The sequence below is a fragment of the Trichoplusia ni genome, chromosome 5 (assembly GCF_003590095.1).
Source record: "Trichoplusia ni isolate ovarian cell line Hi5 chromosome 5, tn1, whole genome shotgun sequence".
Classification (NCBI taxonomy): domain Eukaryota; kingdom Metazoa; phylum Arthropoda; class Insecta; order Lepidoptera; family Noctuidae; genus Trichoplusia; species Trichoplusia ni.
Genome location: NC_039482.1, coordinates 3,206,088 through 3,350,266, shown reverse-complemented (window position 1 = coordinate 3,350,266; position 144,179 = coordinate 3,206,088). Strand labels below are relative to the sequence as shown.

Genomic DNA, 144,179 nt, shown 5'->3' with positions numbered 1-144,179 from the left:
TTTGTTTCAAAACATTTTAGAAAAATATTTCCAAAATAGAAATGCATGCTAGACAAAGTTTCAATTTCATTTTTATTTTTTTAAAGAACGACTTCCGCACTGCCGAATTTATTCCTTGTATCGCGGGAGTTTCGGAAACATTAAAGTCACATGCACAAAGACACCCGGACTCAGGTCAAACATTGGTGGATCCCATCACACAAATGCTTGAAAACCCCACTGAGCGCGACGTGCGACGATCCCCACGTGAGACGAAAGGCTTTAATTCTCTAAAACAGGAGCTGTTAAAAAAATATGCTTTGTTTAAGACAAGACACGAATTCACTTTAAACTGCAAAATAACAGAAAAGCTCTTGAAGTGAAGATACAAAACCGTCCCAAACGATACTTACAACATACGCAGTATGTACGACTACTAAGAGGCTTTTAAGGAGTTTGGTTAATATTATGACTCACTCTTCCCGCCCTGCTATAAGATTGTATGGCCCACAATTTGTTAGTTTGAAGACCTTAATGGGTGATAATGCGGTTGAAACTGTTGAAAGCAAGGAAGTTTAAGCAGTTGGGCGTAAGGTCTGGAATTTGATGGGCGGGTGTAGTTGTTCTTAATGAATATAGACCACAGTGATGGCAATGCTTACGTTCTATAGTCGTCGTGGCTATTACTATTATAAGCCATTAGTGTTTCATTGGTGAGTAAATGTGACCTATTTTTATTAAAAGCTTTTTTGCTGTTACGGTCTCAATCGTGACGTCATTATGTGCCTATGATTTGCTTTGTGTTACTCTTTATAGTTTCTTAAGGTTGCATCATCATTTGGTAATATCATTTCTCATTTATATTTCAGTTTATTTTTCGCCATAAGTAAAAACTCTTTTTAAAGTAGTAATTCATCTTCAGCTCGTATCATAAATAGCATGTGAAGCCTTAAACGTTAAACTTCCGCTCAATGTCAGTCTGGGCCAAACTGAACTGGGCTAACTAGATTTCACTTCGCCAATTTCGTTACGGGCCTCCGATAATCCGATGCCGAAAAAAGATGTCTAAAGAAAAAGCGGATTTTGTTCGATAAAAAAAGGTTTTATGCAATTTCTATTTTTATAATTGCTTACGTGTATGAAAATTTTGACAGTGGACAATTGCTATAAGTGTTTTAAATTTTGGGTCAGAGATTTTCGTGGTTAAACTACAACGGTTCATCGAACACAGGTAAAGCTACACTTGATACGGTTGGTCTGAGGATGGGGTCACCATCTATGTCATAACGACAATGCCCTTTACAATGTGGGTTCCGGCGGTTATTCATACATTTGTTTTCGGTAGTCAGATTCTAGAAAATCTGACAACCAGTCCGAATAAGGGACTGGCTGCCCAGATCACTCGGTTGAGAGGTTGGTGGTTGGTAAAAGAATAGGATGTTGATGAAATGAAATGAAAAAAAATATTCTGCTCGTAGGATATTTTTTTGAGAACCCCGGAGTCGACATTTCCTATCTGACTACCCTGAGAAGAAATGTCGAAACAAACTCAGGGGTCGCGGTCTCTTTTGAAGTCGAGACAATTTTCGGGGGCTTCAAAACAGTTGAAGCCCGACGGAACCCTTCAACTCCTGAGCCAGAGCCACGGGATCTCTAACGCATGTCCTACGCGACCCTGGCTTGAAAGCTCTACTACCTATTGCGATCCCGGTTACACAAGGAGGATCCAGCATCGTTTTTCCTAGTTTATTTATTTAAGTTTTCATTGTTCCCAAACAAGAACTATAGGTTCTTTTTTAAAAAAACGAGGAATAAATAGAAATCACATTAAGCAATAGAAGAATAATCCACTTTACTATAAAGATAGGTTGAAGTTTAGAAACATGGAAACAAAAGAATTATCCAGTGCCAAGACCGTTAATTAAATACAAAACTAGTGGCGTCGGGGTCCTATTGTACAATCCACTTAAGATAGCTGTGAAACTAATTATGAAGTCTGTTCAGAGGTCTTTATTAAAACTTTGGACAATATTCTCAGACTTGTATAGTAAGCTGCAGATCCCTGTGTTGTTGCATAGTTTGTTGTTTCGGCTTCAGCCCACTTTTAATAGGGATTCGGGGAACTTGAACATGCTCCAAACTGATGGAAAAGTTTGTTTTGTATTTTGAGTTTTTTGCTTGTTTGGGAGTTTGTCTTACTTATTTTATATTTATTTTTAGATGAGTAATTTAAAGAGTTTCTAGCCGGTATTTATGATTTAGGTTTATGTCATTTTCAGACGCCGGTCCCCTAGATATACGCCCTCTTCTAATTGTACCACACATGGTGTTGTGATAAATAAATGTTTCATATGGTCCTCCGCCTTTCGCATTCAGTCAGAACCAAATACATGTTTAGTTCATCGGTGCTTTTTGCTAGAGCGCGTATTACTCTGAGATGGCCAATTCTTGGTGTCTACTCAATGATTCCTCTGCTCAAACCTCTATTCGTCTGTTTTATGTTTGTACCTTAGATTTTCTGACTGGATGAAGCAATTTTGAAAAGAGGAGCTATAATTTACTCCTATAAAAATCTACAACTTTTGATTTATTAGTTTTTATTTGAATTCAGTTGTATATTTTTGAAGTTAAAATATTATTAATCTATACTCTATACTAATATATAAAGCTGAAGAGTTTGTTTGTTTGTTTGTTTGAACGCGCTAATCTCAGGAACTACTGGTCCAAATTGAAAAATTATTTTTGTGTTGAATAGACCATTCATCGAGGAAGGCTTTAGGCTATAAACCATCACGCTGCGACTAATAGGAGCTAAGATACAATGGAAAGTGTGAAAACAACCAGGCAGGTATACCTAAATCATAACTTATATCTTCTACCCACGGGGACGAAGTCGCGGGCAACAGCTAGTGTACTTAATATATTGAAAAGCTATTCCCATTTTTGTTTCGAAATCTGTTTTCTCAGTCTCTGGCAGGAATTGAAATGAGATTTTCGGGTATAAGGCTATCTTGCCCAAACCTTGTTCCTATTATTGACTTATCGACAAGGGAGGTATCACGCCTTAGCAACAAAATGGATTTATTCACACGGTGTTCCAGGTACAGTCAATTTAATTACAGTATAGCATGTGCCCCTTTCAGGCATCAAAAACCTGTTCTGCTGCGAGTCCGTCTCGCGACGATGAGAGTTCCGTACAATTAGGCTAAGATTAAAACATTGGTTTGGTGAGAAAAACATTTATGAAAGTGGCATTTATGAAGCTTTTGATTTTAGTTTTTTTTTTATGTGGCGTCGGAAATACATAGTTTATGAAAGTTTCCACTATAAAGTTATCACGGTTCATGAGATACGTCTAGTTGACGGTCGGACAGCCGGTCGCACAATACACTTTCAATAATAGGGGTTTCGTTTTTACCCTTTGGATGCAGACCCCTAAAAACATATGACCGTCAAAAGAAAACAAAATAATTTAATATTCTCCTTTTCGTTTCACGTTGTTGAACTCAAAACATAATTTATACGAAATTTAATTTATTATTATTTTAAAACCCTAAATCGAGAAGTTTCTTGCCTGTATTTTTCTATGAAAATGACATTTTAGTACTGCATAACTTCATTAGCTATTGAATGCTTCCAGGGGCCCTGAATAAGTCTAATAGAAATAAAACCTTTTTTATTTTTGACTCAAGCCACCAGGATCTACTCTTAACGGAGAAAAACAAAAATATATTAAATTATTTACAAGAAAAATCGTGGGTTTCATTCTACTTGTTATCCCATTATCAGTTTAAACTTGCGCATAACATAATTATAATTAAAACGAAGCTAATGCTCCACAAAATATAGTAAGCCGTTACTGCTAATGAAGCGGTTTCGTCGTGTTCGTAGCGACGAGAAAATGATACCGCACTGGTTATTAGCGTGGAACAGATTACTTGGATATGGTTTGGAGTGTAGCGGGAGTCTGTATCAGGAAAAAGTCCATGAGGGATCCTGGGGTAAAAACAGGAGTAGTGGACAATGCCGAGATATTCTGGGAAAGCGAATTCGTTGGGTAGGGTTTTCATATCTATTATTTGTTCCTCTACATGAATGCACAAGGCGAACTGCAGTGCGGGAGGAATGGCGGCGGATTGTAAAGCTTGCCACCACCCCTGACGTGACGACCACGACCACTCTGGCAAGAGTGTAACGACAAGGAAGGAAGGAAGGAAGGATTTGTTCCAAAAAACCATTGAAGAAATATGTCTTTTCTAACATTTTTTATGATATAGTATCATTGTTCTAGCCTGTGACAAACTGCGAAGAGTTTTCTTAAAGCGACTCCCGTATTCTCCTTGTGCCGCGGGGGGTTTCACAAACATACATTTTACATTCACAAAGACACCCAGACTCCGAACAATTATGTATTAAGTATGCCTCTCTACATCATACATTCTATACATCAGACCAAATTACTAAAATTGCACTTTACCCGAAACCAAAAAAAATCCTAACACTTCCCCTAATAAATTAATCTTTATTGTCCTCGGACTAATGCATGCGACTCCCAAAACATCCCCCAAGTCTTAACAAACAATGTTCTTCCAACTTACAGCCGTTATGATAATGCCTGCCATTGCGAGGAAGTGACGTCAGAGTTATTATTAGATCCGTAGTACATAACTACGTACATGATGTCGTGGTGGCCTTGTGGTTCTATGTATGGATTTGTAGCGCTAGATGTAGGTTCGATCCTAAACAAGGGGAAGTACTTACTTTAAAAGAAACATTTAAAAAAAAATATTTGTTTGTCTTCATTGGCCTAGTTTTTTCCCAACTATGTTGGGGTCGGCTACCAGTCCAACCGGTTTCAGCTGTGTTTTACAAGGAGCGACTGCCTATCTGAGCTCCTTAACCCAGTTACCTGGGCAACACGATACCCCTTGGTTAGACAGGCTGTCAGACTTTTTCAACCTGTAACGACTGTCAAAGATGTAGGAATAACAGCCGGGACCCACAAGTGCCTTCCGAAACACGAACACAAAATTTGTTTGTATTTCTTAATTATTCCAAATAATGTTATTAATTTATAATCATCTTTTAAAATAAATCTATGCTCAAACTGTACCAGCTATCACTCTTATACTCTTTTTTGTTATTCATTTTTATATCTGCATCAGAAATCTCCAAAAATTTCAACTGCCTAGCTATCACTGTTCTTGAGGCGTAGCCTGGTGACAGATGGACGGACAGTGAGCGGAGCTTCAGAAATAGGGTTCCATTTTACCCTGTGAGTACGGAACCGTCAAATTTGAAGATCTAAGACCATATTTACTCAATGCACTGAAATGTTTCTAGTCTTCGAGTTTGTAAAGCTATGGGCACACTCATCTATTGCAGTCTGTTATATTTCTAGGATAAATTGATCTTAATTTTATCAAAATAAATCTGAGCCTTATTCCGTTGATTTAAGAGTAAATTTTCTATAGTAAGTTTTGGGATTAATGTACCAATGTTTGGGGAAGGAAAGAACGCAAGTAGCTGGTAATTTAGATGTCTCCAAGATTTAATGTCCCAAAGGAAATTCAATTACTAAGGCAATGCTGTCTGCACGTCCCTTTTACACAAGCCTTGTTCTCATGGAGATTATAGCTAGATAGCGGAAATATAATCACAGATGGTGCATCGAGGTGAGGCAACGATACAAGGATCAATATGGATGGCACAAAATCAACCGAGAAGCCTTAAGTATATATCGGTTAAACGGCGAGACATGTGAAACACTACCTACTGTATCATCTTTGTAACACCGTACCATGTTTCTAGCAAATAAAATTTCTCATTTATTAAACCAAGAATGACTCCAAACACTAGACGAAAAGAGCCAAGCCCAAATAGATAGGCCTAGTGCGTAGTAGTGCGTCAGTGCACAAAGACACCCAGACTCAGGACTATATCACACAAATGTTTGACATACGTGGGGGTCGAACACGCGCACAGTGGGATTGGCGTGGTGACCTCAACCACTCGGCTATCCGTACAGTCGTTATGATTATGAGAGGGTGCTTTCTAATTCATCTATTACTCGAGACAGATATAATTATGTGCATATAGCCTTATCGTACTGAATGCAAAGCCCGTATTTCATACAAATCTGACGGCGGACGTGAAACATATTCTAATACGACTTTCATATTATACTCCTTTGGCTCGAATGCGGTTCCTCTGACAAAAATCATATTGACGTTTGAAAATCCATGAAGGAAATAATTCTTAAAATTTTAAAACTTTTTCTTTGGGCTTTTTTTGTTTTCATCACCCTTTTATTTTAAATGCGAATGTGTGTGTGTCTCTTTGATTTTTTGGAATAAAGATTCACTTATTATTAAATATTTAGATCATGTCAATTGTTTCATAAATAATTTGATAAGTAATGGTTTGTCCGTGCGTTTGTGAGCAATGAAAGCGGCAATTGTTTATCCGATTCAATTGCTGTTTTTTCTGATGTATTATGGTACCACCAAATAGTGCCAACTAGAAGAATCACGCACTTTTCTTTTAAAAAAAAATGTCCAAAAATACTTCTCAAAGTCGCTTTTCCATAACAAAGTCATCGGCATACCTAGTCGTTTCATTATCATTCTTAAATCCAAGCAAAATTAATATCTCTATAAACACTGAACTCTTGGTACCCAAGTTTTATCACAGAAGACAAAGGAATGAAGGTCTTTTGTCTTACAAGCTTCTAGAAAGTTCTAAGCCTGGTAAAGGTCATTGATTAGAGAGAGCCCTATTCAATATCGGTCGGTACGAAGAACTAAATGTAATGTTCAGGAATGTTTTTTTAAGATTTCTTGTTTTGAGACTAGCAAATATAGCCAGAAGAAGAGACACACTCGGTACTTTGATTCCAAAAAATTACCTTTAAATTCATATATTTGTTTGTTACGCTTTCTCGCAAAAACGGCTGAGCCGAACATGAAAGTTTTTACACGTATTCATGGATTTATTAGAAGTAATAGAACCAATAAACTTTAGGGTGTTGGTGCCCTTCTTAGCCTTAGTGGTAGGGGTCCGTTTTAAACAATTATTTTACCTACCGTATGTATCTAGTCAGTAGGCATAATAATTATCCACTTCAGTCACATCTAGTTTCATTGATCTTGAACTGATGCAAGCCTTTCTCAAATTTGCGGTTGTCTGTCGATATCGCGTGTATTGAACGATCGATACTGCGCTGAGAACCGCCTGACTTTTATGATCACCTGGTACTTAGTAATTATAACTAAGTATTTTCGAGACATATTTTTTAATTGTTTTTATAGCGATTAAAATAATGTTGTATTAGCGGTCAAAATACAAGATGAAATAGGGCCTAGCCTATTGAGATTGACCGCTATCTGTCTATAATGCCTGTGTGAATGTCTGTGACAGCGTAGCCCTTAAACGGGTGAACTGATTTGGCAGAAGAATGTAGTTCATTCTTCACTATTAACATGAATACAAAATAAAAATAATCGGTAAACAAATATAGATTTGTGATAGAAAAGAAAATAGAATCGTTTTGTTTTAGATGCTCGTTAACTCAGTTGGGTGGTGACTATTGAGTTAACATCACGTCTTAAAGTAACATTTTTACTAGGTATCGTGACTGAAGTGCATGGCATAGAGCGGTATGTCTCTCTTCTACACCCGCAATAATTCTCATTAAGATGTAGCCTTAGGTCTCTCATCGAAGTTCCTGACCCCAGATGAAAACTCCTTACATAAATATGTTGAAAATGCTAAAAATAAACCTGAATTCTTTATTTTTTACCTAAAATAATTATTAAAAACCTAAATTTATGGCACGTCTTAACTCTTTTAACTCCTTTCACATTTTTCCTGGAAAAATATTAATTATTTTTCGCAAAATTAAATGAAATAGTTGCTTTTGAAAAAAGGATTGATGTCGCTGGATTGAACGGTTCTTAATTGAGTACCATGAGAAAAAACTTCTAAATAAGTTAAGGGGTCATCGCCTCTTTTTAAGGCCAGATAATATACCCAGAGTTTTCAATATATAATATTCTAGCTATGCCAGCAACTTCATTCGCGTGAAAAATGGGTCATATTTTTTCGAGTATTTTTGGATATATCTTCTGAATAAATTTTCTTCGTTATTCGCTAAATTATCATAACGTTTTATTTTAAAATAGTTTGTCATAAAACAAACACTTAATGTTAAGTGAAGCTTATCGCAATACGCAATTGAAATGGATATTATGGAGAAGTCGTTTCTTTCACAAACTACCAGGCACAAATAAAAAAAATCTTTTAGCTTCCAAAACATGGAAGCTGTGATTTTTATTTCTAAAACGCCACACCCACATTCGCATTCATGGTCTTGGCTTGGAATTGAACTCGACACCTTTCGTGTGACATTCCTGCAGTCTTAATACTAGGCTATTACAGCAGTCACGAATAAGGGTCTCTAGGGACTTTATGTACATAGTGTCGGACGCGAATCTCACATCTTAACACAAATTTAAAGGAAGATCCTACTTAATGAGAAAAGGTATTTCTGGGAGCGAGCCAGGGTAACATATGGCGCCTTCGTTAATTTATTAAGACTTGCTAAATAAGGGAAACTTCTTTCAACAGCAGCGAGCAAGTTTTTGGAGTTCTGTAGACAAAGGATAAAAACTGAACGCAAGATACTAAGGCTCTCTGCCTGTCTGTCTGTTACTACGCTGCATGGCACTGTATCTCATGAAGCTAGATAGCCAGATAGTAAAAAAATCTCCGATCTACTGATGAAATATTTGACCGAATATAAAATGAGTGATGTGCACACACTTTTTTTATTTTGATGGTCTTCCCCACTAAGAATTCTAGTCCTTGTGTATCAGAGGTTTCAGAAACATTGAAATCAAGAGAGAGGTCAAGCATTTGTAGAGCACGCAAAAAATCTTATCCTATGCGGGGATCGAACCAGTGACATGTCGAAACAGTTGGTCTGAAGTGGTGACTGTTGCCGCTCGGCTAAACTATGTACTTAACGTTATGTACCTACTTCAAAATTCAGCATAGAAAAAAAATGCCATTAATCACTTTCAAAGCAATTCTTTACAAAAACGACACAATGATAGAACTAAACAATTATTCAAATAAAAGTTTTCACCATGATAATCTCTTGAAACTTTCCAAAATTTGGAACTTGGCTAGAAGACAAAGAAATTCCTTGATAAGTTGGGACTTGACAAATGTTTTTAGTTTATCTGATCGCTTTAACAAATTAATGTTAAACTTCCTTCTTTGTTGAGAATTAATTGCTTGGATGTGAGATGATTTATTTTAGTGATGGGCCATGTATACATAGTAACACGATCGATATTAAAAAAAGATTCCTGACAATAAACCACATGACAAATCGCCTTTAATAGAATTGCAAAGATTGAGACGTCGTTCATGTCATTTTTATCCCATTTTCCCACCACCAATTTTATGATCAAACAGACCTAAGAACTCGATTAACTCATCAATATTCTATTCCTTTGTCCACAGCAAGCGGGAGACAAAAGTAAGAGGTACTTTTCAGCTGTCAAAAAGTAATCGTTTAAAGAAAGATCGAATAGAGCTCGATATTTAGTTTATCGACAACTCATCCCATCTCTAGTATATTCAGATATCGTAGTTTCAGATAACCTGACCTTTTAGTTAAGATATTATGATATTCATGTGAAATTAAACTTGCTTCCGCAAACTTGTTCAATGAACGGAGAACATAATTTATTTACTTTTCTGAGTAGTAATTAATTGTATAGGAGTTATTTTGAGAACATAGTCAGAGCTACATTTCTCTGGGCAAATAGCTTCGACAGTCAAGTCATATAAATAAATAAATGCGGACAACATCACATACATTGTTCTGAACCCAAAGTAAGTTGCCAAGGCACTTGTGTTATGGAATTCAGATACAACGAAGGTACCACAAACACCCAGACCCGAGACAATGTAGAAAATGTGATTTTTTACATTGACCCGACCGGGGATCGAACCCGGGACCTCAGAGTTAGCGACACCTTGAAACCGGTGCGTACGCCACTCGACCACGGAGGTCGTCGAGGATATTCTCGTAACCTGTTCAAAAGTAATGTCACTGTTATTCATTTAAGTTTTCTATTAAATGCAATATGACATTTGTCTAGTTCTAATCGCGAGGTCCGCGAGGATTCCTTCACCTCATCTAAAAAATAACCAAAATAAGAAACGTAAGAATACGTATTTTCTTTCTAAATAGACTAAAAAGAAATCATTTGGGAGACAAAAAAAATGTGGATGCCCCCTGAAATTCATATGTTACCCAGCCAATTTCTAACACTTACGAAGTTGTAATGATTAGGATAAGCAAGTGCTCAATTTCAGCAACTGGAATACATACCTAATCAGTGAAAATTTCAACGTCCGACTATCTTGATTCATGCGATACAGCCGGGTGACGTTCACTGATAGGACATACGACTTCGGTACGTAAACAATAGGAACCTCTATAAAGAACTAAAATAACTAATCTAGTGAGCTTGCGATGAGGAACGATAATTATTGAATATTTTCTGTATTTTTACGCGGAAATAGTGGGATGAGGATGTAATACAAGACAGGAAATGGTTACTTATTGAGAGGAAATATTATTTAAGGGTAGCCAAACAAGGTTCTAGAATAAGACGATGTTTTGTTGTTTGTGATTGTCTGTTACTTATGTTATTCTTGATGACTGGCGTATTGGTCTAGTGGTGTGTGGCCCTGACTTCTATACCAGAGTTCGCGGGTTCAATTCCTTCCATGACAAATGTTTGAGTGATGAGTGTGATAGGTAATTTTTTTCTGCCTGGGTGTAATATATCTATATGTATTTTGAGAGTTGTAAGAAAAACATTGGTATTTTTTATCATTTATGTCATAGTGGCAGCTTTATCTAGTGTTAGGCTAGATGGAGTTGTGTGAATGTCTTTAAGTATTCTGGGTCTTGATGCATTTCAGCATTGCAGCAAGCGGTTTGCTGTTCTGTTAAAGCCTTGGTGTATCATCAGGACATCCCTTTAAATCATTGGTTAAAAACTATTTTGGATGTCTTTGAAGACATTGATCTAGGGCAATGGTTACGCGGAGGTCCGCGGCTGATTCATTTTAACAGCTGGCCACCGCTTTGTTACACATCAATTGTAAGTTTTTCTTCAGTTCGTTATTGAATAGCTAAATGTGTTAACAAGTCCCTATGAACTGTTCCACCTTGCAAAAGATATAGGAATAGATTTGAACAGCTGGTCTGTGGCAGTAACGGAAGAAGAAGCAACACCCTATTAAATAAATATGTAAATAAGCTTTTGATTTATAAGAAGCTAGTCATAAGTTTTAGATAGGCAGTAGCTAATTGTAAAAAAGCTGCGAATGGAAATTAGCTGCATCGGTTTAGACCGGAAGCCGACCCCAACATAGTTAGGAAAAGGCTAGGCTGATGATTAAAGGTTGATCAATGAAATTTTACGAGTATTATACTAGCCGGCTAACTTAATTCAAACAACATTATTATATTGTTCAAAAATTTTCATTCATAACATTCAGAGCCACTAACCACTTTGCCACCCGTGCCGTCAAATATAACGTTAGCATACACATTCAAATGAAATTCAATTTTCTGAAATTTAGACACGTTATATCACTGACTTAAGACAGTTGGTTTCCTCGATTCCTGAATAATTTTATGTCAAAAATGAGCTATAGGGAAATTTTCTTTAGTCTGTCATCACCTTATATTCAGTTGAAGAACATTAAGAATTTGATTTCTGCTTAAAATTCTAGAAATCGACATATAAAAGAATTTTATTTTTTTGTAATTTTCTTTAAAACTGCTCTCCCGGCTAAGGAATGTAATTCTTGTATCGTGAGGGTTCCACAAAGATTCACAACAGCAGGCTGCCTTTAGCATTCCGCACGCAAATGCTTATCCTACGCGAGAATCGAACTCGCGACACGACGCGCCCAGTGAGTCTGATGTTAATACTGTGGAAGTGGGAGATCGCAGCCACAAGTAATACTTACATAAGAAAAAAACATACATAACTCAAATCCGTCTGTGTCAGACAGTTTCATTTCTACCAAACCTTTTTAATTTCATTTATTGTCTTCCATTTTATTCTCATCATGAACGAAAACCGGCATCGTAAAATGTTATTGACAATCATTAAATGACAGTCATTACGCAACGGCTTTACAAAACCGAATCTAGTTGTGGAGAACATCATGAAAATGATTTCAGTAATAATAATCATGTAAAGTAGTTACACCGTACTCTCATAAACTTTGCAATTATTTGGTATCATACGGTATTTTAACTAAACAAGTTAAAGCAGAAGTACCACTCCGCGTAGTGGCTTTTAATTTTGGTAAAGTCGTGGCCTATAGATAGAAGGAGAGTTAAAAGTCTGTTGTGGGCTACGGTGGTCGTTTAATTCTCACCCAGGTGCCCAGGCTTGCCTGATGAGTACGATCATTTTTTCTTTGTCTGAGTGTAATTTATGTATTATGGTATATGTTACGTATATGGTTTGGTATAAACGAAACTATCTGATAGTCTGTCTGTCAGACGTTTGAAAATTAAGTATTGTGTGGTTTCTTTTCTTACTTACCTAAGTAAGTATGACTTGTCACCGTGGATGTTTTTTTTTAATTACTATATGTATAAATGTTATATAAAAGTATATGAAGTATAATTTTATCAGTTTCCTATTACTCTTAACACAAGCTCAGCTTAGCTTAAAACTAGATGTCACTGTGTGAAAAATGGTAATATTGCATTTTATTGCATTGCATCAATAATGAAAGTAATTTGTTATTGAGTCAGCCTTCTGATAACTTAACTTTATTGTGTTGTGTTAATATTTTATTTTGTTAGCTAAGTAGACTAGAAAGTAGCTTGATTAGAGAATTTGTAGTAATGTAAGATGGTAATCTGCAATATATCTAATGTAGCTATCATCTGTACAAGACTAGTCAGTGTTGGGACGTGGTCATGATACAGAATTATTATTTTTATTTCATTTTTAAAAAAGGTCTCCCGCACTCTGGGCTTTGTTTTTTAAAACGACGGTTGCTTAACATTTAAGTCATATGTACTAGAAAGACACCTAGACTCAGCACAAGCATTCGTGGATCACAGAAAAGCTTATACTACGCGGTAGTCGAACCGGCTACGCATCCATGTACGGAGGCACAGGTCCAACATGCATGCGGGATCGATCTCCCCTGCTCTATGGAAGAATGGACAGGAAGAATCTAGAGTAAATGCAAAACTATTGTATTCATCATTCCTTTAAAAATAAATAATTTTAGTTGTAATGGGCTCGTGTGATATTTTTTTTGGTGCTTTTTTTGCCAAAACATATTTTTATGGCTCATCCTAAAGTGCTTTGTGATTGAAAGACTTTACAAGCAATTTAATTAATGTTTTATTCGATAAATTTTCAAGTTCAGAAAAATCACCCCAAGTTCCAAGAAAATAATCCCGCTATTGCACATCCCTATTGAACATTCTGAAAATTAATGCCATAATGTTGAGGGCTCACTCCAATTTTCAGAAGTGACGTACAAGCTGCATGCCTATTTTATAGGCAACATACATTATGTGTATCAAACATAGTAGTTAGAGGCACTGACTGGTATACCGGAGGTTGTGGGTTCGATTTCCATCCAGGACAAAATGTTTGTGTAATAAGAGCGACTATTGCTTCTGTGGTTGGGTGTAATATTTGTATTTAAAAGCATATAAGAATGTTTAGCATTTCTTTTGTATTGACAGTACTTGTAATGGCTCGCCAATCACATTCACACTACTGGCAAGGGGTAATAGAAAATATCGAGGGAAAACCAGGATTCCAAAGATTGTTATCTGAAATCAACCAAATTACAACTCTCTATCTGTGGCCAGCAGTCAGATAAGCTGTTATTTTCAATTATTTACCTACTCACTACATTATGACAATAGTATCCTTCCGGCGGTTCCTTCATGTTTTCATGTGTTTTTTTCGCCCTGGAAATGTTTAATAGAGTGTGATTAAAATGATCAGATGAGTGTTTTTTTCTCATATTTTCCTCATCACCTATTTTTGTTGCGTCGTTGCGTCACACACCGTTGACTTTTAATATAATGTCCTTGACCGATCACTGACCCAATACTGTTCCCTTACTTGCACAGCTTAATGTGACAGCAATCCAACACGACTAGACAAAGAGCAAGACTGCACGGATAGCCGAGTGGTAGTCGCGGGTTCGATCCCTTTGCAGGACAAGCATTTGTGTGATCCACGAATGCTTGTTCTGAGTCTGGGTGTCTTTGTGCGCGTCATTTGTGTGTTTGCAAAATCTCCGTAAAACAAGGATAAAATTCCTTAATTTAGGGAATAGTACAAAAAAACGCACACAATATCTGCGGATATTCGTCTCGTTTTTGAAATAGCAAAAGTTCAGCTTCGAAACCAATTGAAAACTATCGCCATTTAGCACGTCTATCTCAATGTATCACCATAAATTGTAAACTAGCGTTTTATTTTATTTCAATGTTTCCGTCAACACATTTTTATTGAAGCAGATCTCACAATGAATTGAGCGGAAAAACTGCATAGTAGTTGCTTGATAAATTTATACCTTAAAGCATTTAAATAAGGTTCAATATAGGTAAAACGTAATCGTTGTGGTAATTAAATTTAGTGTTATTAATATGGGACGCGTATGGTGGAGTAATTTCGTTTAAAATTGCTGTTTTTTTTTTGGATATTCGGTGTTCGTAGTATCTTTATCGACAGAAAATATAAATCTCTATTTTTGGTTGCATGCTATGATTAAAAATAGATTTTTATACGATTACCTATTTTTGTATTATTTTTACGATGTTTAATTTAATCATTCAAAAACATTCTTTTTCTCATTTAATGAATAAATTGCTATTATAATCTACTAAAAAAATATTTCCCAATCATTCATTACATGAATATAATTATTAATGTAATGAATAGTGTATATCTTTTGTTGGAGATTCTTAATTAAAATAAACTAAACGTAACAGTGATACTAAATATCTCCAGAAAAATCCCCCATTTCCTCAATCCAAAACCAGAACGACTGTTACATTATTGCACTTGTAAAGGAGAGATACCGCTCTTACTGTATAGAGCACTGTCTCGCTTACTCTAGTATAACGCCTACGAAACGAGACAGTTGCCTCAAGCAGAGTCATACAAAAACTAATACTATTTATGCTATCGTAAAAAAATCATATACAGTTCCCTTATTTGATAGCGTTGGAATACTTCCTCATATTTTCGGCCTCTCAGCATTTACTATGATTTTTGTTACACAAACATTTTTTCCGGAAATTTTGGTGTCATGAAATTCTCTTGTCGAATTTCATCTCTGGCGGTTTGTTTTGTCCTGTGCTAGTAAAGTTGAGTAAGCAGATAATGAAATGGTGGATCTATTTAGACAAAAGCTTGGCAGCCAGATACGATGGCGGAGTACCATACATTAAATTTATATCACAAATGCTAGTAAAAGATTCCGATTATAAAGACGTATGGGAAGATTGCTCGGCGTTTGCTCGTTTTTTTCTTTGGAAAATTCGGGTCGTGAGAGGGTAAAACATTATAGCAATTTAGAGAGCGGCTCGTAGTCCTACCACAAGTAATTACTCTATGTATCATCATATTTTTTCTCATTTAGAATTTATGATAGAATACAGTAGCTTGATGCCTAATTTTCATTGTTATTTATGTACATTATCATTTTAAATTTTAACTTTCTAAAACTAACAATTTGATTAAATAAACATTTCGACAGATACAATAAAATCACTTCGATTTTGTAAGCAGTAAAATGCATTTTCGTAACACATTGACACCCACATACGATTACTCCAATCCACAAATACCCTTATTTCCAAAGCTTTAAAGCTCATTTTCAAACACATCCCAAACCCCACAGGATAGGGTTATGCAAACCTATAAACATTTATTATGGGGACAGGAATATTGAAGTTTGAGTAGGCGTTATGACTGTTTGCGTACCTTTAGACCTACGCTTTTAAATAACGGAATATTGATATGTAAACTGGCGACGTATTCTCGTATGTGAGCTTTTGTAACAGAGGAACTGTGTGCCCAAAATGAATCAGACTGTCACCAGGGAGTGCCACCACCACACCAGTGCCAGTCACCACCTGCCTTATAGTCAAATCAAATCAAATCTTTATTGCATACCATAATGTTTAGGTGGTAAATTATAACTAGGTTCACAGGTCATTATGGACATTATGTCGGGCACAGCAAAAGTAGGAGAGAGGAGGACAATCCTATTTATTAAGAGGCCGGTGTAAGCAGCGCGCAACTGCAATTCGACGCGAGCCAAAAATCGGACGAAACATTGCTATCTCTATCGGACTTCTCGCGGCGAAGCGCGTAGCTGTGTGCGTGCGTGTAGTACGTTTGTAGCGAGTCATTCATAATGACCGATAACCACTGCATTGTACTAATTTTGTTCAGTAAATGCTTTATTTTTGTTATTTAATTTTCGGAACCGTTGGTGTACACAAAAACCAGTAATGCTTTTTTTTGAAATTATTGTACGATGGCTATATCTATATATTTATTAGATTTTTAGATTTAAGATGCCTAATATCAATATAAATAAAACGTGAACGAAAACTTTTCAATACAAACGTAATACCAAAAGACGGTACCTATTTAATTGATCTAGGTTCCTATTAAACTTTTAGTTTAAAACGTTCACTATTACGAAATGCCAGCGAATTGTATTTCGTATATTTTAACACCGCTAAGAAAGATAGGTATACCAACATACCGTAACGAATGCATATCCACTTTATTCAAAACTAGCTGTCGCCCGCGACTTCGTCCGCGTGGTTAGAAGATTTAAGTTATAATTTTTATATTTATACCCGCCCTATTTTTTTCACATTTTCCATTGGATCTTCGCTCCTATTAGTCGCAGTGTGATGGTTTATAGCCTAAAGCCTTCCTCGATGAATGGTCTATCCAACACAAAAATATTTTTTCAATTTGGACCAGTAGTTCCTGAGATTAGCGCGTTCAAACAAACAAACAAACTCTTTAGCTTTATATATTAGTACCTATAGAAGTATAGATAACATTTATGAGCTTATATATGATAAAAAATACATATATTTTGCTAATATAAAGCGCCTTCTCGTTTATAAGAACCACAACAATATCATAACGGGCCGTGCAGAAATCGTAATATTTTAATTTCGCTATAACTTCAAAACCAAACGTCCAATTTTAATTATTCAAAGACCAAATATTATCAAGGATTAATAGCATGAGTAAAATAAACACGTTTAAATGTAGTCCAAAAAAAATCAAGATTTTTCAATAAAAAAAATGGTTATTGTGCCTTACTCAACATAGATAGGCATAGTGTGTCGCGAACTTTTTTGTAGATATTTATAAGATCTACAATTACTTAGAACATTTTATGGTTCTATCTTTAATAGTTTAGGTAGGGTACGCAAAATAAGTAACTTTTTTGGTTGATTTTTTACACCTTGTGTCCGAAAAATCCTAATATCTTACGGAACCCTATTTTTGTGCAAAATTAAATATAGCCTATATTACTCGTGGGTAATGTAGCTTTCGTATGGTGAAATGAAACAAACAAAGTTTTCCTCTTTATAATATTAGTGTAGATTTAAATTCGATAAATTTAAAATGATCAAGAGTATGTTTTCGTTATGAAACTTATTTTTTGGTACCTAATAGGTAACAAATATTACGTAAGTAATCCAACCCAAGTTAGATTTTTTTTTGTAATAAGAAAGAGTACCTATTGTTTTACACTATCCCATTTTTCCATTAAATCTTTTTCCAAATATTTCACTCCCACCACATCCATGTATTGGCTAGAGGCCCCCGTCGACTCCGTCGTAACTCGCCTATACCTACGTGAAAATCACCTACAGCGAGCGACAACTGTTACCAAGTTCCGTTTAAAATTTTAAAGTAGGTATGCTAGAGGCGGTTTATTTAAATATTATATTAAACAGTACATACATTAAGGTTAGGTAATATTTCGTGCGTAAATAGTTAGTTAATAAAAAATATATTTATTACTAGCTTTTCGCCCGCGGCTTCGTCCGCGTCGATGTCGGTTATATCGCGTTTCTAAGAAAGAGAACTCTTCAAAAGTCCGGGATAAAAAAAAAATTTTCTTTCTTTTTTGATAAAAAGCTACTCCCGCACTAAGGAATTTAATCCATGTGTTGCGGGGCTTTCACAAACATACAATTCACATGCACAAAGACACCTAGCCTCAGAACATGCATTCGTGAATCACACAAACGCTTGTCCTACACGGGGATCGAACCCGCGACACGTCGCGCCCAGTGGTTTAGGCGGGATAACCTCAACCGCCCGGCTATCCGTGTAGTCAAATAGAATGAAAGTGTCAAAAAACCTTGACAAATATATTTTTTTGCTATTTAGTCTTGAAACCATAATTTCGAATTCAAATGCTACAACAAATACATTATAACACTCAAATTTAAAGTAAAGGAGAAATCCAATTAACATTGACAGAGTAGGTATTAATCTTGGGCCGCTATACCAGAGTAAAGCAGACAAAAAGTAAACAAAACCTATGTGCTCGCCCTCGCTCTACCCCTTGTCCAAATTATTAAATTTATTTAACTATTAATTTTAATCATCACTTATTACGTCGTCGTCAAAAATGAATATTTTATTTAACTATAAACAACAAAACAAACTTTCACATCGGTAAACTACCTAATAGTTATAATGTCGAACCCAACGCCAGCGCATGCCACGAGCAGTGCGTACACGCACACAAACATAGCGTGTTGGACGTTGGTGAGACATGCGACAGCGATAATATGGTTCTAGATTTGTGATAAATTTGGTTGTGTTCCGTAATACCAAAAATTATGAATGAAAACTTATTATATGTCCACTTATTTTTTGATAAATTGCAACTAGACTTTATAATCTGTGTTCCTATTAAAAGGATATTAAGAATATTAATGTTTTAAGTACAGAAATATTAAGTTGAAAACATGCTGTTAGCGGTGTTAAAATATACGAAATGCAATTCGCTCGCATTTCGTAAATAGTGGATGTTTTAAACTAAAAGTTTAATAGGAACCTAGATAAATACCGTCTGTATCCGAATAACATAACTTTAAATCGGTGATATGTTCGTAGCGACAATGATTTTGGTATTACGTTTGTATGGAAAAGTTTTCGTTCACCGCACCCTTAAGTAAAATTATAAATGTACTTGCTGTTGCCCGCGACTTCGTCCCCGTGGGTAGAAGATGTAAGTTATGATTCATACCTGCCCTTTTTTTCACATTTTCCATTGTATCTTCGCTCCTACTAGTCGCAGTGTGATGGTTTATAGCCTAAAGCCTGAATGGTCTATTCAACACAAAAATAATTTTTCAATTTGGACCAGTAGTTCCTGACATTAGCGCGTTCAAACAAACAAACAAACTCTTCAGCTTTATATATTAGTATAGATTATGATATATTTTAATATTATGTATTGCATATTTGTATATAATCTTCCTTTAATTAAAGGTTGTATTAATTTATCTATCCTATTTTTTTCTAGTCCTTATAGCTAATCAGATAATATCACAGATAATGGTAGACATCCAAAGGTTGACTGGTAGACAATGCCTCGCGGCATTAAGTCCGCCTTATGTACCACAATTGTACGTACAAGTTTAAATAAATAAATAATGATGAAGCTGCACTGAAAGGTTTGATTTTTCAACAAAAGCGATTAAAAATTTCTGTGAAACTATTAATATTGGTAGACCTAGTTATATCTAGGTAGTTTGTTTTATTATGATAAGATCAATAATCTTTGTAAATGAAGTATAAAGCGGAAAATACATCAATTTCGACAAAATTAATCAACAAAATGAAAACCAAAAAAATGTTCTTAACCCCACAAATAAAACAGAACAAAACTACTAATTACAAGCAGGTGTCGTCAACATAAAGCAAAAACAACGTTAGAACTATCACCTGAACGTTAATATAAAAACCGTGTAGTTCTTTTGTGAATGGTTTTCATAAAAAGCGTCTAGCCACAGACGAGAACAAAGGGTGCAACACAAACTTTTGTATAGCGGCACTCATAAAGGCGGGGCTAGGCTATCGAACGAATAGATAGGAACTAGTTTTTTTTCTGTTGGAAAGTTCAGCTGGGTCTGGAGTTGAAATGTAACTTTTTTGTATAACTTTGTTTGTTTTTGAAATGGATAGGTATGTCCTTGTAGTATTTGCATTATTCGTAAGCACGAGAATGCGGATGTAAACCACGTAGGCAATGATTTACCATGTATGAAGGATTGCACCGAAAAAAAAATGCGGATGACGTAACGCTGACACTTCTTTCTAATGTGTCTGTTTTTGACGCCATGAACATACGGTGAAAAAAATCTTGAGAAAACTTTTATTGCTTACTATTTTTCGGATGGGAAATCATCAAATTAATGATTCCTTCCGCTTTGCGTTGAGCGGAAGGGAGTGTCAGACTTTTACTGAGAAAAACCCAACCATGTTTCTTGCTTTGCACTTCGTGTAACGGGGTCACGGGAACCCTTTTGGAGGATCCCGTTACATGTGGAAACTTGGAGTCCAAACATTCTAATCTGAAAATCTATCTAGCGTGGTCAATGATCAAATTTTTTTGTGTAGTAGCTGGTAGATTCAATTCAATTTGAATTTTGAAATTAATTTATACATTGTGAAAAATCTTTCTCTTTATCCCAATAATGTACCATACTTGTTTGTTGGAATCTCATAGTTTTCCAAAATGAGCCAATATGTATAACCATATGTGCCAACCCAATTTTATCAAAAGCGACTTCCGATATTCTACTTGATTATTGAACATAATATTTTCAATTAATTTTGACCTACTCTACCTACAACCTACTCTACACCATCGTTAATGATATTCTGAATTTCAGGAATTCATTCATTTCAATATAAAATTACATTTAAAATGATCTCTTTATTTTCAAAAGCGATTTATTATTACGATATCCAAGCTGGTAATTAGAGAAAATAAAACAATACTACGTCATTTTAATGTTTTCGAGAAGGTACCTTTTAATTTTTTCAAGAGCGCTACGTGCTACGAATTTCGTAGCATTTTGATTATGAATGCTGCGCACCATGCGTTCGTTAGTTTGCTTTGTATTTTTGGCTGTGATTATAGCATGCATTTATATTTCTCACATCCTAGTGGAAATATGCTAGAGTATTCAACGAATCGAATGTCCGTCTGTCTTCGTCTGGGCTTACAGCGAGACTGCTTAAATTCTTGTCATTGCAACTGAAATACACTGCAGTATTTGGAATAATATATTCATACATAATTAGTAAAAGAAAAAAAAACGGTTTCGTTGAAAAAAAAAACTATTACCTACCCGGGGATCGAACCGACGACACGTCACACTCAGTGGCTATGGCGTGGTGTCATCACCATCCGTGTACTCTCTCATCATGTCATCTCTGCATCAGCCTATGGTTGACTGGTAGCGAATTTCCGTTTTACGTCCGCTTGTACATTTTACATGTACAAGAAGTGTGAATCTATACTAATATATAAAGCTGAAGAGTTTGTTTGTTTGAACGCACTAATATCAGTAACTACTGGTTCAAATTGAAAAAATATTTTTGTGTTGAATAGACTTAGAGGAAGGTTTTAGGCTATAAACCATCACGCTGCGACTAATAGGAGCGAAGATACAATGGAAAATGTGGAAAAACAGGGTAGATATAAATTATAGCTTATATCTTCTAACCACGCGGACGGAGTCGCAGGCAACAGCTAGTAAATAAATATGTATAACGTGCTGACTTCAGCGTTAGTTTGTGTGTCATAAGAGCCATGATTGATCATACACTTGTCGCGTCAAGCCGCCCCAAATGAAGTTACAGCAAAATGACAAATGTGTCAGAAAACTAAAACCCAAAATATCAACTTAGAAGGTCAGTTGAATATTGTTTTAAAGACTTTTGGACTTGAGGAGGACTTTCACGGATTTCAAAGTTCTAATTTATTATCTTGATGATATTAATTTTAAAGTCTACTCGTATTAAATCATTTTGAATGATGTTTTCTGTGTAAACTGGAAGGTGAATTTAGACGCCCACGGTAAAACGACCCAACAAAGGTTTTTTAGTGCTTTTTACATTATTTTTTTATGCCGTTAGGCCGAGATGAGTGTTTGCATTTACGCTATTGATAGTTACCACAGCTGATTTGATCATTGTTAACTTTATCAACAATTCTCATGTTTGAAGCTCGTTTTAAATTGTTCATGGTGTTTTTTTCTTGTTGCACTGGTTAAATGGTTTAATTTGAATGATCTTAAAAAGGCTTTTTGGCTAATTTTTGAGATTCTCTTGTTTCGTCGTTTAAACTTAGTTAAAAACGTTATCATCAACCTTCAAAATAAAAAATCCTAAATAAAAAAATATATTCTGATAGACCTAAATAAGACGCTGAATTACATAATAATATTATTATGTACTAACACTCTAGGCGCGTGGTTTCGCAATTTCATTCCCTCGGAAAAGACTAGAAAATTAATCCATAACCTACCTCGATTAATGCCATGAGCATTAAGCATTAAACAAACCTTGCACTATTTTCCGCCATCACTTTTGACGAACTATCCCTATCAGCTCAATACATGCTCTGAGGCCGTTTATTATATTTCCCTAGAATTTATATTTTTTACCTGTACCTGTCTATACGTTGTGTAACCTGTGTCACTTAGATTAGTTCTGTGTTCCACATCCGCTGTAGCACGCTGATGCAGATATTTGTAGCTCCGATCGGCAATTACTTGCACAGCCTTATGTAGATACATAGACGTTCTCAATGTTCTCATTTAGCGATTGTGGATTAAAAAATATGGGAAGTAGAGTTTTTTTAGACATATATTGTACTACTGTATTGACAATTAAATCACATACTTATGGTTATCTATAAAGGGGGAGGTTTTCAATTTGTCTGTAGTTTAATTTTTTCTTTGTTTGTTACTTCAGAATTTCGGACTTGATGAACCGATTTCGTTGATTCTTTTTGTATTTAATGTGAAAGGCTGTCGTTTGGGTCATAAAAAATGATTAAGTTTGGCTTGGTAGTTTTTTATATGAAATCGGTTGTATTTTTTTTTTGTTAAAACAATATTATTATTAAGTCTCACCTGTTCGTTTGATATGAAACGAAATAAAAATAAAGCTTACCTTGAAGTCTTAATGACATCCATAATACTAATATTTATGTTATCTTTATTATCTTAATACACAGTAATTTCTGCGAACTGATAATATTTGCAATTAAATATAAAAACAAATCTGACATAGCACGAGACACGATACAAGATAAAGGACTATTCGAGTCAATGACCTTTCTACCTAAGCTACGAAAGCGATTGATCGCTAGGCAGGAGTCGTATGTTCGAATCAAGTGTAAATTTTAACATTTGCATCATCATCACCATCATCGACAAATTTAAGTGTTGGGCACTTGTCGCTATTGCTTTCTTTTTCACTTAATATTGTCACCTCTGCTTTCTGTCTTCGATTAGTCAATGTACTTCTTTTTTAACCTCCCTCTTCCTCTTCAAACCCCCTATCCATCTTTCTACTATAAAAGTGACAGTAAATATGTATTTTATTCCAAACCATACGTAATTATATATTTTTATCTAGCCCACTATGTCCCAATCCAAACGCCTCTCCCAGCTCCTTACACAATTCTCTATACTGGGCCACATAGAAACAACCTACTAGAAATTTTGATTATGCGAAAACGAAAACAGGGCCAAAACAAAAGTTCACTTTTCCTGAAACCTGAGAAACACCTCACCTCGCCTCGCCGTTGTAAGGCATAACGTAGTCACTTACGCCCACACACCCCTTGACATTCCAAGCCGGCCCAAAACTAACAATACCCATTGAAATGAAACTACTTTTACGGATTTTATCGCGGTTTTAATTTTAGATTTTAGTTCCCGACGTTTCGAAACCTTTGCAGGTATCATGGTCACGGGCAGACTCAACAATACCCATTAATTACATATTTAAGACATTTACATACATACTGATAACTTGGTGTACCGCCGTCGGCACGCACCTAAAAGGTTTGACCTTAAAAAAATACTTTTAGTTTTTAACAACACCCGCGGGTCAGGCGGTCGTATATCACTGTCACTCTTTTATTCAAAGATGCATGAGTGAAACAAAAGACTTTTCTTTGTTCTTGTACCGTGCATATTTGTGTATTGTTAACGAAAAAAGCACAAAATATTTTTTTGGGGAATTTCTGTCCGATTTTGTCAAATTGTAGAGTCGGTTAACAAAAGTATATGAGAATATGCAAACTTAGGTAAATTTCTCGTATCTCTCTACAGAATATTTTCTGTATTTTTTGCCGAGAGTTGTGCATACGATTTGTATATAAGATAAGTACAGCCGTCGACACACAATGCTAATTATTAAAACAAAGTATTCGTAAGGAACCCGCAGAGTCGCGAGTCAAAGGCGCACTTGAGCGGTTTTTCTCAGTACCAGAAAAACATTCGGTGCCAAAAATCACACATACACTATGTAAATATGAATGATTTTGAGAACGATGTAAAAAAGATAGAAACATCATATTCTGCACACCCAATAACAATCCAAGGACTATCCCTTGATGACTACCCATTAGTTCACGAGCACTTTATGTATCATAAACTACCCTCGTTATCCAGCAAAAAATGTCGGCCATTTTTGGACACAAATTATTTTTATTACTCTGTGGACGGTGCCTCTATTTGTGGTCGTAAAACTATATTGTTTGCTCGGTGAACAAATGTAACTGTAGTGTTAAGTTAGTTAGGAAAAGAGTTTTTATACTTTACAGAAGGTTATAGCTTCATTTACTTTTGTCTGTACTGTGGGTTTACCTCTTAAAGTAATTGTATCTGTTGAAATGAGACGCCGCTCTATGAATTAAGTGCGCTGTTACGCATCGACAACTTTCAATGGCTTGTTGGTCTAGTGGTTAGTGGCCTTGACTGCTACACCGGAGGTCGTGGGTTCGATGCCATCTAGGAATAATATTTATGTGCGAAATCTCGTGTGACGTCACTTATCAGTACACTTTTTACCGAAAATAGGCATTATTTACCCTCGCTTCAACACCATATTTGTTGCGATGCAACTTCATACTTTGTCAAAAATAAAAAAAACTTATTTTAATTTTAAGGACACCCTTTGTAGAGGCATAATTTTTAAATAATACAAAGTATTCTCATATTCACTTTATTATTTAATATTTACATTGTTAATACATAGCTAGACAATTGAATCTCGAAAATTATAGCCTTAGCTTATGATATAAACAGAAATGGTAGATAAGGAATAGAAAAATGTATTTATTCAAAAAGAATTCAATTTGTATTTCGAGTGGTATAAGGTAGAGTCACAGATATCATACATATGCAAGATATGTACCAGAAACTAATCGCCAAAGGATAAGTGTGTTTCTAGACATCGTTTATTTATTAATGAATTACTTTGTGTACACACGAACCGATAGGAATCTGCTCTTTATTACAAAAGAAAACTCTACCAGCAGACCTTCGATGAGGAAAGTGGTTGATATTGGCAGTCACTAGTATGCGTGTGTCTATCTGATTTTCATATGAAAATTAGGAGCCCCGATACCAAAATGCGGTGCGAACTTTGCGTGCGTATTATGGCTTTGGCGTTGTCAAGGGCTAGTATCGCTCGGACCTATCAAAGTAGGCTGTGATGTCTGTGTATGAAGGATTGCAAGCATTGCTGTCCACCGACACAAAAATTCGAATGACGTAGCACGGCGGTTCAGGCTTAGTCAGTAAGAGTCTGATGCTACCTGTTTCCTCCCCCGTGAAGGTGGGTGTCCATGATTATTCCCCAGCCTTATCAAAAAATCTTTGCATCGTCTAGGAAATAGGTAATCATACCTTTTTATAACTAAGCATTTTGGAAATGTTATGTTTAATTCTATGATTGTCTTTTTCTTCTAATCATAAGGGTGTTATACAACCTTGAGTTAGAATTGCAACCGTCTGTAGGCTTCTGACGTGGCTTTACAGACCCTTAAAAAATCTCAGCTGTTCCCATTTTCTTACGATGTTTTCCTTCACTGTCGTCATACAAAATGTTCAAGAAAATAAAGTGAAACAGCCTTACAAAAGTTAAAGTAAATCTATTTGCACGTGGTTATTAAAAAGACAATTCCTCTATAACTTTTGCAATAACCCGGTAAAGTAAAATGCTACGTAGCTTAGATCCTGTGGGGGTAGTAAAACTTGAACTTTGTACGACGCACGGCTTTTAAGTGAGAATGTGTGTATCATTTAGTTCAAACCCTTGTGGGGTAGGCAGGGATAGAGCAGAGTATTATTGTTGTCATTTCAGTTAAGGTTTTGCAGTTTTGTGAACGGGTTTGAAAGCACGAAGGTGCAGGTTAGAACCCAATTCGTCCTGTTTTTTAAACTGCTTGAAATGTTATGTGAAAGAATTGAATTCTGTCATTACTATTACGTTTTTTTGTCTATTTGTACCATTTCCGTTCATAAAACTAAAGGAATTATTTAACATACTCGTATTTATACATATATATTTATATTAAAGAGAAGCTCGAAAGTTTTCATATTATTTACAATATATATTTACGATATTATATTTATCGTTCCATATCGTTCTTTCCTTATTTTTAAAAAAAGACCATAAAAGTCAAAAACTATTTGACTCAAACGCAATGTTGTTTTATTCAAGCCGAAAAATTTGATCGTTTCGTTTTCTCTATAAAAAGCTAGTTCTCAGATCTAGCCTCCTTCAATTTGTTTAAAAAAGTCAAATTAATTCGTCAGATGAATTTCCAAACATATTGGTTGCATTTTTCATATGGATAGAAAAAAAAAACGAAGGGAAAACTTAATCGTAATCCATCACGTTTATAATTATGCTATAAAATATGAAATCGTAAAAAGAAATTATTAAAAATTTCTTTTTTCATTTTCATACCCAATCGAAAATTGAAAATTTTCTTATAAATGAAAAATGAAAAATAATTAAAAAATGTATAATATGTTATATTCAGAATATAAACAGATAAAATGTTAGTTATTTTATTTTGATATTTTTTACATTTCTAAAGATATTTTACACGCTTAGCTTATTTTTCAATTTCTAATTAACACAAATATGATTTTAAAATTATTTACAATAGTATTGAAATGCATCGTCCTTAATTATTATAAATCTTAGATTTTCTACCTTTGGTCACATTTATACACATAGAAAACTACTAAACCTTAGGTTTTTCTCTAAAAATATTAATATATGAAACATTTAATTCAAATAAATCAATTTTACTTGGTACTCACATACGAAAAAGGGGTACATTAGAGTAAATTTCAACTTTATAGTCCTATTGATAAGATCGATTTTTGTAAACATAGACTTACCGTATGACCTTTTGTCCAATTAAAATTGATTTACCTCAAATTTAGTAATAAAATACAATATTCTATAATAAATGAAGGTTCAATATACATGGTGTTATAAAAATGCGTGATAATTCTGATCATTATTAAAATGATGCTGCTTAAATATAAATATTAAAAATAACTTTTCCCAAAACAATGAGATCAAGAAGTATATTACAAAAAGAAAAGTCAAGTACAAGTCAGACTCGCACACAATGGGTTCCGTACCTCTGACTCTTAAAACACCAGTCAAATATCGCTAAAAACAGTAGTGACATATATTTGATAGTTCTTTTATTATTTTGTTGTCATAGCAACAGAAATGTATCATCTGTGAAAGTTTCAACTGTCTGTCAATGTTCATGAGGTACAGTGAGGTGACAGACGGTCAGATTGCGGGGTTTTAGTAATAGGGACTCAAAACATTTTTTTACAATCCCAAGAAGTCTTAGTAATGTGATAATAGGGGCTTTAAACCTTTTTTCAAGAGTTTCCAATCTCAAACATTGCAAAAAGGCATGAAACCGAAGGAAAACATGAAACAAACTGAAAATTCTATAAATAAATTGTATTCGCTCGTTTGACCATCATTGTACGATCTCTGTATAAACATGCTATTTCCTGCTCTCTGACTGTTTACACATCGCAATTAAAATACAAAATATCCTATTACACTATACAGGGTGTGTATTTCAAGAAGAAAAAACTTTATTTAATTGTTTTGAAATATTTGGTGTGTTAAAGATACACAAAACAAATATATGTATATGTATAGTTTTCAACGTAGGGCGTTTTGGTTATTAATTAAATGATGTGAAAATGATTTAACGAATGACTTTTGTAGGAAAGTGAATATACCTGATTTTGGTCCTATGAAATAAGGTTGTAGAAAAGCGCCTGTCATCTTTACAAAAAGAACTGTTGCATTTGTGGAAGCGAGACGGCAATATATTGACGAAAATAAATAATATACATAAGAGAATCTTACTGAACAGCCTGTATATGACATTTTCTAAGAAATTCGATATAAAGGATGTGGTTTCATAAATTACGCGTATCCGTTAATTTAAAAATATCTGTTACACAATCGTCATGACGTCACACGACAATTCAGAGGTGCAAAACATTTTGTTAATAGCTGCTATCTCAGATTTTTGTCAACGTGGAAGCCAGATAGAGTCATCTTGCTCCCACAGCGGTGTGAATACTTCAGCATAACATATTAAAATGAGAATGACTTATTTAATTTAGATAAATAATTAATTTATCTTTTACCTTAAATATAACATTGACTTACAAGAAAACTCACATCAATTAATTAAAAATAATAGTTTGAGAAACTGTTCCATTATTGGGTCCAATAAAACCGCACGGATAGCCGATTGGTATATGTTACGACGCCTCCCAATAAGTGTAATATGGGTTCGATCCCCGGAAGGGCAAGCATTTGCGTGATCCAAAAATGTTTGGTCTAAGACCAGATGTCTTCAGCCATGACTAAATATATTAAAAGCCTCTTTTTATTAAATAATATTTGACCTCTTCAGTCAACATTTCATAAACTTTGAAAAAGTATTTTTTCCAAAGAAAACGTTTTCAAATTACGAATATTATTACCATATATAAAAGCTTTCCTATTCTAATGCAATGTAGTCTAGTCCAATAAATTTGAAAAATTTATATATTCGTATAACATTAAAAAACAAATTAAACCGATAAAGACAAAGGTTATTTTTCTTCTTTCTCTTAAAGAAGCCAGACGTTCCAAATGTTTTCAAGATTTACCTTTTCTGAAATTCGGAAAAAATATCTTTAACGCGAAAAGTAATATCGAAGCCGTATTCGTTTGTTTTCGAGAAATATGTAAAATGTTTAAGGCTTCTGTGAAATTCAATTACGCATTAAGATATTAAATAGACCACAGGTGCTGATGAGGAAATTTCATTACTTCTTTACATTTAAAAGTAGATTGAAAATGGTATAAAATGTAACATCGTATGATACTCAGATCTGAAGAAACTTATTCGAAATCGTTAAAACCAATCAGTATCTTTAATTAAAGAGCTTTGCTTTTGTCGAAGCAGTCGACATTTTCCCGACCTCGCTAGTATTTATAGCATCTAGTATTTCAATTCAAACTAGAGTAGCAAAAGGGATGTATTGAAATAGAGAAATAATGGAACAGTTCCCCAAAAAACAATTGACAACATCTAGTATATATTAACCTTCCTCTTGTTCTTAATCTGACAGCTATTCAAACTGCGATTGAATTTGAATTTAAAACCGTGCTTGATATCATCGTCATAATCTTTAGATTCGTCAACGTGCCTGTAATCAGCGTTATCGCTGTGTCGTTCTTCGATCCTACCATCCTTAAAGCAATCGTAGTAAGGTTTACAATCAATACTGTTAGTACTTCTCGCGATATAAGTTTCTATGCCGTCTCTATTACGTATATCAGAAAGGATATCTTTGCCTAGTTGTCAATCTCTGCAGACATCGGTTGCTAGAGTGAATCTGGTAGCAGATTCGCTGATGGAATCGTCCCTAATTTTTGGTCTGCGATTCCCGTTCATTTGGTCGATGAAGGAAGTGTTGGTATTTCTGATGTAGTCTCGATGGATGTTGTGGTTTGAGGGTGACAGGTGGGTGAGACGGTAGCTGACGTAGGAATCGTTTCGACGGACGACGGTCCTGGTTGTCCCGGCTCGGGAACTCCCGATTGGCGCGAATGATGTTCCATTTTGGTCTGCCGCTGGTGCCGTGTGGCAGCAGCAGAAACATTTGAAATACGATCTGTGGAACTCTCGGCGGAATTTACCTGAAACAATGGACAAATTGGATTTTATTGACAAGATTTTTTGGCGGGCAGGTGCAGGTGCGGGAGGTGTATTTTAAGGCGTTCCAGTGATAAATTGTGATTGAATCAATCTTGTGTAGTGAGTAAGAAAATTGTGCACAATAATGTTAAATCCATTGGGTTCACAAATACATACATCAAATTTGATTACAATTTGTCATGTTATACACCTTAAAAAAATACGACATGCATTTTCAGATAAAGTAACGTGGCAAAAAATAATCCAGACAATCCTGTACAGGTTTGTCGCTCAAATGCGGTCAATTCAATCAAATTAGTCACATTTCTTTGATCTGTCATTTCCATAAATTCAAGGGTTTTCTATCAACGGTTATTACTGTCAAAATGTCACCTGAGTATAGAGGCAATTAGATAGGCACAAAACAAACTAAACACTTATATTGTAAGACAAACAAACATTTTATCATAAAATGTTTTAATGGTGCTCCAAATTGTTTAATGCCTCGTATTCGTCCATGACATGTTAGGTTTACGATGCAAACTTTTTGGTGGAAAACCTCATAATTATCATTACGAAAACCACTGAAAACGTCAAGGTTTAGTATCATATATAAAAGTTATATCTATATATAGTGTTTATCTAGCTTCCACAAGTAATATTATTTTAAAAAGTGGTGATGGTGGCTGAGACCTCAAATAAGAGAGATTAAAATGCGATGCGTAAAATTTTCAAAAAGAAAAGTTAAAAATAAATTGGACTAAGTAAAGAGTAAAGGGCAAAAGATAAGCAAAGCAGAGAACTAAACAGGTTACATAAAAGAAGATTTGTTAATAATGTTTGAAAAAGTTTTAGCTCATGATTTAGATTCGAAGACCTTTTTGTTTAATTCAAGTTACGAGTAGATACAGACTGAACTTAGAGCTGAAAAAATATCGTAGACTGACAAAGTTTTTGAAGAGGAGGCACTGCACAGGGTTAACGAAGTGGGAGAATTACTAATTCATATAAAGAAAAGCGAAGGAACATGATAGGTCATCATATAGGTACCAGAAGAGAAGGAGAATTAGAAGTAAGTAGATGAGGGGATGGAGTTTTTTTTGTTTTTAATAAACAACTCCCGCACTAAGTAATTAAATCCTTGTGTCGTGCGGGGTTTCACATACACAAAGACACCCAGACTCAGAACAAGCATTCGTGGATCTCACAAATGCTTGTGCTACGCGGGGATCGAACCCGTGACACCTCGCGTATGGTGAGCGTGATGTCTATATAGTTACATGAGGGCAGTACCAGGAGAGTAGGAAGTTGTAAGGGTAACATCAGGGGAGAAGGAATTGGTAGTCCTCAATAAAATGGTACCAGGAGAACAGAAGTAAGTAATACATGAAAGTAGCACCAGGAGAACAGTGAGGAACACATTATTTTATTGATCTTTTAGCCTTTCGTATCTCATAGCGCTTGATGAAATATTCGGTTCGTGAATTAGTGAAATACGTTACATTTCACCAAGCGGCTTTGATGTTCTGTTACAAATACCTAGATGCTAAATTTTCCTATCGTCATTCCCTAACATTCCTTTCCACATGCTTTCACAGACCATTTTTTTTTTAATTTTTACTACTTAACTTTCATACCCATATTTGATTCAGTCGAATTTCCAATCTAATTTGAGTCACCGCTGCAGAAAACCTTTTACTGTCATGCTGTTAGTGAAACAAAATCCTGTTTGCCAGTTCATTAATCTTTTGTTTTATTGTAATACATTTGTGATGTTTTCTCGCGTGAAATTGTGTACATTTTAATTAAGCCACGTGGCGCGTTATGCTAACTATTGTGCAGAACAATAATGTACTACAATTGTCAAATAACGCCACCTAGTCTTAAATAACCTACATTTTATCAACTTGGCTGATTATTGAACTGGTATGAGCTCGTGGCTAAGCTATAACCGCATAAGTGATTCGATCACAGGTTAAGCTATGCAAGACGCGGTTGGTCCGTAGATGGGTGACCATCTTTGTCATAACGAGTTCCTCCGTGTTTCGGAAGGCACGTTAAATTGTGGGTCCCGGCTGTTATTCCTACATCTTTGACAGTCGTTACAGGTAGTCAGAAGCTTGAAAAAGTCTGACAGCTAGTCTCACGAAGGGGTTACCCAGGTAACTGGGTTAAGGAGGTCAGATAGGCAGTCGCTCCTTGTAAAACACTGGTACTTAGCTGAAACCGGTTGGACTGGTAGCCGACCCCAACATAGTTGGGAAAAGGCTATGCCAATGAAAATGAGCTGTAGTTTTTGAACTGTAAAATAATACTGACAGTTAAATGATTTTCTTTTGATTTTAACTGTATCAATTTAAATTAAAGTATTTATTTTTTATGGTTAATAAGATTCGTATGTTTTTATAATGCTTTTATTAGCTTCACCTGTAGGAATGTTTGTTTGTTTGTAACAGACTCATTTGGACTTGATTTTAAACCTCTTCGAACAGTCAGATTTCATTCAAACTTTATAGACTTACTAGCTGACCCAGCAAACGTTGTTTTGCCAATTTTTTTTTGTAGTTGTATGTATTTTAATGCCACATTATAAAAAAAAACAAACAATTTCGTCAAAAAAAACAAAATATTTTTTTTAGTGTAATCAACCCTTATCACTTAGGGGTATGAAAAATAGATGTTGTTCTATTCTCAGACCTACCCAATATGTATACAAAATTTCATAAAAATTGGTCGAACCGTTTCGGAGGAGTACGGTAACTAACATCGTGACACGGGAAATTTATATATTAAAAGATTGAGGACCGATAACTACACAATAATTTGATATAAAAAATTAAAATAAATAGTATACAGGGTGTCCAGTAAATAGCACGACTTACTGTAGGGGGTGATAGCTAGGGTAACTACCTATCAATAACATTTCGATTATAATTGTGATGTAAGCTATCTTATGTTTCAAGTTTTACAGTAAGATCTTACTTGAACACAGTGTGAAAATTTGATTAAAATCGGTGTAGTAGTTTAGGAGTCCATCGTGGACAAACAACGTGACGAATAATATTTATACATTTTTAATTTTATAGTGGGTGTTGTTTATAACTTGCTAGAAAGCCAACCGACGTCAGTGCAGAATGTAGGCAATTTAAACTTCAGCTGTGCAGTCGCTGCAATTATTCATAAACTTTTATATCTTACCTTGGCATACAAAAATTAATATAAAAAGAGCTATGTTGTGACGAGATTTTACTTTCGAGTTAGTTTATAGAAACTTATTTGTCTGGCTGTTAGTGAAGTAGTTACTGTCATTACGATACTGAAAATAGGCGAATTGAAAATGAGGAAGGTTATATTATTAATTTTGATCTGTACTCGGATATAATACATCGGTAATTTGTATGTATTTAGAAATTAGTAAGTAATTATTAGATGTCTAGTACCCAGAATAGAAGCTTTGTGTTTTTTGGGACTAGATGGCGTTGTATAAAAGTTGTGCATTATTATTTTATTTAAAACTTTTCTTATAGGTTAACCAATCTTCTGTTGGAGCTGAGTTGTCTTCTTTTTTGTAGACTTTTTAAAAGCTGTATTGTGCAAGGATTCCAGTCTTATATTTTATATGATCTGATGATTCACCTAAACGTCAGATATTATTATTAAGAGTATTTTTAGCTTTAGCCCTTTTATAAAAAGGTCATGACTGTGAATTCACGTTGTAGGGAGTTATCTCAAGAACCGCTGAATCGTTTTGGAAAATTTATTTTATTTTATGAAATCTGCAATTTCGATCTCATTTGACCATCCGAGGAACCGCAAGGGTTTTAGGCTACAACCACGTCTTAAAGTGAGATATTGCTGTGGTGAGTGAGTGATGCCGGTATAAATGGTGGGGTGCGCTGTCTTGCTTCCACGACAACAGTTTTATCTAAGTGGAATTTGTTGTGCCATTTCTGTGAATTTTCTTTCCATCACTTTAGAAGATGTGAAGGGTGTGCGATTGGGAATCATATTAATAAAATTTTGAGGTTGGAAAAGTGCTTCAAAGTAGCTAAATTTAAATGATTTTTACTAGAGAGGAGGTGGTTGTAGACCTCTTAAATCCTATACAAATAAGCCTGAAAGATAATACCTACCAGCTCATAATGACTGAAGATTTTAAAATACTCAAATTCATTACAACTTTTAGAATTTAAGTGCTTTTGCAGGTAAGAATATTTCAAGTATAATGTCTATTATTTATAATATTCTATACAACGATTAGGTACTAGGTACAATACGACTACGTGGCGTTTGAAACACAAAATCTTGGGCTAACGACCAAACAACAAAATCTACATGGATCACACCATAGGATAGACATCAACTCGAAGGGAAAATCACGTCACACCATAGCTCGTGCTGAAGGTTTCAGGGGCGAAGGGAAACTGTACTGACCTGAAAACCCTGGGAAGCCTGAAAACAAAATCATAAGTGACGTATTTTTACAGGAAAAAGCATGAATATTGAAGATAAATGAATTATGGAATTCAATGGACGATGAAAACAAATTGAATGACGAATTTAAATCTGTAAATGGCCTGCATTTTCTTTTCAGTAAATATTTTACGTTTCAAAGTTCAAACTATAGTCCGAAAGGCTTTTATGACTGTTCATTAATTGAATACAAAAGTGGCGGAATTATTATTTTAAGTGAATAGCTTTAAAAATACGTTATTGTGTGTGTATTTGCGAAATTCGAAGGAAAGTTGTGGAAAATATTTGGATGTTAAAGTAAAACTTATGTTGAGGAAGTGAGATGGCGCAAGCCGCAGTCTTTCATCCCGTCTTGCTTCTACCATGGCATATTCATTTGTAAATAGTCGTAGCCAATATGGGAAAACCAATCTACTTAATTACAAGATTCAAGATAATTTATGAGATTGAATGCTGATGATGCAAGAAATTTAGTAAGGATTAAGGGCAGATATGTAGCCTGCGTAACCACAGTGGGAGTATCTCATTAAGATAGCAAATAATAGGAATGTTTACAGTAAGAATTAATCGAATAGTCTGGAGTATGTAATGATTTATTATGATTTGTGGGCAACAAAACAACAATTTATAAAAATATTCTTTTTTTGCGTTCATTTAATCATGGGTTTTTAAATACCAATCAGAAGAACAAAACGTCCGCGTCATGCCTCAAAAAATCATACTTCAAAGCTGGACATAGGTCTCCCTTGCACACCATCAAGATTTCTCTTTAAAAAAATCTCAAAAACAAACGCAACTGTTACCCATGGTATGACGTCATTTAATACGCCATGACAGTCTTTCCCTTTTTAGAGGTAAATTTTATATTCATTCCTAAAAACGAAAAACACTTATGTTACTGGGCCATTTAAAAAAAAACTAGTTAATATATAAGTCATAGTTTTAATCGTTCATCTAATGTTTTTCAGCTAGCATGTTATGTCAGTATTTGTGCCTTAATATCCGCATCACGATAAATAAGTAAGGAGAATTCCGGTAAAATTTAACGATTCAGCATAAAATAGGTAGCCCCTATATGAATACATAATTCAATTCTAATCTACGATAAATAATTTGAGTTGGAATAGATAACACCCCAGAGGGTAGCTAGTAATAATAAATGGGCAATAAAAATAAATATATACACATATAAAAAATACCTATCTACTTTTTTGTATTTCCAAGCTGTGTTCATGTACTTATTTCGCTAGGTTCAGCTGAAACAAACTTTATTCTATGTGCCCTCCACAACAATTAAATACAAAGAACCAATGAATTGCGTGTCAGACTTGCAAAATTGAAGGTCTTGACCAAAGTAAAAAAAAAATCGCCAAAGATCCCTCTGTCGCTCTTTTAATTTATGATCGTTATCATTGTTTAACCTTATGTTTTATTAATTCATCGTATTACGAAAACAGAAACACATCTGTAAACATTTTCAACGGTCTATATAGCTTCACTTCAGTTTGACTGTTCATGATACAACCTGGTGAAAGACGGACAAACATCACTCTCAGTTACAGGGTTCCCTAAAATCAACAAAGTTTATTTGGCCCTAAATCTAGTTGATTGAATGGAAATCCCATAAATTTTCGTCGCTACAACATTAATACGTAGTGAACAAACTTTGGCCACATTCTCTATAAACCAGTATGTCTCCATTTATCTGTCACTATGACCATTCCCTGATTTATATTTGCCTGGTACCTGGTATATGGTACATGAGCTTTTATGGTATTTAAAGGTCAATTTACAAGGATAGCTTTGGAAATTTCGTTGAAATAAAGTTTCTTGGAGGCATAAGAGGCAAAAATTCGGATTCCATAACCTATTTCCCAAATATCGTTGTGTTTAGGTGCTGCCTTCCCTCTTTGTTGCAAAATCGCATGGCATTAAGTTTTTATATCAATTAGCTTGTTGATTGTAATGCCTATCCAATATTTTTTGGAAATCTATCTGACAGACTAAACAGATTTGTATTATTAGATTTAGTAAAAACCCTATTGAAAGAGAATGCGTCGCGACGGATGTTTGGAAAATCGGAAAAGCGGAATAATTTTACCGTAAAGTTTTTCCATTGGTGCTTAAATAACCAGTCTAGTGCGAATCGGATTCGTGATACTAAGAGTTCCGTGCAAATAGGCTGGATAAAAATCGGTTGGATGACAAATAAATTTGATGGCAGGTTTTCGGTGTGCTTGGTTTATTAATCTCTTAAAGGACAGGTATATCCATGCTATAAGAGGTAGAGTTATATCAATTACTAGCTGTTGCCCGCGACTTCGTCCGCGTGGTTAGAAGATATAAGTTATGATTTATACCTGCCCTGTTTTTTTCCATATTTTCCATCGTATCTTCGCTCCTATTAGTTGCAGCGTGATGGTATATAGCCTAAAACCTTCCTCAATGAAGGGTCTCTTCAATTTTTCGAAGCGAACCAGTAGTTCCTGAGATTAGTGCGTTCAAACAAACAAACAAAATCTTCAGCTTTATATATTAGTATAGATTGTAGGTATAGTTTTTGCTACATTTATTTTAGTGTTTAATCTGATAGAAGTCACAGATACAAAAATCGTTTCGTCGAAAGTAGAGCTGGCTTTTAGTGATTATAATAAAAAAGTAATTTAGGGTTGACGGAGCATTTTGCGGTGCTTTTTTAATCTGCAGTACATTTCACATTCCATTGCATCCAAAAAGTTTATTATATAAACTATCACGTAACTAAACCAATTTAGAGTGAAGAAAAATGACCAAGATACAGACCGGGGTATTTCCCATGAGCGAAGTGATACGGGCAAAGATGCTTAGTTATATTGTCAAAGTTGAGACTTGGTTGCAGTGTGTTGGAGTTTATCACATTAAGGTATACTGGTAATACTAGATGGTGAGTGACAAATTGTTCACACGAACGAAAATTATGACATCTCGCCAACTGCATGAGGGATCGCTCGTGTGGATTCGAATAATAAGTTATAGTCACTTTACATGTCGAAAAATGTTGAGATTACTAAGGAAAGCAAAAATTAACTTGATTGACTAGACGTAAAAGCGACCAAAGCGAGTCAGACAAAAAAATGTTAACGTCTTTTATACAATTAAAAAACGAGATAGAAGATACGTGATAGCTTATACAAAGAGAAAGAAAAAATACTTACAAAAGTATTTGTAAAAATATCATCATCTGTAAAAATTCCAATTGTTTAGCTATCACAACTCATGATATACAGCCTGGTGACAGACAGACAATAATGCCTCAGTGACAAAGTTAAATTTTTGCCCCTTTTTTACGGAACTCAAAAAAACTAGCAGCGGGTCTCGAAAAATATATTTTCCTAAACGCAAAACATACAAAAGCCGCAGAACTGGTTGTATAGCTCGGCCGCGTATAAACTATCAATTATTTTATCCTATCGCCATGTGTTGCCGCGTCGAAAGCTTTGTTGTATATTTGCATGCCGTTTTCGGGATAATATTTAAAGAGAAATAGTAGCGCCTATTTCTCTGCCAACTTAATTGTCCTGTTCACGTACATTTCATACGTCAAAGATTTCATTACGAAATTTTGACCATTCTAACTTATGCATGTACTTAGATTTTTTTTTTGCACTTTAATAAATCTTTTGTATGCAATGTAATAATTTCTTATTTTCGTTTTAGACAACAAATTATATGTGTACAAGTAACCGTAAAACTTTATAGACCATATTTTATGTAATACCTATTGTTACAATCTTCTTCAAAATAAATAAATATTCTATATTATTCTAGAAAGATACAAAAATAATCAAATCATTGATAATTATTTTGATCTCTCTTTTTTAGCCTTCGAAAATGGTTGATTTTATTCACTTCATGGGTTCAGTACACTCGATATTCAGTTCAACCAAAAACGTAAAGGTTTAGAATTATTGCAGCTCATAAAGAAGTGTCGATTTTTCTTATCTGGCAACATTAATATAAGGGTTAATCAAAAAAAATGGCGGTGTTGATAAACATTGATTTATTTTTACTTTTATGTCATGTTAAACATATATCGATAATATAAGTTTTATCGTCATCAATAGAAAAAACCTCCATTGGTGATGATACAAATATAAAGAGGAAAGTTTTTGAGTTTGTGTTGTTCTCTGTGCAATCTAACAATCTCCTGAACCGATTTTGAAAATATAAATCCGTCCAAGCTAGTGAGTACAGCTCGCTAGTGGGGAAGTTAAGAAAGTCACATTTATCAATAGAATAATCCTGACATTTCCTTATTATGTTTAAATACTTTTTCGAGTTTGTGAAAACGACTAAAAAGTGAAGGTGTGTGCGTATTACAACTTTGACTTGTGTGAGAGTTGTCACTTTTTTCAAAACTACGTCACACAAATTTCACAGGCTTTTAATAGACAAAAAGCTTTATTTAAAGAGTTAAAGAGAGAGTGACCATTGCTACCATTTAGTGTAATTGTAACAGAAAATTTGAACTCTCTATTGGTTTATTAGGTACAGCCTGGTGTCAGACGGACAGACAGATTAATAGTGTCCGTTTTTACCCCTTGGTTACGCAATCCACAAAACACACTTTCAGACTCGCAGTAAATTAATTATTTGGATCTAATTACTCCGCCATATTGCTATACGATGCTTCGTCATGCGCCTTATAATATTAATTCGCTTCACAGAAAGCTGTTGCAGATTGTTTATTACTTATGTGTAAACCAGGAACCCGTGTATATGTATAATTATTAGGAGAACATAAAAATCAAGCGTCGTCATGGTTATGTCTACAAACAATGTGTAGAAAAAGTCCAGGAAAAAAATAATGTTTGAAGGGGAAAAAACAACTTTTCCCGAAAAAAAAAATGTTATATATATCCCGTTAAAATTACGGTCAGCTGATGTTTGCCTTGGAAAGGAAGACGACCAGGCCAAGGAGGAAATATCCTATCTGACTTCCTCAACCCAGTTACCAGGGCAACACGATTGCCCGTAGACTGGTTATCAGAATTTATAACTTCTGACTCTGAAGATATGTAAATAACACGGAGGAACTCGTAAGGAATGGTCACCTATCCGGGGTCTACCGTATCAAGTGTAGCTTAACTGTGATCGATCATCATGTGGAGTTGTAGTTTAGCCACGAGTTCCTCACAAGAAAGTATATATAAATTTTAAAAAGACAAATTGCATTCATCCATACCTACACAGAATTGCAACCAAAGACCCGTCTAATACAAATACGTATTTATTTTACTTGAAAAACTAATTTCGCTTCTCAAAGTCCGATGAAAACTTATCGAAACGGTACAAGAATCTGGAACTCAGTTTCTGTATAGAAACCGGGCTATAGACCAGTCACGGCGATATTTCCAAGAAGTTTACAAAGAAGAACTTTAAACCTTTACGTGTACTTACATGCTCTCAAAAGAATTTTATCATTTCTATGTTGCTTGGATTTTATTCATATAAATTCTTCTTTTATTTGGAAGAATGAACAAAAGTGTAGACTTTATGCAGTTTCTGAAGAACTTCTTTTGTGAAAGCTATTGTCAATTCTCAAAGGGAAATTGGGATTAGGATACAGAGAATATTTTTATTAATTCACCGAAGCTTCTAGAAAATGTTCTAGTTTACATCGAAGTGACAAATGTACTATCATTGAACACTTATAGCAAGTAATATTCTTTGGAAACCAGCCAAGAATAAAGGAGAATTCATAGAAAATGAGACACCAGGTGTATTTGCGACAGCAGGTGCATAACTGTACATAAGGAGCAAAGTTTCTGCTCTTAAAATAATTGAAGGCATAAAACAAAAGATGCACTGTGTGACAAGAACGTGGTCTACCAGTTTTGGTGAAATTGCATATGTGAGCTAAGTGGCGATAAGGTTGAAATTAGCAGTTAGCAGCAAGGGAAAATCAACCATTTTGTTCTATTTGCGTCAATGATGCCAACTTTATTGTAAACAAATGTGTCCCTTATTACAAGATTGGAAAATAAATAAAAAATGTAATTAGTAGTTTTATGGATGTCGATACCTATATCTCGTGGTGGATTAGCGGATACAAGCATGGATTCGCATGAACCAGGTGCTAGTTTGATATCAACCACAAGATAAACGATGAAGGAAATCAGCGAAACATCAAATATTGAAAGGTGTAACCACCAATGAACAATGAACAGCTATATCAACGGGTAGTAAATTCCTTCCAACAACTACAATGGAAAATAAGTCTATAAAATTTTGGGGAAGAAATAAAATTTTAGCTAGAAGCCAAACTAAACAACGAATATTCTATAAAATATAAGAAAATTCTGGATCAAATTCATCATAATAACAGTTATGAAAATAAAGTGGAAAATGAACTTAAATTGGATAAGACATTTAATAGGGCAGGGTCTCATTTCTTGAATGTTTTCATCTTACAAATGCTTTCGCAAAACAATTCTGGAACTTGAAAGGCACCGATAACACGATACCTTTCTCCCTATTCGGAAACATGACATAGGAGATGTTTAAAATAATTCAATTTGTCGTCAATATCGCGTGTCAACTGTAAATTTATACGCCGTGAAGAATCTATTATCATATTTAGGGAGTGTTCTCGAAAAAAAGCTTTGTATAGTGACGGTAATGCTCCAGCCATGCTTCTGTATTTCAATTGTTTTGGATTTTTGGTGCAAGCGGTTGTAGGAAGAAACCTAGGCTAACCTAAAATAAGTCTTATAGGTATGAAGATAAAGGCTACATTAGAGTGCGGTGAGATGGGAAGGTGGTGTGTCGACTCAAAGACGCGGATGACGTAGCGGGTCGGTTTAGGTTCAGTCACCAAGTATAACAGTGAGGATGCCCAAAAATACAATAAAAGCGCTTGTTAAGCGTTTCAATGAGTAGATCTATCTAGTACTACGAGTACTCAACTAAATTGTGCAGCTATCAACATGAATCCAGGTTGGGTAGGTTCATAGGTGTATCAACGACTTAATTGATATTCTTTTCATTGAGCGCTTAACATACTTGTGGTACTTGTAATAATAGTTATTCAATCAAATTTGCATTAAGACAGTTTCAATCAAATCATTTGAAGTATGGGGCAACTTAATTTACCTTTAACAATAAAATATATTGTTTACATTCAATTAAGTTGTCATCTTTTCTGTTGTATATAGTATCGGTAAGCTGAACAATACAAATAGTTTTTGGCTAGGCTTCAATTGCACAAGTTGATCAATCACAGGTTAAGATACGCTTGACAAGTTCTGCCCGAAGATGCGTAAACATCTTTGTCGTAACGAGGTCCCCTGTGTGGCACTTTAAATTGTGGTTCCCGTTAGATATTCATACATCTTTGACAGGCTTTAGTCAGAAGCTAAGAAGTCAGACAACCGGTCTTACTAAGGGATATCGTGTTGCCCCAGTAACTCGGTTGAGGAGGTCAAATAGGCAGTCGCTTCTTGTAAGATACTGGTACTTAGCTGCATCCTAATAGACTGGGAGCCGACCACAACATAGTTGGGAAAATAATGATAATGGCTACGTAAAAAAATTACCTATTTTTTGTTACGTACACTGGCAAAAATACCTACTTAACGCGAGCGCGGTGATAAATGCCTCTAGATATGTATAGGTAGATAGATCTATAAATCTATATCTTAGGAGAATAGATTAAAGTCACGAGAGAGATTCATCATCATCATCATCCACAGCCCCCATCCTCCCACTGCTGGGCCTCCCCTTTCTCGTGCCAATTTCTACGGTCCTGTGCTAGCCTCTTCCAGACTCGACCCGAGACCTTTATTATGTCATCGACCCATCTTACATCGAGAGAGATTACGTCATAATAATCAGGCGGCGTTTCCACTGGGCTATTAGTAATTCGATTCCTTTGTGTAAACAATAAATCTTATCTAAAACGGAACAAAGACGGAAATCTCCTTTCATCCCATTTTACCCTAATTAAAATTGCCTACAAATTTTACGTACGGTTATTCGTACGCAAGGCAACAAAAATAATCATTACTGATGATTCGAAACTTGGAACAACTACTGCTAAAGTAAATCTGGGGTAACCATTTCTTCGAGCAACTCTATGTTATGTAATATTCACAAACAGATGGCAATTGAAACAATAAAAAAAACGCAAAAAAAATATAAAGGAGCTTCTAAGTTTAGTTGAGTGTCGAAACGACTTTAAAATTTACTCACAGAACTGACGTCACGCATCACTAGCGTCACGCGCCTTTTGCGGGACAACAGAAAACGCTTATCGGTTATTATTAAATTGAATAAAAAATTACATCCTTCCTATTGTACATCACAGGTAAAATTCTGAGCATTTCCATGTAACTTAAAGTACGTGCTTATACTCGAGATTAGTGTAATTATACCCGTAGAATTTTGGTTATACTTTGCATTCATTTTTTTAAGGTCGTATCCAGAAGATAAACAAGAAACTCTGTCTTTCTGTAAGTCTGTCCATTTTTCACTACGATGAACCTCATGAACCGTGACAGTTGGAAATTTTATAGAAAAAAATAATAATACGTATTTCTATTGGCACTATAAGAGCAGAGCAAATACTAAAAATAAAGATGAAGGTTAAAAAAAGGTTGTTACAGTGATTAAATTATGGGCTTATAAAATTTTTGGTTCCCTTAAAATTGATTGTTTTTCAGTAGCATACTTATATGAAACCCTCAGAATCTCAAGTCCGAGTGGCACAAGACCGAAATCTTCAAATGTCTCCTCTCGCTTTTGGTTGTGTTGCCGCTGTTGTTGTAAAATATCGTCGAGTTACGTTGCCTCGCGTAAAACTAGCCATTATTGTTAATAATATTTTGGTAATCGTTTATTTATGTAAATTTTATATTTAACGGAACTCCCAACTCAATGTTTGGGCAGATTTACGGGGCACATGTTAAAATATAGTTACGAATGTAATTGAATGAGGAAAACATTGAATTTAAACTAAAATTTCGGATAATGAATTTGTTGGCTGTAAGAAGATTATAATCATTTCTAGATAAAGTAAATTATTATTTAAAGATGACATCTACAATTTTTTTATTTGGGTTAACAATTTTTGGAGGTAGATGAAACACTGACGGATGAAAAAGATAAATAAGTAAAAAAAAATCTTCTGAAAAAAAAACTAAGATTTTCGTCCTAACATTAAAAAAAAGAACTACTACGAAGAAAAATAACGCAGCCATTTAAACAATGATAGAAGATGAACACATAAAATCAAATTTAATTAACCCGATCAATCCCGAATTCCATAACAATTATTTTCCAAGTCAAACTTTTGATATAGGCATAAAAAATATAATACATAATACAGATAGAGAAATAGAAGAAGTACATACCGCTCATGAAGTTGTAGATGAGAGGGTTAACAGCGGAGTTGGCGTAGCACATGACGTGACTGATCAGCGCTATGCAGGTCATCACGTCGCTCTGCTGCACGTCGTAGGCGACCCTGAATGAGAAGGTGGCATTGAGGATACACTAATACTTGAAATTGATATAGGGTTTTTGAAGTGGTTAAGAGTTGGAGAGTTGGGTGAGTTCTGTTGTATTTTTATGTTCTAAAAATGATATTTATTTTTTTAAATCGACTTCAAATTGGTGGAGGTTCAAAATTCTTTGGTATTCTGTTATTTTTTAGAGCAGTCATTTGGTTCCATAAAAACTTTGCAAGATATTTAAATTATTTGTTTTAACTTTCATTTCACGATAACTCTAAAACTACTTCACTAATTCTAGAAAATACTTCCTATTCTCGCACTACTTTGTGACAAGCTAGTATAATATATAAAATTTAGGTATTGGAGGGAAGAAAACTATAAAAATAAATGGGAATATTATATTCCATACAAATAAAATTCTAGTACGGATTTCCATTTATTTTAATGCTGTTTCCAAGTATATGAGGTCACTTAACAACGAGGCAATAAAAATCAACTGTTCAGTGGTTTATTTTATAGCTAGTGTTAATATAAAGACTTTTACTGCATTGAATACTATACTGCAGTCGATCAGTATCGGTTATAGAAATATAAGTAATGTTTTAATAGCTTCCTACCAGGCTTTCAAGTTAAATTCGAGGTCATGGATAGCCGAGTAGTTGAGGTCATCATACCAAACCTACAGTGAGCAACGTGTCGCGATATCGATTCTTGTCTTGGATATGCGTTTGGTCCTCTAATGCTTGTCCTGCGTCTGAGTGTGTTTCTGCATGTGACTTGAATTTTTGTGCATCCCCCGGTTGTACAAGGTTTAAAGTCTGTAGTATGGGAGTCGTCTTTTGTTTTTAAATAAAAACAAAAATCAAAGTTGTTGAAAGATGCCGCTCTACCCTGTTTAATATGCTATCATGCTTTCACCAATGCACAGTGGTGTCTTTTTGGTCGGGTCACCCGATTCCCTCTGATATGTAGTTTAGGATGATTGGTTGATCCTTGCATCATACTCGTGTACGGGTGATGGTCGTGTTGGGTATTTTCAGTTGTAGCTTATAATCTCGGTATATTTTGTACTCTCTCAAATTCTTATTTATTTGGAACGTTTCCTTGATATTTTATTTTTTTTATCTATTTTTTTTAATCGATGGAAAAATGGCGTGTATCGTAGCGTTTTTCAACACAGCTAGTGCACTTAAGGAAGCGGTGAACAATGGGCAATATAGGTCGCTATGATATAAGTATGATTGTTGTCCAATATTGGCTTTGACGTTTGAAAACTGCTACTTAGTAACCTAATTTAAATAAATATATTTTGAATTTAAATGAATACTACTTTAAAGCTTCTTTGTGTTTAGACGATCAATATTTCGACGAAAACGGCTCTATGAAAAACATTGGGCTCTGTACATATATTAGATTGTTATTAACATAACAAAACCTTTAGGGTAAAACCGTACCTTTTTTATGTATGAATCATGTGAAAATTCTGACAGAACTATTATTTTAGTAAAGTAAGTTATAATGAAATTTAAGAAAAAGTGTTAGTTAAATACGCGAACCAGAGGAAATAAATTTGTCCACCCATTAAATTGATGACCTTAGCAACTGTTTCTTAACGTCAAATTGTATTTATTGTTTTTGCGGCTACCAAAATACGTCGTCTGTGAAAATTAAAACTATCTTTATCTCATGTTAATAAGTTACCAACTGGTTACAGACGAAAAACGGTATAAGGTTCCGACGAAAAGACGAAAATGGCATTCCTATAAAAAAAAATGGTCTATTCTAATTTACTACAGTTTCTTCAAACGTATGTCAAAGACATTTCGACAAGTGACGTGATAATAAACTTGAAAGCCTGGCTTCTAATTGAGTCCAATGATCACTATATTTTCCTACATACCCAGTCTGTTAGACACGCTAAAGATTTGTTTTATTTTTATTCATTTATTAAACTGTTTACATTATACTTATTTACTTTGTATAAACCCCACAAAATTCTCGTCACATTGGCATGTTCAATCGTTTAAACCATTACTCGGGTCGCCGAGCCTAAAGTAAAAATATATTAGGAAAAATATATTCACCATATAAAAGGAATTTACCGTTTGGATAACTTCAAGGGAGGAATTTCTAATGCTACTAATATTATAAACGTGAAAGTTTTTATATATTGATGTTTGTTTCTCTTTTACGCAAGAACCAATGAACGGATTTTGATGAATTTGCTAAATATTATAGTTTATAACCAGGCTTGTATTAATAGTCAATTTATACAAGCCTTTCGTGAATAAATAGGAGCCTGCAAGTAATTAAGCTTAATCCTCATAATTTTCTATCGACATATTATTATGTATAAAGTTATCTTCAAGTTCCATATCATATTTAACACTGGTAAACTGTTTAGGGCCGAAAACTTTACAGACCCTTGAGCTTTGTGGTTTGGCTCAGTGGGCAAGTCAAGAATGTAAAACGGTTTACATCAAACAATGTATAATTTACTAGGTTCTGCCAGCGGCTCCGCCCGTTACAAACCGAAAATGATCCGACAGGTACATAAAATCGCAATAAAACCTATACTATGTCATAATCCGGGTTATGAACTATATTTGCACCAAATATCTTCCAAATCCATTCAATAGTTTTCGAGTGAAAGACTAACAAACATCCATCGATCCAAACAAACATTCATTTAAATATATTAGGTGTTTTATTGTTAAAAGTTCATAAATTTTTGGTCTTCTAATAATAAATCGTTTCCCCTTAAAAATATGTCTTCGTTCATTTATTCATCACTATCATTATCAATTTCATTATGCTCTTTTTCACATTCTGAAAATCGTAACAATAAAATCTTTATTCATTTTAGGGTTCCCTATCCAATGAGCAAAACTGGACCCTATTACCTACTAAGACTCCGCTTTCTGTCCGTGACAGTTGAAAATTCTACAGACTATATACATATGTATTTTAATAGCTACTCCTGTTATAACGACAAAGCGTAAACACAGATAAACATTAAGTTGTAAGATGTCGGAGGCCTTCATCTAAGAATCATGTTTTTTTCTCAGTCTCATATTTCGTATGGGTTGCATCAACAAATATGCATAATATTCTTTTGACCAAAAAAAAACTGCTGAAAGAAAAATGATGGTATTTTGATGTTCTTTTTTACAAATGACAGCAATGTTACGTCAAATTAAAAAAAAATCAACACTATAGGTTCATCCAGTCCGAAGTTCGAAAATTCAAAACAGTTTATTGTATTTTTAAATAATTTTACTTATTACTCAGTCGTCTTACTAATTGATAACGTTCCCTTTCTTAAAGTTGGTTGAAAGTTAACAAAACTATACTAGTATTCATATGGATGTGACATTAACAATATTTTTTATTAGTTAATGATACAGAACCATTCGTGCAAGCCCTTTTTGTACTTGGCCGGGTTTTATAAGAACTCCATATCTCAAAGTCACCTTAATTCAATAAATAATAAGCAAAAATCTTCTCGTAAGAATCCAACCGGAAAAAGGTCAATAAACTAAAACAATAATCAGAGCCAGACAATGAAGAAAAAAAAAACAAAGTTCATTTTTCTTCTTGAAAAAAAGTTTTCACTGAAGCGAAGGTGACAACACGATTATTGAAGGCGGGATTCCGGAAAATTTATTAAAACCTCTTTGGAGGTTCCTGATCTTTTAATAAAAGGTGTGTCGGGAAGATGAGAATTGATATTTAAATATTCTTTGACGTTATTCCGGTTTATTAACTCCAGATCAGAAGCTTGGGGTCGGGATTTGAAATACGGGGTTGATTTGAACTGAAATATGCTTATTAGGAGCACGGTAGGTATTAAAGAATTGTTCTTTATGTAAGTGTGAGAGTGTTTTAATTGAGTCATGTACAATTTTTTTTTGTGATATGAAGCTGAAGAGTTTATTTGTTTGAACGCATTAATCTCAGGTAATGCATTCAAACAAATATTTAAAAGCGTGGGAATTTAGATTTTTTAAATCTATTTTTCATGCTATTTCCATTCTCTCATAAACGTATCCAGATCATCAGAAACTTTTCCTCTGACTGCCTCTAATATAAGACTTATATGAACCGTACCTGAGGACTGAAAGCAGATGAACAGGGAAGTAGCAAACGGCGAACATGACGACCACAGCCACCAGCATCTTGGCAGCCTTTCTCCTCGACCTAAGCTGGCCTTCCGTTGACGCGTTCGTGTGTATTGATGGGGTTGTGCGCCGGTTTGCAGCTAACCCTAGGAAGAAAAAAAAATAGGTATTGAATGACAAAGGATTGTGTGCAGAATGACTCCTAGCCGACGTTTGAAGAAGGGGACATTGTGCGCAAAGGACATTTTGCTACTTGGAGTCATTTTGAGAAGTGGTAATTTTGCGAATAAGCCCTACCTACTTTATTGGCAGGTATTTTTCGTTTGAATGGAATTCTTAAAAATGGATTGGTAGTTCCAGAAATTTGCCCGTACAACGGCAAATACTCACTAATTATTTTACCTTTAATTTATTAGCATAGATGTTTTGGTCGGCTTCCAGTCTTACCAGGCAGGTAAGAATAACTGTTGCAACTGCCTGTTTGACCCCCTGAGCCCAGGTACCCGCTAACACGATACCCCTTAGTATGACTGCTTATCAGACTTACTGTATTCCTACTCACAATGCGATTGATGATTTATAAATAATAATAGAGCCAAAATTTAATCAAGTCAATAAAGAAAAGCGAAAAAAATAGTCTTAAACAATAAATCTTAGTTGAATAAACAAATTCTCGAAAACAAAAACTCTAATCTATTTAAATTTGCAAGTTCAATAGTTTGAGAGATAAACGGTTGTCATACAATTTTTTGAATTACTTAAATAACATAAATATTGAAGCGGTAAAAAAACACAGAATTACATTAAAATAGTCACAAGTGTTTTGTAAACCGCAGTTTGCCAACCCCTGATCTAAGCAATGAGTCCAAGATACTCTTACTTACAATTCTTACAGTTGTTGTGTCCTTGTGGTGTTGAGCACAGCGTGTGCGACTCCGTGTGGCCGGGGATGTTGTCAGACCTCCACAGAACCCTCACAATCTGACAGTACGCGATCATCATGAGGAGGAGGGGGAACCTGGAATTATAGCGAAGTTTACAAACCATTTACTTGTAATTAAATAATGCAACGGTTTACTCACGCGTATTTATCGGGAGTGCCCGACATGTTTTGGACCTCACCAGAATCCTTAATCATGAGCTAACGCGCCACGGCACTCCCGATAAATACGCGTGTGTAAACCGTTGCATCATTTAATAATATAGTTGCTATAAAAAAAACATTTACTTGTATTGGCTTGACTACATTACTGTCTGATACTAAATTACTACTAGTGCTAGTTAAAATTCTCTATTTGTTTTACAGGAATGAAAACAATAATTCGAGTTGAAATGACTCAAAGAAACACTAAATAAAATGGTACAGTAATTTAATATCAGATAGTTCTTATAAATTGAGTTTGTAATCGATATTCAATGAAAAAATTGTCTCGCTGACTTGAAAAAAGTGCCTACAAAAACGGAATTCAGAATATCGGTTGATTGAAGAACCCCAATACATAATTATGCCTGCTTAACAACAGACAGCTTGCCCCTGCTTCTCGCAAGGAAAATAATAAACATGGATGCTTATACGACACAGAAAATGTATGGGAATTGAGTATGCCTGCATTATCCCATAAAAAGGGCTCTTGAAACAAAACCATCATTACAGTAAATACTCACGTATATAGAAAGAGAGCTTTAATGATATGCCATTTAAGGTCACTTTCGTCTGACCAAGTTGATGTGCATTGCATGAAGTACTGCGCGTCGAATCTTAGCTCCATCTTCCTTTGGACTTGAAGCACCACGAATTCTGGTACATCTGGTAACAAAAAAGGTCTTTATTGTAACTGGACGGATGATTCTATACTATCAGTTGGATATTTGACACGACAACAGTGTTTGTATTGATGTTCTGTAGATAGTTTAGTTTTTAAGAGGGGAGTTTCAGAAAATGTTGTGTTAAGTGCCATCTAGCTAGCTGGTGCGATGATATTTTGAAGGCACAGAATATTCCCGCAGGGATCGAAGAAGGAGAGCTGAAGATTGAGCTCAATAGCGTGATGTGGGGGAGGCCCTATGTCCGTGACTGAGAAGAACTGATGATGATCATCATGACATACTATAGTATAATGAATACTATTTTAATGCGATGAAACAATAAATTGTTAGTCGTTGACAAAGTGTTTTCTTTTTAAATGCGTACATTGGTCAGCTCAGCATTGATGGGCAATCGCTCCATGTAATATTCAGTTAATTCCGGTGAGGCTGGAAGTCGACCACAAAACAGAATTCCAAAACGCTAACCAACAAATATCATGACGTAATACATTTCAGATCGTAATTGGCTGAAAAGTGACGGACAGGGGGCCAGAGAAAAATTGGATGGATTATTTGAAAAGTGATATGAAAGAAGGGACAGTTAGTGATAGCGTGATGAAAGACAGGACAGAATGGAAGAAAAAAACGTGTTGACCACAAATAAATGGGAATAGGGCACAAAGAAGAAAAATAATTTATAATTAAATAATACGCATTTGTGATAGTTTCGAAAGTGGATTACTTTTCTAAGTCTCAACGTATAAGATGACCTTTAGATAAGACCATTTTGCCTTCAAATATTACGAGTCCGTACGTCATATGTGTGGGATGGGTTTAGCTTGTAAAAGAAAAACCGGTCAAGTGCGAGCTGCTCTTCCAACTCAAAATGTTTTAACCATTGCTTAAACAGGTCCAGGACAAACCTGGTCTTTATTATGAAAATACATAATCTATCGAAATTTCAAATTCAAAATATCACGGCTTATAAAATAAAGCCTGGTGACAGGCGGACAGACTCACACGGACTCACCCTTGACCGGTTTTTGCCCTTTATGTATTGGCGATTTTTTTTATTTGTTTCTTCAATGATCTTTTTTCCTGCTATTCCTGCCAGCCTTAAGAAAATAAAGTGAAAAATGATAATGAATGGGGTACAGAAGTTAAGATAAGTGGGTCAACCAAGTGGTTGAGATCACTGCGCCAAACCCTCATGTCGCGGAACGGATCCTCGTATATGACATTAATATTTCAGTGATCCACAAATGCTAGTTCTGAGTCAGGATGTCTTGTTTTATTATGTGTAAGCTATATTATCAAAACTATAGAAACAAAAGCTTCAAAAATACTTACTGAACAGCAAAGATAATAGCCATATAATAAGTATGGCGGTCTTAGCGCGGCCCGTAGTTGACTTGAACTTGAGCGGAAAGCAGATGGCGTACCAGCGGTCGACCGAGATGAAGGTCAGCGTGAGAACTGACACCGTCACCGATACTGACTGAAACAAAGGAATCACAATTAATCCTACTAATTATTATAAACGCGAAAGTTTGGAGGTTTGTCCATCTTTAACGCAAAAAAACTGAACGGATTTTGACGAAACTTGGCACACGGATAGTTTATAACTAGGATGAACACATAGTATAGTTCTTCTTCCGATTTTATTTTCCTGTGGGATCATTTTCGATTCGTAGCGGAGCGGGCCCGCGAGCAACAGCTAGTCTTCTTCATATTATCGTGTCAGTGAACCTTGTAATGAAATTTTCTTCGTAGTTGACAGTCTTTTATCCAAGTTAATTCCCGACTAAGGTCAATGAGAATCAGAATAACGATTTACTAGTACAAACATAGTTTAGATGGTATCATAATATTGTGACAAAACAACTCTATTTTGTTATTAAATGAATTCATTCAAAAAACAAGCGTCTGAAAAACTATATATTCCAAACGTTTTCTAAGACAAACCTAAATAAAAAAATTGGGAAATTCCAATTTGATTCGTGTAAAAACATCTCTACATTTTTCTATTGACATGGATACCTTGAAAACGATGTAAATCCCTGGATTTCGCTTGTTATATAAGTATCATTGTCGCGAATGTAAGGGATGGCTGTATGGCGCAGGATTCAAAAGCTTAACGAACATTCTCGAGAGCTAGGTCGAGGCGTGTTAAGGGCGGTCGACTTTTGTATGCTCACACCCATTATATTTCGAGGTGTCGGCAGAAATGTTTGCTTAAGACTAATAGGGATACGTCCCTTGAGGTTCAATGTGATTTGTTTGCGTGGAGATGTAGCTTCATATCCAATGATGAAAAGTACTGAGTGGATATTTTTAAAAATAGTTTTTCAATTTCTTTTTCGATATGAACAATTTTTTTTTCTATCAAATGTTATAGGTTTGGTATATAAGTATTTAGTTAACGTCTCGGTGTTAGGACATTACTGATAACGGTGAATGACGAAATTTGATTTCAATAAAAATAAATAAAAAACCAAAAAGTTGTATTCAAGGAGGCTGTGTTACGGCATATTTCAAACTTGAATCGAACGCACAATGACTTAAGTGTAAATATTTAAATGTTTTGGAATCTGGTCATCAAACCGCAAGTGATCGCAAGAATCATTGGAAAGCACTGATACAACATTAACGGTAAAACGGAGTGAATAGAGTATTTTAGAGGTGGATGGAAAAAGAGTTTTTATTAATACATATTTGTGCGTTTAACAAAACAAATATAAAGAGTATATAAAAATTCTCAAGTTGTTCATAAAATCATTGTGTTTAAGTATTTTTATGTCGGCAAATGCATGCGATTCCTTAAAAAAACTCAATTTTCTATTCACCCCCTTTTGCGTAGCTACAGACCAACAATTTGAGTCGTTGCCCGATGTTTCCCAACGAATTGCTGCAGAAAACAGGTTATTAGCAAGGAAATAAGCAATAAAGAGGATAAACTCATATAAACCCTTATAACCTATATATATTACGGTGTTGAAGGATTTACTGGGTTGAAAGCATCATGTGTTTTAACTAGTCGTTGCCCGCGACTTTGCGTTATGACGATAGTAAAACTGGTCAATTGGAGGTCGGACTCGGACTTTCTGTATATTGTTTCTATATATTATAGGCTACAGAAACCCAAATTCTTTCAATTCTTCTTTGTTTTTATTGTTTGATGTTATCGTGGCAATGAAGTACTCATAATTATTATGTAACTAAAACTTTTTGGATGAACCGGTTTTTATGATACATAGAGGTGATAGATGGACGGACATACTGCGGGACCTTAGTACGATGTTTTTGTTTATCATTTGGGTACGGAATCTTAAGAGTCTTAAAAAACTACCATATTTTTATTATTAGAATATATTTATTAGTCCTGCCGTTTAAGCTTAAAGATATTGTGACTAAAAATCAGACAAACACAGAAAACTGTTAGAATAAGAGTGATTAATTTGAAAACAAAAGAAAAATTTCCAGCCCACGTCATCGCTCCTACGTTCGTAAAAATAATTATAAAACTTTGTCGTTTGTTATAATTATAAAAGAAAAAATATAATTGTCTTTTGTACAGGTTTAGATTAACACGAGTTTATAATTCTTTCATTTTGTTCTTAAATTTGGAAAAAAAACTTTATTAATTTTGTTGTAGAAGAAAATTAGGTAATCTTGTTAAAATTTGTTTTAACTTCAAGAATCTGATTATTAAGCAGCAGAAAAAAACAGTGTCATTTGACTTAATTTTGTTTAATTTTAACGATACAGCCTAGTGATAGACAGAGGTTCAGATAGCGGTGACTTAAATTTTGTTTTATTTTTCTAAGGGCTCTGGAAATGCATATTTTTACACTTAAACTGTATCACACATTATGACAACAAAGATTCTATTCTATTCTATTACCCAAAGGGTAAATGTTTAACCATAAGGTACCGGGACAGTAGGTGCCACTGTCTGTCCGTCTGTTCGCCAGGCATCTTTGCAAACGAGACTGACTCATAAACCATTACATAATAACCAATCTATACTAATATATAAGGCTGGAGAGTTTGTTTGTTTGAACGCGCTAATCTCAGGGACTACTGGTTCAAAAATTATTTTTGTGTTAGACCATTCATCGAGGAAGGTTTTAGGCTATATAACATCACGCTGCAACTAATAGGAGCGAAGATACAATGGAAAATGTGGAAAAAATAGGGCAGGTATAAATCATAACTTACATCTTCTAACCACGCAGACGAAGTCGCGGGCAACAGCTAGTAATTAAATAATAAGACAGTTGAAATTTTCATAGGTGACGTATTTCTATTAAATTCGGTCATCATTTGACGGTCGTATATAGTATTAATTGTATGTAATTCAATCAAAGTAATTATCCTTCTTCTTTATCGTACATAAGTCTAAAAATATCGTAACACCTAATGTGTACTAGAACGCAGTGTTTACAAATATTCTCAGGCATAATTAATTCACAGTCAAATCGTTCGGTATGTGTAATATTATATTATTAATGTAAACATCAGCGACTATTAGAGTCCGTATTATAACTACACGCGTTTGTGGCAGAGCACTTAGACTGCCATCGCTTACGCTAGATACATACGAGCCATTAGCGAGAATTCTACTCCATGTTGGTATAGCAACGATATGTTGTATTTCAATCTGTACAAGCGAAATTAAAAATGTAACTAGCTCTTGCTCGTAGCTCTGCTGTAAAGGGAGGGTCCTTCTTTCTATTTTAGACTCAAGACAAGAATTTGTGGATGACACAAATGCTAGACTCACGCGGGGTTTGAACCCGTGATATGTCGCGAATCGTTGGTTTTGCATGGTGACCTAAACCACTCGGCTATCTGCGCAGTCAATTCAATTGTTTCCAAAACCGTACAATTACTCTTCAGTTTGTAGTTTTGTTACTGCATGTGAGGCTATCACTATGGCAACTCGAAGGATCTTACGTCAGACGGGCAGATAGTTTAATATTATCGGTCACCACGCCAAACTCACGCGCGATGTCACACCAGTTCAATCTTCGCGTTAAGTGTTTGTGTGATCCTCGAACGCTTGTACTGATTCTGGGTGTCTTGTGCATGTAAGTCGAATGTTTGTGAAACACCCGCGACACAAGGATTAAGTTCCATACATTGGAAGTATTTTTTTGTGTGATTGACGCTGATGGTACTTTAGTGACACCCGCGCCTTGCTCTCAGCTCATTTAATATTAATGTGTTATGATAATTACCTACATATGTTAGAGTGCCGAATTCACGTATGAGATTTTCGTGTTGTTTATTTCAAAATTTCTGTTTATTTCTGTCCGGTGTGGTGCCAGACGTAAAGAATAGCACCACCTATCTCTTCCCATTCGTGTTGTAGAAAATGACTAAGGGATTCACTAGAGAATAGTCCTTAACAACCTTAACAACTATACTGCGATAGCCAACCTACCTGCCAAGCTTGGTGATTACGGCAAACCCCCCCTTCTTAAGGGAGGCCTATGTCCAGCAGTGGAAGTCTTTCGGCTGAATGACGATTTCTGAATAAGAATTTGCTTTCTTTCACTATAAATTACATCCATTTATTTCACTGCAAATATGGCTTCCTACATATAATATTTCATATTCATAGCTTAACTGCCCTTACTGTACGTGTGGGCAGCTTAAGACTACAATTAAGTAGTGTGAGGAATGAGTAATTACGGAAAACGATTGTAACACACATGAAGTTTGCCATGGCAACCGATACTATTATAGTATCGTATGGCTAAGAAACTGTAGAGATGTGAATTATTGTCACTTACAACGATGATACAAGATCTTAGGATACGATGGGCATTTAAATATGATGTAAAATGATACTTATTAATTGGTTCCTTTGCTAGTTGTCTGTATAAAAATCCAATTTTACAAGAGTTGGTGAGTTTCTTTAAAGAAACAGTTACCAATAAATAGAAAAAATCCAGTCAATATTTTGGCCGCTTCGGGAATTCGAACCCGAAATATAATATGCTAGCAGCAATATTAGTCGCGAATGTGACCACTGGATTCGGTCACATATAATATAACTTCTGTTTGAATGCAAAATCACTCTTTTTTCCTAACCTTATCCTAACTCCCTAACAGATCTGTGTCATTAGCCTAAGCACTAGCCTTTACCAGAACTTTTAATTTTTAACTTAAATTAACTTTTAATTTTTTATATAAATACATTCTTCTGAACCTACAAAAGTGCTATTCAAATCTATGCTTCAATGACCTAAACCCTTAATCCTATCAACAAGAAACGCCATTTATATAATAAACAATTTACAGAGGATACCTTAGCGTATCCTTGGCCAATAAAAATAACAGCACCGTTCTAAGCGACGATGTCCATACATCCTGCTTTACTAGAAAAATAGAAATTATCAGTCATCCGTGATTTCCTGCTAAACATTTCCTTTGTATTTCAGCCTTATATTACGAGATATCACGTCTTCCATAACATTGTTATTTCTCCAATTACTACCTCACGGCTCAACAGTTTCAAGTTTACTGTTCAAATATATTCCTAGGTTTTGTACAATATTTTGGGTTTAACAACTGCCTTTGTGCTTGCAAATTCTGTCTCTGTACTTCGTTGGAAAATATTCGGATATTTCATGAATATCCTCCTGTCTTGTTGTTCAAATATAATTTTCATCTAGAAGCATATTCTTGTGATTATCAAATAAAGAAAATTTTCTTTATCAAGATAACTAAATACCTTTTCAGAGAGCTATACTTGAGGGGTTTCAACGAGTTGCTCACTGTCAGGAACAAGCCCGAGTCAGCTGATGGGTTTGTGTTAAACGAGTTTCAAAGATGTATTAGCAAGCCCATGAGAGACGGTGATGGAGTTTTTTGCCGGTTCTTCTCCATAAGAGTGACACTTTGGAACCGCGCAACTAGAGCCATCACCTTAACGTTTTGAAAGTGCCTGGAAAACGGCCTACTTGAAATAAAAACTTTTGATTTTGATTATGATTTTGAGACATTACTGCTGATGCTCGCGGGTCCAGTGGGATTGTTTGAAAGAGTTCCGGTGCACAAAGACAAAATGGTTTGACGGTTGGAGAACTAAAAGACTGCCACTCCTTTCCGCTCAACAAAAAGTGAGAGAGTGATTAGACGATTTCCCATCCGGAAATAGGAGTGTTGGTGGACCCTAATGCCTGTCTGTCAATCAATATTTAAAAGCACCGTAATAGCAAAATAGTTCATTTACCAGTTTTAGCTGCTTGTTATCTTAGTCCTATCTCTATCATTATAATTCCTAAACGTAAGTGAAAATCGATCGCTTTCTGAGATGCTCTGCTGTCGACCCTTTCACAAACACGTTACTTAAAAAAACAATGAACGACCAAATTTTACATGCTTACTTGCTTGAACTCCTCAAAGCGTTTTCGGAGTAAGCATTCGCCAAAAAGAACTCCAAAATTTCGTCGAATTTTCTATTACTAGGAAGAATTATTAAGAATTACATGGAAATTCTCAAAAGAAAGGTCTATTGTATCACGAAAAATACAAAATTAAATTCAAATTACCATTTCAATTGAATTCTGTTTTTCGTTTTGACAGGGATGAATATGTATTTTTTTAATTTTTTGACGCTTGTTAACAGTATAATTTTTTTTATTTTGTATTAAAATATTAGTTATAGTTATGTACGTAGTATTATTCATTTGGTAAACTGTCTTCACATCAAAATAACTATGTATTAGCCTCCATGACTCTAAGATAATGCTCTCTGAATTTAACCTTATTGAACAACCCCTTCTACCTTCTACATACACACTTAATTAACATAAAGGCAAAAAAGCTAACTCACCTGAAAATACAGCACAATCCTGCACATGGCTGTCCCAAAGAACCACGTCTCGGTCACATCCCATAGGACCGTCGGCGGCAAACAAATGAGGATCACCATGAAGTCGGCAACAGCCAAGTTGACGATGAAATAGTTCGTCACGGTTCTCATGGAGTGATTCCGGTACACCGCGGTACACACCAGAGCATTCCCAATCAGTCCAATGACGAAGACTATCCCGTGTGTCGCTATCAACACCCATTCATACGGCTGAGGGAATATGTACTCATTCAACATATCCATGTATTCCTCCAACGACATATTACAGTATTCTTTGTCACCAACACATCCTTCAGTCGTCGTGTAATTCTCGTAAAAATATTTCCCAAATTCCGTATCATTATTTTCTAATTTATCTCTGTTTAGTGTTGTATTGTGAACGTATTCATCGATTTCAAAACTGTCTGTATCGTTCGCCGCTCTTTTTAGTTTATTAAAATTTGTTGTGCTATCTAAATTTGTTATTGATGTGTTGGCATATGTATCGATGGCGCAAAAACTTAGTTTGCACATCACTATTGTAGTAAATACTGACAGAAGTATTTTTGGAGCCATCTTTTATGTTTCATGTGTGCATTATTGTGAGAACTATCATTTTACTCGCTCTTTTAGAAATTTCTCCATCTGAAATAGAAAGGTTATTGGTTAAATTGGTCACTTTAGCTTTCAAAGTAATGGGTGTTGGCAGAGGCAGGAATAAAAGCGGCGGGGAAACGTATGAAAAGAATTTCCAAGTTTTCGCTAGAATTATTCTTGCATTTGTCGAGAACGTTTGTAGTATTTTTTTATGGCAGTTTTACATCTACCTCAGAGTTTTGTTTTGAATTTATTTGTAAGATTTCCGGTAGAAATAATGTAAAATTGTTCCTTTATAAAGGAAAACAGGTCACCTACAGTTTAAAGTAATTGTTTCTATTACCTGATTGTGATATTAATTTATAACACAATTAAGGTCATTATATTAACGAGTGACCTCGTACGTATTGATTCTATTGATCATAAAATAATCGCCCGCGTACTAAGAGCTTGTGTATATAATTTTTAATTACGCAGTAATTAAAAATCTCGTGTGACGTCACTTGCCAGTACTAGCAAGTGATGTATTAGCAGACCCCAGTCTTACTTAAAGAAATGCATAGTACAAGTATCTTAGTTATCACTACAAAAGTTAATAAAAAAACAATGCTCGCTGTAAATTCCTTTTCGAATAATAAAAGATGATTGTAAACTCCCTTCAGTCGATACATGTTTTATTTCATTTCATAAACAATAAAACAGTCTGGGAAGATAAAAAAACGTTATTGTCTTGTTCTGAATAACGATAAAAATGTTTATTTAATATGATGTTGGAAAATAATTGTGATTCGCTTTAGATTGTTCTGTGACTATAATTTGTAATTTAAACGCAGTAATGGTGACGTCAGTCTAGCTAGAAGTAACATCAAGTGAAGCCATCTTGGTTTTACAATGGCAACAGTCATGTTTAACACTCTGTTCGTTTTAAGAAGTACTTTTTGACAGGTTATGAAAATCAGTCAAGTATTATCAGGCTTGCAAAAAATTGCCACCCAACAAAGTTATGACCGCAATAGTCGTTGCTTAACGTAGATCTATGTTTTTTTAATTGTATTTTTTATTACAGTCTAACTATCAGATTTCATAAGCAGCCTGTTAACAGACAGATAGCTAGGCAGTAGTGCTTTTGATAAGAAATTCAAAAACAATGCCAAAAATGATAAAATCATGTTATTTAACTTTACATCGAATTATTTATTACCTGTCAAAAAGTCTTTCGTAGAACGGCCAGAGTAAAACAGCTCATGTACCATTATGCCTAGACAATGTATATTGTCTTTAAGGTAGTCGTAATATAATAGTGTTTATAAATATTTTCTTATCATCACGTTTTTATCACTAACGCATGTTTTAAATATTTGTCTCGTGAGCAATACCTTAGGGGTTTTGATTTACTTGTCTCAATGTAGTTATTTAAATTCGATTTTACAAAAATAATATGTATTAATTAGTTGGGATGTAGGTCCAATTGCAATGCAAGGAAAAAACCAATGGGTTAATTTAAACTTATATGTATTTTTGTAAATATTCTAAGACACCCTTTTAAAGCAATGTCCACACTTAAGACTTCTTGTGTCGCAAAGACACCTAGATTTAGAACAAGCATTTGTGGATCACACCAACGTTTGTCCGTTTTTGTTCTATTCTTTAACGGTGACCAGGATCAGATGATGGAAATAAGAAAATTGAAGTAAAGGGAAGCCATAAAAATAAGGCAAATCCTTTGTTTGGCTATAATAACAGAAGTATCATAAAACCCAAAACATGAGTACCCGTCTCTTTATTACTTCACGCTATTTTGGGCAACGAGGCGAGCAGAATTCGAGGCAACACTAAAACTAATTGTGTAGTCGTTTTAAGACACGTTTAGCTATATATAAACGTATTTGAGGAAATGAAAGTGGAAATAGGCATAGGCTTATTGGCTGAATTGAGAACGAGACAGTGGAACATGTTTGTCGCAAACTGTATGTTTGTGGGCACCATTTCAAGGTAATTTAAAAATCAAAATGGACGAATTAAAAGAATCATCAAACACGCTTCGAACCTTTCATCATCAGTCCAAAATTAATAAAATTGTAGATTAAAACAAAAACTAGGAGCGATTGTTTTTCCTTATTAAGAGAAAAACAATATTTTGATAGTAACTGTCGTGAAAATGATTCATTATTAAATGATGTAACGGTTTGCTCACGCGTATTTATCGGGGTAGCCCGACTAGTTTTGGACCCAACCGGAGTCCTTACGCGAGTCGACTCGCGATCCCACCGCGTCTGCTCATGAATAATGAAAAAAAATATTTATCGGATTTCTTCTACTTATCGGGTTCCGCACTTAAAGGGCTCAATAAGGCTCCAGAGCCTGTTCGCCTGTCCGTCCTACGATCGTCAGGCTGTATCTCATTAACCATGATAGCCAGACAGTTGAAATTTTCAAAGATGATTACATTCATAACCTATTCGCACTTGACCGGTTTTGTAATTAAACTGCACGTTTTACGCCATTAGGTGGTTACAATTGTACTAAAACTTGTATAAATATTCCTTCGAAACAAATTCATTCGTTTAGTCCAACATTGATGTTAATATCAAAGCAATTACTTTCTTCATTTTCTCAACATTTCAAGGTCGCGGTTGAAATGTCTTCCGAATCATTTATTTTCGTCACGTACAGTCGTTTTGTAAACAGTTTGTATATTTTCTTGGAAATTGATTGCGTGACAATAATTCCAAACGTTTTAGTTTATTAGATTCTGGATTATTTGAGTAATTAGTTTTATTGATGGCCGAGGAGACGGCGAAATTGATATTTTTTTTGCGGTTTTTTCATTTAAGGTGACAATTTTGGTGTTGGTACGGCACATTATTACAGGCAACTGTTGAGGTCAGTAGCGGTGATAAGCTTACAACTTATTTTGATGACAAGGAGCTGATCTGATGTTGGAACTAGAAGGTGGCTTTGAGATGTAGGCAATAAAAGACACGACATAGGATTTGGGTTCGGTCAATTTGTCTTGGCAGTCTTTGAGCTTAAAGCAAGATATCTAGTTAAATAACTTGTTAAAAATATATTAATTCTTATTTTTAGTATCAAAAGGGAGAAAGAAGAACATTATTTTTGAGGCTTCTGTTAGTTTGTCACCAGCCTGTACTGCGGAACGGGTGACTATTTTCTTTTAGCAAACTTGTTTTTAATTAGCCTAATTATGAGGAAATAGCATCGCGGCAACGCCATAAGCTTGAACCGTTTTACTGATTGGTATAGATATTGATAAAAGGCATTAACATGTTACGAAAATTAAAGAGAAATATACCTTAAGTGTTTATAATTCAATTACTTCTGGCCAAGCTCTCATTCCTGTTTTATTGTCCTCATAAAGAGAATTCAAAAGAATCAGACCCAAAACAAACCTTTATATCAAAGTCAATTTCAATTAAACAAAGAATTATCTACGCTTTGCTTACACAGTCTGTGGACAATAAAAAACCTTACAAATTCTATGAAGGTTTTTGAGCTTCAGTTAATATAATGAGAAAGTTTGTAAAAATACGGTCGCCGCCAAGAGGTAATGAAAAAAATAACTCGGTAAGGCGAACAATTAAAAATGAAACATATTTAGGTTGCGCGACGACAGAGTAAGAATCTAATTCATTCTATAGTAACTTTCGCATGATTATATCTGAAACTAGTCGGGAAATTAATAAGCGTGAGTAAAAAGTTGTATCATTTAACTAATTGTATAGTCATTCAATTGAATTACTGTTGCGAATTAAAATGTGTATCACGATTATGTTGAAGCTGTAATAGCCTGGTGGTATGATCATTTTACTGCCACGTTAAAGTTGGCTTCCAACTCAGGCACAAATAGTCTTCTCAAATTCATGTGCGTATAACAGAATTATTATTACTTGTTAAAAACAGTAAATAAAGTTATCGAGATGACGAATGTAAACTGTAGCATCTGGTTGAGCAACAATCAACAACAAAAAAATAATAAAATAACTCCGACACTAACCCTAAGACGAATAGTATCCAAACTTTTAAATGGCTTGACATATTTTTATCGAAGATGTTCAAGGCCCGCATGTAAACTAACATAAAATTGAAACTCAAATTTTAACACCCACCAAAGCCGCTGTTGCGTTGGTGGGTCAAAAAACGGCGATTTTCTTATTATTCGCGACGTGGCGTAACTTAAACTTGTTTTTAACTTGACGTTGTGGGCACAACATAACGCCATCTACGTCGGATCCCAGTCCGTTCGTGTATTAGACAATTTATTTTTAGGCTTCCCTTAATGCAGGTAGATGGGCAGCAATTACACTTCCCTAATTTTTTTTATTAAATTTTGGAAGCCATCTTGATTTTAATGTTTAGCTTTTACTTGAAGGGGGCTTTTTTTGGGATTTTTTTATTGTGTAAATTCGGCGCTTAGCCGTTTTATTAATAGGTGTTGCTTGCGGTATTGACGCCTGGATGTCGGTAATAGCTCCAAAAACTAAATCCTCCTGCAACGAAGGCGATTACAATTTACGTGTTAATTTATTCAAGGTGTCAGTCATCTCCATACCAAAATTCCATTAATTGGTAATGAAGATTCATAAGCACATACAAACACACTCACATACGTAGTACTTATAATATTAATGTAATTCCTATGATAGCTGAAAAATTTAATTAGGTAACTAATAAGGGTCATGAGATACAGCCTGGTGATAGACAGAAGGACTGAGAGCCTTAATGAGTCCCGTTTAACCTTCTAATCACGACAGACAACCCTAATACCAACAATCAGACAAAACTGTTAATGTTGTTTATTAGAACACAAATTAAGGCTGTTAATTACATACTGGCCTTTAATTTGGCTAATTAATTTAATAGATAAAAAAACTGCGTGGAAAGAGATGGGTGCAAACCTGTCGGGCGAAAACGATAAGTACGCCTAAGTGCATCATTTTCATATAATTATTCAAATTTATCAAGTGTATGTTAATAAAAAATAGGAACTAAAATCTAAAATTAAACCGCGATTAAATCCGTAAAAGTAGTTTCATTTCAATTTAAGTTAATACTTCAACAAAATTTTATAGAATGAAAGGGATAGGATGGGTCAGAATAGTTACCTGAAGGACTGCACGAATAGACGGCATAGGTGGATCACCACACCAAGTCCTGAGTCTGGATGTCTCTGTGCATGTGACTTGAATGTTTGTGAAACTCCCGCGACGAAAGGATTAAATTTCTTAATGCGGGAGTCGTTGTTAGGCTTCCCTGACCAAAGGGTACAAGCAGAGCACTAGTTAGAGTGATGAAAAATTCACAGATGATGTATTTTTCTAGACGCTCTAACAACGATAATAATAGGGGTAAAGCAACGGTAAGCACTTCCGTCAGCTTTTCAACTTCCTGCCTATTATTTTCAATGAAATACAGCCTGATCTATCCTGATGCAAAGTTGAAAGAAAACGGGGCATTAGTAATAGGCTTTAATTTTAATCATTTGGGTACAGAACCACACAAACTATACCAGCATACCAGTAATTCACACGAACATATACGTCGACTTCAGTCGAAATCTAAATATCCATGTTTTTAAATGTCACTTCATTCAGTTTTTATCAAAATTTATCTAGCCGATTTTATAGTTCAAACTGCATTGTCATCAGGTTTAAAGCTACCCTGAAAATATCAGCCTGCTAGCTTATCGGGAAGTGCCTCAAAATTGTGTTGCAAAATTTCAACCGGAACGGTGAAGTACAAACAAACAAACAAGAAAGAGAGTATAAAAACGTGGGAAAAACGTGGCAAAAATGTGGGAAAATCTTACAGTTGTTCATTAATACCGTCATTCGGCATTCATTGTCAAATCAGGATGAAACCCCACTTTGGAATTAAAACGTGGAAAATATCCCAGAAAACCATCATCAAATATGTAAGAGTGTGTTCACACAAAACTTTACGACGCTCACATTAACAGGAGCTTAAAAACAAACGTTGTGTTTACAGCCTTAGATGCCATTGGAAGATTATAACAGAAGGCTCATTTGAATGTAATGATAATCAAATCTATACTCTATACTAATATATAAAGCTGAAGAGTTTGTTTGTTTGTTTGAACGCGCTAATCTCAGGAACTACTGGTCTAAATTGAAAAATTATTTTTGTGTTGAATAGACCATTCATCAAGGAAGGCTTTAGGCTATAAACCATCACGCTGCGACTAATAGGAGCGAAGATAAATTGGAAAATGTGAAAAAACAGGGCAGGTAAATCATAACTTATATCTTCTACCCACGGGGACGAAGTCTCGCCCAACAGTTAGCCATTAATAACAAGGCGGGAACAAGATATTTTTTTAACATTTTTTAATGATGGTGCTCCCTGGGGACGAAACTATGGAGGAATAAAGGAAAGTTATGCGTTAATCCAGGAAGACAGCTAATTATTGAAGTGACACTTCTTATGCAACTTCCAACAAGTTTGCGTCGAGAGGTAAGAAAACACTGTGCTGTTAAACGTCCAACGCTCCTAGGGAGCGTGAACGTGGTATTTGAATTAATTTTCACATTAAGTTTGACTTCTTCCGCACGGAGATTATTTTTAATATCCTTATCCGTTTTTCTGACTTCTGACTGGAAAGAAGTTTCAGTTAGTTTGACAAATCTATATGCTAAAGCATTATATAGTTCAGAGTTTGGGAGTGAGTTTTTAATAACATAACGACCACAAATAAATTCTAAATCTAATTGTAAGTTTTTGTTTCAATTTCTAGCCATTTTAGACTTAACCTTCGACAAATCTCTGTCTTCTGTCACAACAGCGTTACCCGAGAGCGCTGACTTTCACAATAAAATGTGACCTTTTTGATTTTTATGCGTGCCTGGTACTTAGACAAAATTAAACCTTGCATTCTTAATTTTATAAAGATGAGATTTTTATCACTTGTTACTTGCGGTTAGATCTTCGTAACGGGATGAGGAAGTTCCGAAAGAATCTAGACTGTTTTGATTTTTAACCGTAATTAACTTTTTGGTGAATAAAGTATTTTTAGAAACTGTGAAATAACCCCTCATCTATGCGTCGGATTCGCGACAATGAGGGTTCCTTATATATGGGCTAAAGAAAATAAAACGGTTGATTTACTAGAAATAGACAATATTTTTTGGCAACAGAAAATTTATCGCTGTAAGAAAGGTTGCTTTATTTTTAGTTTCGATATTAAATGTAGCAAAAACAGAAATACATCACCTATAAAAATATCACCCGTCTAGCTTTCAAGAATCATAAGATTGAGATTTGAAGGCCGGAAAGACTGGAGTAATATAATTCCTTTTTTTGTAAATAGGTAGATATTTATATTTGAAGCATATTTTTGCTCAATCGTATAGACCAATATGTTGACTTTATACCACTAACATTATGACGTATAAAATTTGAGTCATGAAATTACTGATTCAAAACTTAATATTTTATCTCCCATTTTTTTATTGCTAATTTTGATTAAAAATTAAATCAAACTTTAAAATTCCAATTAATATAAGCACTAACATAACTAATTTAAATCTAGGTTTTAACAAGGAGCCATATTTTTAAAATGGCCGTCGTTAAGCAAGGCGCGTGTTTAATCAACTGTTGCCGTGATACTATGACTTAAAGTTATGTTGTAATGGTTGTGGAAGCAGGACAGCAATACATGGTAAGGATCGGCATCTCTCTTCCGCACCTGCTGAAATATTATAGATATAGTGGTGATATGTCCTCGGTTTGTAGAAACTGGCCAAGAGCGAGTAGACTTACAAAACAGAAGATTCCGTAAAAAATAGGCTAGAGAATGAAAAATCGGTTCGGTGAAAAAATAATTTTGAATTTTCCCCTAATTACTTTAGGTATCATTGTTGAATACATTATCTGTGAAAATTTTAAATGACTAGCTTTCACGGTTCTTGATCTGATATACCCTGTTGATGGACGGACAGACAGCGGTGCCTTAGTAATAAAGTTTCATTTTTACCCTTTTTGTACGACACCCACAAAAAATTACAATGCGGTATTTTCAACTTTTAGTTTCTCATTACAATGAACGAGCGTTGAATTTTAAGAGTGTTTTAGGTCGTCTAGAACTAACCTAAATGAGGGACAGTTAGATACACTAGGTCCCAGACAATTTTCCATCAGATTAGACTAGAAGACTTTAAAGGAATAAAATTACGCTTCCACAAGTGATGTCACGTTGACTTGACAGTTTATCTAATTGAGTGATTCGTCATCGCTTGGAGAAATTTCACTAATGTATGTATGTAATTTCACTGTCCGCATAATTATATGTTCTTAAAAAAAACGTCTCCCGCATTAAGATATTTAATCTTTGTATCGCGGAGGGTTATGACTCTTATCCATTATTTGAATGAGTTTGATTATTTTCTACATTTTAGTTCGGATTGTTTATTAAAGCGTATTTTTTTTAACTATTGTTTATGTCTCTGGCGTTTATTTTTTGAGTGCAGGGAGCAAAAAAATAACACTTTAGTAAAACATCCTACTTCCAACTAATATTATAAACGCGAATATTTATATGTATGGACGTTTGTTCCTCAGACGCAAAAACCACTAAACGGATTTAGACGAAACTCGGTACACAGATACTCTATAACCGTGATTAATACATAGGACTGTCTCATCCTGATTTCATGTTCCTGTGGGATCATTATAGATTTTTAACGGGTGTAGTATAGTTTTGATCCTGTTTTTATGTTTCCACGGGATCATTTCAGATTTTCAGCGGGCGGAGCCGCGGGCTATAGCTAGTTTCGTATACAATCTTCCAAAATTATATCCACTTCATACCAGACAACCACTTAAGCATTCTATTGATCGTACTATTTCTGTGTCCGCATCATATCGCTCTGAGAGACGTTTTAGCTAAAACAAACACTGCCATTGCCAAGAGTTTTATTCTAAGAAATCTGAGTGACCATAGTTTTTTTTTTTAATACGATATTAGTTTTTTTTATGATTCCGTACCTATTGGGTAATAACAACCTGGTCAATTAATATAATAATATTAAACTACATCTTTCACACGATGCCATCTAGTCTCAAAATGATCAAAGCTTGTATTGTGAGTACTAGACATTTGATAAACATACTTATATATTTCTAAATACATACCTACATAATATGGATAAATTACATCCAGACTGAACAAATGACCATACTCATATCACAAACATTTGTCTTGGGTGGGAATCAAATCCAAGACCTCCGGACCTCCACCTTCGCTCTTTTTGGATAAGGACTCCGGTTGGGTCCGCAACTAGTCGGGCAATCCCGATAAGTACGCGTGAGTAAACTACATAATTTAATAGTGAAACAGTCTCGCGATAGTTTTGTTTTTGTCGACCTCCGTGGTCGAGTGGCGTACGCACCGGTTTCAACGTGTCGCTAGCTCTGAGGTCCCGGGTTCGATCCCCGGTCGGGTCAATGTAAAAATTCACATTTATACATTGTCTCGGGTCTGGTTGTTTGAGGTACCTTTGTTGTATCTGAATTTCATAACACAAGTGCTTTAGCAACTTACTTTTTGTTTAGAACAATGTATGTGATGTTGTCCGCATTTTTTATTAGTTACTGTCAAAATATTGTGACGCACTGTTGACACTTAGTGACTGATCTTAGACATAAAAACCGAGAAGCGATATTGTGGATGTGACTTGTATATTCGTAAAACCCTAACAATGGATTAAAAGGCTTAGCGTGGGAGTCGTTTAAAAAACAATGCCTCACATGGCTATTTGTGTGTTATCTTCCACAAAGCTTTCAACTTGATTGGCATTAGGTTATGTCATCCATCAAATATTTGGTTTCATGACATTATCGGTTGAGGTTAGGTCATAGACCATGACTATTATGTTATACTCACTTCTATAGCCCTGAGCAAACAGGATGTAGATTTGGATGGTATCATGTAACGATAGACAAAGTAACAGTTTAGTCGAAAATGGATTTTAGTGGTATTGGAATAAGGTGCATTAATAATAAGCTAAGAGAAGACCAAAAGTTTGCTCGAAAATGAACTTTATTGTTAGAGGTATAAGAAGCATAAATGAAAAGCAAAGGAATGTATTTCGGATCAGGTAGTTAGAGAATACAATGTTACAACTTTAGTGTTGAAGACGAAAGTAGGATAGTGAGGGTGATTTTTATGCCACTCAAAAATGAAGTTTAATGTCATCTTTATAAGGTCTGCTAACGTTTGGCGTAGGTATTCGTCTAGATCTTTGTTCGATACTTACCGATGCTTATTGTCTTCGAAATATCGCCAGTTTAATAGCGCCTTTATTTAAACTGCGTTAAGCGTCCGTCCACGCGATTTGAGAAATCCTTGTCTCGGAGCCTAGTTTAAGTTCCGTTTTTACCCTTTCGATGCGGGACCCCAAAATAAGTTTTAACCAGGCAAATGAACAACAGAGGCTAAATAATCCGCTTACGTCGGGTAAAAAGGGCGTGGTAACATTTAAAATTGCCACACATTCGCCATTATGATATACGAATAAAAAATCCTCTTATCCTAATTCTTTTAGATCAAATCGCTTTACACAGAACTTTAGCATGCGTCAATCACAAAATTAATTTTAGGAAAACTCATTGCTATACTATTAACCGTTAGTGGTAAGAGGAACTTGTGGACGAATCAAACCTTAATTAGACTTAGTTATCGCTTAAATTTAACAGTGACAGCTGGGAAAAGGAAATCACACATTGGGAGTCAACGGATGGTCGCGTCGACGCCACGTGCCGCCGTTAGCGGCCTGACCGAAGGCTGCCTTACCATGTGGCCCAGAATAGCGCAGCAGTTTGAAATAGTGGGCTAGATAAAAAAAATGTTTAAATGTTTACTAATTTGTATACGAAGTAACATCAATGTTGTTCACCTTTAGCTAGTTAATAAAATATAAGTAGTAAGGTCTTAACTGGCCTTAACGGGTTGGTAACAGAATCTCAAACACTCGTTGTAACGCTTCTACTGGCTAGTAACTATGTAAATGTTAAAAAAGATAAATTTAATTGTTTATAATTTCCACATCAGTTTCTACGTCAAGATCACATCAAGATTAAAGGAATGTCTCGAGTTTGTTTTCAGCTAATGGTTTTAGAAGCTTTCAGCTTTGAAAGTCTCCTGAGACGATTAAATGTGTTTGTTGGAACCACAAACTGACGAACCGGTTGAAAATGTGCACATTGAAATATGTGCCTGTACCTAAATTCATTGGGTTTTCATGACTGCAGATAAACTTTTCGTTGTAGTTTTTTGGACTTTTTACCAATTTGAAGATGAGAGAAAAGAAGTATCTCTAACGGAAATCAAGAAATTAATCCATGAATGTAAAACAAACCAAAAAAGTCCACACAGCATATTTAAATATGTAGCTATAAAAAGGTTGTGAAACAATAACAACACACAAAGATATTTAAATAACCAGTCAAGTGCGGTTGGACTCCCTATCCTGTTTTTTACAAAGAGAAACAGCAATCTCTTTTGAGCCTATTAAGGCTGATGCCTGGCTGAGGCCGCTGGGGTAGCGGGATTATCCAAAAGGGCTACCGCGGCACGAAGAACGTGTACCGGGGCTTAGTTTCAAAAAAAGGAATGAGGATGAGTTTTAGTCAGTAGAAATCAGAAACTCTATTCCGCTCACCCAAAGCCAATTATTCTCATATGGAAGAAAAACAGTAAAGAAAATCTAGTTATGACATAACCAAGTACAAAATACACGTATTTAGCCAACCCAACTGAACAGCAATGCATTGGCATTCCAAAATGTTGCTGGGGCCAAATCATTACCTGATTTCGATTTGCGGTCGGCAAATGCGATGGAGATTCCAATCATGGACGCATTGGGCATATCATTGTATTTGTGGTGCCTTTGAATCAATTACGTTGGCAGGTTCAACTGAATTTCAAACTATTAAGAGTGGCTGGTCATAAAAATAATCAAAATTATGGGTATATATGTTGTAGTTGTGATTACAATGCAGGAAAGCTCTAATGTGACTTTTTCAAATTTAAATGTATTTTCTTTTGTAAGATACCGCTGATTAACAGTGTTGTTAAATTCACAGTGAACATGCATGGGCATGGGAAGAGGGTGAAAGAGACAGAGAGTAGGACAGAATACATTTACACATTCACATTTAATAAAAAACAAACGAAATTGGAATCGTCGAATTGGGTTTATCCGTTCCGGAGCTAGGATTCCACAGACAGATAGACTCATAGACTAACAGTCACGTCGACTTATAACACCACTCTTCTTGTGTGAGGGGTTAAAAAGGACCTTCCATCAATCAGATAACGCAAGTAGAATGTTTTGTTTTTAATTAAAACTAGTTAGTAAGAAATTACCGACCTCTTCAATTAAGTAGTTACCTATAGAAATTACCAGTACATTATATTAGCTGTAATTATCTTTCTCCTAGGTCAGGCCATCTTGGACGTAGTCATCCTATAAAACCGCCATTTTTGCCGCCATATTAGCGCTAAGATCGCCCTTGAAACTAATATTTGACAATCAAAGTAGACCATTCGAAATTTAATTACTGTACTAGAAACTCTCAGTGTGTATTTTAATCGTTGGAAAAGGCAGTTTACCGTGCTATGATAAAGGTAGGTATACTATAATAGGGGTCAGAAATTAAAACGTTTTAAACTATCCTACTAATATTATTCGCGAAAGTTTGTATGTATGGATGTTTGTATCACTTTCACGCAAAAACATCATCATTGGCCTAGCCTTTTCCCAACTATGTTGGGGTCGGCTATCAGTGTAACCGTTTTCAGCTAAGTACCAGTGTTTTACAAGGAGCGACAGCCTATCTGACCCCCGCAACCCAATTACCTGGGCAATACGATACCCCTTGGTTAGACTGATTGTCAGACTTTTTCAAGCTTCTGACTACCTGTAACGACTGTTAAAGATGTAGGAATAATAGCCGGGACCCACAATTTAACGTGCCTTCCGAAACACGGAGGAACTTGTTATGACAAAGATGGTCACCCATCTACGGACCAACCGCGTCAAGCATAGCTTAACCTGTGATCGATTCACTTATGCGGTTATAGCTTAGCCACGAGCTCCTTTCGAACGAATTCCTCCGAACTTTCACGCAAAAGCCACTGACGAAATTTGGTAAGATAGTTTATAATCAGGATTAACACATAGGATACTTTTATTTCGATTTAATATTTAAGTGTTTATGTTAAAGCTATGGGAGTTGTATGAGTTGAATGTTTTTACAACAGAGTGTTTTTTTGTACCTTCAAACGGCCTGACTGATTTTGATGACATATAGAATGGTGTAAGGTCTCATTGTGGGTTATCTATATCTGACTGCGCACACGAGGGGTTTTTTTGCAGCCATAACTGACCTCCACTAGAGCGAAACCGCAGGAAAAGCTAGCATTGGCATCATTTAACATAATTACAGTATTAACCTTTAAAATTACTTTCAAAATAGAGAAAATAAAATGTTTGAAGTTGTTTTAATTATTTTTAAGTACCGCAGACAATAATTAACGAATATTTTGTAGATAAAATGCTAATTAAGCGCTTAATTGAAAAAGGCTCTGTTTAATATCGACAACATTTTACTAAGTGCTTTTCCGAGTAAATTTTCCGAGAAATTCATTCGGAATTTTTGAAGGTAAATCCTTATAAAGAGATCCACAGCCGCTGTGACAATCAGAACGTTGAAATGTTCTTTTCCAATTCCAGTAATCGGATTTGGCTCGCGTTTGCAACTTTTATAGTACCGAACTGGTTCAGTGCAAAACACTCAGACAGACTAAAACTTCATTATATGTTCAACAATACACATTAATATCCTATGCAGATACGCCTGCATGGATAGCCAAGTTCTATAAGTGAGCGTGTCCCGGGCAAGCATATGTGTGACCCACGAATGTGGTAAATCCCCCCGCGACTGCAGTACTAAATTCTTTTTGCGGGGTTCGAAAAGAAAGAAGATAAAGTTTCCTATAAGTATTGAATATCGACGGCCTGTTGGTTTCGTGGTTAGTGGCCGACTGATATACCGCAGGAAGTAGGTTCGATTCCCACCCAGGACAAATGTTTGAGTGATGAGCACGATCATTTCTTTTGTTTCTGTATATAATCATTCATGCAAGTATTAATTATTATGTTTGCATTTGGAAGTATATCAGTATGTTTATCAATTGTCTAGTATTTATAATGCAAGCTTTATTTAGTTTAAGACTAGATGGCGTTGCGCAAAAGTTGCGGAAAAAATTCACTTCAGTGAGCTACAACATTTAACAATTAAAAAATACAAAAACATAATTCGGGAAATTCTAAAATAGACTTCCAAAATCGTTAAACATTACTACAGTTTCATTTTCCCGCATATTTTTCACAATGGCTCGCTAATGGGAAACGTCAATCAATACAAACTGCCTGTGTGAAACAATGCCGAGATAATTTACTCTGACGTTTTTCACTACATTTTGCGGTGTCGTAATATGTTTAGTACATTTCGTAGTTCATCTGTATAAATTAAAGTGAGTCTCTATTTTCCTTGGTCATGACATCATGCTAAATATGATAATCTAGTGGTGACGACCGAGGATTTAAAGCATCAGGCTGTTTTTTTCTTCAGATAGAATCAAAGGCGTAAATAACCGAATTTCCTATTTTCGTGTTTCATTATTGGATGTCGTTTAAGCATTCCTAAGTTTCGGTAACTGATACTGTTGCTTAATAATTATTCCTTTTTAATTATTTACCTCGTAATCTTTTTAAATGATTGTCTGGTTTTTTTGCCGATTCTGAGCCATGATAATAAAATTTTGGTCCTTATTTCTAGCGTTATTATGTAACAAATCACCTTAAAGTGTCTGAAAATAAATCTACTAAGTATAAAAAGATGTTGAATAAGACTTTCAATAAAATGCAAAACAAATGAATTGCTATACATTCAGAAAAAAACACTTATACGGATTGGAAACAAAAGCTATCTACAAACAGCAAAGCATCGAATAAACACGAAAATATTAAATCCATACGAGAATATCTCTAATCGCATTATATCTAAAAATAATCGTGAAAATGTTGACGTAACAGGCAGGTATCTCTCAGCATGTAGATTTTAATCCGGGTTCTGTTTAAACTGGGGCCGTCAATCAGAGCTGATTGGGAGAAAAACAAGATGTAACATGGATGTGTACGTTTGTATACATTGTGACACCCTGTTAAAGGAGGAAAAACATGCGAGGTGCGTATTAGATTGGTTTTATCACAGAGGTTGTAAGTAAAGGGAAGTGCTTCATAGCTGTGTTGGTATGGCACGTCGCGCGGTCGATGTCGAGTGGTGATTCTGATATCTAGCGTTTTTATCAAAGGTGGAAGATGAATGGAATTTTTAATTCATGGGGAAAACGGAGAGGTATTACTCTTATTACTTAGGATTCTTACTGGCTACAACCACTGGAACCGGTCCGGAACACCTCTAAAATGGGTCACCCAATTAATTTAGAATGTCAGATTTTGAAACCTGTTCCACTTATTAGTTAGCAAAATTTCCATTCTAAAAGAACGCTTTTGACAGAGACGTCAAAAAGATGAGAATCAGACATTGAATAAGCTAAGGTTGATCTTCTCCTCCTAATAGTGACACATAAGCGTAACCTAAGTGCCTCTTCCTTTTACTTTATAATTTATGATTTTGCTAAAAGATTGTTTTCTTTTTGTTTTGTTATGTCTCAATGTCTATTTGTTTTTATGTCTGTCTGAGATTCGTATAAATTACTTGTGACTGCTGGTTTCTACCTGTGTTAGTAATCTGATTTGTCAAAACTCATCTTTCGTATTGCGTTTGTGGTTTCGTTTCTATTGGCGACTTCAAAATAAAAACTTTGGAGTGAGTTAACGGACGTTTCCACGTCACCGATACGGCAGAAAATAGGCTAACATAATTAATACATTTAAAAAATCTAAAAAAACATGTAAACTTTTGTCAAAATCAGTCCAGTCGTTTTTATAGTTGTAAATTGCATTGTCATCTGGTTTGAAGATACACTGAAAATTTCAGCCTGCTAGCTTTTTGGGAAGTGTCTTAAAATTGAGTTGCAATCCAACCGGAACGACAAAAAAACCAACGAACAAGAAAGTGAGTGTATCAAAACGTGGGGAAATAAGAAAAACCGCAGAAATAATTTATAAATAACCAAGAATAGCTAGATCCTAATTAACCTTCATTATACATCCAGAAAATGTATTGGATTATCCGGAAAATGAATTCACGTCAAGATATACGTCAGCTTTGTTTCATCTCTTATGACACGGCAACGTGACAGGTTCTCTTTATTAAACGAACAGCGATTTCAACATGTATTGCGTCACATCCTTTATGAGCTATAAACACACACATGGGAGCGTACTTACTTTTTGGCTGCGAAAGTCGGTAATTGAAGCTTCAGAAATTATAGAAATTAGAGCATTTTCCCACGTTTTTTTATAGACATACTTTTCTTGTTACTTTGATTCCCTTCCCGATGAGCTAGCAGGCTGAAATTTTCAGGGGAGCTTCAAACCCGATGACAATGCAATTTAGAACTATAAAAACGGCTGGACCGGTTTTGATAAAATTTGATTGGGAATTTAAACACGTAGGTTTTTAAAACTTTTAAATCTATTAATTTTGCCTCTCGTTTAGTGTGCTATCATGTGTGATTACTGATGCTGACATGTAAAAGATCGGTTTACTATTGTGTTAGTTCGCATAGGTCGATCAATGGTATGCGCGATAAATTTTGATCTGTCATGTGTACATTTTCGACAGTTGTTACGGGTAGTCAGATAGAAACCACATAGTTGGATGTCATGCGGCCCAAGGAACTGTCGAGGGTTTAACACTCTGACACCAGTTTGTACATCAAAACATAATTGGAAACTAAAAAAAAAATTTTTTTTCATACTTTTTACTTTCACAAAATCCGATTTATTTGAAGAATCACATCAAGAACCTGTTCGAAATCAATTAATTTGACCGTATAACCGTTATTGGCAATCACTTTGGGCTCGAGTTAATTAAGTCATAAAACCTAGCTGTTTGCGAGGATTAAAAAAATATGAGCGGCCTCATCACGGTTAACAATGATGGGTTGAAAGAGCCTTAATTGGAAGGCTCTAAAACATATTAGACGGTTTAGCGAGGGTTAAATTGTGTGCAAAATTGAGGCATCGAAAATTTTTGCTCGAAGCTTTACGGGGTTTATGTAAAGACTACAATTTAGAACCTACCTGTAATCATCTACTCTAGATTATGATTATGAAGTGAAATTAGTTTCTATCGTAGCTGGATATTTTAAAACGTACTTAGTTTTATACTAGAATTAAAGTATCATCTGTTTCTAGAAGTTGTGACATTCGTTGATGTTGACGTGTCGCGGGTCGATCATCGCGTAGGACAAGCATTGGTGTAATTCACGTTTGCTTGTTCTGAATCTGGGTATATTCTCCATGTGACTTGAATATTGGTGAAAAAGAATTCAAGGGTGTGTAAAGCTACGTCAATGCCTATGCGAGGCTTAAAAAAATCTGTCACCAGGTGGTACATAAATCTTATGACGAGTAGAAGATCTTAAGTGATCGATGCTCAAATCACTACATGAAAAGAAGACCTTGAGCAGCAGGGCGAGGGACATTAATAGTTTTATTATTGAATTAAACAACACTCAGAATACAGAATTAGTGATTTTATTTAACCGAAACTGGCTGTTAAATATAAACAGCTTTTATGTAGCATTTAAATCGTAACATGTGCGAAACCCACTGTACTGAAAGTTTCATTTATTTAATAAGCACCATCATTAATTGCTTTCAGTCAGGACAACAAAAAAATAAACAATTTTATTTTTATGCATTTTATACTCCAATTATATTTTTTTAATGACAGTTTATTCACGCGTTTTTGTCGGGATTGTCCCACTAGTTTCGGATTCAACTGGATTCCTTAATTATGAGATGACACAACGGAATTAAATAAAGAATTATAAGACTGCCTCATGAAAGGTACCTACTCTAGCAATCTTACAGTCAAAAGTTTGTAAGTTTGTTGCCTTTTCATGCTCAAACGGCTTGGCCAATTTTGATGACATTTGTGGCATTAACTGACATCCTCATTAAAACATAGGTGACCTTTTCGCAGAATGAAAGTAATGTATTGTGTTTTGCCATAAGCGACATAAACGCGGGCGAAGCCGACGGGAAAAACTAGTATAAACTATTTCCTCTCGTATCGGTTACTCCAGTTTTAATTATAATTTTATCTTCATTTACTAAACATTTTCAAACAAACATCCGTGAACACATGATCTCGTGTCAAAACATCTGTATAACTCCATTAGTACCTTTCAAAAAGATTTGTTTCCTTGGCATGAAAAACCCTATTTTTATAATAACTATCGTGAGACTGGTTCACTATTAAATGATGTAACGGTTTACTCACGCGTATTTATCGGGGTAGCCCGACTAGTTTCGGACCCAACCGGAGTCCTTAATCATGAGCAGACGCTGCGGGATCGCGAGTCGAACGCGCCCGTTCGACTCGTTTTAATTGACTGTGGTAACCATTGAAGTGGTGAAAGCGCGAAAAATAGATATAAATATAGTCACCTCGTTTTCCGAAATGCATTAGCCATCATCCTTGCCTTTCCCCACATATTTTGAGGTCGGCTTCCAGTCTAACCGAAAGCCGCTTAGTACCAGTGTTTCAGAATTAGCGACTGCTTATCTGTCCTCAACCCAGTGACCTGGGCAAAGATACCCCTTAGTCAGACAAGTTGTCAGGCTTTCTAACTTCTAACAGCCCGTAGCGACTGTCAAAGATGTGTAAATAACAGCAGGGACCCACAATTTAACGAGCCTTCCGAAACACGAAAGGACTCTCATTATGACAGATGCTCACACATCCACGGATCGACCGTATCAAGCGTAGCTCGATCAGTGATCTATCAACTTGTGCAGTTATCGTTTAACAAGGAGCTCCTCTATTAAAAGGGGTAATAAGACTTAGAAAAACAAGTGACAATATCACACACAGATCGAATCTAATTCGTTAAAGTGCAAACACTTATTCTGTGTACACGTTAGCAGTACTTCACACAAAATCAAGTTAACTAAATTGTATGGATTGATCTGGAACAATTTATACATATTGTCGACGAAGCTAACTTCATAAATGAAGTTAGTGACGTGATCAATTTGATCAAATCACCGGGTTGAAGTAACGATCTCACCACCAATTAAGTCAAGACTGTTGGAATTGTTGGAGGGAGATGGCGTTATACGCCATTTTGGTGTCTCGCTTCCACAATGCTCAATTTTATAAATCTTTTACAAGAAACTACACAACATTATGTATTGATATAAAAACGTGTAACGTGTGTATCTAAAAACATTATTTTTCTATTTTTGAACTTAAAATCTCTTAATATTGTTCAGTTTGCAAATTGTGTTTATTTGCAAGAATTAATATATTTTTGGTGTTATTGATTTTATTTAAGTAAAAAAAGCTGTCTTTGGATGCATCAAAGTAGTGTTTTTTTTAACAATGAAAGTCATAAACGTAGCAAAATATAAACTAGCTGAACAGCAATCGCTACCATATAAATGTACAACAAAAATAATGATACAAAATTCTGTTGCAAAAACAGAGGCCTTATTGAGGACTTTTATCGAAGCGTGATAGGGCATCTATCTCTATATTACAATATATTTATTAATAAATACAGGTATTATTCTTATTAAAAGCGGTGAAGACATACAAGATATCTTTAGTAAACAAACTCGGTAAACATAAGTACCAATCTAGCCGACGTAATGACTTGTTTCTGTCTGTGACGTACGAAAATTTAGACAGTCGGGTACGGTCTTACTGTAAGCGCTTTGGTAAAGTGAGAATGCTGGAACCTTAGGCTAAGTTGCTGTAGTCAGATACCTTTTAGTCCCAAATACTTAAAGTGTAATGACGTTTGTGAGACGGATTCGTTTTTTTTTTTATTTCATGACGGTTTTCTCACGAGTGTTTTTCGGGATAGTCCGACTAGTTTATGATTAAACCAGAGCCCTTAATCATGAGCTGACGCAACGGCGGCGTATCGATAAATAGGCGAGAATAATCCTTTATGAAATAAATAATACTTTTTGATAATCTTGGGATTCGATTCATTTTCAGTGACTATATTGTGATTGACCTAATTTATGGTAAAAATAATACATTTTGACGGTCTTGCTTTACAATCTAAACAAATAGCGGAGCTTTTGAAATAATCCTGCGATTTAACATTTCGAATACGCAACATTCAAAATTGATAGAAACAAACATCTGTCTACAAAATGATTTTTACATAATTACTGAAAAACATAAAATATGTCTTCGTAAAACAGTCCTTTATGTCATACGCTGACAAGATTATTACGTCATTCATAAAATGGAAATGACACATTTTGTCTTAAACGACATGCACAGGCTGTTCTCTATTCAGCCATCAAAGAAGACATTATAGGTACAGCCAGGAACAAAAATTACATAATACGATCATTTGCAAAGTGACAGTACTTTTCTGTGAGTGTTAGGAATTTGTGTTTTGTATTTTAACTACACGAACGATGTAGGCAAATCTCATTGATTTGATAAATATAACGATATCGCAATTGCAGAATAAACAAATGAGACGACAGACAGACATCTGCGATTTTAGCTGTAATTAGGATTCTGTTTTTACCCTTTGCGTACGAAATCAAATTAAAAAAATAAAATAAAAAGTAGAAAAGATCCATCTATCTAACGTATCGAAACTTTCCGTCCTTAATCAGTGAATGAGTACCTAGATCTATTCACAAGCCATCAAGTGACTTTACAAATTGACAGGATGTGAAGGTTCTCACAAAAAAATGTAATCACAGCAGGGTTAACCAGATTTGTATTGGGATGTAACCATAATGAAGTCGTTTAGAAGCTGTCGCCGTTGACGAGGTTTCAGTGAGGTAGGGTCTCACTGACAGCGTTTTAATAAATTCCCTTAACCTTTAAAATATCGGTAGGAAGTACTTGATTGATTGAAAAAAATAGGTATGTATTCTATATTTGTTAGATCGTCGATCGCTATTAGTGATCAAAATATTAAGGAATCTCAGGAACTACTGGTTCAAATTGAAAAATTCTCTCTGTGTTGAGTAGAGCATTCATCGATTAAGGTTTTAGGCTATAAACTATCACGCTGCGACTAATAGGAGCGAAGATACAATAGAAAATGTGGAAAAACCAGGGGAAATTATTATCTTCGAGGGATTCAAAAATTCCTAACTTATATCATCTAACCACGCGGACGAAGTCGGGGGCAACAGCTAGTAACTGACAAAGAAATGACACAAACACGAAGTAAACAAATTATTCAAACAAAATTAATTACCTAATAAAGCATCAAAATATTTGTGACGCCTACGTGTCATCACAAACAATTCTATTATTCATGTAAATAACTCAAAACATCCTTTACAATTAAACGAAAATCAGTCAAGCGTTAATTCTGACATCGTAATTAGAAGGTTCAACGAAGTTTTCGAATTAATTCGTTTGATTGCTGTATATCGGAATTAACTTCGGCCGCTAATAATGGGACCCCAACTTTAGCGGTTTTGTCTGCATGCAAGTTTATTCAAATGAGTCGCTTGAAACCCGCCCAAGCGGTGTCACGTTAGAAATTAGTTTAGTTTTTGTTTTTTGGCCCTTTTTGTGGGCCTTTTCATGGTTACGAGAAGGTTATGGGACGTTCCGCGGTAAATATGATGTGTGTTTTTGGTGAGTTATGATAGCATAATATTGTCGTTTTTGAAACAAATTGCGGCGTTTTTAGTTTGGTTTTTGAAAATATTAAAATGTGTAACAAATTTTGCGTTTTGGAAACAAGCAACTACTTATAATTAATTGAAGTTTAGTTTAAATTTAAAAGTGCCTGCTTTTAAAGAGTGTCTGATGTTATATTAAAATCTAAAACAAATGCGAGATCTGTTATTTTTATTTTGTAAATAGAGCGCGTTATCTATACTAATATATAAAGCTGAAGAGCTTGTTTGTTTGTTTGAACGCGCTAATCTCAGGAACTACTGGTTCAAATTGAAAAAATATTTTTGTATTTAATAGACCATTCATCGAGGAAGGTTTTGGCTATATAACATCACGCTGCAACTAATAGGAGCGAAGATACAATGGAAAATGTGGCAAAAACGGGGAAAAACATTAATCTTCGAGGGCTTTCGTTCAAAAATTCCTAATTTATATCTTCTAACCACGCGGACGAAGTCGCGGGCAACAGCTAGTTATTAATAAGTATTGTTATTATAGTATATATTGCAGTATAGTTGTTATATTTACATGATGATTACCACAACCAATTTCCAAATAAGAATTTAATTTGAGATTACTTTTTCTTCTTTCTTTCTAAGGATTCTTATCTCCTGATTATTTGCGTGAAAAGTAAATTAGGTTAGTTTTTTTTTATTATTTAACGGCCAAGTAAAATTACATTAGTTTTGAGCTCCGTTTGATTACAACAGAGGTTCTTAGGCTGAGATTACACTGGTAGGGTGAAAGCGAAGCAATGAGCAGAAATCTGGCAAAGTGCGAGTTGGGCTTACGAACGAAGAGTTCCGTATCATTCAAACTATAAGAAAAGCAAAATGATCGTCATTACTGCATGGGAGTTCTGTTTATTGTCTGTGTATTTATTGTAAGAATTATTTGACAACATAATTGTGAAAATGTCACGTGACTGCGTAATACAGTTTAAGAGATACAGCCTTTTTACAGATGAACAGATAGACAGAAAGACGGTCACAATTACGGAACGTTAGATTCACAAACGGACAGATACCAGAGCTTTCATAATAAGCTCATGTTTAGCCCTCTAGATACGTAAGCATGAATTTATTTTCACAAAATCTTATTCAATTCGGAATCGCTGCAACAATGTGGCCGTAGCCTTAGAAGTCGACTAACATACCAAGTTAGTTTCAAGGTTGAAGAAATTTTGCTGTCTACCTTAAGTAATAACTGGGTATTTGACTAAAAAAGACTGGTTTTGTAGAAATAAAATAATAGTTAAAGATGATTCAGTGAGTTGAAATTTCTCTCTCTCTATCTCTCTCTCTCTCTCTATATGTGTTATATTTTGGAACAAGTATTCAATTGTTTTTATTAAAATATTTATTTTAGCCATTTTCTTGTTTTTTTATGCATTTGAACGCCAACTACCTTCAACGAATTACGACGGTTGATTGAGTACACTAAAATTTTCTCTAACCCGTTGCATGAAATCGTTCAGACAATCACCCATCAACTGACCGAGCCAAGCGTTGCTTAACCCGTGATCGATTCATTCGTCTGTTAGAAAAATCACGTACAAGAATGTGACACGAAGTTCGTAATCACGGCACGTGTCGCCGGTCACGTGGCCTCAGACGCTGATAACATTCTGTAAATTATTTACTACGGATACAGGAATACTGAATATAAAGTAATTATTGATTTTCTTTGAATAACTGTTTAAATATAGGTATATACGTTTATTAGAAGATGGAGAAAAGTACTGTGTTTAGAATACTTTCAATAATTAATGTAAGACTAATAAAAAAACCTTTATTGTTGAAGTTATTTTTGATGTGAAACTTCTTTATCGGCGTTGAAAAGAAAATTGCATTTTTTAATCTTTCTTATCTTATGAAAAAATATGAGCAGAGCCTGTGCTGCTCTGTAAAGGCGACATCTTTTTTATCTATACTTCTATACTAATATATAAAGCTGAAGAGTTTGTTTGTTTCTTTGTTTGAACCCGCTAATCTCAAGAACTACTGGTCCAAATTGAAAAAATCTTTTTGTGTTCAATAGACCATTCATCGAGGAAGGTTTTAGGCTATATAACATCACGCTGCAACTAATAGGAGCGAAGATACAATGGAAAATGTGAAAAAAGCAGGGCAGGCCTTAATCATAACTTATATCTTCTACCCACGGGGACGAAGGCGCGGGCAACAGCTAGTTTTATAATATACTAATTCCAAATAACATCTTCAAAAATAGTTTTTTTTTTCAAATAGGCCGTTTTCCAAACACTTTTAAAACGTTGCACTTAGAACTCTAGGTGTACGGTTCCAAATGACATTATTATGGAGGAGAACCGGCAAGAAATTCCATTATGATACAACGGTTTACTCACGCGGATTTATTGGGAGCGCCCGACTAGTTTCGGACCCAACCGGAGTCCTTGACCATGACGCGGCAGTTGAATGATTTAATACCTTTATGGCAGTAACAAAGTTAAGTTATGTTAGTTAATCACATACTTTTTGTTTACTTGATTGCTATTCTATGGAGGCCACCCTGGGTCGATTTTACATGCATTAAGAGATGAACAACAAAAATAACTATTGGTGTCTAAAACTCATTCAAATCTACTCAAAATTTAAATGACTTAACAAAAAATAATTTACAAATATTCGTACTCCCACAGTGAGCCTTCGTTATGAACATATGTAAAAGAATACGTCAAAAATTTTAGTGTACTATAAATATTTGTGGTATAAGAAAACAAACACTGTTGCTCAAGACAAATAGACGCCAATTATGAACAAGCATTTTAAAATAAAACTCATAATTATTTGAAGTATGATATCAACAAATATTCGAAGAAAACTTAGATCACCGTTCTTTTTATGCTTTACTAGCGGTCGCCCGCGGCTCCACCCGCGTGGTCTATAGTTGTAAAGCTTATTTTTTAATGTTAGTTAAAACAAACACTATGTTACTTCTAATCCCTCCAAGAACATTTGTGCGAAGTTTTGAAGATCGGTAAAGTTTGTGTGAAAGCGTAATAAACAGACTTACGTTCACATCTATACACATAATATATAATATATAAAGTTCACATAATATATAAAGCTGAAGAGTTTGTTTGTTTTTTTGAACGCGCTAATCTCAGGAATTACTGGTCCAAATTGAAAAATTCTTGTGTTGAATAGACCATTCATTGATGAAGGCTGTAGGCTATAAACTATCACGCTGCAACTAATAGGAGCGAAGATACAATGAAAAATGTGAAAAAACAGGGCAGGTATAAATCATAACTTATTATATCTTCTACCCACGGGGACGAAGTCGCGGGCAACAGCTAGTTTATAATATAACTAGGGATGGAGATTCAAGTCAAGCATTACCGCATGACGCCCAAGACTGGGACGGCAAAATTGAGGTGATGAGATGCTCAAACATCATAAAAATGTAGGAAGAAATGGATGGATGTCAAGTGCAAAATACGACACTAGGTATACACACTACAATATTTATGTAAATAACAGAAATACGTCATCTGTGAAAATAACATGACTTTGGTCATGACGGTTCATGAAAAGTACCCTGGTGTTGATGCATCTGGCATAGACAGCGGAAACTCAGTAAAATAGTTCCGTTTTACCTTCTGCCTACCTAACCCTAAAAAAGCCCTTAGAACACCACTCCCCAAGAACATTTACAACTTTAGACCTTTGCTTCACCAGCTATATGCTCACACGACCAATACAACTACTTCAAATGCATGTGTAAAACAGTTGCATTCACATCACAGGACCATTTGCTAGTCTATCAGCTCCACCGAGGTAAAATATACTAAAAACTGATTCGAAACGGTGATAAGCGATTTGAAATGCCGATAACACACTTACGAGAAATACTTGACTACCACAATAAACTAATAAAAGCATCGCAAGCAACAATGGCTTCCTATTTCTACACAAAAGTAAATAAAACTCATTTCAAACAAAAATACACCTTAAACCCTTCATCTTAACATTCATTTCAGATTACGCGTGATATGCAGATTGAAATCAAATCTCGTCATCAATCAAAATTAGACTTTACGATTAGGGATTGATGGTGGCTTTTAAATCGCTCATATTTTTAGTTTTGATGTTCGATTATTCGGAACGTTGGCGTTTGGGAGCTGGTGTTGTTTATATTATGTTAATATTGATTTGTTTGAAAATTGAAGCTATGTAGGTATTTTGCAGATCAGTAAAATGTTTATTCAAGGGTTTAATGAGATATAATTTATTAGAAAATCACTTTATATGTTTTATTGACCGTTAAATATATGTTTTATTGCATTTTAATGTACAACAGTAAATTTATTTGATAAATGTTATTACATATTTTGCAAACAATTTTGCACATATAACAGATTTGATTGATTTAAAATATTAGACAGCTATGCCAAATATTGCCATTAAAAACACAATTCCCACACTAAGGACTTTAATCCTTGAATATAGTGTATTTTTATTCTAACCCTTGGGTTCCGTACAAATAAAAATATTAAGAAAAACAACCATCGGCTGCCCACCTATTTTTAACTGTAATAACACGATCCTTAATTTCAATTTATAATATATTCTATTTTTTCATCAGCAAAAAAATAAATTTTCTAACTGTCATGGTTTCTGAGCTACAGCCTGGTGACAGACGGACAGACAGCGGAGCCTTATCGGGTTCCGTCTATTCTCCTTTATTTATATTTAAGTTAAAACATTTCAATAAAACTTAAATAATACCAATTTCAATAAATAATATAAAAATCATTAACTTCATACGCCTCATTGATAAACTTTTGAAAGACGAAATCGTTAATAGACCGAAACATAATTAGGCTTCGTATTGAAAATTATTGGAATACAATAATGAATGTTAAGTGCAATGATTAAAACTTTCTTCAAACAACTAACTTTATAATAAAGAAATTACTTCGAGCTCTTTAACTTAAAATAGACTAGGTTTTGCCCGTTTTTCGATGATAATAAATCTTTAAGACTTCGCTGAAAACGGCGAAGCTAAACGTCGGAAAAAATCTTTTTTTGCCGTTCTGAAACGCGAAAATTGCATAAGTGGATAAGCAACGTTGGTCCTTAGATAGGTGACCATCTTTATCACAACGAGTTCCTCCGTGTTTTGGAAAGCACGTTACATTGTGGGTCACTCCTGTCAATCATACTTCTTTGACAGTCTTTACAGGTTGTCAGAAGCTAGAAAGTCTGACATCCAGTCTAACTAAAGGGGAATCGTGTTGACAAGGTAACTGGGATGAGGAGGTCAGATAGGCAGTCGCTCCTTGTAAAACACTGGTACTTAGCTGAATCCGGTTAGACTGGATGCCGACCCCAACATAGTTGGGAAAAGGCTAGGACTTTAGTAATAGGGTATAGTTTTTATCTTTTGGGTAAGGAATCCTAAGAAATTTCTTACTGTAGTTAAAAGAAGTTTCCCTTATTTAGCAAGTCTTAATAAATTAATGAATGCGCCATATGTTGCCCTGGCTCGCTCCCAGAAATACCTTTTCTCGTTAAGCAGGATCTTCCTTTAAATTTGTGTTAAGATGTGAGATTCGGGTCCGACACTATGTACATAAAGTCCCTATTTTAAGTGCAATTAATGTGTCCCTTATTTGTGATAGCTCTGATAGACTAGTGGTAAGACGGTAGGAATGTCATATCAAATTCCTCGAGATCTCTCTGTCTGTTTATTTCGATTCCGTAGGCACGCTAAAATGTGAGTCTATCCCCTGATCTATTCGGTCGTGCCGGAATACTGTCCCATCGGGCTATGAGTAAGGGAACAGGGAGCCCACCTGTGTTGACGCACACGCTTGTGCACTATAAGATTCTCCGTATAGCTGGCTGGGCCCCGATTCTGCTATTTACAATGGCCGATGAATGAATGGCAATTGGATTAAATTTTAAATTATTAATACTTTCTTAAGCATTATGCCAGCACAATAACAGAAAAATCATTTTATGGACCTTGAGCGTACCGTCATACTAAATTTCGATTATTGTGTAGGAAAAATGCTTAAGACAAAAGTGTCGTTTTGAGCCAACTTTCATGCATTCATTGGTCATTTCATCTGGTGTCTCGCGACATAAACTACCGTGTGAAATCGTCCAGGATAACTCAAGCATAGAAGAGTCTACATAAATGTAAAACCTCGTTGGTTAGCATGACAGTATAATCTACAGTTTCAGCGTCTAGCCACATGAAAACTGACCTCAATTCGGATGTGTAAAGATAAAAAGGTTTAAGAAAGACGTACCCTTAGTTCGTCCCAAGCGGGTTGGGACGTTACACGAAATCTTTTTATGTTTTTATGTTCCTCGCTTCAAGGAAAAATTCTTTCTCCGAATGCTCTGTGGACGAATATTGTTAGATTTTTTTTTCTCTATTTTCGTTCTTTGCTTATGATTTTAAGGTATTATTACTAAATTATTGATTTGAATCGTAAAATACTTATACATAACCTTATTTGCACAGTGCAAATGCTAAGTTTAAAATTCTTGAAAATGAATTAGGGAACGATTGTACACCCTATCGGGCATGAAAAAACTAGGAGAGAAGGAAAGTGATACACAATTATTAGTAAGGTAAATGAATTATTAATAGGTTAGACTTTTTTAAAAGGAATATAGTCAGTCTTAGAATATAATATAACTCTACCAATCGTTGTTAAGTATCGATTTTGTATCTTTTAAGATATATTTTTCGTTTTATGGAATTAAGTACGCAACCCAAAAAAAAAAATGGATTCTAAAATTTTCTGATAAATACCTTATGTAAGTAAAAAGATACCAATAAAGAAAAAAACTCCAGACTCAAAATTCCCTTAAAACATTTCAAAGTAATGCCATCCCTTAGAGAATCATCAAATAGAAATACCTCGACACATTCTATTCAGAAGCTTCATCAAGCGATAGCTATAAAGGTCCAAAAGGCTAATAAATGCAAACGGTATAAAGTGAAAACCGCAGTCTAGCAAGTCTAGACCGAATCGAAAAGCCTATCCCAGGTCCAATATCTAGCAAATCTACAAACGAACTGGATCCGAGCAATCATAAATGTTGTCCGATTGAAACACTGATCCTGTAACGGAAAATAAAACTTGGTACTTACTTAATAGAGTTCAATTTTCTGTGTATTGTGTGTCTGTACAAAGATTGTCATCTTCCGCCCGGTACAGATTGGAGTAGTTTAATAAAAGCTACATTTTGTGTGAATACAATTGGTCGAATTGGTTGAATTGTAATTGTTTAATACTAGGTTAAGATTTACAAAAGTCGATATAATAGGGATGATGACTGGGTATAAAAAGAAAAAATCTCATTAGTCCCTCAGTTAGATAATTGAAAAGTATGAGACACGTATTTTTTCCCTTTTCAGAAAAACTAGAATTGACACAGATTAACTGCTTTAAAGTTTAGGAGAGGGGGCTTGTGACGTAACGATAGAGTAAAATTTATACTCATCGTGACGTCACGCGTAAATTTCATTCACTGTAATTTGGTCAATTTATGTTAGCGGGACAAATTAAAAAATACGTATGCATTATTACACAAAAAACTACAAGACGGACACTGCAAAAAAAAATTGTCGTCATCCCTATTATACTTAGTTCTATTACGTATTGTGCTTATTAGACCAGCATTGATCATGGTTTTTTCACATGTTTCAAACGACCAGGCAGACCATAGAACTGTCTTCTGCAGGAATGCACTAAAAATATTTTTGTGACATTTTTTTTTGTATCTTTTTAGGGTTACCTTTCAAAAGGATAAATACGGAACGTTAACGTTTCTACTATCCGTCCGTCTGTCTGTCTGTTCGTTTGTTAGTCTGTCTTTCTGTCGGTCTATTCGTCACGCTTCAGTATCTCAGTTAAGCAGTTGAAATATTTCATAAATGATGTATCTCTACTGCTGTTATAACAACGAATACTAAAAATAAACGTCGAAGTTAAGTTACGGTAGTTACGGCTATAAATAAAAGGCACGTTTTTTTCTTTCAATTTATTCGGCATCACACCTATTTGTTTGTCGTAAGCCTATTTGTGCGGAAAACACTATTCGACGAGAATGTAGAGTTACGACTTCTATTAAATATTATACGTAAAAAAAAAATATGAAGTCACTCTTCGTCGAGGAGCTCGCAGCTATAACCGCATAAGGTCACAGGTTAAGCTACGCTTGACGCGGTTAGTTCGTAGATGGGTGTGACCATCTTTGTCATAACGAGTTCCTCCGTGTTTCGGAAGGCACGTTAAATTGTGGGTCCCAGCTGTTATTCCTACATCTTTGAAAATCGTTACAGGTAGTCAGAAGCTTGAAAAGTCTAACAACCAGTCTAACCAAGGCGATACCCCTTGGTTAGACTGGTTGTTAGACTTTGCTGTCGCCCAGATAACTGGGTTGAGGAGGTCAGATAGGCAGTCGCTCCTCGTAAAACACCGATACTTAGCTGAATCCGGTTAGACTGGAAGCCGACCGCAATATAGTTGGGAAAAATCTAGGCCGATGACTCTTTCATTGTTCCTCATTTCCAGTACCACGTTGATAAATTAAGTAACGATTGACAATGGAAACTTTAAACCGTAGATAAACTTTTTTCTTCCTAGCCTATGTTACCTCACTGCTGAGCAAAGGCATTTACCAAATCTTACCATATTCCACCATCTTGAACCAGCCCGAAACTACTATTAAATATTAAAGATGAAATAGCTTATACGCGTTAGAAATATATTCAAGCTTAAATCTTTTTATGGTAAATACGAATATTTTGTGACTGTCTTGTTTTGGCACTGTTCCAAATATGTAAAGTGTGTATTTATTCCGTTTTTAATTAAATGGCAGACACGGTTTTTCTGGCACTTGAGAAATAGAGAACATTTTGCGACGAAATTCTTTGCTGTTTATGATTCAGCAGATATTTCGTTGTTTTTTTTTTGCAAATATAATTTCTGCGATATACTTTAGACACCACTCGACGATCCGTACAGTTTTATTTCATCTGTGTCGTATAGAAAAAATGTACAAAAGTGGAAATACTTCTTTTGTTTCATACGAACTTCTTAAAAAAACATTACATAAGACTTAATAAAAATGTAAGAGGTGAGAAACTTTCATCACTTAGGAGTATGAAAATAGATAGTATAATATATCATTCTCGGGCCTATTAAATATTCATACAAAACTTATTAAAATCGGTCAAGCCGTTTCAGAGGCGTGTAATAACTAACATTGTGACGTGAGAATGTTTTAATAAGGTCGAGTTTTTTACTCAACTGTTTAACTACATTAAATAAACTCAAAGTAAACCTCCAGCCTTCATATTCCATCTTCAGTCCGATTAAACCAGGCTCAGCCACAATTATAAATTCACTAACCCAATAAATTTCTTAGTATTTATGTGCTAAACGCCTGCGAACTGTAACTGCGGCTTGACCGTAATCAAATACTAGTTTGACAGACAGAAAGCAAATTGGAGCTATATTTAGGTCACTAGATTTGGAACAAGTGGAACATGTTCATACATTTCCATGTGAGAGGAACTAAGGGTCGACGGGTTTCATAAGCTGATTTAAGGTAAGGACGTCAACCTTTTTTGGGGTTAGGTAGAGCATAACTGAATGGAACCCTGTTACTAAGGCTCTGCTTTCTGTTCGTCAGTCCGTGCGTCTGTCACCAGATTTTGTTTATGAACCATGGCAGATGTACGGTTGAAATTTACATAGATTTTTGTTATTAAAATTTATATTAAGCAACCGTTGCTCCTATCATTTTAAAAGCTATCATTTTTTTTCCAATATTTATCCAACGCCTCAGTCTTGGGAGTTCGATACCCACTTGACGGGTGTTTCACAAATATTCAAGACACATGCACAAAGACAACCTGACTCAGGACAAGCATTCGTGGATTACACAAATTCTTGTCCTGCGCGGGGATCGAACCCGCGATATGTCGCGCTCACTGGGTTTGGCGTGGTGACCTCAACCACTTGGCTATCCATGCAGTTAATTTAGACACCTACCAACATCTTCCTCTTCTCGGGAAACCTAACCACTTCGCAAAGTTTCCAGCACCCAAAAGTGTATGTTAGTTATATTATTTATATTATGAGCTACAAATACAGACCTATGGTACTGTATTGTCGAGTCATTTAATACCATAGTTGATTGTCAGTCGTTAACTCGGGATATCGTCGTTTTATGGAATGTGTGCAGGCATTTAGCAAGCGGCTATTGGCTCCGATTATAGTGCTTTGACATCGATCTTCGACACTCGTAATTACGAGCGATTTATGCCATTGGTTTTGGACTCAAATTGACTAATTTCCTTCAGCAAAATTTACCATTTATTTTAAAATGTCCGTCAAAAATTCAGTTGTAAAATGAATATCTGTTTGTTTTTGCAGGCGTTAGACGTCATTTTTTATTTCATTGATTTACGTCTCAATTTATTTTATGACAATGACCTGAATCTTTTGAGAACAGAGATGAAATATAAATATATTATTGTTGTGACGTTGATTCAATAATAATTTATGTTATTAAATAACAGTTTACTCACTCGTATTTATCTTGTTTTGTGATCCCAATAAATGCTCGTAAGGCAACAGTTACTAAGTAAATAAATAATATTATTTCAAATTGAAAAATCGCTCTTAAAATATAAACGAGAAAGTTAGAAAATTCTAATACATTTTACGTTAATTAATTATTTTGTTTGTGTCATATCGATACAATGTTAAGCAATGCATAATATTAAAAGACTTTGAAACGTAAAGATTTTTATAAATCCTCAAAAAAAATACGTCAAAAATTATCTGCCCTACTGTCGGCTAGGAACGTACTCACAAGGGTAGCGGTATTAACGCGTTGCATAGCAATGCTAATCCTCTGTACGAGGTAAAATACAGCCTTTTGGTCAGTTCACGTTTGGTTTAACAAAAAAAAAATCACATAACCTCAAAAGAGTAAAGTCCGATCATGCTTTTCAAATCCGATTTGTGAAAGAAATGTTACTTTTGGTCTTGTTTCATTTTTTTTTTCGCCTCTATTTTGCAATTTTGAAGCACTTATTATCTAACAATTTTATTTTAAAAGAGTAGATAATCTTTGCAGTTTCTTGGCCGTTCTCCATAGGAATGACATTTGCAACCACTTAATTACTACTTAAAACTTAACTACTTCATTTTTTAGACGGACTGGAAATCAAACCTTTTTATTTTGATATGTGTCATCGTGCAAATGTTTATAGTCGGCTTAAACCTTGAGTGCTAAGCTATAAGTAATAATAATAATTTTTTGATCAATTTTGTAAAAAGCATTTCGTGGGCAAAAACACACACAGGTGCAATCTCCCCCGAACCATGACTCTGTTCCCTTACTCTTAAACCCATGGCACAGCAATCCAACATCGAAAATAAATCGAACGCATAACCTACATTCGTTTGACTCGCAATCCCGCCGCGTCTGCTCATGATTAAGGACTCCGGCTGGGTCCGAAACTAGTCGGGCTACCCCGATAAATACGCGTGAGTAAACCGTCACATCTATAATAATGAATCATTCTCACGATAGTTACTATCAAAATTACATTCATCTCCTCCACGAAAGCTGTGATATTTACCTCCAAAACGCACACTACAAAATCAATGCTTGCTTTAGGATCGAATTACAAACCTTTGACTTAACAGTCCACTTACCAATATGTACCCGATATTGTAATATCATATATTGAGGAGATAGAGTTGCTCAATAAACTTCCATTGGAAGTTCTTGACGGTATCGGAGCTAGTGTCGCACTTATCCGTGTCGCTTGGGACTGTTTGCATTTCCTGTGTGGTACAAAAATAAGCGGTGAGCGAGTGTGAAGCGTAGAACATGTTTAATCAAATACTTGTCGAAAAATAAACATATTTCCGAACGCTACCACGATTGTAGCTTCTATATCTCTATTAAAAGGATCAGACATTTTTCAGCAGCTGTGAGAGGCCCATGCCCAGGGTTCGCGCACTAATTGAAAGAATATCGACTAGTGTGTGTATTAAACTGATTCATCAGGAACATTTTTTTGAAGAGTCGGCAATCGGAATTTATCCAATTTTTAAGGAGGTATTTAATCTATACTAATACTAATAGATAAAGCTGAAGAGTTTGTTTGTTTGTTTGAACGCGCTAATCTCAGGAACTACTGGTCCAAATTGAAAAATTATTTTTGTGTTGAGTAGACCACCTATCGAGGAAGGCTTTAGGATATAAACCATCACGCTGTGACTAATAGGAGCGAAGATACAATAGAAAATGTGAAAAAAACAGGGCAGGTATAAATCATAACTTATATCTTCTACCCACGGGGACGAAGTCGCGGGCAACAGCTAGTAATAAATAATATCTCAAAATTTTAAAATGCAGAGGCAAAAATTTTTGGGCCTTAAACAAAATATAACCATTGACGGTTTCATAAACTTAACTGCACTGATTATAAATTGTTTTAATAAGATCTTGTCATCTGCTAAATTAAGAATTGTTTTCGAAAATTAACCATCATCGTCATCATCATCAACCCTGAATAATCAACAGCCGGACTTCCTTTTGCATAAACCATTCCCCCTGCATCATTTCCCTTCACATGTGAACTGGTCCCATGTGAACATGGTTTCCTGCTATATTTTATATCGTTTTCCTATTTCATCTTCAACCTACCAGCATGACCACATCCAAGGCCAAAAATTGATTACTCTGCTCCATCTACCACCATCACGTTTACTTCAGTATCTTTCTTTCCTACTTCATTGCTGGAGTTAGTCTTCCATTCCACACATATTAAACTACCGAATCCCGCTTCAGCGTACAACTTGTGCAAGTCTTGGAACAGGAGATGAAATAAGTTAGTAGTCAGCCGACGACGAAATGAAATAATGAGATTGTCGATACTGTATGCAACTATAAAGTACCACCGTCTAAGCGATGTAGATTTATCTTTTAAATTAAACGTGTGAATGTTGCGGGGAGGTATTAAGTTCGAATTTATGGTGATGTTAGGGTTGAAGATTTATTTGTAACAGAATAATGAGTCGCTATATGAAATGTTTCTGTAGTTGTTGAGTTTCATGACTTGAAATTTATTTCGAATGCTATCACCGTTTTTTTTTATAAAGTACTTGTGCATCTGTGAACTAATTGGGGGGGGGGGGCTTTTGCCCAACTGTGGGACACAGAGGGCTAGGAAGAAAAATAAAAAAATTGTGCACTTGTTTTTAGGCTAGGTACTGGATCCATGCGAATGGATGCGGGCTGCCCAGGACCGGGATGGTTGGCGCTCTTTGGGGGAGGGCTACGTTCAGCAGTGGACGGCGATAGGCTGAGGTTTAAGTCATTTTTGCACATTAGATATTTCTGTAGCTGCTGTAAAAAAAGAAGACGAAAGAAGAAAAAAAAATACTTAACGGTCTTATTTAACTAGATATTTTAAGCCCCTATCACATTTAATCGATGTTATGTCATGGATAGCGTAAGGAGTAATGCGAGCGTTGTTTTTCCATTTTTTTTTTAAGGTTTCTCAGTAATTTACATTTAGGTTTCTTCAAGCAAGTTATTCTTCATTGCATATGTTGTTTCCATCATCACATATTTCCATTACACCTTGTATAGAGTAAGCCTACAGTAACGATAAAACTGGGAGTTTATCAGAGTTTATAGCTGGATTAGTTTGTGTATTACCACTACTATATTCTCCTTAAAGTTTAGGTTACTCGTGAAGAAAATATGAGTTTTTTTTAGTTTTTGGTTCTATTTTTTCAATGCATCGCTTATATTGATTATTTTGGTGTAGGTTATATCATCGGCCTAGCCTTTTCCCCACTATGTTGGGGTCAGCTTCCAATCTAAATGGGTTCAGCTAAGTACCAGTGTTTTACAAGGAGCGACTGCCTATCTGACCTCCTCAACCCAGTTACCTGGGCAACACGATACCTATTAGATTATGTTTCCAAAAAATATTAATAACATATACTCACATAGTTAAATCGTGAAGTAGAGTAGGTAAGTAAGATTTTTTTAATTTGATTTTTTCACTTCATTTTAATAAGTGAAAGAACCCAACTTCGGTATTTAATCCTTGTGTCGCCGGGGGTTTTACATACACTCGAATCAAAGTCAATAAATACAAAATAGTGCAAGCTACATATTTTATTTGAAAAAAATAATTAGGTTTATAAATCCTGATATTCAAAACGTTAAAAAAATACCTCTTTATATCACCATAACCTAAATACCACTAACTCAATTCCAAGACTACTTTCTTTACCAATATTTTCGAACGATGTACGGATTTAATTCCAGTTATATTTATTCGAGTACATTTTGAAGCAAGCGTGTCGCGTCGTTTATCCAAGCATATATGATCAAGTGTCGTTTACGGCGTCGACGTGAATTTGTACAAGTCTCTTAGTAGAAATACGAATATTAAATGTTTATTTTATGTAAATCCAAAACATGTGCAATAAAAATGTAAAAAATACTGTTTGTTTGTTTTTTTACAAGTTAGGTATTGTGTGTGTAGAAATTCTCATATGGTTCAAAATCATAATTATTAGTCTTATTCATGGACCTGACTGAATGGCACAATACAAAAGAAATATATTATTACAATTTTACAAAAGAAACAGTTATATTAGGTACGTAATTTGCCACCCAGAAAAGAAAAAATAATAATTCCGCTGGACATTTTCGGACATTCTCAAAAACATCCTCTTAATGAAGAAAACAAACTAAATGATTTATAGCATAAAACACTTTTGAAAAACATAAACTGGAACTCAAAACCAAAAAATATTGCAATCATAAAAATGAGCGGGAAACTCGACGCCATTTTATGAACACACAAATCATTTTAGCAAGATGGCCGACTGTGAAACTGTCAGTTTATTTTGTGATGTTTTTAGGGTGCCATACTTGAAGAATTAAAACCGAACCCTTTTTTACTAAGGTTCCGCTGTCTGTCCGTACATTTGTCACCAGGCCGGTATTAAAATAAACCACTCCCGCATAAGGATTTTCAAGTCAGACTAAAAAAGACACCCAAACTCAGATCAAGCATTAGTGGATCACACAAACACGTTTCCTAGGCATTGAACCCCCAGTCAAATGAACGTATTTCAGAATTATCTGACTGGAAATCTCAGACAAAGCCGGTAGCTTAACTTAGTGTGCCAATATTTATAGAAATACGTGCAATAACTGCAGTTACAGGTCGCTTTAAGCGATACATTCGCGTTATCGTGGTACAGATCAGGTATGGTCATAATTTATTGCGTAGCGTATAGGAAAACGATTTAAACGAGGTCACTGTTATGCATTTTCTTTGGGTATTAGTATTTTGTAATCAGGCTTCCCTTTATTACGTCATTTCTGTACATTTTAACGCATTTTGTTTTCGCTGCCATAAGGGCAAAATTATAAATCTATTACTGAGGCTTCGGAGTCTGTCCATTCCTTTTTTATAAAACGACTTCCGAACTACGGAATTTTATCCTTGTGTCACTGGGGGTTCACAAACATCCAAATCACATGCACAATGACACCTAGTCTCATTACATGCATTCGTGGATCGCACAAATAATTGTCCTACGCGGGGATCGAACCCGCAACACGTCGCGCTCTGTGGGTTTGGCCTCAACTACTGAGGTATCCGTGCAGTCAAACAAACATTGTCACTGTAAAATCAAATTAAAAGTTACCAAAAATAAAATTGCTTTTCGAGAACGATTGTGTTGCAAGTTTTTAGTTATTGGACTTTTCTATAATACAGTATTTTTTACTTACAGAGCAGTAATCGAAAAGTGAATATCAATAAAAATGCTAGCTTCTTCCGACCATAAAATATACGTCATAACTTTCGATATAAATTTAGAGAACCTCCTATGAATGATAGTTTCGCTGTAGCATATAAATTTTGTAGATGTCCTTTTTAGGAAAACATCTAGTAGCAGTCTGTGTTTAATGCGGCTAAAATTTCCGTGACAAGTTTTAATGTGGATGTAAAGTAACGATTTTGAATTTAATTTCTGAGTAAATAAATCAAATCAAATCATTTATTTCGCTTTAAATATGGGTACAGACAGATGTTAGTATTTAAGTCAAATTTAGTTCCACACATTATGCCTTACGCAGCATGCGAAAGTATGAACACTAGACATGGTGTTATTTAAATATAGATAAAAAAAATGATAAAATTAATGAAAGTTAAGTAAATTATATTACAATGAGGTAATATTCTGGTATATTATATTATATGATAGTCGCTGGGTCACGTTGGATGCAGGTGGCAATAAACCGGTCGCGCTGAAGAACATAATAACATGGAGAGGCCTATGTCCAGCTGTGGACAGCAGCTATAGGCTGAGATGATGACGACGATGATGAATATTCATGAGTTTTTAAAAATCATGCTTTTGTTGCCTCCATTTCAATGCAGATTAAATTAAATATAAAATTTTAGTTGAGACATTCACAATTTATGACTTATAGCCGTTGCCTATCATTGATATTTATTTTCAGCATTTTTTAATTCATTTATGAAAATTTCAACTTGCCTCAGTATAATTCCAATCCAAACTCTTTGGGCACAAAACCCTGTACAAATAAGGGGCTCATACAAACTTGTATCTTTTGTTTCCTTCTTTCCATAACAATGACTCCCTTAAGTTACTATAGTTAACATTTAACTTTTTTTTTAATACTACTCCCTTCTGTTCGCGGGGGTATCACAAACATTCAAGTCATCATCGGCCTAGCCTTTTCCCAACTATGTTGGGGTCGGCTACCAGTCCAACCGGTTTCAGCTGAGTACCAGTGTTTTACGAGGAGCGGCTGCCTATCTGACCTCCTCAACCCAGTTACCTGGGCAACACGATATCCCTTGGTTAGACTGGCTGTCAGACTTTTTCAAGCTTCTAACTACTTGTAACGACTGTCAAAGGTGTAGGAATAACAACCGGGACCCACAATTTAACGTGCCTTCCGAAACACGGAGGAACTCGCTATGACAAAGATGGTCAACCATCTACGGACCAACCGCATCAAGCATAGCTTAACCTGTGATCGAATCACTTATGCGGTTATAGCACATCCACGAGCTCCTCGCACAGTCACATGCATAAAGATACCAAGAATCAGGATAAGCAATGGGGAATATGCACGTGACTTAAATATATACAAAATATTTTTTTTTTGTAATATTTATTGCTACTGAAAACACACTATACAATTATTTTTAGAATTTATTTTAATTTAATAATGAAATTTAATCATCAAAAAGTGGCTGTTTTGAAATTACCGCGCAAATTTTCGAAACGCAACACTATTGGTGGAACAAAACGTGACGTCAGTTTTACACGAGACGTCTGCTGTCAACAAGCTATTTGTATGGTTTCTTTTTGGAGGAATAATTGTTATTGTATTGTGTCGCTGTTTTTTTATCTTAAGTTAATAGTTTTATGTGTTCAAAATATTAATTAATTGTGAAGAAGGACTTAGAGAATGACTGAAACCGGTTTCGTAAAAGCGCAGACGGATAATCTTCCGAAAATCGACGTTTTACTCTCGAACTTGCCTCTTACTCTAATAATTTAGATGTTTTTATTCATGAATAATACTTATACATACATAAAGATAAATTTAGAATATCGAATAAGAATTTTTAATAATATCTTTACAACTTTTTGTAAACTAGGTTATGTTTTGTAGAGGTTTGTAAACAAATAAGTAGGTAGGTAAAAGTAAGAATGATTTGTATATGTATTTTACTTTTTTGATATCCTTACTTACATTGAAATGATCTTCACAACAGTATAAACAGCTCAAACACGATACATTGTCTCTTCTCATCGCCTTGCACCACTTTTTCCTTAGATTTTCACCTTTCGGCATAAGGAAATACACTTTGTCAGGTGCAGTGTTGATGTTATTTGGACACATAGGAACGACACAATATTTATAATATGGTTTTTTTGTGCTTTTCCATGGTAATTAAGTCGATATTCACTCACTTTATTTATTTTTTGGTAATTTTGTAAACCAATCACTTTGCTGTTGACATCGAACTCGTGTAATGGTGACGTCACGAGCAAGCGCGCCAAAATGGCCGCGTTTAAATTGATCGCGATTTTAATATTTAATTTTTTGCATAATAGTTTATATTTTGGACGTGATATTTGTATGTTTGGTAATGTAATAACTAGTAGAAACATATAAAAAAAAAAAAAAAAACATGCATATTCCCCATTGTGAATGACACAAATGCTTGTCATATGCGATGCATCGCGCTCAGTGGGTTTGAGGTGATGACCTCAACCACTTTCAGACAGAAAAAGGTTTTTTTTTTTGTGTTTACTCATTTTCTAAATGACTAAAAACAAACCTATTATTAAAGACAAATTGTAATCTTCCCTTCAAAGCAGCCAATTTGTATTTATGAGCTGTCAAATACACTTTACAATACCTAATAATTAAATGAATATTGCCCTTTACTGAATTTAAAAGTAATCATTTTATTTTAAATGTTTAATATATTTTTACTTTATTTATTTTTTCAATCAACTTCGGGTGATAAAATTAATAATTATCTACTTATACATCAAATTAATTGATAACAGACAGAAAGACAGAAACATCTTTTATTCGCCAAATATTATAAACGCGAAAGTTTCTGCATGGGTGTATGGATATTTATTCTTCTTTTACGCATAAACCACTGAACGGATTTAGACGAAACTTGGTACGCAGATAGTTTATAACATTGATTAACACATAGGATAGGATTTTTATTAAGATTATAACAATAATTATTAATTTTTAAAAACTGAACTCAACTTAAAATATTTTAACAGTCAGTCACTGACAGTCCCCACAATCGGCGAAATTACCTCAAAGAAAAAATACACTTACGAAACCCTGAAAAAAAGTATTATCAGTAGTCTCAAACTAACAAATAAAAATAGACTAATGCTATTAGCAGGGAAATCGAACAATTTGCAACACGATGTGACGTCTGAACACCTGTAGCGCCCTCTACGAAGATTGTCGGGGATATAATTTACATACGGTACTTGTGGCGAGGATAATGACGTACTAGAAAGTCCAGTGTAATAGTAGATCAAGATTGATTGAACTTTAATGGGTATTGATGCATAAGAGCAGTTTGCAATGTGTTCTCTCGTGAATATAGTTACTTAATACGTTCTACTAAAGCGACGTTTGTTTTAACGAAAAAATATGGGATGACTGTGTCTAAACATTTTATGATTCAGAAAGTGGTTAAACGGATCAATAATACTCAGGCTCTGTTGTCCGTTCGTCTGTCAACAGACTGTATCTCATGAACTGTCACAGCTAGACTGTTGTTATTTTTAAAGATGATATTATTGACTTTGTGACGCTATAACCACAAATTATCAAAATTAAAATTGAGCTGAATTACCGAGCCACAAAATTTTACTCTATTTGTTCAGAATCCTTAATGTTTCGAGTAATCGACAGGTTTAATAACACCACAACCTCCTTTTGGGTCGTGCTAACCCTAGAACATATACCTACCTATATACTTGCGTATATACCTGCCTACCTACTTACAATGTTACGATCCAGTTTCAATGGTACTCTACGAAGGCGTACTTACTCAATAGCTCACACTCATAGCCACGTCACCTAGCTACATTGAAATATGAACTATTTCTACCCGACCTCATTCTGAAAGTCGAAAATAAAACTGGACTTTTATAGTTTAGTACTTTGTAAAATTGCAGGCGATGATTCTCAGGTAGAGTGACACGAGTGAAGAACATCATGACAGTCACGATATACGTAAAGGAGCTGTTTTAAACGCTTTAACTCTCATGTCATTTGATAATAGCCCAAAAAGAATCCTACTACTATTATAAAGGCGACAGTTTGTAAGTATGGATGTATGGATGTTTGTTACTCTTTCACGTATAAACTACTGAATGGATTTGAATGAAACTTTACCACAATATAGCTTATACATCAGTATAACACATAGGCTACAATTTTTGTGGTTTCTAATGTGAGGTCGTAAAAAAACACATTTTTTGCGCTTACATTGCAAACGCTGACTGAATCCTACAAGATAGATAGAAGGCAGATAGATAGATAGAAGGCAGGTATAAATTATAACTTATATCTTCTAACCACGCGGACGAAGGCGCGGGCAACAGCTAGTAAGATGATAAAAAAAAACAAGTCCCACAACTTTAAAGTAGCTCTACCAATTTGTGTCAAACTCGTCTAAAATCGCTTGTCATTCTCCCTTTGATACAAAACACAATATATTGAAATCGCTCCATCCGTTTGGAAGCTATGATTTCACAGGCAGACGGACAGATTAATCAAACATCTAGCACCCATCTTATGGATTGATTAAAAAGAACATTAAAACTACCTGCAGTATTAAAGTAGGTGAGGATAGCGAAGCTCTTAACAAGTGTTACTTTTTGCCTGAGCAGACCCTGCATAAGAACTGTATTAGGTTGTCAACCTCATTATACTCTCATTCTCAATTTAGAAACACTACCATAACATACTTTGTTATCAAACCTACTTCATGAGCGTTCCGTTACAATATTAGCGAAACGATTTGCCAATTACCTGCACTGGAAGAGCTATTTCGGGCTTACATTCATATGCAGTTAAGGCGATACGATCTATGCGTCATTGTGGGAGTATAGCAAAGAATCAATACAGGTCGAATGTCAAGAATTCACGTCACAAATCTATGTAAATACTCTGGTTTAGACCGCTTGGCTTATCTATTGAAAGTATTTATTGTAGTTCTTTATTTGGTTAAGGTTTGCGAGACGTCGTTTATTGACGAGGTAATCTTGAAAAATTAAAAAAATGAAAAATCTTTAAATTGAAAGAATGGCTTAGTTGTCGTTTTTGAAGAACTCTACAACTACTCTCAATTTTGATTGTTTTTAGGAGTAGATTAGCCCGAGACGAATTTTAATAGCAGGTGAATTTGGTAAACCAACATTTTGTAATGTACTTTTCTTTGGACGACAGTACAGAAAAACGTTGTTGTAGTGGCCCTGTGGTTTTGTACATGGATTTGTGTGCGTGAGGTGTAGGTTCGATTCCAGCGCAGGTTAGGTCCTGATATGACTTTTTCGACATTATAAGTTCATTGTTTTTAAACATGAAAACAAAACGTTTATAATGGTTGAAGGTGGTTTCTGTACCTAATGTCTTAGTATTGTTCAGAATATGAACAGCTATGTAGTATGTCTGTTTGTATTCCAAATATTCGAATCTGAAATCGCCAATGCGCAGTGAGTCAGCGATGATCAATGTTCAATGGTTCCCAAAGTTGATTTAAATATTTATAGTTTTGTAATGCCTATATCTTACTTATATCTCTTAGGATAAAAATAGAAACTCTTTTTAGTTCTGTTGGAAACAAATTAAACATGAATAAACACCTTTAAAACTTTTTAAGATACTGCTGTCTAACAAGACTTTGTACTTAAGTTCCAAAACTTCGAACTTGGAATGAAAAATTAAAAATAAATTCGTCTGAGGTTCCAACATCGTCTTTTAAAGGAATATTGTTGCTATGGAATCCAGGGGATCACTACTTTCTATTTAGCACGGCGTCTCAAATAACTTGACAGCATGGACTTGATAGTTTGACAATATGGTGAACTGGTATTAATAGGTCACCATGCCAATATGCCGTGCCGATCTATTGCGCTTACGAACAAAGGATCAAAATCAAAATCATAATTTAAGCTTATTAAATGATGTAACGGTTTACTCACGCGTATTTATCGGGGTAGCCCGACTAGTTTCGGACCCAACCGGCGTCCTTAATCATGAGCAGACGCGGCGGGATCGCGAGTCGAACCAATACAGGTCGAAGGTCCGAAACTAGTCGGGCTACCCCGATAAATACGCGTGAGTAAACCGTTACATCATTTAATAATGAATCATTCTCACGACAGTTACTATCAAAGTAATTTAAGCTGCTCAGTAGCACTTTTTGCATGTCAAATTAGAAAAAACAGCAACCAGATTCGCAAATCCATCATCGCTACCTAAGTGCTTTAACTGCGAGAGATGAAACGGCCTAAAGATATTGCCCAGCAGCAAGCCACGCTGTCTAACCTTTTAACTTATGAAGAAAGTCAAGCGTTTGTGTGATCGAACGCTTGTTCTGAGTCTGGGTGTCTTTGAGAGTATGAGACTTGAATGTTTTTGAAATCCAAGACAACACTGATTAAACAAAGGTTTCATTTGCCCAGTATATCAAAAATTTATAGCTTTAAAATATCTAATAAATGTCACTTCATTCAAATGTTATCAAAATCGATCCAGCCGTTTTTATAGTTGTAAATTGTATTGTTATCGGGTTTAAAGCTTCCCTGAAAATTTCAGCCTGCTAGCTTATAAGGAAGTGCCTAAAAATTGAGTTACAAAAATCCAACCAGAACGACAAACACACACAAGAAAGTGAATGTATAAAAAGGTGGAAAATAAAAATATAATGGCAACAGTTTTACTTTCAAAGGTTTTAGATTAACAGAAGGAGGTTGTAATGATGAAAGTAGCTTCTTTAATCAATCTCTTCGTGGCTTGGCTAGTCTTCTCTATGAAGGGTAAGTTTCAACTAATCAGGTTTTATCCGAAGATGTAATTAAAACTTTGAACTTCAGATTAAACTGTAAATAAGGTAAATGATTTTAAACATTAAATCTGAGAGCGTTATTTGTGATGTGATGAAATTATTCTCAGATAAAATGAGAAAATTGTTTGCAAAATTTTTAGCATTGTTTTTTATAACAGGAGACGTTATAACTCAATTGATCAGACGTTGAGCTATGCTTGGCGCGGTCGGTACATGCATAGGTGGCCATTTGTGTTATGTCGTATCTAATTCAAATGACCTACTACGATTGTTTAGTTAACTGTCATATTTACATATTGTAAAACGAGCACGACAAAATGACTGCTTAATAAACTATGTACTTAGCGGAAGCTTAAAAGATAAATTAACAAAAGATAAATTATCAGAGAATTAGAAACTTGCATATGGACTGGCGCGGGATGATTTGCGCGACTCAACATATTAGTATAGCGATGCGTGTCGCCACGGCCTGCATTGTCTCACCAATAGGTTTACCGTCGCCTATAAACGCTTTACATCAAAAAGTCACGTTAGTACCAGCCTACACTGAGATTAAACCTGCATCTTGCGCATTAAAACCCATATACAAAACCCCAAACCCACAAACATTTGTTAGAAACGTCTAAATGAACTAGCTGTTGCCTGCGTGCTCGCCCGCTAATCGAAAATGATCCCACGGGAACATAAAATTCGGATAAAAACCATGCAATGTGTTAGTGGTAGTTACAAACTATCGGCATACCAGGTTTCGTCTAAATCCGTTCAGTGGATTTTGCGCGAAAGAGGAACAAACGTCCATACATACAAACTTTCGCCTTTGTAATATTAATAGGATAGTAGGATTGAGGATCATACTCATGAATTCTTGCTTTATGACTTACGGCCACCTTTTCTGTTTTTTGGTAAGGCGGGGGAATCCTCATGGACACCCACTCCCTCGGGGGAGGAAATGGGTAGTGTCAGACTTTTACTGACTAAACCTGAACCGCCGTGCTACGTCATTCGCGTTTTTATGTCGGTGTATGGCAATGCGTTGCAATCCTTCATACAGACTTACGGAAACCTACCACATTTTTCCCATACATCAATTCTATATTTATAAACTGCATTGTATGAGTAATGCGATCTACGTTTGTTATTTAAAACATCTATTTTTATAGTGAAACGTCAGCATTTACCATGCCTTTCAATTTGTAGGGTCAGCAAATCGCATGTTTACAAAATAACAAATCATAATTAAGTTTTAATAAACTAAAGTTCGACCGCACGGATAGTCGAGTGGTTGAGGTCATCACGTCACAAACCCACTTTGCACGACGTGTCGCGGGTTCGATCCCCGCGTAGGACAAGCATTTTTGTGATCCACGAATGCTTGTTCTGAGTCTGGGTATCCTTGTGCATGTGAATTCATTTAATGTTTATGAAACACTCATGCACGAATCGTTTTTTTTAAAGAAAAAAAAATAAGAAGAGTTTGTTGTAATGAAAGTAATTAATTAGTCTTGGTGAAATTTCAATTTGTGCTAGTAATTAGAAATTGCTACTAAATCATAGATGTTCCAAAGGTGGTTCAATATAATTCAAAGTGCTTACCGCCATGTCTTAATACATTTATTATCTGAACTTAAGTAAAAAACATTTTTGCCTTTAATCCAAATAAATTAACAAAACAATGTTTATAAAAATAATTAAAAACATTTTGTTACGCAATGAAATTTTTTAAGCCTTTTAGCCTCAGCGTCGACTCGCACTTGACCGGTTTTTTGACAATTCATATTTTACTGTTACAATTAGAATGAGAATACAATGTACAGTCAAACACAAAGGTCCTTTGAAATTCATTAAATTTCCACGAAATTATTCAGTTACAATGTATACAATGCTTTTAATATAAGTTTTATTTTGGACTTCTGCCACTAGATACAAGATGGCGCCACACGCAGTTAATCGTTCTATCTCCCTTCTACAACGGCAAGTCGTAGTACAAGCAGTTCATTGGCCCGAAAGAAAAACACAGCTATTGACTTTGTGTATACAAACATGACCGAAAACGACTACTTGGTGTAAAACAGTATTATTTGTTTTGTCATGACGCGTAAAACATTTACCTATTTAAATTCCTCTACAGCGACTCAATTTATTAAGTGTACACATTGTATAAAAACGCTTCTGTTGTTGATTGTACTTTAGTTTATTAATAGTGGATTTTTTTTCAGGATATTATGAAAATTTATAAACTTGTGTGCACTTTATATGTTTTTAGCGTTCTATAAAATTGGACTTTCTTACTACCATTGTCTTTATGTCTTTCAACAGGCTGTTAAACTCTGATAGTTTAGCAGTTGAAATAATCACAAATAATGTATTTCGGTCAATGTAACATCAAATTACAAACCATAATGACTGGATTTTTTTAAATAAAGTACACATTTTTTTATGTTTTATACTCACAACCTTCGGGAACTTTTCCCACAAAAAGACATGTTTTTTTTTCACGCCTTTGAACATTGTTATAAAGTCAGACGTACACTTGATAATTTTTTGCCCTCTAAGCAAATTTAACTAAATTGTTTCAAAGTTATGCATTATGCAGTATTTCATGTCGGCCTAGTAAAACTTTTTCTTATAATCCTTCAAGCTTGATTGATGATAGAAAACTCTTTATGATTTATTATTCGCTATAGTTTTATGAGTTTGTAAACTTTGTCGACTTTTGTATGTATAGTAATTAGTAAGTATAAACAACTATGCCTTTACTCGAAAGCGTTAGTTTTATTAATTTCTAGGCTTCAAGTAATTAAAAGTTTCAGTTTATTTTTTTGTCGATAAATTTTTTGTAGATATTTGGTCATTGATTTGTAATTTTATAAAAAAAAACGGTTAAGTGTAAGTCATTAAGTAGTGAGTGACGCTAAGAGTTCGGTACAAATAGGCTGAATTAAAAAAAATTTGGACATCTCTAATATATTTGTCACATAGCAATTGTTTTTTAACCGCCATCGTCAATTTACTCCATAAATACATCATTTGTGTAAATTCATCCGTCTATCTATCACGGTTTATGAGATACGGCTTGGTGACAGACGGCCAGACAAAGGGACAGAAGCGGTTTCTCGTTTATAGCCCTCCATGCTTCCTTTTCTATTATAGAACCTTTAAAAACAATAATTATAATATTCAACCCCTAACTATATCTGCTCATTCAATTGTACTGTCCTGAATATTTTTTCACCCGTGATACGGAAAAATGTTGTACAGAATTTGTGAAGTAATGCATGAAATCGGAAGGTTCAACCTGTTGGCTTGAATCCCAACCCCGTAATTAGTTTATAAATAAAGGATTGCAGCAAATATAACTGGTGGTATTTATGGGATAGTGGGATGAATGGAATGGACGGTGGGTGAAAATCAGATGATGGACTCTGTGAAAAATACTGCCGTAGTTTGAGACGTTGTCGATGGGACGAGTTAGAGAAGTTTCTTGGAGTTGCATTTATATATTATGTGGCAAAGTTATAATACTAGCCTTTATACGTCCCACTGCTAGCTGCTAGCCCTCTTCGTCTAAATGAAAGGTTTGAGTATTTCATCACCACGCTAGCTTATTGCGATTCCGAGATATCAGGTTTCAATATTCGGAATCCAGATTCCCGCAAAAAGTGTTCCTTTACCGTTGGTTAAGTCTAAGAACATTAAATTAAGAAAACACATACATTTAAAAAAGCCACATTGGTTGTTTTTTTGCCTGCGTTGCGATCGAACCTGTCTTCATGCATATACCAATCCGGATAAAATCGCCAATTCTCCAACATAGATAGTTGGCTTATGCCTATTTCAAAAAACAGCTTTATTCATCCAGTGTATTACTACGTTACCTAGCTTTGAAGTAAAAAAGAGTGATTAATTTCCCCATAACATTGTACGAGGACTTTAGATATTTTCACTGATAAAACGAGTTTTTACAGGAAATTACAATGTCGCAAACAAGGCTAGTACACTGTAGATTAATTTAGTACGAGTGACGTAAAATAAGCTCAAATAGCCGATAAGGAAATCTGAGGGCTTTCAGCGGTTGTTTTAAAAACTTTTTTTCATCACTTGGTATAGCTTCTATGGATTCTTATATATATTTTTTTAAACAACTCCCTTAATTGTTCTGTCGTGGGGGGTTTCACAAGTATACAAGTCACCCAGACTCCCAGACCAGAACAAGGATTCGTGGATCACATAAATGCTTGTGCTAAGCGGGGATCGAATGCGCGATACGAGTTGCACTGAGGGCATGGCGTGGTGACCTCAACCACTCGGCTATCCGTGCAGTCGTTTTTTTTTGGAAGCTTGGAAAAACTTATCCATCAGAAATACACCATAAGAGAACTGCCACATCACTAGCATTTATAAAAAGAGATGGAATAAGGGTAGAAATGGTTTTCCTCTGCTTTTGGACAAAAAATACCCTAACAGCAGCTTTTCCTTAACGATTTACGAAAATAAAACGGTTAACTGCGAGTCGAACTTGCGACACTGACGGTTGTGTAAAAATAGGGTAAAAAAAAACCAATCGATGGAATAACTAATTTTGGTTTATGTCACTTTCATGTTTTTTGACATCCAGCAGCAAATTTACCTCGATCTGTATGTTGTTATATCGGGAACAGAAATCTGTGAAAACTTCTACTGTCAAGCTATCACGGTTCATGAGACACAGCTTTGTCACAGACGGAGAAACAGCTTAACCTCTGTACAATGATTCCATTTTTACCTTTTAGATAAAAAACCCTACAGAGGAGTTAATTTAGCCCAGTTTCTTATTTCCTCCCTACAAAAAAAATCAGGCAAATGACCCTGTCAGGAATTGCGAACTGAAGGTCAATTACCTTGTCTTAACTAAAAACCTTAATGACCTGACAACGTATTAACCTCGCAGGATCCCCTGGGTGAGAGGGGGGCCGCCAAAAAAGACTTCCAGCAAATTAGGTTACCCTACTTACAAAGTTATTTGCAACAGTGTTGGCTTGATATGCCCATCATCATTTAATAAGGTATTCTTCTTTCGTAGAGACTATTTTTAGTTTCTGCATGTCAACCGAATTTGGACGCTTTGAGTGGTAAAACTCACCATTCCACTTACTCTATGTAAGAATTTGTAGAATAGACAATCTTTGGTTATCTTTAAAATATTTTCAGGCGTTTTTGAGTTGTTTTCAATAGCCCCCTATATAAAAAAATAAGTGTCTTTAGGTTGTTTGCAGTGTGAGTGCAAATATCTGTTGCACCGTAGCACTTAAACGAGTGAACCGACTTGACTGCAGTTTTATGGTTAAAACAAGGTTTTATAGAGATGGTCCGTAGACAATCACAGCCAAAAGCGTGGATAAGCAACGATTATTAAGGTCATAAATTTGTTCGGTGTCAATATTAATTTGTAGCTATTTTTAACCCAACCTTATTAAAAAACAGGTTTTTCTTTAGCCTGTACAGAATCCTTAGCCTCTCCAGTCCAACACCCACTTTCAAGTTATTTCTGAATTCAGTCTAGGTTAAAACGACTCACATTTTTTATGCATATCATGACGTAATGTGGATGAACATTCAAAATGGTGTCAGTAGGAACCTTTTCAGTAGGTATCGAAGTGGTTTTGTGAGATAAGCGTCTGCTCACAACATTTTGAGATTACCCTAACGAGCCTTACTGAGTACCTTATGTGATGTAAGGAGCAATTTCTGAAACGTGACCACGTTATTTTATATTACAGGGTATATTATGTTCCCTGTGCTATCGCATCTAAGAATGTTAGGTCACTCATATTAGCATCGTAAAGTGGAAAGAATATCGTTAGAATGGGGTGAAAGGAGGTTTTTTTTGGGTGGATAGAAATAGAGTTTTTATTAGAAATTGCACTAGAAGAAAATTCTCAAGCATTTCAGAAAGTAATTGCGTTTTATCATTTTTTTGTAAGAAAATGCATGCGACGCCCAAAAAAAAACCTTATTTCCAATTCACCCCTTGAAACTCTATTCACCACGTTTTACTAGTCACTTTGAATGAATGACTGCTAAAATGAGTGTAGGGTGGCAGTATTCATTGAAGATTTGGTGTGATTATCAAATTCAATATTCGCTTTTTATTGAACTTTTCTAAATGTTTTGGTAATCTTCTTAAAATACGGACTTTGAAATTTTTTTTTAATGAATTGTTCTTTTAACCAGTTACCGAATTTTCACTGATGCTTGATGTTTAAAAGTTAGTACGCCAATTGTTTTATGCACGACGTGTATGATCGATACCCGAGTAACAATGATTGAATATTTGACAAAAAAGGTTTCCAAAAATATCAGATATATGTTTTTTTTCCATACAAAAAATAAGCAGCAGAAAATAGAATTTGATCTTTGACAAAAAAAATATATTTTTTTTTTGTATAAGAAAACCACTGAAAAAACAATGATTATATACACACATTATATACACTCATATACATAGGTATATATAGGTAGTTCCTATTGAATTTGTCTTCATCCCTTACAACTATCTGTCTTTTAGGTATTATCTCGAAATGCATTTGTATGTGATCGAGATTACAGAAGTCGGATAGAAGCCCGATATCAACGTGATTGATCTATATATCATCGCTGTTACCCCAATGCATCATGATTAAGGAGTATTCATCCCGGAACTGACCGAAAATGTATCTGGTGACCTCGTTGAAAGCTTTTAGTATTTTGTTTTGGAACAAAAGAATAACACTAAATAGGCATATATATAGGTACTGTTTATTGCTGTCAATGAAGACTTTTAAAGATAGATAATCTATACTAATATATAAAGCTGAAGAGTTTGTTTGTTTGTTTGAACGCGCTAATCTCAGGTATTACTGGTTCAAATTGAAAAAATATTTTTGTGTTGAATAAACCATTCATCGAGAAAGGTTTTTGGCTATATGCCATCACGCTGCGACTAATAGGAGCGAAGATACAATGGAAAATGTGGAAAAAACAGGGAAAATTATTCATCTTCCGTTCAAAAATTCCTAACTTTAAATATCTTTTAACCACGCGGAGGAAGTCGCGGGCAACAGCTAGTTTAATAATATTCCTCAACTTTCGAACAACGCCATCTAGTTTTAAACTAAGCAAAGCTTATAAGTACTAGACAACTGATAAACATACATTTTTAATTACATATATACGAAATATTAATAAACTACTATCAGAAATAAAACAAATATGCTCGTGCTCATCACACAAACATTTGTTCTGGGTGGGAATCTAACGGATGGTCACCCATGCTTTTACCGACCTCGCAAAGCGTTGCTTAACCTATGACTTGTCCCGATCATGCGACTGTTGCTTACTCAACAGCTCCTCTTAGTTTTACAAACCGATAAGTATTTTTATATTACAACGAAAAAGGTTTGACATAAAATACAATAATAGAAAACCATATTCCGATTCAACAAATAATATTCTATCCTTACCGTCAATAAATAGAATCGTAATATCGTTAAGCGTATCGCTAAGTAAATAAATCTGTCGATTTCTGAGGCCCATCACTCGAAACAAATTTGAGTACATTTTCTGTGTATTGAACTTCGAGAATTACTTCGAAGATACTACAATGATACTCTAAGTTGTATTGCCGATCTAAATAAATGTTATTACTTTTAATGGTCGTCACTCTACACATTTTGATACTTTTCCGAACATCTGAGGTCTCGGTAATGTTTATTTTTAGGGTTCCAAACCCGGATGATTTAAATCGGTCAAGTAAATAAATAAATAAAAATTGGCCACCCATCAAATTGACTGTATGCATCAACCGTTGTTTAACCTTGATTTTATATCATTACTAGCTGACCCAGCAAACGTTGTTTTGCCGATTTTTTTTCTAGTTGTATGTATTTTTAATGCCACATTATAAAAGAAATAAAAACAAACAATTTCGTACAAAAAATAAAATATATTTTTTTAGTGTGAGCAACCCTTATCACTTAGGGGTATGAAAAATAGATGTTGTTCTATTCTCAGACCTACCCGATATGTATACAAAATTTCATAAAAATCGGTCGAACCGTTTCGGAGGAGTACGGTAACTAACATCGTGACACGGGAACTTTATATATTAGATTGGCAAATTAGTTTTTCTTCACTCTGTAACTTCCCTTGTACGGAATCCAAAGATTTACATACAAATTTGGACGGTTTTTTGAGTATTCATAACTGTTTGAAAGTTATAATGACTTGCTGTTTGGATCACTGTAGAAAATAATATTATGTTATTGTAGCATGTTTCGAAAATTAAATAATAAAAGTAATTAAACTGAAAATGCTTTGTGCTATTAAAATGCCGCAAGGTCATTTGATTACGTTAGTTATTTTGTTAAAATCGTACAAATATTACAAACCCGAAAGTTCGAAGAACGTATGTAACTGTGTTTGTTACTCTTAAATGAAACTACCGAATGAATTTGGATGCAATTTGGCACAGAGACAGTTTGTAGATTGGAATATTTTTTAAATTAACTAGTAACTATACTATAAATTCCTTTTATGATTATGTAAGCAGAATGAATTCGGATGGTCATAATCAAAAATAAATTAAGTGTGCTATTTTTTTTTTTTTGATGGGTACCTCAACAGATTTTTTGTTCCTAAGCCTATTTCTTCGAATCCTTATTGCCGGGAGTCTGAATCGCAATTAAACGGTTTTTAATATACTTGTTTTTGAATAGTATATTATTTATTGCACTTTACATAAGCACCTACTAGATAACAAAGATAAACAGTTGCATGGTCCTACAATAAGCTGTCTTATTGGTAAGAGTGATCTTTTACAGAAAACCATTGGATGGACTTCACTAGGAGGACTAATGTTTGGGCACTGAATATAAAAGAATTAACAATTGTTACTACAAGTATGAATAACTAGCTGTAGCCCGCGACTTCGTCCACGTGGTTAGAATTTTAACCGTTTTTTCCACATTTTCCATTGCATCTTTGCTCCTACTAGTCGCAGCGTGATGGTTTATAGCCTAAAGCCTTCCTCGATTAATGGTCTATTCAACACAAAAATAATTTTTCAATTCGAACCAGTAGTTTCGGAGATTAGCGCGTTCAAACAAACAAATAAACTCTTCAGCTTTATATATTAGTATAGATACTAGTATAGATTATAAGTACGCTCTGTAAATACAAAACATTGAATACATAGCTTTAGTTACATCAAAATTTAGGCTTTCAAATTCTTTTTGACTGCACGGATAGCCGAGTGGTTGAGGTCACCACGTCAAACCCACTGTCCGCGTCGTGTCGCGGGCTCAATGCTCGCGTAGGACAATCATTTATATTCATATTCATATCTTTATTTGCATTCCATACTGTTAGTTTTACAGGTACAATTATGGACCCTGTAGGGCACAGCAAAATTATAAAATAATTTTTAAAATTAATATGGATGGATTTGTGCAATTCATGAATGCCTGTTCTGAGTCTGGGCACCGAATGTGCACGTGATTTGTATGTTTGTGAAACCTCCGCGTAACAAGGATGAAATACAATACAAGAAATAAAGAAAGAAATACAATAATCTACTGAAACCCTATAAATAACAGTTCCCTGTCTGTTAATGTTTCTCTTATCACCCAAAACAGTATCATCACAGCTGATGCCCTTGATGCGATACCTAATACAGCCATCAATCTAATCCAGACAGGACCTTTAATGCCTAATACGAGGAAATAAGGCTTGATTGATTATTATATCTCTGTGAAAAATACAAATGGTTCGTAAATATATATTTTCATCCGCCCATCCGTATGTTTCCATGCTTTCACTTTATTTAGTAGTTTTAAATAGCTAATGTTATTAAATACTAGAGTTCATTATGTTTTAATGAAACCTTAAATGTAAATTTCTAGACTATACTATCATAGACTAAGACTAGTGTTTAATGAGGGACTTCCTAGCTGACCTCCTGAAATCAGTTACATGGGGAACACAATATCATTTCAATAAGACAGTTAGACTTTCTAGCTTCCAACTAACCGTAACGAATGTCAACGATTTTTATGATGTAGGTGACGATGATACAGCTATTTTTTATTTAAAAATATTAGTGGGTAAATGATTTTTTAATATCATTACAATCTTTACTGCATATGATACTAGTATTTGAAAATTTATCACCAATTTGAGTCAAAACAGGTTGTTTTTTGCCTGAATTGCAAAACGTTCTAAATAACTTCTAACATAGCTAAAATTAAACCACCAAGAAACATTTGACATCAATTTCGAGATTTTTTTACGATTTCGTAAATAATTTCGACACATGTTGATATTTAGAAGCCGTATCAAATCGGCTGCGCACTTCACAAATTTAATATCGCCATGTTTTTTTGATAACGAAATAATATCCTCTTTGCGGTGCTTATTGAGTGATAAGCCGAATTTCCCATTTTACTTTGAATTTTTAATATTTCAAGTGCGGCTGAAAAAAAGCATTTCGGCTGGGGTGATAAGTAAATTTAAGGATAAGTATATATCTACAAATTGTTGACCGTAACAAACGTTGTTCAACCTCGATCTTTAGTTTTTTGGAATTTGTACTAATAGAAACATTATAAACGCATTAGAAAACCAATCAAATAATCTAGTCAACTGCCCCACAAAACGGTTTATGAGACACAGTCTTATAACAGACGGCCGGAGAGCAGAGCCTCAGAAACAGGGTTCCATTTTTATCCTTGGTTACGGAACCAAAATCAAAATCAAAATCAAAATTCATTTATTCAAATTAGGCTACTAAGTAGCACTTTTTGAAGGTCAGCACCATTTACATTGGACAGCACCCAGTTTCGCCCACCCTTCACCGCTTCCTAAGTGCTTTTGCTAAACCCTAAAAGAACCTTAGAATATTACAATCTAATCCGCGGGTAGAAGCCAGCAAGCCTTTTATTTCATACTAGCTGTTGCCCGCGACTTCGTCCACGTGATCGATTGTATCTTCGCTCCTATTAGTCGCAGCGTGATGTTATATAGCCTATAGCCTTCCTTGATAAATGGTCTATACATCACAAAAAGAATTTTTCAATTCGAACCAGTAAACAAACAAACAAACAAACTCTTCAGCTTTATATATTAGTATAGATTACAACTGACCACCAATCACAACAATGGCTTTAAGTAATAAAGAAACCTTGTATTGTGAGTTTATTTACAGAACAACAAAGAAACCAACACCTCAAAGCCATTCCTTGTATGACGTCATACATATTACGTCACTATACGTTATAGTAGGGGGCATTTGACTCCCGCTATCAAATATCCGATTCGACTTCCTTCGTAAATCTTCGTTTTACAAGACTTGGTACTAAAGCGAACTATTTGTGAACAAATATTGTCAGCTGTGTTAATCCGAGCGAAGTCTCTCTTTAAACAATGTTGGGGTTGGCTTCTTGTATCGGATTCGGTGAAGAAACATGGGTTCTGGAGAATCTGAATGTTAAACTTGTTAGAATATCAAACTTCGTTACGGGACCTCATTTTTTTTGACAGCATTAGAGCTTGAGGAAAACTTGTCTGCAGGTCCTGAACAGACCAGCCAAAGTCACTTTCCACATTTTCTAAATTTTGTAAATTTTCCATTTTCTTATGTATTGAAAGGAAACACCATGACAAACCCATGGTTTGGATAAATCAGGTCAGTATCAAATTACCTAATTCGGGATCGTTAGCCTGAGAAAAATCAAAAAAGCGTTTTGTAGGGGAAGTCGCACGACAAAATATGATTGATCGATATGTAGTAGGTACTTAAGAACCTTCTCCTCATCATGTGGTTCATGTACAATCCGATGCTTTAGCTTAACCGGCCTGTAGGCCTCAGACGTGGCTAAATATACCCTTAAATGGTGAACAATTCTCAAGGGTTCTGGTTTCCTAACGAAGGTTTTCCTTCGCCATTTTCAGTAAGTGATATTTACTTTGTAATCGCTCATGGATTTGAATAGACATTAGTGAATACCAGGATTTGAACTTGTGGCCTTCAATTTGGCAGTTCAAAGTTCCTGCTAAGTTTTAAATTAAAATGCTTTAAAAATAATATGAATTTAAAATTAAACAATGGCAAGAAACTCATATTTCATGATCAAAACTCTTTTCTGATAAATGGTGCCACGTTATTGACCTTAAGCTTTTTATTTTACCTCTTCCCTAATTATTCCATTCATCGAGGTATGAAAATGAGACTTATTGGAAAAAGCTGTTCCTTTAAATTTTCCATTCAGATTCACCATTTTTTGTCAATAGGGTTTTTAAGAAGGCTTTGAGGCAACTTCTTTAAAACGAAGTGCATGCTATCGTGTCCAATTTCAATTGAATTCTGAAGCTGAGCCAAATCGATGAATTGATAGAATTAAGTTTCAAAATAGGGCTGTGTTTTAGTTGTATTGGATTTATGTTTGTATTGAAAGTTGGGTTTTAAGTTAATGTAGTATGGGTTATTGTGTTAACAAACTTGACTGATATAGTCATATGTTGGACACACTGGTCTTTGGAGAAGAAATATACGTAAGCATTTTTTTGTGGCGAGCGATTACAGTGAGTGAGCATTTTGAATCTTCGCTCCTGGATTCGGTTCCCAATTAAGTAAAAGTAATTTACTATCTAAGATTTTCGATTAATTAAAAAAGTATTGCACAACACCGTAGTGATAAGTACCTAACTTATCACTACGGTGTTGTGCAATACTTTTATATTTAAAAGTACGTATATTTCTTCGTTAGTGTTTTATATTGAAATTGTATAATTTTTTCAACAACAGTTACATAAACCGACTAAAAAAATACTTGATAAAAAATTATGGGACCAAATGACATCAACAAAATTGGTTCATCCAGTCAGAAGTCTTGACGTAACAAGCATAAAAAGTCAACTAAAATTACAGACGAATTGAAAACCACCTCGTTCTTAAAATCGTTCAAAAATACAATATGATGCGTGTCCAATTTTAGTCTTCAAATTCATTTTTTTAGCCCCTTTGTGCGGAATCCTCATTTTTGTCACACTTAACTTAGGGGCTTAGCCCTTGAGCTTTATACCACACGAAAGTTTTTAGTTCCTCAACGGGCTCCAAAATGAAGGGTCTTTACAAGAACGACAAAAGTCTACTGAAGTGTCGAAGTATACGACAATTTTAGAAGACTTTTGTCAATATTTAATCAAGAGCATTAAGTTAATCTCCAATAAATTAAATTTTCTAATTAACACGTTATCTTTCAAGCAATTAGTTTTGTTAATTGCGTTTCATTCGCGTAATATTACCGTTACTTTGAGATGTTTTCGTAATGAAATGAATTTATAATTTAATGTTTTATAATTTTTAGGGATGTACATATTATATTAAATGTCCTAACGATTTACTTGGATCAAGTTTTCATAAAAACTCCAGAATATGCTTACAAGCATTAATGTCAACATTTCAAAAAACACTTTAGATTTTAGCTTCAGCTCTTAGGATAAGCAGTTTTACAGTTAAATATAAAATAAACCGATCGGTAATTTAATTGGCAATCAACACTGCAGTTAACACAATTCTGTTAGGAGGTCGAAAACCTTTTACGCGTTTCTGAGAAAATAAGTCTTGACAGACAGACATGCACAACAAAGTGATCACGGTTTTACTTTTCCCTTTCTGAGTAGACTCACTCTAAAAACCGCATCCAAATAAGTAAATCCATTTAGGCGCTACAATATTTCAGACAGCTGCTTAGCTATCTTATAACACCTACTCTGACTACTACCCTGAAGATTGTCAGCCAAACCGTACTCGAGTTTCTAGTTAGTAACCGATGTCCGCGCTGATAGCTTCTTGGTATTCTATAACCGTTTTTAAAAACCTTTTTGATACTTTATTTTTCCTTCCTTTAGGTACTAAAATTAACCGTCTTTGTACACCAAAACTAGCTTTAGTAGACATCCGCGCTAGAATGGTCCTGTTAGAGGTGGGTGGTGAGCTTTGCATCAAGCTTCACATTAAAAATTTGGTTTATTTAGTTCATTTTATTATTTTATGAGTAAATGTGGAAAAATCGGACGGAGGTCTTTTCTCTTGTAGTGTGACAGTAACGGAATGAAATAAAGAATGTATTAAATAAATAAATTAATTGTAAATCAATGTTATCACCATTGAGATGTCAATCGAAATTGTAATCAGAAAGTGTAGTTGGTCGAATCTAAATAAATAAATATAAATAAATGCGGACAACATCACATACATTGTTCTGAACCCAAAGTAAGTTGCTAAAGCACTTGTGTTATGGAATTCAGATACAACGAAGGTACCACAAACATCCAGACCCGAGACAATGTAGAAATGTGAATTTTTACATTGACCCGACCGGGGATCGAACCCGGGACCTCAGAGACACCTTGAAACCGGTGCGGACGCCACTCGACCACGGAGGTCGTCGTCCATCTTTTTATCCTTCGTTGCCTGTTATTTGGCGGCACGATGCATATCTTTCCATCATTTCTACTACTCAACATTCAACTCTTTCTTACACACTAAGATGCTCATAGTTTAACTACAACTGACCAAGTTGATTGATCCCAGGTTAAGCTAAGACCTTTGCATCTATACCATTACGAGTTCTATCAGAGTGTCAGAAAGCTCGTTAAATTGGGTCACGGCTGTTATTTCTTTGACAGTCGATACGGGTATTGAGAAGCTAGAAAGTCTGACAACTAATCTCACTAAGGGTATCGTGTTGCCCAGGTCAGTGGGTGGAGGATGTCAGATAGGCAGTCGCTCCTTGTAAAACACTGGTGTTCAGCGACATTTAGTCAGACTGAAAGCCGACCCCAACATACTTGATTTAAAATAAGTGAATCATCATCATCTTATCAAAAAGATAGGATTATGAAAACACTTCTTTCTTTCATTTTTTACACATCCTTTTCTTTTTCGGTCTCACCCATACAAAGTCTTGCTCAAACATTTCTGTTTACCAAAAAGACGGTTTTATAAATCTTGTTCTTTCAGCTTTATATCCCTCCACACGTTGCCCAATAAAACCGATATTTATTAATCCGCAGCACCAAAAGTAATGTCTATTGTCCCTAGTAATATATGTTTACACATATACATAAATAACTGGGTTGTCTGTGTGATCGTAGAACAGATAAACTCAGTTGGAACATTTACGAATTAATTTATGCCCTTGTAGCTGTTTTATGTAAACAGAGGGGTTTCGAAAGAAGTATTTTTGATTGTTTGATATTCAGTAAATTGGAGGCTTAATACGAAGAAGTTTTGTGAAAAAATAGGTTTATAGGTCTGCGATTTGGAAAGGGTTTAAGAAAATAGTGAACGAATGCGGGTCATCAGTATTAGACGTACGGGTTGAAAATGATGAGGAATCGTTATCTAGAATAAAAGGACGAATTGAAGGTGAGACAAAATAAGGTGCTCTGAAGTGGAGAAAAATATTGCCAGGAAATTACTACTGAGTGTTCACTCAGGGTCAACTAAGAATTTTCAGCTATTCCTGTTTCCTAACGATGTTTTCCTTTACCATTTTTAACAAGGGTTAATCACTGTTTAAAACGCTTAAATAATCGGTGAGTATTTGAAATTCAACTTAAGACCTTAGACTTGGCAGTCCAATGGCAATACCATAAAGCTATAGCACATATTATACAGCTAATATCAATAAACTGAATACAAACACATGAATTTGGAAGCCACAGAATCAAATATGTGCCCCATATATACTATTGAATATAAATGCTCTCGAAACAGTGATTTTGCTCAATAATCGTATTTGCCACAAGCCTACATCTTAATACGGTATTGTAATTATATCTATCAGACTGTAGCCGTATTTGAGAACCTCCTAGTCAAATTCGGAAACTTATTTGATCAACTACAAAATATTTTGATACTAACTATCGTGAGAATGATTCATTATTAAATGATGTAACGGTTTACTCACGCGTATTTATCGGGGTAGCCCGACTAGTTTCGGACCCAACCGGAGTCCTTAAAAAATAGTCCTTTCACAAAATGGTCAGCCGCTATTAATTCAGATGAAGTAAATATAATGTGACTTTTTCTTTAATTTAATTCGGTGCTAACTGAACTGACACCACTAAGAACGGTAAAGGATGAAGAGGTGAAACCTCAATACTAAATATTGGAATCTTAAATCTAAAAGCAATCTTCAGAGAGCTAAGCGGTGATCAATGCTCAGTTTCTTAAAATGGGAAGCGGCTTCTGACAAAAAGTGGCTTTTAATAGCTGGAATTATTATTGAATACGTATACAATCTATTCTTAGCTAGAAAAAACTTAAAATAATCTGAATACATTAAATGGATATAGGGACGACGACAATTTTTTTTTCAGTGTCCCTTTTGAAGTTTAATGTATAATAATGGATACTTATGTTCATATTTTTACTTTGTATACCCAGTCATCTACCCTATTTCGTGTGCCGTGTACTCTTTGGTGCAACATTTATCAGAACCTCACCAGCATCTACATCATACTAGAACCATGAAACCATTTTCTTTATGTATATTTTCAAATAAAGAGAAAACTAATCACCCTTCAAGTTAATGCGAAGTTTGCCGGATCAGCTTGTATTCGCACCCAGCTATATTGGCCGAAAGGGTTACCGCGATCCCGGTACAGAAGGACAAAGGACAAAGGGAGGAACATCGGTTCGCTTTAGTCCAAAACTGACACTCCGTTCCGCTTAACCCACAGCAGAAGAAGTCATTTGATGATTTTTCATCCGGATAATTATTTCTAGTATAATTTACAACACTTTAGACTGTTTTCAATCCATCCAGGAATATTTGAAGGGGAAATTGTTTATTAATATAGTAATTAACTTTGAGACTAGAACTTTCATTTTAATACTGCGAACGTGAATAGCTAATATTTTTCCCAACAGAATTTTAAGAGAGTGTTAAAAACTTATGGCTATTATTTATGCAAACACCGAGTTTTATGCGCAAACAATTACTTACTGAATTTAATAGGAACAGTAAAAATTATGAACTCCACAATAGTATTCAGAGTTACGTACCTACCGAAAGGGGATAAACAGAACGTCTGTTTGTCCGTCCGTCTATCAGCACGGGGTCTACCGCCACGTCTTAAAGTAATATAGCGGGTGTGAGAAAGAGATGCCGCTCTACGCGGTGTATTGCGCCGTCTCGCTTCCACAGCCAAGACCTTCCTACTTTAATACGTGGTTATTATCATCCTCCGTTTTCCCAAATATGTTGGGGTCGGCTTCTAGTCTAACCAAATTCAGCTAGTGTTTTACAAAGAGCGACTGCCTATCTAACCTCCCTCAACCCAGTTACCTATTCAAAGCGATACCCTTAGTTAGACTCTCTTGCTTCTGACTACCCGTAACGACTATCAAAGATGTACGAATAACAGCCTCGACTCACAAATTAACGTGGCTTCCGAAAAACGGAGGAACTCGTAATGACAAAGATGGTCACCCATCTATGGACCAACCGTGTCAAGCGTAGCTTAACCTGCGATCGATCAACTTGTGCAGTTATAGCTTAGCCAGTTAGCTCCTTCAGTGTACCACTACTTTAAAACGAGGTGATTGTGTATTTCTGTTGCCGTTTTTACTTCTTTTCTACCAGTACCTAATAACAAAGTTCGAAAAAATAATTTTCTTGTTGCCATTTTTTACAATGTCATTTCCATAGAACGAATCCGGCACGAATCCTAAAAAATAACTATTATAATTTATGAAATTTCGTGTACATTATTGCATAAATATTTTTAACATGAAATCACGCTTAAAATAATGACTTCATACTACAAAGGTACAATGATTTAATGTCGCTTATTTGTTATAGTGCTACTAACTATCCTTAATGTTCTTTAACAATCAACTTGACTTAACAACAAACATGTTTGTTACTTTTTAACATGAAAATTACTGATCGAATTATGATGAAATTCGACACGGATATAGATTATATTCAGAGAAAAGGCATACTTTTTATTCGACTTGAAGAGGATTGTGATTTGAAGGTACTCGTATAACAGATATCCACTTAGGCTAGTATTATTAAACATGAAAAATTATGGCCTTTAAAGAAAAAAAAATTTTTTTTGTTAGTTTTTCGGATGTCCGGATTATAAAACAGTAAATTTGAAGTCCATGTTTGTTCCTCCATAACTTACATTATATAAAAACATTAAATGGAATTGAACACTCGTTTTTTATTTAATTGAAATGTAAAAATAATTTTCTGTTCATTTCTAATTTATTGAATGAATTATTTTTTCCTTTTTAATTATTGTCAAATCAATTTTAAAATTGGGTATTTGATTAGAAAACTTAGTTACTTAGACTTGATAGATTTCCAACACATTTATACATATTTTTCTTTTTTCACGTAAAGAAATGAAGGTCATAAAAGAGGTTAAAATGTGACGTCACTTTCTGATGACGAGTGACGTTTCTATCCTCGACTAGCACACACCATATTTGATGTAGGTATTAAAGTTTCTTATTTTTATAGATTTAGTAAAAAAAAACATAGGTATGATTTGTTTAACTCTTTCCCCGACTAATTTTATTGTTATTGATATAGCCAAATGCATAATTACTTAATTTTGGTACTTTCTTTTAATATCCGTAGTTAGTTTTTTCATCGTTAAGGAATTTTAATGGTACTATCATAGTATTTAAATTCGCTCCCACGTGCCTTTTTAAAGTTTCAGTCTTATACACCCGTAACAAAGAAAAACGAACAGTTTCGAATGAAACAAGTCTAAAGAGCAAAAGAGTTGTAATTTCCTTAATATCAATTGCCAAGAAATTATTCCTTTAATATAGAATTATATTACCAGTAAATTATTAAAACAAAATTAAAAAAAAAAAGGAATTTGCATTTTTTCCGGAAATAATAAACATCTTTTATTTTGTCTCCCTTTGTTTGATTTACAAAAATATTTTTTATTTATTTAATAATGTCATGCAATAAAAACCTAATTAAGAATTTCATTGACTCATTTCATGCCGTTGCATTATCAATAAATATTTCTTGCACATTCCTATAACAAATCAAACGTTTCGAAATAATGCTTTAAATAAGATAGTGCACGTTTATTTCTCAATAACTATATGAAGTGATAAACTGTTCGAAACACGCTTATTTCTAACACCGATTCAATACGTCAATGCAATGCCAAACATTATTTACTTACGTGCCTTAAGGTTTTTGGCATCAATTCAACGATTTCTTAATGAACCTCTTACACTCACTAAATATTCATCAAACTTCCAAACACCACTTCACTATATAAAAGTTTCAAAATTCACATAAAAAACACTTCACACAATCAATTTTTGTCAACCAAAAACTACACTCGAAAACAATTACTTAAAATCACTATTCAATAAAATAAAATAAAAAATGTTAATTTATTTTAACACGAAAAAAAAATACACTCCAATTTTCTGAATTAAATAAATTAAATTCACATTAAATGAATTATTTTTTTCAAATAATTGGTTCGTTTTTCGAAAGTTTTGGCGACGGCGCGTCGCTGAGTCATGCACGGCGGTCGGGTCGCGATGAACGACTGACTCGGCCACGTTTGAGACTCGCCTCTGAAACCGTGATTGCAGAACGTTGCTGCGTTTTTAATCACTATGGGGAGTAAACAGAACTGTATGAATGAAATGAATATGTTTTAAATAGTGGTGTATTAAAAATGTATTGTTAACGATACTTTATTTCTTCGGTGTTGGGTGTAAGTTTTAGTTTTTAAAAGAGGATTGAATGTCCATCTTACAAATTTCTTGCTTCGGAATTTGAGATCTGTTTGCTGATATGGTTTTTCAATCATTTTAAATTTTAAATAATATTTAATAATTAAAGAAATACGAAGTAACACAGCTACCGGCTTAATATAACTTTACTGATCTTGTGACGATTTTTCACAAGGTAAAAGTAGATTAAATATGAAAACATTTTTTTTCTTCTTACTATGTGTATTTACATTTTTTTTTCGGTTAATGCTATTCCATTAACTACTTCAGATGACTATTAATTAATCCTCTAATTAAATTGTTTTTCTTTCCATTGTTTGTTTAATGACATAACCAATTTTATCTATATCCGTTTAAGCTATGACGCGAAATCTCATTACCATTTTTATCGACTGGCTAATTTTCACATTATTGAACCACTTTTGTCTAATCTTAATACAAAGAAATCCGTATTGGATAAGGAACGTAAAGTCCGGTTGTTTGAGGATCTTGACAAACAAAAATGAAATCGGTCAAGTGCGAGTCGGACTTGCGATATAGAAAGCTCCGTATAAATAGGGTTACGAAAAAAATATTTCTAACCCAAATTTATGAACCGTTGCCCTTGCTTAGAATCGATTTTGATCTTTGTTATTTCTTCTTTACACACTTCTTACATCTTCCATCTTCTACTTTTGCCGTTACCGAACTACTTTATTTATTTATGTTTTAACATACAAACACCAATTACATTAACATAGAACTACTACTTTGATAAAAATCAAAATCAAAATCAAAAATAAAAATTCATTTATTCAAATTAGGCTACTAAGTAGCACTTTTTGAAGGTCAGCACCATTTACATTGGACAGCACCCAGTTTCGCCCACCCTTCACCGCTTCCTAAGTGCTTTTGCTGTGAGAGAAGAAACGGCGCAACAAACTCCCCAGCAGCACGCTGTCATTCCGTTTACAAGAAATATTATAATTGTACAGAACAATAACAAAATAAGTGTGCAGGTGCCATGCCAAACAAACAAAAATTTGAGGTCGCAGTATCTAAGCCTATACGAAATTAAACTGTAAATTAAACTGTAAAGTTAATTGTACTTGACAATTAATAGTGAAGTTTAAGTTTATGATTCGTAGTCTTTCTTTCCTTAATTTTATTATGGCTCCGTATCAAAAGGGTAAAAACGTTTGTAACAGTCTTAAATTTGTAACCCAACCTATGTTATTTTCTTTATCATATCTGTACGGAACTCTCAGGATCGTGAGTCGAACTCGCACTTGACCCGTTTGAAACATATGATAATTTATAATTTGTCGATTTTGCGGTAACTATTATTTCATTAATTTTGCTGACATTCAAATATCTGTTGTTTTTGCTGAATGCTACTGTGTTTTGTTAATTCATCAAGGTTATATTTGTGTTCATGTAATAGTATTCTATTTACCTACTTTATGCACTTAATTATTTTTTAGTGACAAAATTTGCTTTTTGTTTGGAGATTTCAGTTTTTGAATAAAAATGCTGTTTTGAATAAAAGAATGGTAAAGCGTGAGTCCGGCTAGCGAAACGGAGGGTTCCTTATAACTAGACTAAAGCATAACAAATTTGTAAAAACAACTATCATCCACCAAAATGACCGTAACAATCGTAGCTTAACTTTAATTTTGATTTTTCTAATTCGTTGTAGCGGCAACTGGAAAACATAATTTGTAGAAAACTCTAGCTATCATGGTTTATGAGATACAGCCCGGTAACAAATGTATAGATTTTAGAGATGGGCCGACAGCAGAGTATCAGGAACAGGTTTCCCGTGTCATCGTTTATATACGGAATATACGGAACCTTAAAAACTAATAGGAAGGAGTTTTATTTTAAGCGGATTTGTGACCCTTTACAAACAAATTGAATATTCGTATTTATATTTTTAGAATACTCTAGAGGCTTATGTTATGCTGATGTTATTGTTCTATGCGTAGCTGATTAAAAATAATAATGTCCAAGACTTCAACCAAAACAGTTGCGCAGCCCATATCATAGTAATGTATGTTGGAGTTAATTAGAATCAATAAAATAACTATAACCTATTTGAAATAAAAACCTTTGATTCTGATATTAGACCATAAATTTTGTCTGGCACTTGACCAGTATTTTTTTAATGTTATCATTTTGTACATTTTCTTCTCATTCTCTACAAGACCACGACAAAACATATTTAAACACTTCCATTCCTCAATTTTCGTAAACCTTAAAAAATAAAAAAATTACTTTATGCATAAACATTTTACATTATTAAAGCATCCAAGTCATGTCCACTAAGACACCGAGACTCAGGACAAGCATTCGTGGAACATACAGACTCTACCAGCTGGATCCGCCTCAGTCCACGACACGTCTCCATTTGGCGTGATACCCTCAAACATCTATCCATGTAGGAGAGTAAAAGTCATCGTACAATCATATTTTCTTATTAAAACCTTCCAAAGACTTACGGCTGGTATTTAAGTGTCGCACCGGTGGTGTCGTATGCCAGTCCCATCGGATTATGTGAGTGTACCAATGTTTGCTCAAAAACTTCTGCCCTAAGTGTGATAATAGGTACGAATATTTCCCCAATTAGTTCAACTGTTTTAATAAAGAGTAGAATATGAGTATAAATGTTGAGTTTGTTGGATTCCGTATCCAAAGGATGAAACGGGAGTATGTTATTAAGGCTCCGCTGTATTGTCGTTTGTCACCAGTCTGTGTATTTCATGATCCGTGACAGTTGGATAGCCTACTTCTACGGAACCCTCAGTTTCGCGAAACCGACTCGCTTTTGACAGTATTAAGGTTTTGTTAAACCGTTAGTGTAAAGATTACGAAGTATAGTTGCGATGTAATATTTAAACATTACTCAACTACTTCAATGATGCTTTAATTTTAATAAACTCTTACATTTACAAAGGCGGTATCGTGTTCTCTCTGGACTCTCCAACTAGGCTTTTTTATGAGTCCTTGTAATTACATTAAACTTAAGGATGGAACTTAATTGATTGATTGAAATAATTAACTCACTAGAACTTAATAGATTGATGGAATCAATAAATCAATTTAGCCTTTCGAGATACACTGCTGGACACAGGCCTGCCTAAAGTTGCCACTTAAGGCTAAAACGAAAAAAGACAAAATTATCTTACTAATAGTCAAAGTTATCACCGCTAACTTATACGAGACTTTCAACTCTCCAGAACGAAATTTTCTATTACTTTTAGAAGACCTAAAAAGCGCTTAAATAACAGAACCATAGAGTGACTTTAGGTATGCGGGCTAGTTTCGGCTTAAGACTCTCTATTACACCAGCCATTATAACAAAACACACAACAAGCCGCACTGCTGCCAAAGCCTATATTACTTCGTCTTTAGGCGTCATACATTCATCCTGGATTAACCAGCCATCAAAGTGCATTGTTTTGATAAAAACAATTCTTAAAGTAGCTGAAACACTGAAGAGGATAATTCAATTAATCTAATTGACCAGGCCGATAGAAAAGCAAACAATATTGAATTTATTTAATAGCGTAAACAGAAATGAAATTTTCAGTTAAAACCTCCTATGACGTCACTTTTTACTGACCATGACTTGAGAAAACGAAAACTACATAATCAATATTTCTGGAAATCGAACTGATATACTTATTAAATATATACGATCACAAAGATTTCTCCCCTAAAACTACATTTCGAATTGCAAAAGAAAATCTTTTTGTATCGCAAAAATTCTGATGTGTTGATATTTTTTCGGCCATCTTTATAAATCTCCAGTTTACGTGACAATCTTTGTACGCCAGTTGAATCTTTGATTGGCCAATATCCTCAGTCTATTTGAGGTTCACAAAATATGACATCTTCTATTCCGAGATGATTTTTTCTTTACCAAAGTTCTGGCTGGTTTATTATTTTGTGTAGAGTAGTATTTTGGTTTTTTTTTTAAGAAGTTATGTTTTTTTTGTCAGAGATTTCTTAGTTATGCTAAGATGGATTTAAAGATTGGTGTAGGGAAACATAGTGAGGAAACCGGGATTTCCCAATACTGGAATCTGCAATCGCCAAACCGCAGTGAGAAAGCGTGGTGATTAGTGCTCAAACATGCTCAAATGGCAGGAGGGTTGTTTAGACGCGGGAAATCTATAAAAAATTCTGCTATTGTTTACTTTTATCAGTATCAGGTATTAAAATTAAGCGAGAAATTCTCTATCAGAATTTAGATCGACCCGCCACTGCTCCCTAGACCGACCACGGTGACGCCGTCCATCACAAACTAAGATAATATTCGCAGAACTGGAAATATGTCAGCGCATTACACATACACACAACTGCAAGAATTTTCAGTCCAATACATAAGAGTGATTCGATGGCGTATTGGAGAAATATAACCCTTTTACAGACCCGAGCGTCTACGGTAGCGCAAATTACACACAAATGTGTTTCTTCCCAAACCAAAACATCAAATGCAAACTCTACCCATACGACGAGAATTTGTACTTTACCGCTTTAAAACAAATCAATTTTACATCTACATGGTCAACAGATTTGAACCCACGTCTAAACATTTGGCAGCCGACGAACCCGCATTGCGACTATAGTTCGCGCTTCAGATCGCGAATGACGTGAGCGTAGAGTCAATGTTTGCTTTAGTAACGAGGTTTGTTTGCAGGTCAAAAGCTTTGGAACAGGAAGCGTGACTTAGTGAAGCGTTTTTAGTTCAAATAGCTAGTAGGGATAGGTGAGAAGAATCTTGAAAGGAAGTCGATTTAATGGCTGGAATTGAGGCAATATTGACTCTATATAAAGTTCGTAACGTAATCGCTGCAATAAGGTTTGAACTAGACAAGCAAGCAGTCCTTTTAACGTCTGAGAGGTTGAGTTTTGAATAATCCAGAAACACGATATGCCTAAAATTTGTTCTAAATGCTAAAAAACACTAATCATGATTCAGGTTTTCAGGTTATTTAGGACCCTCCTTCCTCAGTTTTACCTTGTAAGTCTGTTTATAGAGTTAGGATGCTAACAGCCAAAATACATTATCTAGTCAACATTAGAACGATGTCCGCGCTTATAGATACCCGAATTTCCAAAAATATTTTCTAAGTACTTACTAACAATATAATATTTAATCCTCGTAATGTACTCTTAGCATTGTACAATGATTGGCATCTCAGCCAATCATTCTCTCTTGTTTCCTTTTTAATGAATACTTGCGTGCCGTTGAGATCATTCCGGCATCCTTGGGCTTACAAATTCCTACACGAAACTGCAAGACATTACATAATTAGTTTAAATATACCTAAACTAAAATTACCTACTTTTTTGTCACACAACAAAGGCTCAACTCTACATACTATAATAAATTTTACCCCACTCTACCTACACTGTTCGGTCGTCCCAAAAACCTAAAAATACCAAACTATACCCACTCAAAGCAAGGGACACACGATCCCTCATCCGAAGGTTGAAAGTCCTTTTTCATATAAGTTGCGTGGCCGTTCATCCGTAGCTAATATGTGAAGACGGATTTTTGTAACGTGTAAACTTGCCTGCTCGTATTATTGACAACGACTGGGTTTTGATAGCCTGTATCTTGTGTACTACGCTTTAGATCTGATATTGGCTTTAGATGGAAGCTATTTATTTTGTTTTGATAGCTTGGCGTCGCGATGTGGAGTTTTTGATGTGTGAAATCTGAGTTTGTTAGTTTTTGTTTTCTTTTGAGTTTTCATATTTCAATCACATATTTATTGTTTACTCCTTAGAGTAAATGGTTATGGTGAATGGTTATTTTACCGAAAGCTTTAAAAATATCCTCTATTATATCGTCGCTTTAACAAAAATCTGAGACGATACAGTAAATTGATATCTTGTGTGACGTCACTTACCAGTACACTTTAACTGACAAGAGACATTAGAACTCATTTATATACGCTTAACCATCTTTGATGAGTTTTATGTTCTTTACTAATATAGATAAAAAAACAGGCTTAATAAGCTAAAGAGAAACAAATCGGTTGGGTGACAAATATATTTGTTGGTCCGCATCCATCCATACTCAAATTGTTTCCAGCCTAATAAATTATGACTGTAACAACTTCCCTTCACCTTAAATTTTATCTTTATGTTTTTGTATACTAATACGTCATCTGTGAAAATTTCAACTGTCTGGCTATCACGGTTCATGTGATACCAGATGCCAGATGGCCGACGCATTGACAAAAAGACGTTCCGTTTTTACCTTATGGGTTTAGAACCATAAAAAGGTGGTTATTACTATCACCACTGAGTACGAGTTTATTAGTTAATATGTCAAAATGATAACCCACTCGACCCCACTTTTATGAAGTCTAATGTTCGACGAAATGGTTGTTCAAAGTTTTATGAACACCGCGAACTATAACGCTTATTTTGATGGTAAAATACAGTTGAGCTGTTAACCCCAGATGGTAGCATTAAGTAGGCGTAACAATGAGCTCGCAAAAGTGATAAGTCAGAAAGTTTAACTTTGCCTCCGCTAGATGGCGTGGAGAATTGAAAAGTTTTCTTGCTCATTCAAATAGTTGAGACCTAGTTTTTCATCACGGAATCATACTCATGAAAATGATTTCACTGAAATAGAAAATCGGGATAAAAAATATGCTATCTGTTAATACTGATTTCGACTTTGACTTTATCTGCGGAACAAGTTTTCTCTAAATCCGCTCATTGGTTTTTGCGTGAAAGAGGAAGAAACATCCATAAATCCATACTAACAAACTATTTCGTTTTTAATATTACTAGGCTGTAACTTTAACACATTTTTTATGTAAAAACCCACTTTATTAGTATCGCATCATTAAAACACGAGTCATGAACGGTAATAAATTAATTCTGCCTAAGGGTCCTTAAATAGGGAACTGAACAGCACTTCAAAGTCATTAAAGCTAATCAAGGGCTCGATGAAGGTCAAATTAAGTTAAATCAACTTTAGTCCTTTTTATACATCTTTATAAACATTGTTCTTTCTTTTTTATTTATTTTTAGGGTTCCGTAAACAAATGGTATAATCAAATCTCAATTCCCTTCATGCTTCTGTTGTCTGTATGTCTGTTACTAAGGTGTATCTCATGAACTGTGATAGCTAGACAGTTGTTTTTTTTTTCAGAAGACATAATATTATGTAATATTATTATAATAGCTTAAGCTTTACTTTAAAAATAATTAAAACTATTTTTTCTGTAGCTTATATTATGTTTGGCACCCTTAATTTAACAAGTCGGATTAGCACTTGATCGTTTTTCTAATCTTCAAAAATATTGGCATACAAAAATATCAATTTCCCGAACAACGCTGGAATATCATTTCAAAAACTTATACCATCTTTCAGAATTAATAAATGGACTGATATCCATTTTTCCATTCTTTCAGCTTGTGATTGAAAAAGTCTTGGCACTCCGTTACTCGAGATCACAAACATTGGGGCCAATTGTGGAAATATGTAATCTTTATAGATTGTGAAAGTTCTTGCGAATTTTGATATGGACTCCCGTTTTCCTTGAACGGGGACTGTTATTTTGAAAGTTTTTTTGTGCATGTTGAGAATGGATTGAATTATTTTATTGATAATCCTCAGCTTGAGGATTAGTGACATGAAAATTTCTCTGAATAGAAAAATCGGTCAAAGGTCTATCTTTAAAAAAAACATCTCCCGCGGTAAGGAATTTGATTCTGTGTGTTGAGGGGGTTTGACAAACATTCAAGTCACGTGCACAAAGACATCCAGACTTAAGACAAGCATTCGTGGATCACAACTACGCTTGTCCTTGGAGAAAGGTCCTTGTCCTTTGAAACTCGCAACAAGTCGTACACACTGGGTTTGGCGTGGTGATCTCAATCATTCAGATATCGTTGCCGTCAAATGTACGTACGTTGTATGTTGAACTTACAAGTCAAAGTCACGTCACTTGACAAAAATTAATACCATTTCCATTTTCCCATCCATGTTTTATAATTTTCTATTCTATTTTTTTTTTCTGTTTTAAAAAACGACTCCCGCAATAGAGAATTTAATATTTGTGTCGCGGGTGGTTTACAAACATACAATTCACATGCACAAAGACACCCAGACTTAGAAAAAGAATTCGTGGATCACACAAATGCTTGTCCTACGCGGGGATTGAACACGCGACACGTCGCGCACGGTGGATTTTGGTGTGGTGACCTCAACCACTCGGCTATCCGTGCAGTCATTCGATGTAATATTGTCTAAAGTCGCTTGATATCACAAGACCTAAGATACCATAGTTCCTGGTATTCTAAAAATAAAAATACAGCAGTAGTGACTTGAATCAAGACCGTCAGTCAAATGAAAGTCAATTCAATTAAGGGGAGAGCTTGGTATAACGAGTGGACGAAATTGTACCACGGTAGGCCTTCGTTAGCACCGTCATCGGTATTCAGACAATTTTTCAGGGTTCCACATGAAAAGGGTAACAACAAAACCCCGTTAGTCGGTCAAGCTTCAGGCTATACAGCATGATAATTTAAATTTTCACAGTATATTAACACATCTGTAAAAAACAATATTTCTTAACAACACAGGGTCACTTATAGTGAATGCTGAGGATAAGCAATGTTGCTACGGTTGTTTATTTGCAAATATCAAAAACTGTTTATTTTTCTGTTCATACGGAACACTCGGTGTCATTTTCAAAGAGACTATTGTGAAATCTGTAAATAAAAAGTTTTGTATTTTAGTTAACGTAGCCCAAAAACCGAGGCTAATTTGCATCTAAAATCATCATCATTTGAGTCTAAAATCTTGAAAGTTGTTTGGCACACCAGGACAAATTAAATTTAAAAAGACAGTGATAATGAAGTCTGGAAAAAAAACTCAGTGCAGTCAATTTGCGGCTGCAAAAGAAAAATTACAGCTTTGAAAAAAACCTCTTTTAATTTAACATCTCTTTTATTTAATTTCAAACTCCCCAAGCCACTTCCAAAAGCCGAATTGCAATAAAACAATCTTCAGGAAGTGCCGAATCGTTCTTGATTGATTTGTTTTACAATGACTCGTCAAACTCCTTAGAAGTTTATTAGTATTGTTCCTTTATTTAAGGTTGGAAAGTTATCGCACCTTCAGGGGCTTTCAAATAAATGTTGGGCCCTTGTTCCTCAATGAGGGTTAGGACTGGCCTTTGTCTATCTGTTTATGGCACTGAGTATAGGGTCTAATTTAGAAATGTTGTCACTTTTCATGGTTTTGGGTGAAATTTATTTTTTTCTTAGTATTGGACAAAATCTTCAAAGGTAATAAAAAACGTTTTCCGTAAAAAAACTTGCTAAAAACTTTGCAGCCCATCAAATATATGACCGTGCCAAAATTGCTTCGCGTGCTTTTATAGAATCAACAGCAATAAATCAATAGTGGAAATTACAACTGTCCTGCTATCACAATTCATATATATAGATACAGGCTGGTGGCAGATGCACAGGCAGACAGCAGTTCCTCAATAATAGGGTACCGAATCATAGCCCGATAAGACGGCAGTCCATCATTATCAATTCTTGCCTTCCTTTTAAGCTGCGATTCTCGTTTTAATTTCTCAATGTGTGCATAGGTCAGCGCTCTCCACCGGCTAGTAACACCTGTATAATTAATAAATGATTTATGTGCCTTGGGATAGATCTCGAGACCTTTCACTTGGCAGTCCTGCTCACCAGTGGGCCATCACAGCATCTTTACCATGGCTGTAAATATCATGACATTGGTTATAGTAATGGTAACCTTTATTCCATAAATTGCGTCGACTTCGGCGCTAACTTTCACAGTTTCGTCCAAAAGTTTTCGTCGATCACTCAACGTCTGACAATCCTAACTTTGATTTTGGTAATATTTGGCCCAAGTTTGTACACACGAAGTTAAGTATAACCACTAAGTACTTTGTAAAATACATGGACGGATTTTAATAAGCATAGCATTATTCTGCAGTTTTAAGGGTACCGCTGCCTGCCCTTGCGCCTTTGCGCCGTGGAAAGGTAGTTCAAATTTTGCAGATCGTGTTATTCTTTTGCCTAAGGCAGAAAATCGTGAAGAAAAATATCATTACGAGACCTGGATTCCAGATATTTGAATTTTGAATTGCAGTCGCGAGCGAGCCGTTCTTCGTGCACGGTTAATTGTGGATCCATCTGTTATTTACACATCTTTTACAATCCTTACAGGTAGTCAGAAGCTAGAAAGTCTGACAGCCAGTCTGACTAAGCGGTATCGGTTTTCCTAGGTAACTGGGTTGAGGTAGTCAGATTATCGGTCGTCCCTTGGTAAATACTGGTAATTAACTGCTTCCGGTTAGACCGGAAGCCGACCCCAACATAGTCGAGAAAAGGTTAGAATGATGATATTTCAACTTAACCAAACTTCACAGATTCAATTTAGCAAACATTAAAGTAAAATGCTAATTTAATATATGCGAAACCAACCCTTGACTTTTTGTTTCACAATTACGTTTGAAGGAAAAGCTTGTATTTTGTTAATTACGTAAATACGTGACACAACACGGTACATCCAAACAAACCAATTAACATTTGGAATCATGTTTTAAAGAGTTCCGCACCCAAAGGGTAAACATAAACCCTATAAATAAGACTCAGCTGTCTCTGCCTCTGTCACCAGGTTTTATCTTGTAAATAATGATTTATGTGATCGAAAATCGATAAAAGTCAAAATTGAGGTTAAGTGTTAACCATTATTAGAACGGTCATCATTTTGTTAACTGACTAAGAAAAACAAATGGTTGTGTGTGAATTAACCGAGTGGTTGAGGTCATCACGCCAAACCCACTATGTGCGACGTATCGCGGATACGAGTCCGCGTGGTACAATAACTGTGTTAAATCCACTTATGCTTGTCCTGGGCCTTTGTGCGTGTGACTTGAATGTCTGTGAAACCTCTGCGACACAAGGACGAAACTTTTCAATGCGATACTCATTAAGAAAATATATTTTCAAACGGATTTGGTTTTGATTTGCATATTTGTATAAAGCTCAGTGTCACCAGTCCAACTCGCACTTCACATGTCTTCATATGAAGTTTAATGTAAAATCTGTTATACCATTGTAATACTGAAAGATTCAATAAAATGTAAATTGTCCTTTGTTTTTTTCTCCCGATGATAAAATATGGACTTCTAGGATTAGAAACTGACTGGCTAGCTGACTTACAAACCAGGAATTCTTCTTATCCCGCAGCACTAAGAAATCATTTTTGGAAATTGACTCCCTAAGAGCTGAAATCTGGCGTAAAGTAACTACAAAACTTTACCGTTGTTCGAGTAATTCGAAAGAAATTCAGTAATAGTTCTAATCATTGAATGTCATAAACGGCATGTTTCATAAAATATCGAACTCACCCTTTAATAAGGTAAAACAGTGCGCATAGTCAGTATAAAACTTCTCAGAATTTTCAAAGTCATTTTTTACACTGTTATATCTAGGTTTTAAGGTTTTCATAATGATTTCATCTTCATAACAACGTAAATTAAGTCGCTAGCAACAACCAGCACATATAATTAACAATTCGTATCAAAGAAACCAGTATAAAGCTCTCACATTTTCTCTCCCATACTAAAACTGTCCCCGAAACAAAAGAAACACTGATCTTCGAACTTAATCCTATTTTGAACGATGTTCATAATACCATACACGTGTCACTTTCCTCCAAAAATCCGACAACACACCAACTTAACCACATAAACAGTATTCATCACAAACAATTCATTTTCCGACCATTCCCATTGTCTTCGAGAACATTCTTAGATATCAGAGACTTTCGTAATAAGACAACGATGATAATACGTGACAATATTGTTAATGTTTATCCTCTATTCATCATGGGATACGAACAATGAACCAGAACCAGCTTATCAGTAGCTAGTATCACGAAATTCAACCTTAGTCCGTTGTGATAAGGATTCAACATGTTAGTTTAAGCTCTGTTCGTATTTGTTACGGTGGTAGGAGCCAAGGACACAGCGCCCTCAGCTGAGGAATGTGTGAGGAAAATGAAGCGAAACGGTATGCCGGGATCGCTGGGAAAATTTGTTGCTACGTCTCAAACGAGTACAAGAATTATTTGGAATTCCCATGTTTAGGCTGATTTACACGCGTTGAGCAAATACTCCTTCTACTTATATCCTCTTCATCAAATTTTATTACTGTCAGAAGTTACGGGACAGTCCTTGATTGTTAATTCTCGAGAAGAAGAGGCAAGACCAACGAGAGATCAAGTGCAGAACTCACATTGTGCCGTGCCATAACATTCAAAGGGTCAATTTCGAGATTTACTGGTCCAGCGGTTGTTCTTCTAAATAAATAAACATCTAACAAAAAAATAACATCTAAGTAAAACCCCTAAATAGTTTCAGTTACCGCCTGTCAAATAACTACTCATACACAATTTCTCACTTAGTTTCTAAGATTACGTAGACACTGGTGTAACCATGGCAACCTGATCTTATTAGGACGCAATAAATATATTAGGGATACATATTTATTTGTATAGGTTTTTTGTAAGACGCAGACAAGGACAAATCGACTAGACTGATAAAAACAGACTACATAATATTTAACCATAGGTATTAGATAAATAAGGTCTTGTACAATTGTTGTCGAGGCCAAAGTTTTAGTTTAAAATCCTGACTCATTCAAATGTCCTTTTTTAATTCGTATATTTGTTAGCAAATAATTATCACTTGTTAAAAGCGGTCAAGGAAAACATAGTGCGAGCCGAGCATAGGAAAGCCGCGCTTTTGAAAAAAAAATCAGAGACGTTTTAAGTTTGTCTAAAGCTCCAATGAGGTTTAAATTTTGTCAGCATATTGTACAGTCATTATTAACTGCTTGTCGGGTTGTACAAACGTATGTTTTGAAATTATAAAAACTATTTCTACTGCTACAATTTATTTTTTGATTTAAAAGGTTTTCAATTTTTTTTATGATACTATAAGATCATGTCCTTTACAAATATCTAACATAAATCTATATTTGAAAACACATGCAGTCAATTGAAAATAAAAAGATCTTAATCTACACAGTCATTAAAACGTAAGAAAAACACGTCTACAGTTTATTTTTCTCGCTTTAAAGGGCAAAATCTTTTCTCAACAAATAAATCATTTACTTTTATCTGTGTAATCTTTCGCCAAGCCGATGGGATTTTGAGTTCTTCCCCAAAATTTATCCCTTAGATCCATGGTCTATAACGATTTTCCGAGTTTTTATTTTTCCAATCTTAAATCTCGAAAATTCGATTTCACACCTCCCAATTAAGCTGAAATTTCACATGCATATGTAAAAAGAGCTGTTTAGAATATTATGAAGATATGGAATTGATCTGTTGCTCAAGCTGAAACGTGAAAATGACGTCATCGAATTTGGGATTATTTGGTTTGTCTCGACAAGTACTTTTATCTATATCTATACCAATATATAAAGCTGTAGAGTTTGTTTGTTTGAACGCGCTAATCACAGGAACTACTGGTCCAAATTGAAATTCTTTTTGTGTTGAATAGACCATTCATCCAGGAAGGTTATAAGCTATATACCATCACACTGCGACTTATAGGAGCGAAGATACAATGGAAAATGTGAAAAAATAGGGCAGGTATAAATCATAACTTATATCTTCTAACCACGCGGACGAAGTCGCGGGCAACAGCTAGTCTCAAATAAAACCGGTCAGATGCTAGTCGGACTCTTGACACTGCGGGTTCCGTGAAAAATTAGTTTCGTTATAAATATATGACCGTAATCTGTGGGAAATTCAACTGTCAAGCTATCATGATTCACGAGATACAGTCTGGCAGCAGACAGATAGATGGACAAAAAAAATCAGACAGCTGAGCCTCAGTAATAGACCTCATTTTAAGCTTTGGGCACTGAAAAAAAGCCGAAAAAGAAACAAGCCAAAATAATAAAAATAAAATGTTTACAAAAAAGTGACGGAAAAGTCTCAATTTTAACAAAACGTTTGGCGACAATACACGTAGTTCGTAAGCTCAATATACTACAATCACTTTGTTAGTAATCTGTTTAACTTCGCGAGTCGAGGCATATTACTTCAGGAACGTTACCAGAAACTTATGGTAACACAGATCTTAATATTAATTATGGGCTTTCTTCATGTTTACTCTAGTATTTGTCGTTTATTAAGTCTGTTTTACGGGTTCCGACGTCAAAGGATAGGAGCCTAGTTATATGACACCGTTTTCTATCCTTCTTTCTGTCTTTTATCCGTGTGCTCGTCTGTCTTTCTGTCCGTTTGTAGAAATGTCAATTTGTCACCAGGCTGTATCTGATGAATCTTGTGAAATGGCGAGTTGATTTTTTTACAGATAATTTATTTTAGTGGCCGCTATAACCACAAAATATATTCAAGAATTAACTCAATAAAAAATAGTAAGAAGCTTTAAATTTATAAAAATGCCAATTTACATATTTGGGCGAGTGTGACTTTGAATTGTCAGTTCAATACGCTTTTGCATTATTATATTGTGATATGTCGGCAATAACGCTTGGAGAAATGTAATTTGTCTATACACCCTGAGGCTAATGACGCCATAAGACCTTTCGAGCAATTTTTTCGGATGTTAAATCATTACAACATGAATCCTCCCGCTTAGCGTTGAGCGGAAAGAAGTGTCAGAGTCACTTGACCTAAACCCACTCAATTCCTCTTTGGGCTTTCTTTTCAATGTTCCTTTAATTTTTTACTGTTTTTGTAAGTTTCCTGCCCAATGAGAAAAGCAGAATGAACGCCAGACAAATTATCAATGAGACTTGAAATAAAATAACATGCGATATCCGCTGAACCATTATCATCTTCCCATCCATATTCAATGTGATATTGTAAGATGTAATAAGTAGGAACATGCGAATGATTTAATAAAATCGACCGCGACGTTGAACGACGAATAAATGTTGGTAACAGCTGTGTTTGACGTATTCATAGTCAAGATTTATCAACAGAATGTTGTTATTGCCTGCATTTTTCGGGTTTATAAATTTGTTTACAAACGGCTCAAGTCACATAAAAAAGAGACCTAGGCTCAGGACAAGCATTTTGAATCATACAAATGCTTTTCCTACGCGAGGATCGAACCCGCAAAACGTTTCGATGGTTGGTTCAATAAGATCAGATCTTAAAGTGTTCAATATTTTAACAATTATAGTTAACTCAACGACATTTGACTTTCATGAAAAATTTGTTATGAGCCAATTAAAAAAAAAAGCCACAATTCATAAGTCTTAGACTACACATAAACACAGTCAAAAGTAAAATTCATATTATTGTGATAGCAAGTAATATTGAAGGAAAGTCTTGTCTACACATACGGCACAGATCGCAAGAAAAAATCAAATAGAAGGTCACATCCAATTTACTCGGACTAAAAGCCAATACGAGATAGACATTAAATTTTGTAGACAGTTTCCTCACGCCTTCAAAGACCCATTCTTAAAACATCTAGCTAATATACCAGGAAAGGAAAAACGAAAATCTAATAGGATCACTTTTTTGTCCGTCAATCCGTCTTTTCTCCCTTTTTCTCAGGAACGCGTGAAGCTATCAAGATGAAATTCTCATATCTATTGTTTCTCAAAACTGTAAGAGTAACATCATTTTCACTTAAGCATCCGTTTACGGCGCAAATTTCCGGAAAGTTTCGGATTTGGTATGCAAGAACGACTTGCCGAATGGGAACCGATTTCTATATAATTTGGTATGGAGGTAACTGACTGACTTTGGATTACAATATACTTTTCCCCGACTGCGTTAAAACATGCAAAAACTGTTATAACTGACATTCATAACATACCATCATAACATCGTTCATAACACTCTTTACGTATCTAATTATAATGTATATCATTCTACCGTGTATGTAACCAAACTCATCCTAAACGGCTGAACTAATTTGAATGCTGTTTTATGCATTTCGAATCACAAAACCCAATAGACCGAAGTTCACTGGATCAGCTAGTATAAGTAGTATAGTTACCGGCAAAGCCACAAAGTGGGGATCGCTTTGAGCATCGTAAAATTAAACGCCAATCAATTGTGCTAACTCGTCGTCTTGAGGTGCATGCAACTGCAGCGAAGAACGAATTTCAACCAATCACGAGTCACGGCTATGACAATCACTGCATTTTATTACGCCCCGCGCCTCACTTCATACCGCAAAAGGGACCCAAAAAATCACTTATGCGCAAATGAAAGTCAGCGCTCAAGATCCGTGCCGTTAACTATAATTAGCTAGTAGTAAGTATTAAATCTACGAATACGATAGATAAATGGCATAAGCCACAAACTTTTAGGGAAAGACAATAGAAAAAGAAAAAAATGGTGTCTTAACTACGTAATAATTTCGTAATCTTTTGTGAATACCGCGCATTTAGCTATGTTACTATCAATGTAAGACTTGTTCCAACTTTCGCCCGAAACTTTCAAGAATTTTGTGGGCCCGAGTAATTTGGTGCTAATCGATAAAGTTTGCGTTCATTATAAAACTTACAAATATTATTACTGTTTAAGTAAGTTTTTCTGTCTGTCATTATATTGGTATTTTTTCGCTTTTGTCTTTCATTGAATATTAACAATTTATAAGGGTTAATTTAGTTTGCAAAATTCGACATAATGTACCTGCATGCAAGCATAAAAGGTGTGTATGTAAATTTCCAACACAAATCTCATAAAAAAATTACGAGTGAAAATATTTGAATGAAATGTATAAGTTTTTTCGCGTCCCAACACTACTAATGGAATTATTATTTTTTATTTGAAAAACGCTGACGCGATGCGATGAATAAATTTAAAATTCGAATCTATTTTTCAACGTGCTCCGTTCAGCCAGTCCGGTCTCATTTAATCAACAGGTTTTTAAAAGAATTTATTTTTAAATACAAAGCACTGTTCTGTAATTACTTTTGCTTTTATTTTTTTAATGCAATTCTAAAGGCTTTTGAATTACAAATTAATTTTAAATTAAACGTGCAGAGAAAGGGATAGTCAGTGAACTAAAAAGAACGATGTATTTAATTTTGTGATGTAATACAGTTAATTAACGGCCTTTTCGTCTATTGTGTGGTGATTGTATTGAGAGCGACATATCTTACCACAGACTTGACAAGAGAAGTGACTGGCCATTAGTGTCGAACCAGTAATACAGTCAAAATATAGATTATTTAAGTGTAATGAAAACAAAGAGCTGTTGCCAAGAACATTTCGTGGATATCGGTTATCATGGCCTAGCCTTAGTCCCACTAGGTTGGGTCGGCTACCAGTCTAACCGGTTTCAGCTAAGTACCAGTGTTTTACAAGGAGCGACTGCCTATCTGACCTCCTCAACCCAATTACCTGGGCAACACGATACCCCTTGGTTATACTGGTTGTCAGACTTTCAAGCTTCTGACTACCTGTAACTATTTTTTTCTTGAGTGTCTTCCAAAAATGTATCATAATCTCGTCAAATACCGTCATACACAGAGGCACGTGTAGTGTTGAATATAGCTTTCATTGAATCAAATTTAACGTGGGCTCCTGATAAAGTTAATTGGACGCCCATAGGTGTAATAGCTAATTGATTCGCTAATGTAATTTGTATAGGACAGACGGATACCCTTTTAGTACATCAATGGAGACTTGTGATCTGACATTTTGACTTAATATAGTAGGCCATTATTTTAAAGGTCAAGTTATATACGGGAGAAAATAGAAAATGGGAATATGTATGGGCAAGGGCAAAGCTGTTTGTTTATGTGAGAAATTGTTTTAATAAGATCTTTTTCGATAAATTAATCTCAATTTCATCACAGACAATCAAATATCAAATACAACCAGACGGAACAAGCGTTCGTGGATAACAGAGATACTTGCCCTAAACTGGAATCGAATCCGAGGTTCGTTGCGATGTACCTATACCACTCGGATACTTGAGCAAGTCAGCAATTAATTGTTAATGAATTTGATATGGTGACATAAGGAAGCTTGAAATGAATCAATACTTCAAAATGTTAATGCCCTAAAAGATATTTTGTATTTGAATGCCATTATACGTTGTGCCCTTTCAAAACCTTAAAGTACAATATACAATTAAGGTTATCCATGGATTTATAAAATAACAAGGTAAAGAAACGTGCATTCGTCTTGACGCTGCTCACTGGCGGGTTGATCCAGACTCGATAAATCTTTCGCGATAATCCGCAAAAGCGATTCCGTTTGCTCCCCGTCTCTAAGGACCAGAGTATTAAGGAGGTTTTAACCGGAAAAAGTGCCGAACTTTTTGACACCTCTTTGGACCCCAGGACAGATCAAGTTTGCGAGAATTTTCAAAAAATCACTAAAAAGTATGAAATCGGCACTTTGCATAATTTTTTTTATGACACATGAAAAAATTTTGGAGAAATTAATTCGTCTTTTAAAAAATGGTCGTCGTTATTGTGTGACCCTAACACCACCTTCAAAATAAGGCTTCTAGAGATGTGGAAGCGAGACATTCCCAAGGCACATTCTACAGTATAAAGCGGTCTCTCTTTCGCAACTGCAGCCTTTCTAAAGGAAGAGTTTGGGGACCGCGTTTATTCTAATCATTTCAACAGTATCTGATCATTTAAAACACATTACGGCTTATCTGTACGGCTGGCAACAAAAATCGAAAAGAATAAACGCACATTTACGATCAGTCGAGAATAATAGAAATGATGACTGGGTGCCAAAAGTCATTTTTTCAGTCTCTCCAATAGATACTATAAAAATATTAGTCATGTATTATTTCCTTTATCTGTACAGTAAAATTTGACAAGATGCTTTAAAGTTTAGGAGAACTTGTGACGTAACGAGCTCGAAAAATGTGTGTAAAAAAGTAATTGTCACTGTAATTCTTTTAATTTAATTTATATTTGTATGTTTGCGAGAGAGAAAAAAACAATACGTTTTCAATATTATTCACTTAACCACATGACGGAGATTGATAAAAAATGATTGTATATTTGTAGGGGAAAAGAAATACGTCTCTACCATACATTCACTTAACTGTACAAAGGAGTATTAAAAAAACCTTATTCTGGTATCCAGCCAGAATCGTGTCTTTTGGAGAACATTTTTGTTAATATAACTTATTGTACTTGATTGTACACAGGAACTATCTTGTTTTGATGGTGTTCTGCCTTTGTTGACCGTACAAGAGTTAAGAAGGAAACAGCACTTTAAAAGCCATCAAACAATTTTATCGAAACGCTTTGTTTTCTTAGCGCATTGATGATAGTATTATATTTTTTCAAACCACTTCTCTGATACCGAGGACTCTGTATTGCTGGCTGTATTGTAGAGTTCCTAAAGCTATTTTTTTAGTTATATTATTGTTAATGTGGAAGAGAGATGTCGCTCTACGACTTGTAGTGCTTTGTCACGCTGCCACAACTATAATAATATTAGCTATACAGCTAAGCTCTGGATTGCCTTGGGATCGGGACCCTTGAAATAAAGACCCCAAGTTCGATTCAGGGCCCACACCAACTTTTTAAATGTTGTCTGCGTTTTAGAAGTAAATATCACACATTATTTTGATCGTAACAATCGTGAGAATGATTTATTATTAAAAATCATAACCGAAAATAGTCGGACTACCCCGATAAATGAGCGTGAGTAAACCGTTACATAATTTAAAAACACTTCCTTTCGGAAGGCACGTAAAAATGTGGGTCCTGCTCTTGATTTCTTTTTGGTCACGTCGAATTGCTTCTCCATCAGGCTATGAGAGTAAGGAAACGGAGAGTACACCTATGAAGGCGAAGGCACACGCCTGCACACTATAATATGTCCCGCGCTACCGCAGATGGCTGGTGTGTTGCTACACTAGCCGTTGGACGCGGTGACCGAAAACCAGTGAGAATAATTGGAATAGCAGTAAATCTCATCCAGTTTGTATATTTTAGGGAGTGATGTCACAAAAATATAGCTCAGATATGCTTTTATAGCGAGTTTAGGCTTAAATATTAAATTTACTTGTAACAGAACAACGAGCCGTTCGATGAAATGTCTAGTATATCACCTTTTCAGGAATTGAAGGCGAGAGCTATCATTGTTTTAATTAAACCTGAATTTCATAAACCTACAAGCACATCGCTATTAACACGGAATATGTACTGAAAGGTCTGATATTACAACAATTAAATTTTGGAGATAAACTCACACGCTGTCACTTGTTCGCCGAATAGAGCGCCTAGCACTGAAACAAAAATTACTTTACGAGGAAATGCGACATTTTCCATGCCATGTTGTGCGTAGAAATTGTGTGTATCTAAAACGATTCAGCTAGACGTCGTACTTAGGAAGCTACAATATTGGATTGAACATAATTGTAGTTATCAAGGGTTCAAAGTAATGGGGACTAATTGATAAAAAATAAAACCAGTCAAGTGTGAATCGGATAGCGCCACTTAAAGTTAAGTACAAGTCGAAACATAATAAATGGGGTCTGTGATAAATATAAGACAGTAACAACTATCGTCTAAACTCAATCTCCAGGCTGTCTGTCATAAACCAGAATTTGCTGAACATGTTGTAGTTCTATTGTCGCTTTAACAAAAAATAATAACAATAAAATAGAAAGGTAAACAACAGTCGATACGGTTATGAATTTTATGATTGATAAATTTTGGTTGCAAATCTGTTTACGGGAACTTGACTATCGCGAATCTGACTCGTACTTGATCGATTTTATTAATTCCCTGTCCATTTAATATTCATTTTATTCCGTTACGTGTAAGAGTCATCTCTCGTTTAATATGTATCATGAAGCTCAATTAGCAATGTAATTTAATTGGGCCAATTTTAATATTGCATCCAATGATTTTATTTCATAATTAATTTATTATTATGA

The 144,179-nt window shown here is 35.0% G+C and overlaps 1 protein-coding gene across 1 annotated transcript; it reads right to left on the bottom strand.

Annotated features, from left to right (window-relative positions):
* Positions 1-29,338: 29,338 nt before the first annotated feature.
* Positions 29,339-122,881, bottom strand: LOC113494084 (orexin receptor type 1-like). Its single transcript, XM_026872230.1, has 8 exons — positions 122,679-122,881; positions 58,170-58,832; positions 51,671-51,818; positions 50,180-50,321; positions 49,399-49,532; positions 48,504-48,660; positions 44,292-44,404; positions 29,339-30,428 (listed from the first exon to the last, which is right to left on the bottom strand). The coding sequence occupies exons 2-8, from the start codon at positions 58,761-58,763 to the stop codon at positions 30,091-30,093; spliced, it is 1,626 nt and encodes a 541-aa protein (XP_026728031.1). The 5' UTR covers positions 58,764-58,832; positions 122,679-122,881; the 3' UTR covers positions 29,339-30,090.
* Between the last annotated feature and the right edge of the window lie 21,298 nt (positions 122,882-144,179).

Excerpts from the sequence above, each read along its gene's own strand:
- LOC113494084 (XM_026872230.1), bottom strand. The coding sequence starts at position 58,763 with ATGGCTCCAAAAATACTTCTGTCAGTATTTACTACAATAGTGATGTGC. Across the intron at positions 51,819-58,169 it reads GGATTGTGCTGTATTTTCAG|TCAGTATCGGTGACGGTGTC; the intron begins GTGAGTTAGCTT and ends CCTTTGTTTCAG. Across the intron at positions 50,322-51,670 it reads GCTATTATCTTTGCTGTTCA|ATGTACCAGAATTCGTGGTG; the intron begins GTAAGTATTTTT and ends TTTTGTTACCAG.